The sequence below is a fragment of the Salvelinus namaycush genome, chromosome 4 (assembly GCF_016432855.1).
Source record: "Salvelinus namaycush isolate Seneca chromosome 4, SaNama_1.0, whole genome shotgun sequence".
Classification (NCBI taxonomy): Eukaryota; Metazoa; Chordata; class Actinopteri; order Salmoniformes; family Salmonidae; genus Salvelinus; species Salvelinus namaycush.
This window is the reverse complement of record NC_052310.1, coordinates 62170422-62292317: the sequence shown is the minus strand read 5'-3', so window position 1 is coordinate 62292317 and position 121896 is coordinate 62170422. Positions and strand designations below refer to the sequence as shown.

Below are 121896 nucleotides of genomic sequence, written 5' to 3'. Positions count from 1 at the left end.
TTGAATCAGGTCGCGGGCCGCATACGGCCCCTTGGCCGGCCCCTTGGCCGGCCATTGCCCAGGCCTGGTGTAATGTGACATCGCACCGGTTTGAGTGTGCCAAGAACGTTTCAAATCACATCAAATGTTATTTGTCACATGCGCCGAATAAAACAGGTGTAGACCTTACAGTGAAATGCTTACTTATAAGCCCTTAACCAACAATGCAGTTTTAAGAAAATACAGAGAAGAAAGTATGAGATAAGAATAACAAATAATTAAAGAGCAGCAGTAAATAACAATAGCGGGGCTATATACAGGGGGTACCGGTACAACTCCAGCGCTGTTGTGTTTTTCACGCTCAACAGTTTCCTGTGTGTATCAAGAATGGTCCACCACTCAAAGGACATCCAGCCAACATGACACAACTGTGGGAAGCACTGATGTCAACATGGGCCAGCATCCCTGTGGAATGCTTTCGACACCTTGTAGAGTCCATGCCCCTACAAATTGAGGCTGCTCTGAGGGCAAAAGGGGGTGCAACTCAATATTAGGAAGGTGCATCTACACCTACAGTATTCCAAATTGTTGTATTACTTTACTGATAAGAATATAGGCATTGCACAGGAGGAATTTCAAGGATAAAGAGAGAGAGCGAGAGAGAGCGAGAGAGAGAGGTTTAAAGGGGTGAAGAGAGAGTGCAGAAAGAGTGGGAGAGAGAAAGAGAGAAATATGGCAGCATCCAGACTGGGCCGGATGGAGGGAAGAAAGGATGGAGGGAGGGAAGAGGTGAATGGAGGGAGAGAGGGTGGGGGAGGGGGGGTCTGCCAAGGACATTTAAGAGAGCTGTCAGAGAAAGGTGATCTACTGAGCTCCCTGTCGGTGGCTAAACCTACACACCAAGCAAGCAGCATGTCTCTGTCCCAAACGGCAGCCTAATACCCTACAGTACGTAGCCTTATGGGTCCTGCACAAAAGTAATAAACTATAAAGGGAATATGCATGGTGTTATTTGGAAGGCAGCCCATGCGTATGAAGCGTGATCTCAGCACTCAGCCCAGGGCTCTAGAACCCTGGTTCACAAACGTGCGAGCATGTAAGCACACACACACACGCACATGCACACATGCATTCCACACAAACACACACGCTCACACACCCACGTACAGTACCAGTCAAAAGTTTGGACACACCTACTCATTCAACGGTTTTAATTAATTTTTACTATTTTCTACATGGTAGAATAATAGTGAATACATCAACAATATGAAATAACACATATGGAATCATGTAGTAACCAAAAAGGTGTTAAACAAATCAAAATATTTTTTATATTTGAGATTCTTCAAAGTAGCCACCATTTGCCTTGATGACAGCTTTACAAACTCTTGGCATTCTCTCAACCAGCTTCACCTGGAATGCTTTTCCAACAGTCCCACATAAGGACTTTCCACATATGCTGAGCACTTGTTGGCTGCTTTTCCTTCACCCTGTGGTCCAACTCATCCCAAACTATATCAATTGGGTTGAGGTTGGGGGATTGTGGAGGCCAGGTCATCTGATGCAGCACTGCATCGCTCTCCTTCTTGGTCAAATAGCCCTTACACAGCCTGGAGGTATGTTGGGTCATTGTCCTGTTGAATACCAAATGATAGTCCCACTAAGCGCAAACCAGATGGGTTGGCGTATCGCTGCAGAATGCTGTGGTAGCCATGAAGGTTAAGTGTGCCTTGAATTCTAAATAAATCACTGACAGTGTCACCAGCAAAGCACCCCCACACCATAACACCTCTACCTCCATGCTTCATGGTGGGAACCACTCATGCGGAGATCATCCGTTCACCTACTCTGCGTCTCACAAAGACACTGCAGTTGGAACCAGAAATCTCAAATTTGGACTCATCAGACCAAAGGACAGATTTCCACTGGTCTAATGTCCATTGCTCTTGTTTCTTGGCCCAAACAAGTCTCTTCTTATTATTGGTGTCCTATAGTAGTGGTTTCTTTGCAGCAATTTGACCATGAAGGCCTGGTTCATTCAGTTTCTTCAGAACTGTTGATGTTGAGATGTGTCTTTTACTTGAACTCTGTGAAGCATATATTTGGGTTGCAATTTCTGAGAATGGTAACTCTAATGAACTTATCCTCTGCAGCAGAGGTAACTCTGGGTCTTCCTTTCCTGTGGCGGTCCTCATGAAAGCCAGTTTCATCATAGCGCTTGATGGTTTTTGTGACTGCACTTGAAGAAACTATCAATGTTCTTAAAATGTTCAGAATTGACTGACCTTCATGTCGTAAAGTAATGATAGACTGTCGTTTCTCTTTGCTTATTTGAGCTGTTATTCCCATAATATGGACTTGGTCTTTTACCAAATAGGGCTATCTTCTGTATACCACCACTACCTTAACACAACACACCTGATTGTCTCAAACGCGTTAAGAAGGAAATAAATTCCACAAATGAACTTTTAACAAGGCACACAATCAATTGAAATGCATTCCAGGTGATTACCTCATGAAGCTGGTTGAGAGAATGCCAAGAGTGTGCAAAGCTGTCATCAAGGCAAATGGTGGCTACATTGAAGAATCGCAAATATAAAATATATTTAGATTTGTTTAACAAATGTAAAAATAGTAAAAATAATGAAAAACCCTTGAATGAGTAGGTGTTTCCAAACTTTTGACCGGTACTGTATGCACATACTGATCTAAAAATACATACACACGGGGTGACAATTTAGTTGTCTTGTGGTGTAAAAGCGTGGGAATATATATGAATGTATGCACTCATCCAGAGCAGTTTGCAGGGCAAGAACGTCTTAGAATTCAGCCTGGTGAACTGCACTGTGCTTCCAGTAAATAGTGTGCAGTTAATAGTCAATTGTATGACCATTTATGTCCCTTCCGACCTAGCCATCTAGTGCCTGCACTCTCCATCCCTCCCCAGCCCATAGCAGGCTAGTTAGCCAGCAGAGTGAGAGTCACCGTGCCAGAGGGTTCACTGCATGGGGACCATTACTAAAGCTTAATGATATGAGAAGTGTTCTCCCTTTCACCGCCCTGCACAGAGGAGATTCATCACAGCATGAGCACAGTGTGTGTGTCTAGATGGGGGTTGTGTGTGTGTGTGTGTCTTTGTGTTTGCAGTCATACAGTCGTTGATAACAGAGCTCAGAAGAGATTAATCAAAATGCTGTAGCACTAGACAGCCTACCACTATGAGAGGGACATTTCTTCTCACCGTAGTAAAACTCCTGAAAAAGGACTTCTGCTATTTTAAGATCAGGATAATTCCAACAGGGGAAAGGGCATGCACGGTCTTAGAACGGTGTCTATGAGTGTGGGTGATAGATGCAGGGGTTTATTAGCTGAGTAAGGGGAAGATCGGGAATTGATGGAGAGGAAGTGGAATTTACGACACACACACACACACACATGTTTCCCATGACTCAACTCACGCAGGACCCTGATTCTGCGACAGAGTCAGGAAGTCCTACTATCATTGAGCGATAGATTTAGAATGGCGTGTGTGTGGGCAATACATTGTTTCCAGGGTTTTTCCAGTCTGACGTTTGTCACTATGTCTCCCTGAGGAAAAGTCACTCTCTAACTGAAAGACGCCTCAATCACTCAACCATAGATATACAGTACCTTCAGAAAGTATTCATACCCCTTGACTTATTCCACCTTTGTTATGTTACAGCCTGAATTCAAAATAATAATAGCAACAACAATTATCACACATATACACACACAATACCCCGTAATGACAAAGGGAAAACATGTTTTTAGAATTTTTTTCAAATATATTTAAAATGAAATACATAAATATATATTTACATAAGTATTCACACCATTTTGCTACGACACTCCAAATTGAGCTCAGGTGTATCTAATTTCCTTTGATCATCCTTGAGATGTCACTACAACATGAATGGAGTCCACCTGTGGCAAATTAAAATGTTTTGTCATGATTTAGAAAGAACCCCACCTGTCTATATAAGTCCCACAGTTGACAATGCATGTCAGAGCAGAAACTATACTATGAAGTCCAAGGAACTGTCCGTAGATCGCTGAGATAGAATTGTGATGAGTCATATCTGGGGAAGGGTAAAAAAATTTCTAGAGTGTTGAATGTTTCCAAGAGCACAGTGGTCTCCATCATTAAGAATTGGGAAAAATATGGAACTTCCCAGACTCTGCCTAGAGCTGGCCGCCCGACCAAACTGACCAACCGGGCAAGAAGGACCTTGGTCAGGGAGGTGACCATGAACCCGATGACCACTCTGACAGATCTACAGAGTTCCTTGGCTGAGATGGGAGAACCTGACAGAACAACAACAGTCTCTACAGCACTTCACCAATCTGGGCTTTATGGGTGAGTGGCCAGAGAGAAGCCACTCCAGAGAAAAAGGCAATTGACAGCACTCCTGGTGTTTGCAAAAAGGCATGTGAAAGACTTTGAGATCATAAAATCATAAGATTTTGTGGTTTGATGAAACAAATGTAACTATTTGGCTTGGATGCAAAGTGCTATGTCTGGAGAAAACCAGGCACAGCTCATCACCAATCTAATACCATCCCCAACAATCCTAGACTGGGGGTGAAGATTTACATTCCAACAGGACAATGACCCCAAGCATACACCTAAAGCAACACTGGAATGGTTTCAGAACAAGAATGTGAAAGTCCTTGAATGGCCCAGCCAAAGCCCAGACCTGAATCCCATTGAAAATCTGTGGAAACACTTGAAGATTGCTGTTCACTGCCACCCCCCATTTATCAAAATGTGGAATAAGTCAACGTGTATGAGTACTTTCTGAAAGCACTGTATCCCAGTGTCCCACATAAATAACATTGTAACCAGCCACATGGGAATAGCACACAGAGTAAACCTGAACTGCAGGTAAGTTCCAACACATTTTGCTTACATTCTTTAATGTTGGCTTGTACTTCTACCCTACAAGGTATTTTGAACTTTGCTGTGCAGATAAAAACAATATGAATGAACTTCCATCTGGAGATGTTATATTTTTTGCTTACATAATTTTACAGGAATTTCCTGTTTTCAAATGATAAATTAAACTACTTTTAAAAGTCTGTAAGAATAGTGTGGAAAGATCAAAATTCTCTATATATTATTTATGTTCCAAATCATTTTCTTTATTTGATGGTTAATTGACAAGACATAGGGATTTACACGGTATGTTAAAGACAATAACAGTACACACACATACACAGACACACACACAGTGTATAACAGTATATTACAGAGGTACACTGCATGACCAAAAGTATGTGGACACCTGCTCGTCAAACTTCTCATTCCAAAATCACGGGAATTAATATGGAGTTGGTCCCCCATTTGCTGCTATAACATCTTCCACTCTTCTGGGAAAGCTTTCCACTAGATGTTGGTGTTGGGGATCTTACACTTGTGTGCGGCTGCTCAGCCATGGAAACCAATTTCATGAAGCTCCTGACGAACAGTTCTTGTGCTGACGTTGCTTCCAGAGGCAGTTTGGAACTCGGTAGTGAGTGTTGCAACTGAGGACAGACGATATTTACGCTTCAGCACTTGGTGGTCCCGTTCTGTGAAATTGTGTGGCCTACCGCTTCGCGGCCGAGCCGTTGATGCTCCTAGACGTTTCCACTTCACAATAACAGCACTTACAGTTGACCGGGGCAGCTCTAGCAGGGTAGAAATTTGACAAACTGACTTGTTGGAAAGGTCCCATCCTATGACGGTGTCACGTTGAAAGTCACTGAGCTCTTCAGTAAGGCCATTCTACTGCCAATGTTTGTCTATGGAGATTGCATGGCTGGGTGCCCGATTTTATACACCAGTCAGTAATGGGTGTGGCTGAAATAGCCAAATCCACTAATTTGAATGGGTGTCCATATACTTTTGTATACAGTATATAGTGTATATAGGTTTACTAAGTTTATGACCTCAGTAGTTTGTGTGTTTTAAGCATCCCAACCTCACTGGCATTAAATTATGGTGGGAGACGTCCTTGAAGAAGTGAACGTCTCATTTCAGTGGGGAGTGCATACAAACACAAGCGCGCGAACACACACACACACACACACACACACACACACACACACACACACACACACACACACACACACACACACACACACACACACACACACACACACACACACACACACACACACACACACACACACACACACACACACACACACACCACACACACACACACACAGAGAGAGAGAGAGACACACACACCACACATCTCATTTCGCTGGGGGTCGCAGGGAGGCTAGGTCATCAGAGCATGACCAGGGAATTATACAACTGCAGACCAGCAGCAACACACACACGTGTGCGTGTTAGTCTGATCAGTGTCTGAGCAGCACCAACTCAATTCCAATCTCCTCACTTAGCTCTCTGTAGATAAATTGTGACTGCAGAGAGAGCAGGATTGCTCAGTGTTATAACACTGTTTGATGTAACATTACTTAGTTCACTGGAGGGTACTGCCATTCTGAAGTACAAGCCTATGCCTTGTGCAAATGTTGTGTTTCTATTCTTCTACCCACAGTCTGTGATATGTTCCTTGCAAATTGAGAGCAGAGAGATTCTCTTATCTATAAAAATGACCCTGCGGTAGGATTGCTACTGCAGGTAACATATCATAAAATGCTACCATAATTTAAATAGTGGCAAACTAGACAGACCAATAGCACCTGAGCTGCAAAAAGTTAAGCCTATTTTTGAGTGGAATTCATTTTCACATGGATGTGTTTTTTTCTGCGTTTGGATTATTGCCATTACATATGAGGGGCAGACAACATGCTTTGATTGGTGAAAACGGTTATCCTACAGCCTATATTTGGATATATAAGATGTAAAGAGTATAAAAGTTTCACAGATTCTGTACGCAAGTATGAATCATGATGAGGATGAAATGTAAAGGCATTGAAGCATCCTCTTAGCCGAATAACCATCGCATCTCCCAGTCCCGGGTCCCCGCTGCAACTCACTTAATATTTTAATGAGCACCTGAGAAAATATACACTCCACCCGCCCACGTCTCCCTTTCCGCACTATCCATTGGCTGCCTCCTAAAACCTCACGCACGTGTCTGCCGATTGGTTTAAATCTGACACAAATGATTTCATAAAGCTTTTATTTTCTAACTAGTGTAAATGGTTGAAGAAGTCTGGTACCCAAGAGACGTGAAGTGGCTTGTCTCTACAGAATTCGCTGACTCGTCCCCTCTTACTCTTTCTGGCGCTGGAGGAATAGTTGCGTTGGTGTGTCCATGTGATTGCGAGTGAGTACCCTGGGTCTTTTGATAGTTCTGCGGCGGTAGGCTACTGTACTTAACTGGACGGCGCGCGGATAGGATGCTCTGAGCGCGTCTGTGGAAAGTTTAGCTCGTCATCATTCAACACAGTGATATTATGTTATATTTTATCATACGAGCGCATGGACAATGATGTGTTGATATGGGTTCTATTCTAAGCTTGTACAATATGTTTGTGGTAGGTAGGTAGGTAGGTAGGTAGGTAGGTAGGTAGGTAGGTAGGTAGGTAGGTAGGTAGGTAGGCAACTAGACTACAGTGTAAAGTTGATACCCAAGTCAAAGGTTTGCGGGATTGGGTAGCCTATATACAATATGCTGTAATGTTCAGTGATGCTGAATAGTCGCTGCAAAACTTTTAATTTGTGTGTTATATATATTTGATATAGGATAATAGTTGTTCCAAAGCTATTTGCAAGATAATATATTATGGATTTGAAGTAATGTCTGTGCAGGCTAAGTCATTTGTATCTAGGCTAGAATGGATTTATTTATTGTAATAATTACATTAATGAATTAATGAATTAATGGTTGATGAAAATAACATATTATAACCCCTATCCTAACCCTCAAGTTAACCCTTACCCTTGTCCTAGCCCTAACCTTAACCTTTACTCTAACCCTCATTCCAAACCTAACCCTAACATTAGCAAACAGTTGCATATCAACAGATGTTATGACCATCTGTAGAGCATCTACAATGGACTATCCAAATAAAGTGTGACTCATTATTATTATTTTTTTTTTCCTGAGCTAATCAGTTATTAATTATTTTTCAGAGCTAATCAGATGTGATTGAATTGCAGTGAAATATTTAAGTACATTCGTAGTTTGTACTGAGTGTCAAGTTGGACCTATTTGAGAGCAGTAAGTGTTGTAATTGGCCATTAGTATGATTGTATAAGTGCCTTGGCTCTGATTTGAAGATGGTGTGTGTTTGTGTGTGTGATGAGGGCTCTTGCTGCTTTTCACTTTTTCGGGAAAATCTCCTGATGAAGTAGCATTCCTCTAAACTGTTGATTGGTCAGAATGATTATGACTAAGCTCAACTCAGTGTGTCTGGAACAGTTTTAATTCACTGATGGTGGTTCTCTCTGTGTGTGTGTGTGTGTGTGTGTGTTCATGCACGCGTGTGTGTGTGCGTGCGTTCCCGATAAGTGTGTGTGTTTGAGGGGTGCAGTGATGGTGTCCTTCACAGAGAGGAGCCTCCATACAGCGTGTTGTGAAAGTGAAGATGCTGGTGCTGCATGGTGCTCTTTGTCGCAGTCTTATCAAGATTTGAGCACGGCGTGAACACTTGCTGATGTTTGCATACTGTACTGTAATGGCCTCTTTATGGCCCCATAAATAAAGTCCAAAACATCTCACCATTTCAAACGACAGTGTTCCAATCTGTCAAATCGTTTTATTTCGTAATTGAGAGTGATATTCTATTGTATTGAAGGAGAGCATTTGGTTATTTTCCATAAAGAAAGCAGGTTTTGGACTATATTTCTGTATTGTTCACTGATGTACGAGTTGTTGGTTGTGTGAGAGTGGGTTTTGATTTAGTTGGCATATCAGTAACTGAGTTTACTCACAGCTCAAATACAACTAGATATATCATATATGACAAACATATTTCATATGAGTCATAGCTACATAGGGGTAAAGTAGTACCGTAGAAGCCTAATGTACTAGCAGGGTTCCGTCCTGTCCTCTCTGCTCCTCTCCTGTTGTGAAAGAGCTGGACTGGTGAAAGCAAAAATACTTGGTAGACGTGTTGTTGTCCGATCAGTGCAGAGGAAGGAGAAATGAGAAGAAAGATACTTTTTTAGACTATTGAGATTAACACAGTTCCAACTCTTGGATAAGTGCAAATTAAGAAAGGAGGGGAAGAGAGGATGCCACGTTAGACCATTGAGATGCAGCTGCTGTCTCATTGCAGCAGTAGAGCTTGTGTAATACCTCTGTCTTGGTTTGGCACCAAGCTAGCTTAACAAAGGATCTAATAATAAATCAAATCAAATTTTATTGGTCACATACACATGGTTAGCGGATGTCATTGCGAGTGTAGCGAAATGCTTGTGCTTCTAGTTCCGACAGTGCAGCAATATCTAACAAGTAATATCTAACAATTCCACAACAAATACCTAATACACACAAATCTAAGTAAAGGAATGGAATACGAATATATAAATATACAAATATATGGATGAGCAATGACAGAGTGGCATAGGCTAAGATGCAATAGATAGTATAGAATACAGTATATACATATGAGATGAGTAATGCAAGATATGTAAACATTATTAAAGTGGCAATATTAAAGTGACTACTGTTCCATTTATTAAAGTGGACAATGATTTCAAGTCTGTATGTAGGCAGCAGCCTCTCTGTGCTAGTGATGGCTGTTTAACAGTCTGATGTCCTTGAGATAGAAGCGGTCTCTCGGTCCCAGCTTTGATGCACCTGTATTGACCTCGCCTTCTGGATGGTAGCTGGGTGAACAGGCAGTGGCTCGCGTGGTTTTGTCCTTGATTATCTTTTTGGCCTCCCTGTGACATTGTGTGCTGTAGGTGTCCTGGAGTGCAGGTAGTTTGCCCCCGGTGATGCGTTGTGCAGACCACACCACCCTCTGGAGAGCCCTGTGGTTGTGGGAGGTTCAGTTGCCATACCAGGCGGTGATACAGCTCACAGGATGCTCATAATTGTACATCTGTAAAAGTTTGTGAGGGTTTTAGGTGACAAGCTATATTTCTTCAGCCTCCTGAGGTTGAAGAGGCGCTGTTGCGCCTTCTTCACCACACTGTCTGTGTGGGTGGACCATTTCAGTTTGTCCATTTCAGTTTGTCCCTCACCTCCTCCCTGTAGGCTGTCTCGTCATTGTTGGTAATCAAGCCTGCTACTGTTGTGTCGTCTGCAATCTTGATGATTGAGTTGGAGGCGTGCATGGCCACGCAGTCATGGGTGAACAGGGAGTACAGGAGGGGCCTGAGCACACACCCTTGTGGGACCCCAGTTTTGAGGTTCAGCTAAGTGGAGATGTTTCCTACTATTCACCACCTGGGGGCGGCCCGTCAGGAAGTTCAGGACCCAATTGCACAGGGCGGGGTTGAGACCTAGGGCCTCAAGTTAATGATGAGCTTGGAGGGTACTAGGGTGTTGAATGCTGAGCTATAGTCAATGAATATCATTCTTACAGAGCTATTCCTCTTGTCCAGATGGGATAGGACAGTGTGCGGTGTGATGGCGATTGCATCATCTGTTGACCTATTTGGGCGGTAAGCAAATTGAAGTGGGTCTAGGGTGACAGTTAAGATGAAGGTGATATGATCCTTGACTAGTCTCTCAAAGCACTTCATGTTGACAGAAGTGAGTGATACGGGGCGATAGTCATTAAGTTCAGTCACCTTTGCATTCTTGGGTACAGGAACAATGGTGGCCATCTTGAAGCATGTGGGGACAGCAGACAGGGATAGGGAGAGATTGAATATGTCTATAAACACACCAGCCAGCGGGTCTGCGCATGCTCTGTGGAACGCGGCTAGGGATCCTTGCGAGGGTTAACGCGTTTAAATGTCTTGCTCAAATCGGCCACGGGGAAGGATAACCCACTGTCCTTGGTAGCGTGCCGCATTGGTGGCACTGTATTATCCTCAAAGTGGGCAAAAAGGTGTTTTAGTTTGTCTGCTCAGACACGAGACGTATATGGCAGGGTCTACAGACGATCTTGGACTTCAAAACGAAAACCAGCCATGTCACGGACACCACCGGAGGGAATAACTACACTGTTTGTATTCAGCCATATTCTCAGTCACCTTTCCATGGTTAAATGTGGTGGTTCACACTTTCAGTTTTGCCCAAATGCCACCATCTATCCACGGTTTCTGGTTAGGGTAGGTTTTAATAGTCACAGTGGGTACAACTCACTCACCAAATCAGCGCATACGTTGATATTATTCTCTGAGGCCACCCGGAACATATCCCAGTCCGCGTGATCAAAACAATCTTGAAGCGTGGATTCCGATTTGTCAGACCAGCGTTGAATAGTCCTTTGCACGGGTACTTCCTGTTTGAGTTTCTGCCTATAGGAAGGGAGGAGCAAAATGGAGTCGTGGTCAGATTTGCCGAAAGGAGGGCGCGGGAGGGAATTGTATGCGTCACGGAAGTTATGGTAACAGTGGTCCTGTGTTTTTCCAGCGTGATTGTTGCAATCAATATGCTGATAGAATTTAGGTAGCCTTGTTCTCAAATATGCTTTGTTAAAATCCCCAGCTACAATAAATGCACCCTCAGTATATATAGTTTCCAGTTTGCATAAAGTCCAGTGAGGTTCCTTGAGGGCCGTCGTGGTATCGTCTTGAGGGGGGATATACACGGCTGTGACAATAATCGATGAGAATTCTCTTGGGAGATAATACGGTCGCATTTGATTGTGAGGAATTCTAGATCAGGTGAACAAAAGGACTTGAGGTCCGGTATGTTGTTACAATTACACCATGAGTCGTTAATGATGAAACATACACCCCCAGCCCTTCTTCCTGGAGATGTTTATTCAGCGCAACGCACTGAGAATCCAGGTGGCTGTACCGACTCAGACAGCATATCCTGAGAGAGCCATGTTTCTGTGAAACAGAGTATGGTACAATCCCTGATGTCTCTCTGGAAAGCAACCCTTGCCCTGATTTCATCGACCTTGTTATCTAGGGACTGGACATTAACGAGTAATATACTTGGAAGCGGTGGGTGGTGTGCGCGCCACTGCCTCTCCCTCTTCTACGGCGGCGTTGTATTGGGTAGGCCTCTGGAATCAGTTAACCTCTAACACCTCTCAAACCCGGATCCGGGATCCCCCCCATCAAAAAAGCTGACTAGCATAGCCTAGCCTAAAGCCACAGGGATATCATATAATAAAATGTTCATGAAATCACAAGTCCAAGACACCAAATGAAAGATACATATCTTGTGAATCCAGCCATCATTTCTGAATTTTAAAATGTTTTACAGGGAAGACACAATATGTAAATCTATTAGCTAACCACGTTAGCAAAAGACACCACTTTTTTACTCCACCATTTTTTTACTCCATCAGTAGCTATCACAAATTCGACCAAATAAAGATATAAATAGCCACTAACCAAGAAACAACTTCATCAGATGACAGTCTGATAACATATGTATTGTATAGCATATGTTTTGTTAGAAAAATGTGCATATTTCAGGTATAAATCATAGTTTACCATTGCAGCCACCATCACAACTCTCACCAAAGCGACTAGAATAACTACAGAGACCATCGTGTATTAGCTAATTACTCATCATAAAACATTTCTTAAAAATACACAGCGTACAGCAAATGAAAGACACAGATCTTGTGAATCCAGCCAATATTTCAGATTTTCTAAGTGTTTTACAGCGAAAACACAATATAGCGTTATATTAGCTTACCACAATAGCAAACATCACAACAGCATTGATTCAAGGCAAAAATAGCGATAACGTATAAACCACCAAAATATATTAATTTTTTCACTAACCTTCTCAGAATTCTTCAGATGACAGTCCTATAACATCATATTACACAATGCATATAGAGTTTGTTCGAAAATGTGCATATTTAGCGGCACAAATCGTGCTTATACAATGAGAATAGTGTCCAAAACCTCAAGCAATCTGTCCGGCGCCATCTTGGAGAGGCACCTATTCTAATCGAAAACTATTCATAAACTTGACTAAAAAATACAAGTTGGACAGCAAATGAAAGATAAATTAGTTCTTAATGCAATCGCTGTGTTAGATTTTTAAAATTAACGTTACTGCGCAATACAGCGTGCGCCAAAGCGAGACCGCACCATAATTCATGGCGGAATTATTATTTGACATTTGTCAACATAAGTACGAATTAACAGCATAAAGACTGCTTACTATTAGCTGAGCTTCCATCAGAATCTTGGGCAAGGTGTCCTTTCTCCAGAACAATCGTCTTTGGGTTGAAAGATGTCCTCTTCTCCTGTCGAAATAGCAGCTAACGATAGCCACCCACTGGAGACGTGTCCAACTCGTGAAAGCGCATGACAAAGAAATCCCAGAAAATCGCAATAAACTGCTATAAACTGCTATAAGTCGGTTTAAATTAACTACCTTATGATGTCTTTAACACCTATAACGAATAAAAACATGACCGGAGATATAGAACTACTAAAACGAAAGCGTTTGCAGGACGCCATTGTGATGTCTTCTTGCGCCAGGCGCACCGTTGAAAAGGACGGTACTTCCGTTCCACGGTCTTATATAGGGTCCCAGATTGCGCAATCCACTCCATTCAAATTCTCCCCGCTTACTGACATCTAGAGGAAGACGTATGCAGTGCATGTAGCCCGATGGCTTACATGGGGACTTATAAACTGACCTCAGAACAGGGACCTCGATTTCTGAAATCTCACTCCCTGACAGGAAATGTGCTGCAGAATGAGTTCTGTTTCACTCAGAGAAATAATTCAAACGGTTTTAGAAACTAGAGAGTGTTTTCTATCCAATAGTAATAATAATATGCATATTGTACGAGCAAGAATTGAGTACGAGGCAGTTTAATTTGGGAACTCATTTTTACAAAGTCGAAATGGCGCCCCCATAGGCTCAAGAAGTTAAAATGCCCTGGGTGGGAAAGTCGTATTCCTGGTCATTGTGCTGGTAAGTAGACGTCGCTCTGATATCCAGTAATTCTTCCCGGCTGTATGTATTAAAACTTAAGATTTTCTGGGCTAACAATATAAGAAATAATACATAAAAAAACTAAATACTGCAAAGTTTCTTAAGGACTAGAAGCGAGACAGCCCTCTGTCGGTGCCATCTTGCCACGGATCCCCCCGGTACTGCTGCTCATTCCGTTCACCAGCTCCGGAGGTCTACGTCACTGGCCTTCTAGGCGTCACTGAATTGGATTCATTACCACCGTACTGTCTTGTCTCATTATGCACACCTGGTTCCCTGCCTCCTATCATTATACAACGTGACACATCTTTAATCTTTGTAGTAGGGTAAGAGTGTGCAGCGTCGGTAATTATTAATTGATCAATGCATGTATTTTGTTAGTTTGTTTCTATTTAAGTGGTATACCCTTAAACTTTCTCACCAACCACTGGCCAACATTGCACCTATAAAACATAACACATTTTCCTTCATATTTTGTGAAGTTATAGTTTCAGTCAAAGTTCCATTACTCATCTATCCCTTCCTGTCCTCCCCTTTTATAATGTATGTCCTGCCCTCTTATCTATTACAGAGCATTAGCAGGCCTGTAAAACGGCCTGTATTTCCCAGACTCATCAGTCATTATGCTCGCTTCTAATGGGTAGAAACGGCCACATCTCTTCCCTTCTCTACCATTCATTAACCCAGAGGCGATGAACGCAAGACTGTCTTTGCTGAACGCTACCCTCTTATCACTGTGCTGCCAACACACACACACACACACACACACACACACACACACACACGGCCAAGGAGGCTGGTGGGAGGAGCTATAGGAGGATGGGCTCATTGTAATGCCTGGAATGGAATGAATGGAACTGTATCAAACATATGGAAAGCTCATGTTTGACTCCGTTCCATTTATTTTATTCCAGCCATTACAATGAGCCCGTCCACTTATAGCCCCTCCTACCAGCCTCCTCTGACACACGGATGTACACATGGACGTGCACGCACACACAAACACACACACACACAAACACACACACACAGCTTGCTATTACCCTACCCCGATTACTGGGACAATGATGCCGTTTTATCTCAAATTGAATTGTTGAGGAGGATGTTAAAGAGTCATATATCACCCAGACAGAGGCAAAGCAGAACGGTGTGTGTAAGCACTAAGCAGTGAGTGAATCCACAGCACTAGGGAGCTGAGATGAGAATGGTTCTGTTGTATTACATTAGAACTGAGGGACTGTGATGATGGCTTATGGTGTTTATACAGTCAGTTGGTAAATCAAGTTGTCAGCTTTTATAAGGCCATCAGGTTCAGTGTGTGTATGTGTGTGTGTGCTTGACATTTACAATGGGAATGACCTTCCCCAGCGGTCAAAACTGGTTGCCATTTCCTCATTATGACGTCATGATTAGGTTGTATACAGGTTGTAGAAGACTGTTTTGTTATTGTCTTTTTAGTGGTCAGAATGATTTTTTATGAAGACATGACGAGAGCCTTGCAACCAACGGGCATAATGTAGTACTGTGCTACGCATTACAGCCCACAAGAATAAACTAGCCGATCTGTGTCAAGTGATTATGATACCAGACAGCTGCTTCTAGGTTCTCTACTCCCACCCGCAATGAAATATCGAGCATCAGGAGCATCAAAAACCGTAAGGCTGTAAAAGATATTTGAGTATAAGAATATAGAAGAAGGAGGCCTATATTTCATTCAAAAGTTTCATCTTAAATGGCAAAATAATACTGTATAATATATGCCAATTGAAATAACTTTATTAGCCTAAATGTTATTTTGACAAAAAAAAAAAAATGAATCACGAAATTTAGTTCCACATTTCAAATATGGACAGTCCAGGAATATTTTACTCCAGATCTTTATAAGAAATGGCCATACCAGACAATAAAAAAAAGACAGTGGTATTTAATGGACTGCATGGATTGGAAACTGATCAAATAGTAAGAGTAGGGTAACATAAGTTTTCCATGCATACAAAAATTGCCACAGTAGAGATTATTTCAGTTGTACGGAATGATTGTTAAATAGTCTGGTCAAAATGTAGGACTAAGTTTTTCTGATGATAATACCCACCAGAGGGCGAATATACAGTACCAGTCAAAAAGTTTGGACACACCTACTCATTCAAGGGTTTTTCTTTATTTTCACTATTTTCTACATTGTAGAATAATAGTGAAGACACCTAAACAAATGAAAATATATTTTAGATTTTAGATTCTTCAAAGTAGCCACCCTTTCCCTTGATGACAGCTTTGCGCACTCTTGGCATTCTCTCAACCAGCTTCATGAGGTAGTCACCTGGAATGCATTTCAATTAACAGGTGTGCCATGTTAAAAGTACATTTTGAAAACGTCTTTCCTTCTTAATGCGTTTGAGCCAATCAGTTGTGTTGTGGCAAGGTAGGATAGGTATACATAAGATAGTCCTATTTGGTAAAAGACCAAGTCCATATTATGGCAAGAACAGCTCAAATAAGCAAAGAGAAATGACAGTCCAGCATTACTTTAAGGCATGAAGGTCAGTCAATTCGGAACATTTCTTTAAGTGCAGTCACAAAAACCATGAAGTGCTATGATGAAACTGACTCTCATGAGGACCGCCACAGGAAAAAGACGCAGAGTTACCTCTGTTGCAGAGGATAAGTTCATTAGAGTTACCAGCCTCAGAAATTGCAGCCCAAATAAATGCTTCACAGAGTTCAAGAAACAGACACATCTCAACATCCACTGTTCAGAGGAGACTGCGTGAATCAGGCCTTCGTGGTCGATTGATTGACTCCGTTTCATTTATTTCATTCCACTACCTAAGGACATCAATAATAAGAAGAGACTTGCTTGGGCCAAGAAACACGAGCAATAGACATTAGACCAGTGGACATCTGTCCATTGGTCTGATGAGTCCAAATTTGAGTTTTTTAGTGAGACGCGAAGTAGGTGAACGGAGGATCTCCGCGTGTGTGGTTCCCAACCTTGATGCATGGAGGAGGAGGTGTGATGGTGTGGGGGTGCTTTGCTGGTGACACTGTCTGTGATTTATTTAGAATTCAAGGCACACTTAATCAGCATGGCTACCACAGCATTCTGCAGCGATACGCCATCCAGTTTTTCAACAGGACAATGACTCTAAACACACCTCCAGGCTGTGTAAGGACTATTTGACCAAGAAGGAGAGTGATGTTGTGTTGCATCAGATGACCTGGCCTCCACAGTCACCCGACCTCAACCCAATTGAGATGGTTTGGGATGAGTTGGACCACAGAGTGAAGGAAAAGCAGCCAGCAAGTGCTCAGACTGTTGGAAAAGGCACACCTGTTAATTGAAATGCATTCCAGGTGATTTCTTCATGAAGCTGGTTGTGTTATTTCATAGTTTTGATGTCTTCACTATTATTCTACAATGTAGAAAATAATAAAAATAAAGAAAAACCCTTGAATGAGTAGGTGTTTCCAAACTTTTGACTGGTACTGTATATTCAAAGACTTTGGTAGCAAGCAGAACTAAGGTGTCATCGACATCAGCTTTTAGGGTGCGGTTATGAGGTGACCAATAATGGTTGCAAATGAGATCAGCTGTGTTGGTGAATTTAGCACTTATTGATGGTTTAATGCGAGATCAACTGGTGATAATCTGGTGGCCATCGACGGTTACAATATGCCCGACACCTTTTCCATTACATTTTGTTATGAAAAAACAAGTATTTACCTGGTTGTAATAGTGACTATTTGGTTTGGTTCTCGTTATAATCTTCTCAACCAGAAAGACAGTTTTCATCCAGAATATGATGTCAATGTGATGTCATATTTTCATCTCCACTGCCCAGCTGTTCTGAGGGTGTTGAGGGTTGCAAAATTATGCTAATTTGACCAACATATCAAGGTTATCCAGAAATCCTGCTTAGGAGATTTCCTGAATCGGAAGGGAATATGCAGAAAATGTAGAATTTTTCAACCAAGATTTCCAGAAAACTTTGGAATTTTGGGAAAGATGCTCAAATTTTGCATCCCTAAGGTTGTGATTCTGTCTACAGGTGATGATGTCCCTGTGGGTGTGTATATTCCTCCCTGTCCTCTCTGCGGCCCAACGGTCAGAGCCCATGTTCTCAGCGGTCACAGAGACCATGCTTCCTCCGGACTATGACAACAATCCCACCCAGCTCAACTACGGAGTGGCTGTCACCGACGTAGACAACGATGGAGACCTTGAGATGTTTGTAGCCGGGTGAGTGAGTGACATGGTCATTAGAACTAATCAGAACTAGTCAGAATTGGTCAGAACCAGTCAGAATGTGTCAGATCCAGAATATGTTAGACATAGGAAGCAGTGGATGATCTGGAGATGTTCATAGCCAGGTGAGTAAGTTAGAAGGTCTCAGAACCAGTCAAAAGAACTTAGAAGAACCTGTCAAAACCAGTCAGTGGAATATAACACATTAGATCTAGTAAAAGATAATACAAACAAAAAAACATGCTTTTTCCAAAAACATGTTTGTTCCATCATTTTTGAAATGCAAGAGAAAGGCCATAATATAATATTGCAGTTTAGGCGCAATTTAGATTTTGGCCACTAGATGGCATCAGTGTGTGTGCCAAGTTTCAGATTAATCCAGTGGAGCATTGCAATACTGCATAGTATTTGTATCAAGTCTGCCCAAATGTGCCGAATTGGTCAATTGATACATGTTCAAGTACATAACTATAGAGAACATACAACAATGATATGGTAATACAATATTTAACTTTACACACGCCCAGGAATGTCTTACATGATGTATCATTAGCTTGTACACTTTCACACATGTAGATGGCCAGGTGGGGTGGGTGTGGAGCCAGAGACAGCAGGGGTTCAAACTGTAGAACCCAGTTCCTACATTTGAATATAACAATTGATTTTATCAAACAAAACTATGCTACATTTTATCTCTGGGACCCTCAGGATGACAAATCAGAGCAAGATTACTGAATGTAAGTACATTATTTACCTTCAAAGGTGAATGTAGCAAACCAGTTGCCGTGATAAAAGTTTTTTGGTTGTTGTACAATCTCCTCAAACAATAGCATGGCATTTTTTCACTGTAATAGCTACTGTAAATTGGACAGTGCAGTTAGATTAACACAAATGTAAGATTTCTGCCCATATAAGACATGTCTATGTCCAGGAAAGTTTGCTGTTACTTACAACGTAATGCTAATCACATTAGCGCACTTTAGCTCAACAGTCCCGGTATAGGGACACCGATCCCGTAGAGGTTTGTGTTTCCAAGTCTATACTGTTGTTGTGTAAACAAATTGCATATGTGCTTTCACTGGACATCTTCATTGGTTTTGAAAACTATTATAAATAAATTAACAGCACAACGCGGAAGCGTCAATTATTGAGAAAGTGGCACGCATTTTTGCTCATTTATAAAAATAAAAAACTGAAATATCACATTTATGTAAGTATTCAGACCCAAAACTCAGTACTTTGTTAAAGCACCTTTGGCAGCGATAACAGCCTTGAGGCTTCTTGTGAATGACACTACAAGCTTAGCACACCTGTATTTGGGGAGTTTCTCCCATTCTTCTCTGCAGATCCTCTCAAGCTCTGTCAGGTTGGAAAGGGAGCGTTGCTGCAAAGCTATATTCAGGTCTATCCAGAGATGTTTGATCCGGTTCAAGTCGGGGCTCTGGCTGGGCCACTCAAGGACATTCAGAAACTTTTCCCGAAGTCACCCTTGCGTGGTCTTGGCTGTGTGCTTAGGGTCGTTGTTCTGTTGGAAGGTGAACCTTCACCCCAGTCTGAGGTCCTGAGCACCCTGGAGCAGGTTTTCATCAAGGATGTCTCTGTACTTTGCTTCGTTCATCTTTGCCTCGATCCTGGCTAGTCTCCCAGTCCCTGCCATTGAAAAACATCCCCACAACATTATGCTGCCACCACCATGCTTCACCGTAGGGATGGTACCAGGTTTCCTCCAGATGTCATGAGAGTTCCCTTAGTTCAATCTTGGTTTCATCATACCAGAGAATCTTGTTTCTTCTGGTCTGAGAGTCTTTAGGTGCCTTTTGACAAACTCCAAGCAGGCTGTCATATGCCTTTTACTGAGGAGTGGCTTCCGTCTGGCCACTCTACCATAAAGGCCTGATTGGTAGAGTGCTGCAGAGATGGTTGTCCTTCTGGAAGCTTCTCCCATCTCCACAGAGGAACTCTAGAGCTCTGTCAGAGTGACCATTGGCTTCTTGGTCACCTCCCTGACCAAGGCCCTTCTCCTCCGATTGCTCAGTTTGGCCGGGCGGCCAGCTCTAGGAAGAGTCTTTGTGGTTTCTAACTTCTTCCATTTAAGAATGCCACTGTGCTCGTGGAGACCTTCAATGCTGCAGAAATGTTTTGGTACCCTTCCCTAGATCTGTGCCTCGACACAATCCTGTCTCGGAACTCGGAGCTCTACGGACAATTCCTTTGACCTCATGGCTTGGTTTTTGCTCTAACATGCTCTGTCAACTGTGGGTTCTTATATAGATAGGTGTGTGCCTTTCCAAGTCATGTCCAATCAATTGAATTTACCACAGGTCGACTCCAATCAAGTTGTAGGAACATCTCAAGGATGATCAATGGAAACAGAATGCACCTGAGCTCAATTTTGAGTCTCATAGCAAAGGATCTGAATACATATGTAAATAAGGAATATTCTTTTTTTTTATCAATTTGCAACATTTTTTAAAAACCTGTTTTCGCTTTGTCTTTATGGGGTATTGTGTGTAGATTGCTGAGGATTTGTTTTTATTTAGTCCATTTTAGAATAAGGCTGTAACATAATGTGGAAAAAGTCAAGGGGTCTGAATACTTTCCGAAGGCACTGTATATGACTGGTCAAAACTGTTATAAAACAGCCTATTCAATATACTCTCAATTATGTTTGACCTTGTTACATTTATTCCTGCTTCAAGAAAATCCACAAGGGCATGTTTTATAGAAAATTCACAGGGTGGCCAAAATGACATCAACCTTAATGTAACATTACAGAAACAAACCTAAAACAACCTCTATCCTGTTTAAATTCACTACTGCCTCAAGAAAATCCACCATGACATGCTTCAACAGTAAGTGAAATACAAGGTGGTACTATCACAAATTATGTCTATTACAGATAATTACATAACAAAATGTCTTCTCTGTTTTATACAATGTGGAATCCCATTCTGTTTCAAGAGGAAAATTGATTCGTTCTCACAGTAACAGGAGAATCAGGGAGTTTATAGCAGTAAAACGCTTTCTTCCATTTATGGACCTAAGAGACAATTACAGCGATTCCAAGACAAGATAGTGATCTCTCCAATAACCCCAACAAGGTGGGAAAAATGGAAAGTGATCTATTGTTTGCTTAACTAAAGTTTAAATAGGTCCTTAGCTCTTGCTCTTATGTTAAGGTATCTTTACTTCACTGAACTAAACATAGATGAAGAGGGGGAAAGGGATCTGTCATTTCTGACCAAGAGGACAAGATTGAGGGTAGGAAGTGTTCTGTCACTCACTTAGCTAAATGTACAAGAAAAGGGGGGAAGAGATCGGTCATTTTCTGAGCTAATGGAAGAGAGAGAAGGGCTGAACAAGTATGACAAAGAAAGTGCTTTACAGGATGAAAGTGTATAAGGGTGTCCTGAGGCTTCGACAAGTGGTGCTCATGGGAATGGATAATGCTCGATGGCGCTACACTGATAGAGGTTTGGCAAGACTGCAGTATACAGGAGAGTGGAGGTAGAGGCAGAGACAGGGATGGTGAAATTAAGCACTGTCATCCCATGATTATGATATAGTTTAGTGAAGTGTGGCATCTAGTTGAAGTTAAGTGATTGGAAGTTCAATAAGAAGTGGCCCTTTATTCTTAAAAACAAGATGTTTTGGCAGCAAACCTTTCATCAGAGCAGGCTGGTAACCTTCACATTGTCTGAAGATCCCCTTCTCTTCTCCTTTATTCATTATTCATGACAAATGGCCAGATTTGAACCAGGTGGTAATATTTTCTAAAGGGAACATTGAGGACAAAGATTAAATAATGGTGAGATATATAAAAAAATAAATTGTAATTTAACATAGTTTAATGTTTTAGCTTTTATTTTTTGGTGTTTTAACCTCACTGAAAAAACCTGGCCCTTTGGAAGTAAACCTGTCCCTCAGACATAAAATACTGGGGCATAGCCTACTGAATACATGTATATCTTTGAGCAGCATTATTATTCCATAGACATATATTTTGACATAGTTCAGTCTCAAACTCTCTCCCCAGAACCAAATCTCACGCGATATTTGGTTCTGGGTTGCCGAGATGGGACACAGTTTAATATATGTCTATGTTCCATAGAACACATCTGTAGTCAAAGTATGAGACAAGTTTTCAATGAATTCCTGAGGTCAGATAAGGGTATGTGCTATCCGGGACGTCCCTACCCAATTGAGGTTGACATTTTAAAATGGTTAAAGTAAGGGTCATGGTTATGGTTAAATGTAAGGGGAGGGGTTAAATTTAAGGTTTAAGTTTTAGGGTTGGGACGTCCCAAGGATGATGGATAGCACTGATCGTCAGATAAGTGTCCATAAATGACAGGTTTACTCTGTTTGACCTCCCATCATCTCTCTGCTCCATCTATGGCCTATAGCATCCAGCCTTTGACATCTACAGCCTATAACAAACAGCCTATACCATCTACGGCATATAACATCCAGCCTATGTGTACCGGTGTGTGTATAGCACTTTGTGACATCTGATGTAAAAAGGGCTTTATAAATACATTTGATTGATTGAATCTAAGTAACATAAAGAATCCATCGGTTTAAGCTAGAGATATCCGTGTTTTTGCATGGGCTGTGTCTCAATTCTTCGCATCTGCCTATGTTTCACTGCTGCATCTGCGATGGAAAGTGTCAGAGCTACAGCACTGTTTCAGACCAACAGACATCCGGAAAATCCGTCTTCTCACAAAAACACCTGTAGCATCTGAACGGTTTGGCCTACAAACTAATACCATTCTATAGAAATGGGAGACTCTCACAAACATGATGGTGTTTTCTGTTTTGATCTACGACCCCCACAAGCCTCACGGGACTCGTCTGAAATCAGTAACGCTAATTTGCCAACTTTTGTCTGTAGTGTCCGAACCGTTTGGGCTACAAACTAATATGACCTCAGGGGAGACTTTCACGAACACAATGGTGTCATGGGCCTATAAAAATAAGGGGTTAAATGTGTCAAAAATTTCCAAAGCTTTCTTATATTTCCTAGAAAGACACGTCAAAAATGTAATATTATAAATAATTGTTTTAATATTTCTGGGGGATACCTATAGGGGTCCTAAAATTCAAAATCAAATAGTTAAATGATCCATGGTGTGACCTTCCTAAAACAATTCCATATATCAGCTTAGAACCCCCCCCAAACGGCATAGACTTTTAAGAAATAACATCGAAGGCCTATAACATCCAGCCTTTAACGTCTGCGGCATATAACATCCAGCCTTGAACATCTACGACCTTTAACATCCAGCCTATAACGTCCAGCCTATAACATCTACAGGCTATAACATCCAGCCTATAACTACTGTAGTAACTACACGGTTTTAGAAACTGACTTTTCTAAGGGAACTCTCATGAACCTTACCTGGGGCTTGAACATTTTTACATTATTCTAAATACCTGAAGGTATGAGACATAAACTGGTGTTTGCTAATACCTAAACTTTAGCTCAGAGGGTTAACACGATCTTGAGGCGATTAAATACAAGAAGGCAATTACTCCCTGATTGATGATTTTAGGTGCAGCCCTATGGGCGACATTTAACTCTTCTTAAAACCGATACCCTAACAATACCTCACAAATCTTCAAGTGGGATCTCTCAAAACTTCCGATAGAATAATGTCCATGAAAAGGCAACGATTATTTATGCAAATATTAAAGTAAACACTGGAACTCTGTGCCCTGTAACTCTGTTGTTGCTATTGCCTAGCTCAAAGGGTTTACATGATGTGCAGCCTTTAACTCTGTTGGTCTCTTACAGGTACAATGGTCCCAACCTGGTTCTGAAGTACGACAAGCAGAAGAAGAGACTGGTCAACATTGCTGTCGACAACCGTAGCTCCCCTTTCTATGCTCTGAGAGATCGCCAAGGCAATGCCATCGGAGTGACAGCCTGCGACATTGATGGAGACGGAAGAGAGGAGATCTATGTGCTCAATACCAACAATGCCTTCTCAGGTAGACACACACACACACACACCCACATACACACACACACAGAGAGATGCATGCACACGTTTAAGCATACATACATACACTCGCACATGCACTAAAACGCACACACGATTACACACACACATACACACGGATCACGTCCTCTCATCTCTCTGCAGACACAAACACAGAAGGGAGGATCAATATAGCAGAGATAAACATTTCTAATCACAGACTTCATCAGGTAACAGATAAGGACTTTGTGTCGCTATTAATCTTCTGAGAGTTTATAGGACTGACTGCCAAAACTACAATATCACAGCTTTATCATTTCTCTTTACTTTATTTACCCCCAAAATGGTTGTATAGGATTCTAGATGTTTTATCTTCATTTAAATCTAAAATATTCTCTGTTCTTTTCTCTTTTCTTCTCCCCTCCCCTCTTCTTTCCTCTCCTCTCCTCTCCTCTCCTATACTCCTCCTCTCCTGAAGGTCGTGCCACCTACTCTGATAAGCTCTTTAAGTTCCGTAATGGCCGGTTTGAAGATCTGTTAAACGACGACATTAACGAACACCGTGATGTAGCCAACCGCTTGGCTGGACGATCTGTAGCCTGCGTAGACCGAAAGGTACAGGAGCTACACACACACACACACACACACACACACACACACACACACACACACACACACACACACACACACACACACACACACACACACACACTGACAGACTGGGAAACAGACGCACACGCACAGACTGAGAAACACACTGCAGAACTCACTATACACAGCTCTCTCTAAACAGATCTGTCTTTCTATGTCAGTTTCTGTCCTTTACACCCCATTACTAACCTCTTATCTCATTTGAGCATATCAACAATAACTCAGGCTTTCTGTTTAGTGTCTCTTCTCCCAGCCCATATTATGATGTGGGTTTTATGTTTGTGTGTCTGTGTGTCTGTGTGTTTGTGTGACTGTAGGTGCGTAGTCATAATTCATGCTTGCTGTGTTTCCCGCCCTCCTCAGTGTGTGTTATGACAGTTCATTAGAAGAGAGATGTGGTGTTCCGTCTCTTCTTTTTCTCAGTGCACCGCTGTAATTACAAAACAATGGGCTCGTTCATTCTACAGACAGACATACAAGGGGAGAAATTATGTCTACACACATTTATACACACAGACATGCATACACACAAAATACAAAGACACAAACACACACATTTAAACAAACTTGCACGCACACACACACACACACACACACACACACACACACACACACACACACACACACACACACACACACACACACACACACACACACACACACACACACACACACACACACACACACACACACAGTAAAATAATGTGGCAATGGTTGTCCAGTGTATGGGCCAAATGGAGATAGGCAGAACAGCATATTTCTGTAATCATGACTGCAGTCCTCTCTACCCCACCCCATGTTGAGGGATAAAGCTGTTACCCAGTGAGGTACAGTACGGACGGTATTAGAATCGATTTTCTGACTGCAGTCTCATCTGACTGGGCATGGGAGAGGAGCCAAGCCCATAGGAAAGAGATCTCCTTTTAATATGACAATACCTTTAGAATGGTCCAAACTCTTAGTCTCCTTGAGTGTGTGGTCTCCTTGAGTGTGTGTATTGTGTGTGTGTACTGTGTGTGTGTTTGCGCACGGGCATGTTCCTGCGTGTGTGTGTGTGTGTGTGTTAATTTCATGAGATGGATGAGAGAATAAAGCATTTTCCTTTAGCTGTAAAAATCTACCTCTCCTATACTTTCTGAGAGGACCTTCTTATTCTCCCATCCACAGTTGGAGTTAAGTTTACAGCAGTCATTGATGAGCAGGGTGTGATCCCGCCTCATGTAATGGAGATTTCTCATCATTGTACTGTAATATGATATATAATATATAAATTATAGCCCCATTGGGCAGCATCACAAGGTTATAAAAGCCACTGGTTTGACCAGTTTGAGCAGTTTCTCACAGCAGGAAAATATTCCTGCATTATAATTAATTTACATTTTTGTGTCACGTTCCTGACCTTATTTCCTTTGTTTTGTCTTTGTTTAGTTGGTCAGGACGTGAGCTGGGTGGGCATTCTATGCTATGTGTTTCTATGTTGGGTTCATTTTCAATTAGCCTGATATGGTTCTCAATCAGGGGCAGGTGTTTTACGTTTCCTCCGATTGAGAACCATATTAAGGTAGGCTGTTCTCACTGTTTGTTGGTGGGTGATTGTTCCTGTGTCAGTGTTTGTGCCACACGGGACTGTTTCGTTCGTTCGTTCGTTAGTGTGTTCCTTCCTGTTCGTGCGTTCTTGTTTTATGTTCTCAAGTACAGGTCTGTTCACGTCGTTTTGTTATTTTGTATTTTGTTCAAGTGTTCTTCGTGTTCGTCTTTCACAAATAAATATACTATGGATACATACCACGCTGCATATTGGTCCGATCCCTGCTCATCCTCAGACGAGGAGGAGGACGAGCGTTACAGAATCACCCACCAACCAAGGACCAAGCAGCGTGGTAACGGGCAGCAGCGACAGCAGCGGCAGCATACGCAGGACTTCTGGACATGGGAGGAAATTCTGGACGGTAAGGGACCCTGGGCACAACCTGGAGAATATCGCCGCCCTCGTGAAGAGCTGGAGGCAGCTAAAGCCGAGAGGCGGTGGTATGAGGAGGCAGCACGGAAGCGAGGCTGGAAGCCTGTGAGTCAGCCCCAAAAATTTCTTTGGGGGGGGGGGGGGGCTACAAGGGAGTGTGGCGAAGTCAGGTAGGAGACCTGCGCCAACTCCCCGAGCTTACCGTGGAGAGCGAAAGTACGGGCAGACACCGTGTTATGCGGTAAAGCGCACGGTGTCTCCTGTACGTGTGCTTAGCCCGGTGCGGGTTATTCCACCTCCCCGCACTGGCTGGGCTAGATTGAGCATTGAGCCAGGTGCCATGAAGCCGGCTCAACGCGTCTGGTCTCCAGTGCGTCTCCTCGGGCCGGCATACATGGCACCAGCCTTACGCATGGTGTCCCCGGTTCGCCAACACAGCCCAGTGCGGGTTATTCCACCTCCCCGCACTGGTCGGGCTACGGGGAGCATTCAACCAGGTAAGGTTGGGCAGGCTCGGTGCTCAAGGGAGCCAGTACGCCTGCACGGTCCGGTATATCCGGCGCCACCTCCCCGCCCCAGCCCAGTACCACCAGTGCCAACACCACGCACCAGGCTTCCTGTGCGTCTCCAGAGCCCTGTTCCTCCTCCACGCACTAGCCCTGTGGTGCGTGTCTCCAGCCCGGTACCACCAGTTCCGGCACCACGCACTGGACATGGGAGGCCTCCTGTGCGTGTCCAGAGCCCTGTGCGCCCTGTTGCTGCTCCCTGCACTAGCCTTGAGGTGTGTGTCTTTAGCCCGGTACCACCAGTTCCGGCACCACGCACCAGGCCTACTGTGCGCCTCAGCCGGCCAGAGTCTGCCGTCTGCCCAGTGCCGCCTGCACTGCCCGTCTGCCCAGTGCCGCCTGCACTGCCCATCTGCCCAGTGCCGCCTGCACTGCCCGTCTGCCCAGAGCCGCCTGCACTGCCCGTCTGCGCTATCCATCTGCCCAGCGCCGTCTGAACTGCCCGTCTGTCCTGAGCCTTCAAAGCTGCCCGTCTGTCCTGAGCCTTCAAAGCCGCCCGTCTGTACAGAGCCTTCAGAGTTGCCCGTCTGTCCTGAGCCTTCAGAGCTGCCCGTCTGTCCTGAGCCTTCAGAGCCGCCCGTCTGTCCTGAGCCTTCAGAGCCGTCCGTCAGACAGGAGCAGCCAGAGCCTCCCGCCAGACAGGAGCAGCCAGAGCCGCCCGCCAGACAGGAGCAGCCAGAGCCGCCCGCCAGCTATGACCTGCCAGAGCCGCCCGCCAGCTATGACCTGCCAGAGCCGTCAGCCAGCCATGACCTGCCAGAGCCGTCAGCCAGCCATGACCTGCCAGTGCCGTCAGCCAGCCATGACCTGCCAGTGCCGTCAGCCAGCCATGACCTGCCAGTGCCGTCAGCCAGCCATGACCTGCCAGTGCCGTCAGCCAGCCATGACCTGCCAGAGCCGTCAGCCAGCCATGACCTGCCAGAGCCGTCACTCAGTCCGGAGCTGCCCCTCAGTCCGGAGCTGCCCCTCAGTCCGGAGCTGCCCCTCAGTCCGGTGCTGCCCCTCAGTCCGGTGCTGCCCCTCAGTCCGGTGTTGCCCCTTAGTCCGGTGCTGCCCCATAATCCAGTGGGGTTAATATGGTGGGTAGCCATTAGGAGGAGGCCACGGAAGCGGGGATTAACTATGGTGGGGTGGGGACCACGTCCAGAGCCAGAGCCGCCACCGTGGACAGATGCCCACCCATCTGTCCACAGGGGGGTACTGTCACGTTCCTGACCTTATTTCCTTTGTTTTGTCTTTGTTTAGTTGGTCAGGACGTGAGCTGGGTGGGCATTCTATGTTATGTGTTTCTATGTTGGGTTCATTTTCAATTAGCCTGATATGGTTCTCAATCAGGGGCAGGTGTTTTACGTTTCCTCTGATTGAGAACCATATTAAGGTAGGCTGTTCTCACTGTTTGTTGGTGGGTGATTGTTCCTGTGTCAGTGTTTGTGCCACATGGGACTGTTTCGTTCGTTCGTTCGTTAGTGTGTTCCTTCCTGTTCTTGTTTTATGTTCTCAAGTACAGGTCTGTTCACGTTATTTTGTATTTTGTTCAAGTGTTCTTCGTGTTCGTCTTTCACAAATAAATATACTATGGATACATACCACGCTGCATATTGGTCCGATCCTTGCTCATCCTCAGACGAGGAGGAGGACGAGCGTTACATTTTGTAAGGGTTGATACATTTTTTGTTAGGGCAAATCAAGTCTGAAATTTTTTTAGGTGTAAATTACAAACTTTAGAAGCCTTTTTAAACCTTGAATACACTACATGTTTGCATTTCCTGCTGCACAGGAAAATTCCATTCGACAACACAGATCAAATTAAGATATAGCACATTTGTATTTGTGCTAGGAAATTCAACTGATCAATCAACTTCAATTTTGTATCACTCACGTCCCTAACACACTTTATAGTGAAAGACAGTGTGAAAAAAGGGGGAAAAGACAGAGAAAAATGTTGTAATAAGGCCTAAGATGTGAACCACTCTGTCTTGTTCCCCCTTTCAGGGGACCACCAAATCACAGTCAAAAGCTCTTGAAGACCACAATTCCCAGAGTCGCAGAGATTTTTTAACATAAAATATGTTGCCAGTCAAATGTACAGTATGTATGCATGTGTATATACAGTACCAGTCAAAAGTTTGGAAACACCTAGTCATTCAAGCGTTTTTCTTTTCTTTTACTATTTTCTACATTGTAGAATAATAGTGAAGGCATGAAACTATGAAATAACACATATGGAATCATGTAGTAACCAATAAAGTGTTAAATATATCAACATATATTTTAGATTCTTCAATGTAGCCACTCTTTGCCTTGACAGCTTTGCACACTCTTGGCATTCTCTCAACCAGCTTCACCTGGAATGCTTTTCCAACAATATTGAAGGTGTTTCCATATATGCTGAGCACTTGTTGGCTGCTTTTCCTACACTCTGCGGTCCAACTCATCCCAAACCATCTCAATTGGATTGAGGTCGGGTGATTGTGGAGGCCAGGTCATCTGATGCAATACTCCATCACTCTTCTTGGTTAAATAGCCCTTACACAGCCAGGAGATGTGTTTTGGGTCATTGTCCTGTTGAAAAACAAATGATAGTCCCACAAAGCGCAAACCAGATGGGATGGCGAATCGCTGCAGAATGCTGTGGTAGCCATGCTGGTTAATTGTGCCTTGAATTCTAAATAAAACCCAGACAGTGTCACCAGCAAAGCACACCCACACCATCACAACTCCTCCTCCATGCTTCATGGTGGGAACCACACATGTGGAGATCATCCGTTCACCTACTCTGCGTCTCACAAAGACACGGCGGCTGGAACCAAAAATCTCACATTTGGACTCATATCACAAAAAGGCCACTGAAAGTGTGGGGGAAAAGAGAAAAAAAAGGTAGAAAAACGAATGTGTCTGGTGTTATTTACTTCTAAATAGACTTATATCACTCACTCAGAGATATAATTACTCATCTAGACCACTGCATCTTTCTTAGTCTCCAGCGTGTGTGTGTATTTCGCATACGTGCCTCCGTATATGTGTGTGTGTGCATGCCTCCGTATGTGAGTTTTTTAGTCTCCTTGGGAGGGAAGTGCCATCATTTGTCTTTTCCAAACTGATGAAGGGAAGCTATTGATTTAAGACATGCGAAAGTGATAGATGACACTGAAACAGGACCACTTTCAGACAAAGACTAGTGACCGAAAGTGAGCTTTGGGGTAAAGAGCTATCTGGAAACGATTTACACTTTTAGCTCCAAATGTGAATATTTGGTCCTAACCGAATGTCAAAGTTGATTTGTTGACTGTAATAGCCTCCCTAACCTAAGTCAAACAACGTCACAATGCGAAAGGCCTTCAAAACACGCACACACACATGCCCACACAGCCATTCATGCATGCATGCATGCACACACACACAACCACACACAATATGTATAGTCTCCTGATCTGTAATAACTGGTTACAGAAATGAGCGTGAGTGAAGCATCATTACTGAAAACCACTGACTTTTAACACCAGTAACCAATTTTCAATGGCCTTGGAGCCTGCAGCACTAAATCGTACTTGTGTGTGTGTGTATGTGTTTGTTTCTATTACCTGAGATGGATGTGCTGAGAGAGTGAGCTGTGACGATCTGATGCTGATGGTGACATTTACGTTCCTTAACAGTCATTTTCCTTTTAGTCCCACAGTGGAAATTAGATTAGATTGGATTTAGTCACATGCACAGGGTCACAGATGTAGTTGCAGTGTACAGTGAAATTGTTAAGCTCCGAGCTGATTGTCTGGGGATAGAAGCTATTGCCCAGTCTCTTAGTTTTAGCCATGATGCTCCTGTACTGCGTGCGTCAAAGTGATGGATGCGAGGAGAACAGGCCGTGGCTCAGGTGGCTGATGTCCCTGATGATCTTCTTCGCCTTCCTGTGACATTTGGTGTTGTAGGTGTCTTGGAGGGCAGGCAGTGTGCACCCAATGCTGCGTTTGGCTGAGCGTACCACCCTCTGTAGTGCCTAGCGGTCCGCGGCGGTGGAGATTCCATACCAGGCTGTGATGCAGTCCGACAGTATTCTCTCGATGGTGCTCCTGTAGAACACTATGAGGACCCTCTGGGACAGGCACATTTCAGCCGAATTTCTTCAGCCTCCTGAGGTTGTCGAAAACACAACAGTTGGCTGGTCTGCACATGCTCTGAGGGTGCGGCTAGGGATGCCGTCTGGGTCGGCAGCCTTGTGAGGGTTAACACGCTTGAATGACTTACATGCGTCCTCCGTTGTCCTCAGGGGCTCTCCTCGGCAGTTCAGAGTCGTTATGCTCGAAGCGTGAGAAAAGGTGTTTATCTCATCCGTTAGGGCGGCGTTGGTGTCCGCGACATGACTGTCTTTCTTTTTGTAGTCTGTGATCAGCAGTCTCAACGTCAACAGTGAAGAGGCGACTCCGGGATGCTGGCCTTCTAGGCAGAGTTTCTCTGTCCAGTGTCTGTTCTTTTGCCCATCTTAATCTTTTCCTTTTATTGGCCAGTCTGAGATATGGCTTTTTCTTTGCAACTCTGCCTAGAAGGCCAGCATCCCGGAGTCGCCTCTTCACTGTTGACGTTGAGACTGGTGTTTTGCGGGTACTATTTAATGAAGCTGACAGTTGAGGACTTGTGAGGCATCTGTTTCTAAAACTAGACACTCTAATGTACTTGTCCTCTTGCTCAGTTGTGCACCGTGGCCTCCCACTCCTCTTTCTATTTTGGTTAGAGCCAGTTTGCGCTGTTCTATGAAGGTAGTAGTACACAGCGTTGTATGAGAACTTCAGTTTCTTGGCAATTTCTTGCATGGAATAGCCTTCATTTCTCAGAACAAGAATAGACTGACGAGTTTCAGAAAAAAAGTCCTTTGTTTTTTGACATTTTGAGCCTGTAATCTAACCCACCAATGCTGATGCACCAGATACTCAACTAGTCTAAAGAAGGCCAGTTTTATTGCTTCTTTAATCAGCACAACCGTTTCCATCTGTACTAACGTAATTGAAAAAGGGTTTTCTAATGATCAATTAGCCTTTTAAAATGATAAACTTGGATTAGCTAACACAACGTGCCATTGGAACACAGGAGTGATGGTTGCTGATAATGGGCCACTGTACGCCTATGTAGATATTCCATTAAAAATCAGTTGTTTCCAGCAACAATAGTTATTTACAACAATAACAATGTCTACACTGTATTTCTGATCAATTTCATGCTATTTTAATGGACCAAAAATTTGCCTTTCTTTCAAAAACAAGGACATTTAAGTGGCCCCAAACTTTTGAACAGTAGTGTATATCTATGCAGTGATGTTTAACTTACAATCTCAATCTTATAGTATATTAGTAAATGACTGACCCGGTCTCTCCAGATCTCGTAACAGTACTATTTCTAGGGTCAATTTTAGATCAATGTTATGCATTTTCAGCCATTCCTGAACCTGAGACCAGAAACAGGCTACCTGAGGGCAATACCAAAATAAATGGAAAATTGATTCTGTATCCTCACAACAAAATCTGCAGAGTTTCGATGATTTTATGCCCCAAATATTCAAAATTTTGTTGGTGGCAAGAATTCTAATTCATAATTTTAGCTGAAAAGCACAAAGTAATGAATCTTGCTTCGTTTTATATATCAGCTCATATCATGGAATCGGTTCATCAAAAATCTCTTCCCAACTATTTTGCAATCTGTATGGCACAGTTGTCAACATACTGGTATACTTTCCTATTCATGCTATTTTTATTCCTCCGCCAGTTTTAATCCATTATATTGGGCAGACAGACCCGTTCCCTACCTCCTCCCGCTACCACCTGCCTCCTCCATTTTTGGGGTAATGCTGTAATCAATTGGTTGTATTCTTGGATTGAGCAGACTTTCCCGTACAATTCTGATAACTCCACGAAAGACAAAATTCTACCATTGCAATTTACAATATAATTTATGAACAAAATACCCTTTTCAAACATCTTCACATAAATACAGGTATTTTATCAACCAGCACATTTGAGTTCAGCCATAATATTTGTTGTAATATTAGTTCTATCTTTTCAGGGGGATGAAATTGAAATTGTAGCCAGCTCTTCAATGCTTGTTTGAGAGAAAGAGATACTTTGAAATAAGTATCATTTTCAATTAATCAAAAATGAGACATGGAAATCTGCACAAAGGCAAAAGGCAATTTTTAAATAATGGATGAGCTTTTCTTAGTAATCTACTTGAGAACCATTTAGGGTTCAAGTAAAACTTTTGAGTAAGTGAAGCTTTAATAGAGAGGTTTAGTGCTTTTATATTTAATAATCTCAACCCACCCAGTTCATATTCATTATATAGATAGGCACGCTTTATTTTCTCTGGTTTAGCTTCCCAGATAAAGCGAAATATTTTTTGCTCATATGATTTGAAAAATGAATAATCAGGAGTAGGCATCGCCATAAGTATGTGAGTAAACTGAGATATGACTAAGAAGTTAATCAGGGAAATTTTTCCATAAATAGACAGGCATTTACCTCTCCATGGTTGCAGGATCCGGTCTATTTTTACAAGTTTTCTATTGAAATTCATTGTGGAGAGTTTATTTATATATTTTGTGATATGAATAGGTAAACTGCAGTGTAATGTAAAAGTTGTATTTTTTAAAGATCCAATACATAATATTGTACACTTATCATAATTAGGTTTTAGTCCAGAGAGTCCAGAGAGTCCAGAAAAGTTATCTAGATCTTCATTGAGACATTGCATGGATCTAGCTTGCGGACTTAATTTAAAACTTGAGTCATCGACATACATGGACACCTTTGTTTTTAAGCCTTAGATTTCTAATCCTCTAATGTTGTTATTGCATCTGATTTTAATAGCTAGCAATTCGATGGCCATAACGAATAGATATGGTGAGAGTGGACACCCTTGTTTAACTCCTCTTGACAATTCAAAACTCTCTGAGAAGTAGCTGTTATTTACAATTTTACACCTGGGGTTGCTATACATTTCTTTTACCCATTTTATAAGAGAATCACCGAAATTGAAAAAATCCAGGCATTTGTAAATAAAATCCAGTTTTACTTTATAAAATGCCTTTTCAAAATCTGCTGTAAATCTCAGACCTGGCTTCTTAGATGTTTCATGATGTTCTATTATTTCTAGTAGTTGTCGTATATTATCTCCAATGTATCGTCCATGTAAAACACCTGTCGGATCAGGATGAACAATACCTGGTTAAACCCTTTTAATTCTGAGTGCTACGCTAGTATTTTTGCATCACAACATTGAAATGTAAGGCACCTCCAGTTTTTTAGATAGAATGGATCTTTATATTTGCCATCTGGGTCTTGTTTTAATAATAGTGAAATCAGACCTTCCTGCTGAGTACCTGACAGACCATGTCTATAGGAGTAGTTAAAACAATCTAACAATGGCCCTTTTAGCATATCAAAAAAGGCTTGATTAGACCTCTACCGGTATGCAATCAAGCCCTGGAGTTTTTCCAGACTGAAAGGATTTAACCTCTAATTCCTCCCAAACCCGGATCCGGGAGCACCCCCATCAGTAAAAAAGCTGACTAGCATAGCCTAGCATAACGTCACAAGTAAATACTAGCATCTAAATATCATTAAATCACAAGTCCAAGACACCAGATGAAAGATACACATCTTGTGAATCCAGCCATCATTTCTGATTTTTAAAATGTTTTACAGGGAAGACACAATATGTAAATCTATTAGCTAACCACGTTAGCAAAAGACACCACTTTTTTTACTCCACCATTTTTTTACTGCATCAGTAGCTATCACAAATTCGACCAAATAAAGATATAAATAGCCACTAACCAAGAAACAACTTCATCAGATGACAGTCTGATAACATATTTATTGTATAGCATATGTTTTGTTAGAACAATGTGCATATTTCAGGTATAAATCATAGTTTACCATTGCAGCCACCATCACAACTCTCACCAAAGCGACTAGAATAACTACAGAGAGCAACGTGAATTACCTAAATACTCATCATAAAACATTTCTGAAAAATACACAGCGTACAGCAAATGAAAGACAAACATCTTGTGAATCCAGCCAATATTTCAGATTTTTTAAGTGTTTTACAGCGAAAACACAATATAGCATTATATTAGCTTACCACAATAGCCAGAAACACAACACCATTTACCAGCAGCAAAGGTTAGCGATCGTAACAAGCAAGCAAAAGATATATCATTTTTGACTAACCTTCATAAACTTCTTCAGATGACAGTCCTGTAACATCATATTACACAATGCATATAGGGTTTGTTCGAAAATGTGCATATGTAGCGGCACAAATTGTGGTTATACAATGTGAGTAGTGGCCAAACTTCAAGCAATCTGTCCGGCGCCATCTTGGAGAGGCACCTAATCTAATCGATTAACTATTCATAAACTTGACCAAAAAATACAGGTTGGACAGCAAATGAAAGATACATTAGTTCTTAATGCAACCGCTGTGTTAGATTTTTAAAATGAACGTTACTGCGCATACAGCGTGCGCTAAAGCGAGACCGCACCGAAATTCATGGCGGAATTATTGTTTAACATTTGTCAACATAAATACGAATTAACAGCATAAAGACTTCTTACTATTTGACGAGCTTCCATCAGAATCTTGGGCAAGGTGTCCTTTCTCCAGAACAATCGTCTTTTGGTTGAAAGATGTCCTCTTCTCCTGTAGAAATAGCAGCTAACGCTAGCTATGTGCAGGAGAGGTGTCCAACTCGGGATAGCGCGTGACAAAGAAATTCCAGAAAATCGCAATAAACTGATATAAACTGCTATAAGTCGGTTTAAATTAACTACCTTATGATGTCTTTAAAACCTTTTAAGGACAGGGGGTGCTGTTTTCACTTTTGGGGAAAATCGTATCCAATTTAAACGGCCTCGTACTCAATTCTTGCTCGTACAATATGCATATTATTATTAATATTGGATAGAAAACACTCTCTAGTTTCTAAAACCGTTCTAATTATTTCTCTAAGTGAAACAGAACTCTTTTTACAGCCCATTTCCTATCCGGAAGTGAGATTTCCAAAAGCGAGGTCTCTCTTCAAGAGCTTGTCTATAAAAGGGCATGTCACTTATGACTGTAGAAACACGTCATACACCTTCCCCTGGGTGTCATGCGGAAGTGAGAGCAGAAATGACTTGATTATCTCGTTCTGGGATGAATACAACCTCTTGGAGTGAGAGGTCCGCCATTATTTTTTTTTGGAAGGCGCGAAGTTGGACCTGGAATCGCCTCCTGGAAAACCGTCGTTATAGGTGAATATGATCTCCGGCTTCGATTTTATTTGATACATGTCACAATATCATCCTAAAGTATGTTTTTTCAATATAGTTTAATTATATTATTGAAATTTATTCGGGACTTTAGACGTGATGCGTTGGAGGAATTTGTTCAAGAAGGAGAGGTTAGCGCCGCACGGCCAGTGTGCTTGCTAATTCAAGAGGGAAATAGTTCGTTCTGGATCCAAACAAAGACGGTTCTGAACAAAGGACCCCTTGTACAACATTCTGATGGAAGATCAACAAAGATAAGGACCCAATTTGGGATGCTATTTCATATATCTGTCGAACTGTGCTATCGCTACCGTTTGCCTTGAATCAATGCTGTTGTGTGATAGCTATTGTAGTAAGCTAATATAACGATATATTGTGTTTTCGCTGTAAAACACTTAAAAAATCGGAAATATTGGCTGTATTCACAAGATCTTTGTCTTTCATTTGCTATCCACCATATATTTCTCTGAAATGTTTTATGATGAGTAATTAGGTAGTTGACGTTGGTGTCTGTATTTACTCTGGCTACTCCCGTGCTATTTCTGACTGTAGCTATGATGGTAGCAGTAATGTAAAACTGATTTATAGCTCAAATATGCACATTTTTTGAACAAAACATAGATTTATTGTGTAACATGTTATAGGACTGTCATCTGAGGGAGTTGTTTCTAGGTTAGTTAGGTTGGTTCTAGGTTAGTTAGGTTGGCTTTGTGCATGCTACCTGCATGCTACCGGTGCTGTGAAAAATGTCTGTCTGTCTTTTGTATTTGGTGGTGAGCTAACATAAATATACGTGGTGTTTTCGCTGTAAAACATTTTAAAAATCTGAAATATTGGCTATATTCACAAGATCTTTGTCTTTCATTTGCTATCCACCATATATTTTTCTGAAATGTTTTATGATGTGTAATTAGGTAGTTGACGTTGGTGTCTGTATTTACTCTGGCTACTCCCGTGCTATTTCTGACTGTAGCTATGATGGTAGCAGTAATGTAAAACTGATTTATAGCTCAAATATGCACATTTTTCGAACAAAACATAGATTTATTGTATAACATGTTATAAGACTGTCATCTGATTAAGTTGTTTCTTGGTTTCTTTGGTTTGTTCTAGGTTAGTTTGGTTGATTTTGATTTTGCTACCTGTGCTGTGAAAAATGTCTGTGCTTTTTTCTATTTGTTGGTGAGCTAACATAAATATATATTGTGTTTTCCCTGTAAAACATTAAAAAAATCGGACATGTTGGCTGGATTCACAAGATGTGTATCTTTCATTAGCTGTATTGGACTTGTTAATGTGTGAAAGTTAAATATTTCTAAAAAAATATTTTTTGAATTTCGCGCTCTGCCTTTTCAGTGGAATGTGGGAGGAGTTCCGCTAGCGGAACGCAGGGGCTAGACAGGTTAACACCTATAACGAATAAAAACATGACCGGATATATCTAAGGCCTATAACCGGAGCGTTCTAGAGCCACAGCCAGATGTCCTCCCTGCGTCAGAGCGAAGTGAAAAAAGGCCGGACACTTTGTTCCGAGGTCTTTTATATCCTCTCAGTTCTGCCTAGCAACCCCATTTCAACTCTCACTATTCGCTGACACCCAGGGGAAGACGTATGCAGTGCATCTCAACCAATAGAAGACAGGCAGATTTATAAACCGATCTCAGAACAGCAAGCAGATTTCTGCATTCTCACATCCTCATAGGAAAAATGCTCTAACTCGAGTTCTGTTTCACTCACAGATATAATTCAAACGGTTTTAGAAACTAGAGAGTGTTTTCTATCCAATAGTAATAATAATATGCATATTGTACGAGCAAGAATTGAGTACGAGGCAGTTTAATTTGGGAACGAAATTATCTGTAATTTGGCCTTCACACTGATCTTTCTGTACATTTGTTAATTTTTCCATTTTTTGTTTTATTTGGAAATAATTCCTTACCGTAATGTTCATTCAGTGGGAGAGGATGAGACGGAAAAGAGAACATCTGCTTAAAATATTTAGCTTCCTCTTTTAAAATATAATTCGGAGAATCATAGATGACTCCGTCTTCAGTAACGAGTTTCTGCAAATTATTTTTTTAGCGTTCCTGTGTTGGAGATTCAGGAAGAATTATGTAAATTTTTCTTCATATTCCATCCAGGTTGTTTATTTTTGTAATAGATTTCATTAGATCGTTCTTGAATAAGTTCCTCAAGGTCTTTTTGTTTTTCCTCTAACTTATTTTGTATCTCTAGTATTGTTTTTATTGCTATCTACCTGTACTATTAGTTCATGTATTTCCCTTGTTAGTCTTGTTTCTTTAGCCAGAAACTGCTTTTATATTATTGATGAACATTGAATTGAATGACCTCTGAAGGTACATTTTAAAGGTATCCCAAACAATAAGTGGATTTGCTGTTCTTATATTATACTGTAAAAATTCAGTTATAAATTATTTTGTCTTAGTTAAACATAAGTTGTCCTCCAGTAAACTTTGATTAAATTTCCAATATCCCTGTCCACGTGGAAATTCTATAAGGGTTATGTGAAGGCCAATTAGATGATGATCCGATCGCATTCTGTCTCCTATTAAAACTTTTGTCACCTTTGATGCAAGAGAGAAAGAGACAAGAAAGTAGTCATGACAGCTAGCTTGATTAAGTCTCCTCCATGTATATCTCACTAGGTCGGGGTTTTTTAGTCTACAGATATCCACTATTTCTAATGTGTCCATAATATTTGTGATTTCCTTAATGGCACGGTGATGATAGTTTGTAGAGTGATTTCATTTACAGTCCATTTGTCACGCCCTGACCGTAGAGATCCTTTTTATGTCTCTATTTTGGTTGGTCAGGGCGTGAGTTTGGGTGGGCATTCTATGTCTGGTGTTCTATGTTGTCCTTGTTTTGTATTTCTATGTATTTGGCCTGGTATGGTTCTCAATCAGAGGCAGCTGTCTATCGTTGTCTCTGATTGAGAATCATACTTAGGTAGCCTGTTCCCACCTATGTTTGTGGGTGGTTGTTTCCTGTTTAGTGTTTGTTTCACCTTTCAGGACTGTTCGTTTGTCGTGTTTGTTGTTTTGTCTAGTGTTTCATATTTTAATTAAATAGTATGAACACTTACCACGCTGCACCTTAGTCCTCTTCTCCTTCTCCCGACGACGTGCGTTACAGAACCACCCATCAACAACGGACCAAGCAGCGTGGTAAAAAGGAGGAATGGACATGGGAGGACATTCTGTACGGGAAGGGATCTTACACATGGGAGAAGATTCTGGCTGGAAGGGATCGCCTTCCATGGGAACAGGTGGAGGCAGCCAGGAGAGCGGAGGCAGCAGGAGAAAGGAACCGGCGGTATGAGGGAACATGGTTGGCAAGGAAACCCGAGAGGCAGCCCCAGAATTATTTTGGGGGGGGCACACGGGGAGATTGGCGGAGTCAGGTAGGAGACCTGAGCTAACTCCCCGTGCTTACCGTGGCGAGCGTCGTACTGGTCAGGCACCGTGCTATGCGGTGGAGCGCACGGTGTCTCCATACGTGTTCATAGCCCGGTACGTTACATCGCAGCTCCTCGCATCTGCCGGGCGAGAGTGGGCATCGAGCCAGGAAGGAGTGTGCCAGCCCTGCTCTCCAGGTCTCTAGTGCGTCTCTTCGGCCCGGGTTATCCTGCGCCAGCTCTGCACACTGTGTCTCCAGTACGTCTGCACAGCCCAGTGCGTCCTGTGCCTGCGCCCCGCACGTGCAGGGCCAAAGTCACCATACAGCCAGGACGGGTTGTGCAGGCTCTTTGCTCGAGACCTCCAGTGTGCCTCCACGGCCCAGTGTATCCAGTGCCTCGGCCAAGGACAAGGCCTCCTGCATGTCTCCCGAGCCTGGTAAGTCATGTGCCTGTGCTAAACTCTAACCCTCCTGCATGTCTCCCCAGCCTGGTGAGTCATGTGCCTTCTCCCAGAGCCAGGCCTCCTGTGTGTCTCTCCACTCCAGTGATAATCCATGGCACGAAGCCTCCAGTGATGATCCATGGCAAGAAGCCTCCAGTGATGATCCATGGCAAGAAGCCTCCAGTGATGATCCATGGCACGAAGCCTCCAGTAATAATCCATGGCACGAAGCCTCCAGTGATGATCCATGGCACGAAGCCTCCAGTGATAATCCATGGCACGAAGCCTCCAGGGATGATACATGGCACGAAGCCTCCAGTGATAATCCATGGCAAGAAGCCTCCAGTGATAATCCATGGCACGAAGTCTCCAGTGAGGATCCATGGCAAGAAGCTTCCAGTGATGATCCATGGCACGAAGCCTCCAGTGATGATCCAGGGCACGAAGCCTCCAGTGATGCTCCATGGTACGAAGCCTCCTGTGATGATCCATGGCACGAAGCCTCCAGTGATGATCCATGGCAAGAAGCCTCCAGTGATGATCCATGGCAAGAAGCCTCCAGTGATGATCCATGGCACGAAGCCTCCAGTGATGATCCATGGCACGAAGCCTCCAGTGATAATCCATGGCACGAAGCCTCCAGTGATGATCCATGGCACGAAGCCTCCAGTGATAATCCATGGCACGAAGTCTCCAGTGAGGATCCATGGCAAGAAGTTTCCAGTGATGATCCATGGCACGAAGCCTCCAGTGATGATCCATGGCAAGAAGCCTCCAGTGATGATCCATGGCAAGAAGCCTCCAGTGATGATCCATGGCACGAAGCTTCCTGTGATGATCCATGGCACGAAGCCTCCAGTGATGATCCATGGCAAGAAGCCTCCAGTGATGATCCATGGCAAGAAGCCTCCAGTGATGATCCATGGCACGAAGCCTCCAGTGAGGATCCATGGCTCGAAGCCTCCAGTGAGGATCCATGGCACGAAACCTCCAGTGAGGAGTTATGGCACGAGGCCTCCAACGAAGGACTCTAGTCCGGAGCCTCCAGCGACGCCCTCTAGTCCGGAGCCTCCAGCATCGCCCTCTAGTCCGGAGCCTCCAGCGTCGCCCTCTAGTCCAGAGCCTCCAGCGACGCCCTCTAGTCCGGAGCCTCCAGCGACGCCCTCTAGTCCGGAGCCTCCAGCGACGGGCTTCAGTCAGGAGCAGCCAGAGTCTCCCTCCTGTCCGGAGCAGCCAGAGTCTCCCTCCTGTCCGAGCAGCCAGAGTCTCCCTCCTGTCCGGAGCAGCCAGAGTCTCCCTCCTGTCCGGGGCCCGCTGCGAGGGTCCCTGGTCCGGGGTCGGCGGTAAGGGTCCCCGCTCCAGAGGCACCACTTAAGTGGGCCAAGACTAAGGTCTTGGCCCACCCCGCACCAGAGCCTCCACCGCGGTGAAATGCCCACCCAGACCCTCCCCTATAGGTTCAGGTTTTGCAGCCGGAGTCCGCACCTTTGGGGGGGGGGGGGTACTGTCACGCCCTGACCATAGAGATCCTTTTTATGTCTCTATTTTGGTTGGTCAGGGCGTGAGTTTGGGTGGGCATTCTATGTCTGGTGTTCTATGTTGTCCTTGTTTTGTATTTCTATGTGTTTGGCCTGGTATGGTTCTCAATCTGAGGCAGCTGTCTATCGTTGTCTCTGATTGAGAATCATACTTAGGTAGCCTGTTCCCACCTATGTTTGTGGGTGGTTGTTTCCTGTTTAGTGTTTGTTTCACCTTTCAGGACTGTTTGTTTGTCGTGTTTGTTATTTTGTCTAGTGTTTCATATTTTAATTAAATAGTATGAACACTTACCACGCTGCACCTTGGTCCTCTTCTCCTTCTCCCGACGACGTGCGTTACACCATTGAGGTATTTAACACTGTGTTATAGTCTCCTACCAGAATGATTTGATCATTTGTTGGCTGTAAGTTCAATAAATAGGTATAAATATTTTCGAACAAGTATGGATCATCCTGATTTGGACTAATGAGCCAAATGTCTTTTTCGTCCACTTTCATATTCATAAAGATCCACCTTCCTTGCATATCATTCCTAACTAGTTGCACATTCAGATCGACATTTTTGTAAATTAATATCATCACACCTTTTGAGTTACTGTGTCCATGACAGAAAATTATTTCACCACCCCATTCCTTTTTTCCACGCAACTTCATCTAAGGATGTAGAGTGAGTTTCCTGTAAACAGTATATGTTATATTCCTTTTCTTTTAGCCACATAAAGACTGATCTTTTTTTAATTATCTGCTAAACCGTTAGAATTATAACTGGCTATACTTATTTCACCCCTTACCATAACTAGATACTATTCTCAGTCTAAATTGACCATAATTAGTGCTTGTAAAGTTACTGCTATCAGAGTTATTATGACGGTCAAAACTAGAGCTTTCAAATGTCTGATATTTAGACCAGAGAATCTTGTTTCTCATGGTCTTAGAGTCTTTAGGTGCCTTTTGGCAAATTCCACCTGGGCTGTCTCATGCATTTTACTGAGGAGTGGCTTCCGTCTGGCCACTCTACCATAAAGGCCTGTTTGGTGGAGGGCTGCAGAGATGGTTGTCCTTCTGGAAGGTTCTATCATCTCCACAGAGGAACTCTGGAGCTCTGTCAGAGTGACCATTTGGTTCTGAGTCACCTCCCTGACCAAGGCCACTCTCCCCCGATTTCTCAGTTTGGTCGGCAGCCAGCTCTAGGAAGAGTCTTGGTGGTTCCAAACTTATTCCATTTAAGAATGATGGAGTCTACTGTGTTCTTGGGGACCTTCAATGCTGCAGAATTTTTTTGGTACCCTTTCCAGATCTGTGCCTTGACACAATCATGTCTCAGAGTTCTACGGACAATTCCTTCGACCTCATGGCTTGGTTTTTGCTCTGACACTGTCAACTATGGGACCTTATTTAGACAGGTGTGCCTTTTCATATCATGTCCAATCAATTGAATTTACCACAGGTAGACTCCAATCAAGTTGTAGAAACATCTAAAGGATGATCAGTGGAAACAGGATGCACCTGAGCTAAATTTTGAGTAGCATTGCAAGGGCTCTGAATACATACAGTTGAAGTCGGAAGTTTACGTACACTTACGTTGGAGTCATTAAAACTTGTTTTTCAACCACTCCACAAATTTCTTGTTAACAAACTATAGTTTTGGCAAGTCGGTTAGGACATCAACAAGTAATTTTTCCGACAATTATTTACAGACAGATTATTTCTGTTATAATTCACTGTATCACAATTCCAGTGGGTCAGAAGTTTACATACACTAAATTGACTGTGACTTTAAACAGCTTGGATAATTCCAGAAAATAATGTCATGGCTTTAGAAGCTTCTGATAGGCTAATTGACATCATTTGAGTCAATTTGAGGTGTACCTGTGGATGTATTTCAAGGCCTACCTTCAAACTCAGTGCCTCTTTGCTTGACCGAAGGGGAAAGTTAAAAAAAATCAGCCAAGACCTCAGAAAAAAAATGTGGCTCTCCACAAGTCTGGTTCATCCTTGGGAGCAATTTCCAAACACCTGAAGGTACTACGTTCATCTGTTCAAACAATAGTATGCAAGTATAAACACCATGGGACCACGCAGCCGTCATACCGCTCAGGAAGGAGACGTGTTCTGTTTCCTGGAGATGAACGTACTTTGGTGCAAAAAGTGCAAATTAATCCCAGAACAAGGACCTTGTGAAGATGCTGGAGGAAACCGGTACAAAAGTATCTATATCCACAGTAAAACGAGTCCTATATCGACATAACCTGAAAGGCCGCTCAGCAAGGAAGAAGCCACTGCTCCAAAACCGCCATAAAAAAGTCAGACTACGGTTTGCAACTGCACATGGGGACAAAGATCATACTTTTTGGAGGAATGTCCTCTGGTTTGATGAAACAAAAATAGAACTGTTTGGCCATTATGACCATCGTTATGTTTGGAGGAAAAAGGGGGAGGCTTGCAAGCCGAAGAACACCGTCCCAACCGTGAAGCACGGGGGTGGCAGCATCATGTTGTGGGGGTGCTTTGCTGCAAGAGGGACTTGTGCACTTCACAAAATACACAAAATTTATGTTTATATATTGAAGCAACATCTCAAGACATCAGTCAGGAAGTTAAAGCTTGGTTGCAAATGGGTCTTCCAAATGGACAATGACCCCAAGCATACTTCCAAAGTTGTGGAAAAATGGCATAAACAGTCAATGTATTGGAGTGGCCATCACAAAGCCCTGACCATCACAAAGCTTGTGGAAGGCTACCTGAAACGTTTGACCCAAGTTAAACAATGTAAAAGCAATGCTACCGAATACCAATTGAGTGTATGTAAACTTCTGGCCCACGGGGAATGTGATGAAAGAAATAAAAGCTGAAATAAATAATTCTCTCTACTATTATTCTGACATTTCACATTCTTAAAATAAAGTGGTGATCCTAACTGACCTAATACAGGGAATTTTTACTAGAATTAAATGTCAGGAATGTGAACAACGGAGTTTAAATTCATTTAGTTAAGGTGTATTTAAACTTCCGACTTCAACTGTATATATTCTTAATTTCTTAATTTTTACTTTTTGGATTATATGCGCTTTGTTTTGTTTTCTAGGTATTATTACTGCGCTGTTCGATCTATAAACAGAAATATTACGCTGCACCTGCCGTAACATCTGCAAATCTGTGTACGCGACCAATAAACTTTGATTTGATGTGTGTTGTGTGTGTGCGTGTGTGTGTAAGGGCCAGTGGGTAAGTTAGCTCATTGTAATGGTAGTGTGTAATCTATTAGGGTGGTTCCGTCTGTGCCTTTGTGTCTGCAGGGACCCTCACTGATAATGGAGTGTGAAATTAACCTCCAAAGGGATGAAGAGAAAGATGGAAGGAGGAGAGTGAGAGAAGGAGGGAGGAGAGAGAGGAGGGAATGAGATGGAGGGCTGGAGAGAAGAGAGGGAAGGAAAGAAAGATGGAGTAAGAAGACAGAAAGAGGGAGAGAGAAAGATTATAGGATGAAAGAAAGAGAGAGAAGGGAGACGGGTAGAGAGTGGAAGAGAAAATTGTATGTATGTGGGGAACTGAGTAGGGAATTAGGGAACAAGGATAAGGGTTGAGTTAGATGAGTGAAAGATAAGGGTCTAGAGTTCCAACCTTTTTGTGCAGTCAGTGGTTCCAACTTTTCATGTCTCTCCTTCCTTATGGAACTGGGTGTGATGCCATGGACAATGTTTGTTCACATTGCTTACTAAAGTCTCTTATCCAAATAATGTCTTCTCCTTTCATATGGTACATATCGTTATGCCATCTAATAACTGTTACAAACTTCACCTATGTTCTTCTCTTCATACATGGTTGTTTTAATAACCAAATTTACCAGCGGTAACTTAAAGCTAACTCAAAGTCCATGTCTTCTTGTCTCTAGGGTACAGGTCGTTATGCCATCTACATAGCTAACTATGCCAGTGGTAACGTGGCTCCCCATGCCCTGATAGAAATGGATGAAGCTGCCAGTGACCTCTCCCGAGGCATCATCGCCCTGTCCAACGTCGCAGAGCAGGCTGGAGTCAACAAGTTCACAGGTAGATCTGTGTGTGTGTGCTTGTGTACTTATGCAGAGTTAGAGAGAGAGTAAAAGTGAGAGTACTAGAATGAGAGCGAGAAAGACAATTTGAGAAAAACGGAGGAGTGATAGAGGGAAAGGGAGGAAGAGACCATAATCCATTGCGTGCCTACTTGTCCGGTCTGTTTCTTTTACACCTAAGTAAAATACAGAAGAATGCGCTATCGAGAAAGACAGAGCAGTTGCTTTGCGAGGTCTCTCTACCTGAAAATACATGATCTAAGTGATTGATAGTTGGTATTCAGCAGTCATAAAAAAATATATATATATTTTTTATTTAACCAAAAGTAGGCCTTATTTACTTTGCAGAAATACTAAAATTGTGATTTTGTAAGACAGGATAGGCAGCAGCTCTATAGAGATGAGAATGAAGTAATAAAGTAATCAAATTAAACAAATGTAATGCAACAACTGAAATAAAAGTAAAGTATTGTGAATAAATTATGGTTAATAAGGGATACATAGTAATGGGCAGTCACTACCATCATGGGACATGTATTAATTGTTTTATTCTGTGTTACAGTATTCAACCCACATAATGCATACTGCATTTTCATGTTTAAAAAAATAATCAAACAGTGATTTTTTAAATAATCAAATCGAAACCGAACCGACCTCAAAAATAACTAATTGCTTAACACTAGTTTGGAATAGTTAAAACATTTGCTAATAAAAACGTATGCCTATTTCTGCACACTAAGAGTTATTTGGGAAAGGTGATGGTTTTATGGGGAACCATAGTGAATCGAAGAACCCTTCAGTGGTTCAATCGAATATTTAGGGGCGTGGTTTGCTCACAGCTCTTATTGTGCAACTGTGAGTGAGAGTCATTCCAGTTGATCTAATCTGTTGTGTTATGCCATTTGATAGAGTCACGTATGGTCTTGTGTCAATTGAGAATGGTCGACTAAGTCAGTGGTTAACAATTCTCTCCTCAGGGACCCCCAGCTGTTCCAAAGCTAGCACACCTGATTCAACTTGTCAATTAACACAATAATAACGCCTATGGAATTTTAACAATATAAAATACAGAACCCTGTATTGTTCTTCAAAAGGATCTACAAACAACCTTTGAGATTGAGAAAGTTTCTATATAGCCCCCAAAAGGGTTGTAACCATAGCGGAACCCTTTTCTGGTGCTATTATAGAACCTTTTTTAAATGGTCCATAAGTTACCTTAGGAAAGGGTTCTTTATAGCACCATACAGGTTCCATTTAGAACCTTATTAGCATGGTTCTTTATAAAACCTTAAAAAAAGGTTATATGTAGCACCAACAAGGGATCCGCTATGGTTGCAACCTAGCCAGATGAGGACGGGCCACCCCTCAGAGCCTGGTTCCTCTCTAGGTTTCTTCCTAGGTTCTTGCCTTTCTGAGTTTTTCCTAGCCACCGTGCTTCTACATCTGCATTGCTTGCTGTTTGGGGTTTTAGGCTGAGTTTCTGTATAGCGCTTTGTGACATCGGCTGACACTTGCTAGCCGCGAGCCTAATAGATGTAATAGGCGCTCACGTTGCCCCTAGTGGACGGTATTGAAGCATCCCCCGACATCCTGCAGTGGATCTGGTGTGACCTGGCTGGTGTGTGTGTGTGTGTGTGTGTGTGTGTGTGTGTGTGTGTGTGTGTGTGTGTGTGTGTGTGTGTGTGTGTGTGTGTGTGTGTGTGTGTGTGTGTGTGTGTGTGTGTGTGTGTGTGTGTGTGTGTGTGTGTGTGTGACTAGCCATGTTCTTTGTCCCGAGCCTGATTTACAGAGCGACCAAGTCCCACTGAAATATAGACATTTTTACTACAGACACACCTCTAATAGAGAGAGGAAGAAAGCGAGAGAGAGAGAGAGAGAGAGAGAGAGAGAGAGAGAGAGAGAGAGAGAGAGAGAGAGAGAGAGAGAGAGAGAGAGAGAGAGAGAGAGAGAGAGAGAGAGAGAGAGAGAGAGAGAGAGAGAGAGAGAGAGAGAGAGAGAGAGTAAAAGTGAGAGCAGTAGAATGAAAGACAATTTGAGAAAAACAGAGGAGTGATAGAGGGAAAGGAAGAGAAAGAAACGAGACATAAATGTGATATAAGAGAGGAGAGATAGAGAGAGACAGAGACTGCCTTGTCAGCTGTTTACTCCAGTCAAAGTCATGAAGTGAGGGAGTGTACAGTAGGAGAGGAGAAGAGAAGGGCGACACGCACATACATCACCCGGGACTGGCTCAATGACATTACTCACTGCTTAGTAGAGCTGTGTTCGTGCGTTTGTGTGACAGGGAGTAGAACGGACAAACCCTGAATCCCAAATGTACTCCTTGCCCCCCTTAGGTCTAGATCTAAGAAGATTGAATAAGTGTAAGCAATATCATTGGTAGCTCCATATATTCCTCTGATAGGCAAGATATACCTATCCAATCCTCTTAGATCTACACAATTGGGGCTAGGGGTTGATTTGGCCTTTCTAGGGAGTTTTTTCCTAGCCACCGTGCTTCTACACCTGCATTGCTTGCTGTTTGGGGTTTTAGGCTGGGTTTCTGTACAGCACTTCGAGATATTAGCTGATGTACGAAGGGCTATATAAAATAAACTTGATTGATTGATTGATTGATTGATTGATTTGGTCTAGGTAAGCAGCTAAATTGCTAAACCAGGTTTTGTGGTCCTGGGATTGCACACAGGTATGGTGACCACTGCTGTAGGAAGGCATCCAAACCACTAGGGGGCAGAGTGTTCAGAGTGGGTAGATTAACAGTCTACCATCACGGTTTCATAGTGATCTAGATGCCTTCATTCTACGCTCATTAATCACACTGGAGGAGGGACAGACAGTGAGGTTGTATTTTTAATCGTAACATCGTCCTGGGGGGGGGGGGGTAGTTCATATTTTATGACCTAAAGGAGACAGTTGTGTTGTCAGAACTGATAGAGAGAGATAGTCAATCAACAGATAAAAATCTGATACCAGGGTGACTCTGCAGATTGTAAGACTGAGTCCCGACTCGCCCACTCCCCCCGGCCCCTCGCTCTTCTTCCTTCAATCTGTGTTGTCCTGATATAGGGGGGACAGATATTATACAGGGAGTATTTTGGATGGCTAGTTCGACCCATTTCATTCAAGCCAGCATCGGTGCAAGATTAAAAGCAAAGTGATTTGAGCAATTAATACAAAAGGGCTTTTGGCTTCAATAAATGAATTGTATGGTACAGGGTGTGCACGTGTTTGTATCTGTGTTAACAAGATCTCACGGTTTTACCAATTTGACTTCAGATTCTAACGTTTATCCACGTTTTTACTAACGTCAAATTTAGAAGTATCTCCAAATGTCAAATTCGACCCATTTCAGGAAACTAGGCTTATGTCGCGGGTCTCTACTTTACAGCAGAGCCGTTTGAATGTAATTTTTTTTTAAATCGAAATGCGTTTTTTTTGCAGAAATGCCTTCTCGAACATATACACTTTTATGTGCCTTAATAACACACTTGTATTCCATCTGTAAATACAATTGTTAAATAACGAGCCTAGTTGGTTTAGCCACAAAGTCAGAAACCTTCCCGTTAGCTATGATTGACTGAGATAATGAGTGGGCTGGACAGGCCGAGAGATGAGTTTGGATTGGTCTGCCATATAGCACGCTTCTGTATATTTGAGCTGGTCAGTATAGCTAAGTAATCCTGTCTAAGGCGGCTTTACATTTTTTTTTATTGCGTCGTAAAACTGCATAAGTTTTGGTCTCCACCTTCTTGTGGACCGAGTTTTGAAATCAGTGGAATTCGAGTATGATAGCTAAGGAGATGGAGAAAACACCTGTCTCCAGATTACATCTTCAAACTAAGGGCAACCATGGCATCCGACAGGAGACGCGTCCATCCATGATGTATACGGGTAGATAGTCTAGCTAGCTACATTTTCAGATATTACACGTTTCTAATTTTGACAGAAAGTGGTTTCATTTCAAGTTAAAGTGTACTGTTAGCTAGCTAGCTAATGTTAGCTGGCTGGCTCGCTAGCTAATGTTACGTGTATTCTTGGCTAGTTATAGCCTAATGTTAGCTAGCTAACATTGAACCTGGTTGCAGATTCATGCAGGGGAGTAACGTCATGAGTTGGGATTATGGTTCATTGTTTAGCTAGCTAGCTACATGTTTTAACAAAAGACTCCACTATGCAAGTAACCATTTCGGGTGTGTTCGTAAATTCAATATGGCCATCTACTCCGATTTTAGGGCACTCTCGTCTGAGTGTGCCAGAGTGCAGAATATCTTACGAATGCTCAACACCCATTGAATATGGCCAGTGTCAGTAAACATCGACAAAAAAGCGTAATTCAATTGTTGCCAGCAGGACAGTTACAGTCACCAACGCTCTGGATAATATGAAAACAGCCTAACCAGCTCTGCTAGGGCGAGTAAAATGGGTGGGGGCTAAAACTTAAGAGGGTGTAAACGATGCTGAATGGGTGTAGACAAAAAGAGCTCTTCAGTACGTACCAAAACATTCAAAGGCCTCTCCAGTAGGTTCCAAAACATTTCCCATTGTTCCTCAAATGCAGTGTATGATATACCATTTTGTAGCTCTGTGTCTCTGCTTTTATCCATTGTAAATAAAAATGTACTTGTTTTTTACACCATGGGTTGCTCCTCCTACTCCGCATCATTCTGTTTCTCCAAACGTTACATTTCGAATTTAAGGATTAAGGTTTTGAAAAGGGTTAAAACATTAAGTTTAGGAATTCATTCTGAATGGATAAGGGTTACATTTTGAGATAAGGTTAAGAAAACTACAAAAAATGAGTGTCTACCATTGGGATTGAATTTACTACCTTCGGATCAAGAGATTACGCCTATCTGCCACCGCTGTCCACAACACCTTAGCAAAACCCAAGCCTACTTGATGTTAATAGTGCTCACTGTTGCCCCTAGTGGCCGGTTTTTTGAAGTCATTTCCGAATGTCCTCTGGACATGGACAGGCGTTACATTTCTAAGTCAATCTTGAGCGATCTAGCTGATCTGTGGGTACTGTATGTGTGAGCGTGCGTTTTTGCATGCATGTATCTTTGTGTGTGTGTGTGCGTGCGCGTGCATGTTCATGTGGTCATGCTCCCTGTGATGTGTTGGCAGTTGGTGTGCTTTCTCTCTGTGAGGTCTGTGTCAGCAGAATGCCCTATGCCCCGTTCAGGGGAAATGGCCTGGAAAGACTGTAATGATCTCTCTGATCGCTTTTCTGATGGAGCCTGCTCTCGCCTTCTTTCCTCTCTCACTCACTCTCACTCTCTAGCTCTATCTCTCTCACTGTCTCTCCTTTCTGTTCTCTTTTGATGTCTCCCTGTCCCGCGCTATCCCCCCAGGGGTTGTAACCAAAATTTGTGCCTTCCGAAAGTTTTCACACCCCTTGACTTTTTCCAAATTTAGTTGTGTCACAAAGTTGGATTAACATTTATTTAATTGTCATTTTTTGTCAACGATCTGCACAAAATATTCTAATGTCAAAGTGGAAGAAAAATTCTAACATTTAAAAAAAATATATGAAAATGAAACACTTGATATTGAACCCCCTGAGTCAATACATCTTAGAATCACATTTGGCAGCGATTACAGCTGTGAATTGTTATGGGTAAATCTCTAAGAGGTTTCCACACCTGTATTGTGCAACATTTGCCCATTATTCTATTCAAAATTCTTCGAGCGCTGTCAAATTTGTTGTTGATCATTGCTGGACAACCATTTTCAGGTCTTGCCATAGATTTTCAAGCAGATTTAAGTCAAGAACAGGAACATTCACTGTCTTCTTGGTAAGCAGCTCCAGTGTTTGGCCTTGTGTTTTAGGTTATTGTCCTGCTGAAAGGTGAATTAATTTCCCAGTGTCTGCTGGAAGTAAGACTGAACCACATTTTCCTCTAGGATTTTGCCTGTGCTTAGCTCCATTCCATTCATTTTTTACCTTGAAAAACTCTCCAGTCCTTACCGATTACAAGCATACCCATAACATGATGTAGCCACCACTATGCTTGAAAATATGGAGAATGTTACTCAGTAATGTGTTGTATTGGATTTGCCCCAAACATAACACTTTGTATTCAGGACTAAAAGTGAATTGCTTAGCCATATTTTTTGCACTATTACTTTAGTCAAAACATTTTTACGTTAAATGACTCCACCAATCAGTGCAGCTAGAGCAGCTTGCTATGGAGCGAGTAAGCGCTTTAACTTCTTATGGCTGCAGCCCGGCGTCGGTACACTTATGACAACAGCCACTTCAAGTGCAGGGCGCGAAATTCAAAATATATATTTTTTTAAATATTTAACTTTCACACATTAACAAGTCCAATACAGCATATGAAAGGTACACATCTTGTGAATCCAGCCAACATGTCCGATTTTTAAAATGTTTTACAGGGAAGACACAATATGTAAATCTATTAGCTAACCACGTTAGCAAAAGACACCACTTTTTTTACTCCACCAGTTTTTTACTCCATCAGTAGCTATCACAAATTCGACCAAATAAAGATATAAATAGCCACTAACCAAGAAACAACTTCATCAGATGACAGTCTGATAACATATTTATTGTATAGCATATGTTTTGTTCGAAAAATGTGCATATTTCAGGTATAAATCATAGTTTACATTGCAGCTACAATCAGAAATTGCACCGAAAGCAGCCATAATAATTATAGGCACCAACGTCAAATACCTAATTACTCATCATAAAACATTTCTGAAAAATACATAGTGTACAGCAAATGAAAGACAGGCATCTTGTGATTCCAGCCAATATTTCCGATTTATTAAGTGTTTTACAGCGAAAACAAAATGTAGCGTTATATTAGCTTACCACAATAGCCAGAAACACTTGGGCGCCGACGACTAGTTCACATCTACGACAGATATATGAAATAGCATCATAAAATGTTTCTTACTTTTGCTGATCTTCTATCAGAATGTTGGACAAGGTGTCCTTTGTCCAGAACAATCGTTGTTTGGATTTAGAACGGCAACTTTCCCTCTTCATTTAGCAAGCACACTAGCCAAGTGGCACGACGCTCTCCATGTCAACAAACAGAAGAGAACGGAACACGGCAAAACTCCCGAAAAATTTTCAATAATCTGATGAAACTATATTGAAAAAACATACTTTACGATGATATGGTGACATGTATCAAATAAAATCTAAGCCGGAGATAGTAGTCGCCTATAACGGCAGCTAAACAAAAGGCAATCCCACTGTCCACCTCGCGCTCTTCAGAGTACCGAAAATGGGGGACACGTCATTCCAAGATGTTGTGTTCCATCTCAGACCAAGATAATCACCTCATTTCTTCTCTCACAGCCTCTTGACACCCAGGGGAAGGTGTATGACGTGCATGTATACTAATAGGTCTCGTGCCCATTTATAGGCAGGAAGAAGAACAGAGCCTCAATTTCAGACTTTCCACTTCCTGGTCAGGAAGTGTGCTGCAGAATGAGTTCTGTTTCACTCAGAGGAATAATTCAAACGGTTTTAGAAACTAGAGAGTGTTTTCTATCCAATAGTAATAATAATATGCATATTGTACGAGCAAGAATTGAGTACGAGGACGTTTGAAATGGGCACCTTTTATCTGGCTACTCAATACTGCCCCTTGCAGCCCAAACAGGTTAATCTGTATAGTAAAGTTGTTAAGAGCAAATTGTATTTTGCTGTAATGCACTGTTAAAAAGGGTTTTGTAACACTTAAACTAGTGGCAACTGAGCTGCCACCATTGTTAGGGAGACAAAACCTTAACTTTGCTGGAGTTTACACCAATCAGGCCCCTGAGGACTGTAATTGCCCAGGCCTGGTATATGGGGTTATGAGACAGATTTAAGGTGTACTGAAACCAGTGGCAATTTTAGTATGTAAATCTTGGTTGGGAAAACTTAATTTTTTTAGGCGGGGGATTACATGCCAACAAAGCCACAACACTAAACAATACATGAATTGCACTATAACGGTGACAAACGGTGCCCGCAAACTGTTAGGGCCTACATAAAGCTGTCCCAACAGCAGAGCTGTCTTTTCAGCACCATGGAGTGAATCCTTACCACCACTACACCTGGCTATCAGTGGAGCCTTGTCTGGCAGCGACACAGTTAATTCAGCCTCATTTACTACCGTTTTTAAAAACATATCTGATATGGCTGACTCACTTAAACAAATGTGGTTTTTACTGACAATTGAGATGTACAAACTATGGCATAAGGGAACGATGAGCGGATAAGATGTAATCCATCATTTTGATTAAGACATTAATGAGCGAGCTAGGACGAACGTAGTCAATAAGACGGATGTAGTCAAAACTATTTGTTCAGCACTTATAAAATGTACAACGACAGAATTCAGAACATGGGCCATTTTTACAGTAATCTCCCAGTACACCAAGTCAGAGCCGTCGGATAAATAAAGGGGGAATATTAGCAGACAATGAAAGCTCTTACAATATTCGATGATAACATTTTTCTAAAACAGGTTATAGGCTACATGTGCACCACCAAGTCAGAACAGTAGGCTACGTTATGAGGGCTAAAGGGACCAAGTTATTAGGATGTGGCACATGGGCTACTAACAGCTTACTACACACCATACATTTAGTATTACTTTCTAAGCTACAGTATACATATCTCCATGGCATTTTACATAATTTATTCAGCAGCATACAAGTCATTTTTGTAGTCACCATTGTGCTGTGCTCACTTGAACAGGAAGGTGGCGCACGGTCCTTCTTGTGGGCAAAGTTTGTCATGAAACTTTGTCATCAAAGTCTTGTCATTCTCTGGATTTATGGTGCTTTCAAGACAACTGGGAACTCTGAAAAAAAACAAGGTTGAATCATGACGTCAGTGATCTTCAGGTCGGAGCTCGGAGCTCTTCCTCAGTCGTTCCTCAGAGTTCCCAGTTGTCTTGAACTCACTGAAGTGTGAGATTTTCCAGTTCCTAGGAATGACAACATGGCCAATTTATGCTACTTTTTCTGGCCCATGGTGTTGCGTGTGAATTTTTATCCTTTTAAGCTTGGAAAAGAGACCCTTAAAACCAGACTTGGACCACACACCCTCCCCACTGAATAGCAGGGTAAGCAAAACAGTGATTCCTTTGCAACACTTGCAGTTAGCCACTGATTCATTCCAAAATAGTAATTGTTGAATTTGCGATTTCCAACTTGTTGTGTAATGTTTATGGCAAATGGCCGATGAGCACCGATACGTTTTAGCTATAATTTCTCTTCATATGACAAGGATTGAAAAGGATTTGCCAGTAGATTGTCCGCTTGTCTAGCTTGCTAACTAAGATTTTGAAAGTATGATGTTGAAATGATCAGTCCAATCAAAGCTACGGTAGATATAACAGAATTTAACATACAGTTGAAGTTTACATACACTTAGGTTGGAGTCATTAAAACTTGTTTTTCAACCACTCCACAAATTTCTTGTTAACAAACTATAGTTTTGGCAAGTCTGTTTGGACATCTACTTTGTGCATGACATAAGTAATTTTTTCAACAATTGTTTACAGAAAGATTATTTCACTTATAATTCACTGTATCACAATTCCAGTGAGTCAGAAGTTTACATACACTAAGTTGACTGTGCCTTTAAACAGCTTGAAAAATTCCTGAAAATTATGTCATGCTTTAGAAGCTTCTGATAGGCTAATTGACATCATTTGAGTCAATTTGAGGTGTACCTGTGGATGTATTTCAAGGCCTAACTTCAAACTCAGTGCCTCTTTGCTTGACATCCTGGGAAAATCAAAAGAAATCAGCCAAGACATCCACAAGTCTGGTTCATCCTTGGGAGCAATTTCCAAACGCCTGAAGGTACCACATTTACAAACAATTGTACGCAAGTATAAACACCATGGGACCACGCAGCTATCATACCGCTCAGGAAGGAGACGCGTTCTGTATCCTAGAGATGAACGTACTTTGGTGCGAAAAGTGAAAATCAATCCCAGAACAACAGCAAAGGACCTTGTGAAGATGCTGGAGGAAACAGGTACAACAGTATCTATATCCACAGTAAAACGAGTCCCATATTGACATAACCTGAAAGGCCGCTCAGCAAGGAAGAAGCCACTGCTCCAAAACCACCATAAAAAAGCCAGACTACGGTTTCCACATGGGGACAAAGTGCGTACTTTTTGGAGAAATGTCCTCTGGTCTGATGAAACAAAAATAGAACTGTTTGGCCATAATGACCATCGTTATGTTTGGAGTAAAATGGGGGAGGCTTGCAAGCCGAAGAACACCATCCCAACCGTGAAGCACGGGGGTGGCAGCATCATGTTGTGGGGGTGCTTTGCTGCAGGAGATGGCATCATGAGAAAGGAAAATGATGTGGATATATTGAAGCAACATCTCAAGACAACAGTCAGGAAGTTAAAGCTTGGTCACAAATGGGTCTTCCAAATGTACAATGACCCCAAGCTTGCTTCCAAAGTTGTGGCAAAGTGGCTTAAGGACAACCAAGTCAAGGTATTGGAGTGGCCATCACAAAGCCCTGACATCAATCCTATATAAAATGTGTGGTCAGAACTGAAAAAGCGTGTGAGCGCAAGGAGGCCTACAAATCTGACTCAGTTACACCAGCTCTGTCAGGAGGAATGGGCCAAAAGTCACCCAACCTATTGTGGGAAGCTTGTGGAAGGCTCCCGAAACGTTTGAACCAAGTAAACATTTTAAAGGCAATGCACCAAATACTTGTAACGCTCGTCGGAAGGATGAGACCCAGGTGCAGCGTGGTACGTGTTCATGCTTCTTTATTAAATCCGAACACCAAACAAAACAACAAAAGAACAACGAACGTCACGTTTCGTAGGCTACGTAGAGCTAACAAAAAACAACATCCCACAACCTAAGGTGGCAAAACAGGCTGCCTAAAGTATGATCCCCAATCAGAGACAACAATAGACAGCTGTCCCTGATTGAGAACCATACCCAGCCAAAACATAGAAACACAAAACCTAGAAATAAAGAACATAGAATGCCCACCCAAATCACACCTTGACCAAACCAAATAGAGACATAAAAAGGCTCTCTAAGGTCAGGGCGTGACAATACTAATTGAGTGTATGTAAACTTCTGACCCACTGGGAATGTGATGAAAGAAATAAAAGCTCAAATAAATAATTCTCTCTACTATTATTCTGACATTTCACATTCCTAAAATAAAGTGGTGATCCTAACTGACCTAAGACAGGGGATTTTTACTATTATTAAATGTCAGGAATTGTGAAAAACTGAGTTTAAATGTATTTGGCTAAGGTGTACGTGAACTTCCGACTTCAACTGGAATTGTATTTGTGGCCAATGACCTTGAGCCTTCTTGGATGGACACTTCTAATATACATTTATGGCAGCACCTAAGGGGGCTTGAACTTTCTTATTTATTTTTTACTTTTATCCCCTTTCATCCCCAATTTCATGGTATCCAATTGGTAGTTACAGTCTTGTTTCATCGCTGCAACTCCCATACAGACTCAGGAGAGGCGAAGGTCGAGAGCCGTGCGTCCTCCGAAACACAACCCAGGCAAGCCGCACTGCTTCTTGACACAATGCCTGCTTAACCCAGAAGCACCAATGTGTCAGAGGAAACATCGTACACCTGGCGACCGTGTCAGCGTGCAATGTGCGTGACCAGTCACAGGAGTTGCTAGAGTGCGATGGAACAAGAACCTTCCTGCCGACCAAACCTTCCCTTAACCTGGACGATGCTGGGCCAATTGTACACCGCCCCATGGGTTTCCCGGTCGCAGCCGGCTGCAACAGAGCCTGGACTCGAACCAGGATCTCTAGTGGCACAGCACCACTGCACTTCTCGGGAGGCCAGGGCTTGAAATTTCTAGCTCTCCCTGTAGATGTTGCTGTGATGTAGTGTCCCTATGAGTGGCAGAACACTGAGCCAATCACAGCGCAACTAGATAAGATTACCAACCCCTACGCTCTGTATTTTCCGCTGGCTGCCCCTCCATCACAGAAAGCACTGAGCTTGGCGGAAACACCTGCATTTTGGAGCTGCCTTCCTCAAGAAAGCAATAAAAGAGACCATGATTGTATTAACAAAATATATATTTACATTGTTTGCCAAAATAACATGCAAAACAGGCAACAACATTTATTTTTGGTTTTATACATTTTTTTGCTAAACAGGTGGGGCTCAAAACCCCTGCCCTGAATGAGGGGTCGCCACTGACAGAAACATTCATCCTAAGGTGTTCTGAAACAGGACATGGTGTGTCGTAACACCACATAGCCAAAAGTTGTGAAACACCTTGCCAGAGACTGGGAGAAGTAACCCGGAAAAGGTTGAAAACACTATTATGGTGTTTCGAGTCCTGTTTCATGCATAATTAGATCCCTTGTCTTTTGGTGTTGTTTCCTCTCTCTAAAGCTCCTAAACAATATTATGATGTTTCGAATCCTGTCTAGTGCAGAATTAGATCCTATCTTCTGGAGTTTCCAAATACTGTAAATGGGTGTCCCTCTTCTTTTTGTATTTTCCCTGCTCCTATATGGTGTGCTGATAAACTCCTCATAGATAATTCCAAAAGGTAAAATGTACTGTATTATACTCAAACAAAGGATATGAGAAAATATTGTTTTGTGAAAATACGTTTGTCCAGGATAATAATTAACGAGTACAAAAGGGCTTTTTCAAGACATGATTTTGAAGCTTCAAATGCTTTATCTTTTTTCTTTGCAAATTATCAAATGACAAAACATGAACAGGTCTTTAACATTTTTTATATTGATAAAGTAAGACAGTTCAAAGATCTGTAAGTTATTTATCATATTCATATTCTTCAAAATCAAGGGAAATATGGTATTATATTTGACATGAATAGAAATAAAATACTGTCAATGACTGCTAGAAGTTAGAAGTAGCACTAATACAAAACTTGTACAAAACTTCAGCTCAGGGCTCAATGCGATCCACCAGTCATCCATTATGCTAATGTCTCTGAACTGAGTCTTTATATTCAGATGATGGTACATGGAAGGTTGTTCAGATGGCTTGAGTCACAGTACAATTACGTTAGATGATATGATTGACAGTTGACAGGTCAGTTGGCATTAGTCTGTGATCCTTGTCTAAATTGGCTTTGGTTAGGATTGGCCAGCCTGTGGTAAATGTAGTATGTATGTTTTTCTGCATGGAAACTGAGAAATAGCAAATAATAACAAGCAATAATGATAGTACATGAATGCGTATTTCAGTTATTAACTGCATTAATATTTCTTAAATTGCAACATGAATATACAATTATTAAACATCAATAGCAATATGCAAAATGCATATATACCTGAATGAAGCTATGCAAATATAGAAACAAGATAACAATATGAATGTCAAAAGTTGGATGCAATAACATGCTTTCTCCGGTGAGATACATTCAGGCTCTTGCGAATTGAAGGAAAATTATGAAACACGGAGACGAAAGACAAATAATTTTTTCTTTTTTCTTGGTAAATTTTTTGGTTGAAGGCTGGCTTCCCTTGGCATCCGTGAGTACATGCCACTAATAATTACTGCCATTGTCTACCATAGAAAAAGTGTTAACTTCCCAGTGTATTCTTTAAAATGTTGATTAAAATATTGTCTGAAAATGATCAATCAATATTTACACTATAAACCATTGACATTTCAAAACCATTTGATTGAATGAAAGACACACTCTGTCAAAACATTCTTTTTTGTGTTTGGATGCAGCCTTTTTCATGGACTGAAACACCAACAATGGGTTTCACGAGGTGCTCTTAAAAACACCAATATTCAGATTGAAGAACCACTTTAGGTGTTTCAGAGTACTTCCATTCTGTTTTTAGTACCCGCAAAACATCAGTCTCAACATCAACAGTGAAGAGGCAACTCCAGTATGCTGGCCTTCTAGGCAGAAATGCAAAGAAAAAGCCATATCTCAGACTGACCAATAAAAATAAAAGATTAAGATGGGCAAAAGAACACAGACACTGGACAGAGGAACTCTGCCTAGAAGGCCAGCATCCCGGAGTCGCCTCTTCACTGTTGACGTTGAGACTGGTGTTTTGCAGGTACTATTTAATGATGCTGCCAGTTGAGGACTTGTGAGGCCTCTGTTTCTCAAACTAGACACTAATGTACTTATCCTCTTGCTCAGTTGTACACCAGGGCCTCCCACTCCTCTTTCTATTATGGTTAGAGCCAGCACAAACAATACATCTGATCTTGAGAAGCCCCTCTCTGTAGCAGAGATTGACCAGTCAATAAAATCAATGAAAAGTGGTGAGGCCCTGGGCCCCGATGGTTACCCAATTGAGTTATACAAAAGATTATCTTCTAAGCTGACCCCCTTATTATGCAACTTTTATACTGAGGCACGCATGCAGGGGTCTCTACATTTTTAGAGGAGGAAGGACCGGTGTGGTCCCTTATGGAAAAGCACTCGTGTCAAACATCATCCCCAGTCTCCTTAGTCTGTGCACCCCTACCATTGAGCATTCAATACCACTCAAACAACCCTACTGTGAAAAGTTCCCTCAGGATATGGTCTCAGTTTAGGATCCACTTTGGACATAGACAAGCTATCTCATCCATGCCTTTTATTTCCAACCCACTCTTCACACCTTCATAGCTATGGTTTCAGAAAGGATTGAAGAGTGTAAAATACCTTTTCCATGAGCGTATATTTACCTCCTTTGAACATCTAGTTAGAGAGCACAGTATACCTCAGACACACTTCTTCAGGTACCTGCAGATTCGTAACTTTACAAGAAAGATTTCCCCCTCATTCCCATCTCTCCCACCCACCAGCTGGCTCAATGAATGTCTGAACCTGGATCCCTATGTAAAGGGAAACATTTCGAAGTGTCACGTGTGCTCCCTCTCCGGTCTCTAGGTCACCAGCATGCTCGTTATGGAGCACACATGTCACCATCGTTACGCACACCTGCGCGTCATCAGACTCGCCTGGACTCTATCACTTCCATGATTACCTTCCCTATACTGTATATGTCACTCCCTTTGGTTCCTTCCCCAGGTGTTATTGTTATTGTTTCTGTTCCTGGGTCATGGCTGTGCGTTGTTTGTGTTACGTGTTTATTTCATTTGTTTATTAAAACACTCACTCCCTGAACTTGCTTCCCAACTCTCAGCGCACATTGTTACACTAAGCTATATGACAATATTCAGAATATTGCATGCCCCACTCTTGACCATGTAAAGCGTTCATGGGAGGAAGAGTTTGATTTCCGATATGGCCTGGCATTCTGCAATTGACAGGATGCACTCATCCTCTATCTGCATTAGACATGGGTTATTACAGTTTCAAGTATTTCATCGCCTACACTTTTGCAGGAGTAGACTTGCCAGATTGTTTCCAGAAATGGACCCAACCTGCTCTAGATGCCATCAGGCACCCGCCACGCTGTATCACACATACTGGTCATGCCCGGCACTAGTTCCATTCTGGTCCTCTATATTTGAGACTTTCTCATATACAGTACATGCAATAAGGAAATTGCCCCAGATCCCTCTGTTGCTATTTTCGGGGTAGCCCCCGAAGGGCTTACTCTTTGTAACACTCAAGTAGACGCCATAGCCTTCTGGCCCGCCAACTCTTTCTTTTGATGTGGAAGTCATATATTGTTTAACAGCTATTGCATAGGATAGTATCAATGTAACTTGTTGCTGTATTTATGTTGTTACTGTCCATTATGTTCTATCTACTTTTAAAAATCAATAAAACCAATTTCTCATCTCTTTCTCTCCCGAGGTGTGAGAGTCAGATTGTGAGATGTGTTCTATCTTTCTCTCTCCCTCTCTCTTGGGGTGTGACATCAGAGTCAGATTGTGAGATGTGTTCTGTCTCTCTCTCCAGGTGGCCGTGGTGTGGTTGTAGGTCCCATTGTTAGCCAGTACTTGTCTGACGTGTTTTGTGATAACGAGTACGGACCTAACTTCCTGTTTGTAAACAATGGAGACGGAACCTTCACTGACGTGGCTCAGCAGGCAGGTGAGAGGAAGATGGAGAGACAGCTAATTGAACAGGTTTATCTATGTATTTTGATTGCCACACCATATATTACTGTGGTGTTTTTCATTTTAAAAGTTAACATGTGAGTTCCCTCCTCTGTGTACCAGGTGTGGAAGACCCCATGCAGCACGGTAGAGGGGTGACTTTGGCTGACTTCAACAGAGACGGAAAGATGGACATTGTCTATGGAAACTGGAACGGGCCACATCGACTCTACCTACAGCTGGGCAACAACCGCAAGCACAGGTTCAAGGTATGGAACACAGGTTTAAACACAGATTCCACGTACGGTACTGTGGTTCAAGCACATGTTCAAGGTTTGGTAGACAGGTACAAACACAACTTCAGCACAGGTTCAAGTTACAGAAAGTAGGCTCACACACAGCTTCAAGGTACGGTAACAAAGGTTCAAGCACAGTAATCAACTAGCTTCCCACCGTTTCTTCTATTGAGCAGTACATTGATCTTAGCTAACCTTCAGCTACTGTGCTTAATGATTCTAGAGGGTACAGCAGATCCTTCCTCTGACACACACACACACGCACGCTGCTGCTGCTGCTGCTGCTCTGTCTCCTCTGAAAAGAATCAATGGCTACTTTCCTGCTAGAACAAAGCCCAGCTATTTAGATCCTGAATGCCATTATTATCAATGTATTTTTATGGTCTTAAATACTTTCGGCTGATGATTTACCAATTACTTCTAGCTGTAGTTAAAAGTAAAATAGCTAATTCAATTTGTTTCCAGTGTATGCGTGTGTGTGTTTTGTGTGTGTGTTGTCAGGGATTAAGCTGTCCCAGTGAGGCCTTACACCACAAACCCCATAAACCTTGGCTGGGCTGATGTTTCTGTTAATCCAATGAGTCCCACCATCGCAGCGGCATGATTTATACTGATCAAAAATAAAAACGCAACAAGCAACAATTTTACTGAGTTACAGTTCATATAAGGAAATCAGTCAATTGAAATAAATAAATTAGGCCCTAATCTATGGATTTCACATCACTGGGCAGGTGAGCAGCCATTGGTGGGCCTGGGAGGGCATAGGCCCACCCACAGGGGAGCCAGGCCCAGCCAATCAGAGTTTTTCCCCACAAAAGGGCTTTATTACATACAGAAATACTCATCAGTTTCATCATCTCTCCGGGTGGCTGGTCTCAGGTGATCCCACAGGTGAATAAGCTGGATGTGGAGTGCCTGGGCTGGTGTGGTTACACGTGGTCTGCGGTTGTGAGGCCGGTTGGACGTACTGCCAAATTCTCTAAAATGATGTTGGATGCGGCTTATGTAGAGAAATGAACATTCAATTCCCTGGCAACAGCTCTGGTAGTCATTCCTGAAGTCAGCATGCCAATTGCATGCTCTTTCAAAACTTGAGACATCTGTGGCATTGTGTTGTGACGAAACTGCACATTTTAGAGTGGCCGTGTATTGTCCCAGCACAAAGTGCATCTGTGTAATGATCATGCTGTTTAATCAGCTTCTTGATATGTGTCACGTATACTCCCTCTCTGGCCTCTAGGTCATCAGACTGCTGATTAGCCCGCACACCTGTCACCATCATCTTGCGCACCTGCGCCTCATGACACTTACCTGGACTCCATCACCTCTTTGATTATCTTCCCTATATCTGTCACTCCTCTTGGTTCTTTCCTCTGGTGTCATTGTCTCTGTTTTCATGTCGGTGCATTGTTTGTGGTTTGTGTTCATTGTTTCTTTTATTTATTAAAATACTCACTCCCTGAACATGCCGACTCTCAGCGCACTTGTTACAGAATAACACCTCACCTAAGGGAAGGGAGTGTTATTTTATTTCTTATGTCGGAGTAATGACGCCGGGTCCGGGAACTGCTACAGGCTCATGCCTCGACCAGATCGCTAGGCTTCCCTGCCTCAGCTGGCTCGTCGGGCTCTCATGCCTCAGCCGGATCGCCAGGTTCCCCTGCCTCAGCCGTCTCGTAGGGCTTTCATGCCTTAGCCGGATCGCCAGACTCCCCTGCCTCAGCCGGCTCGTTGGGCTTTCATGCCTCCACCGGATCGCCAGGCTTTCATGCCTCCACCGGATCGCCAGGCTCCCCTGCTTCCACCGGCTCATCAGGTTCTCATGCCTCAGGCGGATCGCCAGGCTACCCTACCTCGACTGATCTGTCAGGTTCTCGTGCCCCAGCTGATTCGACAGGTTCTCGTGCCTCTGCTGACGTTACAAGTTCTCGCACATCAGCAGGGGTGATCGGTCCGCTCCTGATCCCCGGGTTCGTTCCCTTTGACGGCGTCCTGCGGCTGGAACTGCGCGTCAGAGAGGGGGTATTGTCACGTATACTCCCTCTCCGGCCTCTCGGTTATCAAGCTGCTGATTATCCCGCACACCTGTCACAATTGTCTTGCGCACCTGCGCCTCATGACACTCACCTGGACTCCATCACCTCCTTGATTACCTTCCCTATATCTGTCACTCCCCTTGGTTCTTTCCTCAGGTGTTATTGACTTTGTTTTCTTGTCGGTGCGTTGTTTGTTTCGTGTTCATTGTTTCTTTTTTTTATTAAAACACTCACTCCCTGAATTTGCTTTCCGACTCTCAGCGCACTCGTTACAATATGCCACACCTGTCAGGTGGATGGACTATCTTGGCCAAGGAGAAACGTTCCTTAACCAGGATTTAAACAAATTTGTGCACAACATATAAAACATATATTTATATAAAATATATAAATGAAAAGCTGAGACTTCCACAAACAAAGACCATAGGAAATCCCAGGACATAATGACTATAATACCAGAATTAGCTCACATAGTTGCTATCACAACCTCAAAACTCACACACACACACACACACAGTATCTGGGTTGAGCTTTGGCATTGGTAATTAAGGTGTTATCAAAGGTGTGTACGGGAGGTGAAGTCAGGTGCAGGAGAGCAGAGTGTAGTGAACAGGCGCACTTTAATTCCGTTCCAAAATACACAGCACATAAAAACAATAACGTGCCAAAAACACGGAACATGACAAAGTAAAGCGCCCGACAATAATCCACAATACCAAACAAACAATTACACACAAAGACATGATGGGAAACAGAGGGCTAAATACATGTAGAATGATTAGGGAATGAAAACCAGGTGTGTATGGGACAAGACAAAACAAATGGATATATGAAAAATGGAGCGGCGATGGCTAGAAAGCCGGTGGCGTCGATCGCCGAATGCCGCCCGAACAAGGAGAGAAGCCGACTTCGGCGGAAGTCGTGACAGGTGTTTTGTCACTCCAGTAATCTACTGAATAAGGAGCTGAAGCAGCAGCTTGGCTGGACAGTGGATGGACAGGGGGAAGAGGGGAAAGTGCCGATTAGGACTGTTATAACTCTATGGCTGCAGCGACCACACACACACACACACACACACACACTTGCACACTCATACATGCACGCAAAAACACAGGCACACACACTCATCTTAGCAGTATGTCTCCCAGCCCCACCATCCGTAACTAAGCATAAATCTCAGAAGACATGATGTGAGCTAATGGGGCATCTTGATATGAAATATGTCAGCAGGGATTCAGTGAAAATCACTATCATGTTGATTTGACTTGAACAAATCTGAGATTTGACTAAGTAGTTGGTCCTCTTCCCTAGTCTGGCTAACAACTAACTCTCCAAGTCCTGCTGGCTTCAGTCGTCGGATGGCTCATTGATGTTGTCGCCACAATGCGTCGATAATGAAGGGGGCTGTATTTTTTACTGGTTGGCTCTGCTCTTTCTATTTCGCTCAAATACCCACATACTATGCACAGCCCTTCCATTACAACGGTTGGATTTTCAAATCCAAACAAGTTGAGGTCTCAACCCCAGAGGAAAAAAAACATTTGAGAGAACCAATCAAGGCCTCCTTTCTAGATCAGTGTGTCACAACTCTCCCTGCACTGTGAGTCACGTGGGCCGCATCAGCCAGGCTACTTCTTCCCAGTATAGAGCACCTCACTCCATCTCCTTTGCCCCTCTCTTTATCTCCCCTTCCCTATCTCACCCTTTTTGAATTTCCCTTTCCTCTCTTCTCTCGTCAACTTCTCTCTCTCTCCCCTCTCCCTTTTTTCTTTGGCCTTTCCATCCTCTCATTCACCTTAACAACAGAAGATCACTTTCTGCCCCTTTCTACTCTTCCCTCGTTCCCTTTCCTTCTCTCCCTCTTTCTCTCTCCTCGCTCTTCCTCCCCTCACCTCCCTCCTTCATGCTCTCACTTGGCCATCCCCTCTCCTTCACCTAAACAGTAGAAGGTCACTCCCCTCCCTCCCCGCTTTCCTCATCCCCTCTCCTCTCCGCCCTCCCCTTAGGCTTTATGATCCATATAATTAACACAGGGAGTAAACACTGTAAGGAGAGGTGAGAGGGAGGAGATAGAGGAGAGGAACATATACACTACAAGACCAAAAGAATGTGGACACCTGCTCGTCGAACATCTCATTCCAAAATCATGGGCATTAATATGGAGTTGGTCCCACCTTTGCTGCTATAACAGCCTCCACTCCACGAGCCCAGTACTAAATCACCTGACTCAGCTAACCAACAAATCAAGACTCCCCTCCCCCCAGTGTTGTAGAACAGTACAATAGTTTGGGCTTGAGGCTCCCAAATACTTTGACAGTTGACAGTTGACACTATGCCTGGTCCTGGATAGGATGTGCAGGTTTTTGTTACAGCCCAGCTTTACACCAGCTTACTCAGCAGACCGTCTACACATGACTCACTTTGCTTATCCATACTCAGTGTGTCCAGCAGTCACATTTCATTACATTTGACCACAATTGCACATGTATTACCCTTTTAAGAAAACACATGAAAAATGCTTGCAGACAGGACGGAGTGACCCACTATTTGGGTTTGGTTGAGAGTTTTCCCACTCGACAGATGGTACATTTACAGAAATACTATTTTATGAACAGGAATATCCCCCAGTGTGTATGTAATATCAACACGAAACATTGCCTAAACCCCATGAGGTCGCCATAGTGTAATGTTAGCTACCTGGAGTGAGTGAACATATTGAGTATCCCAATAATGTTACATTGGTCTCCTGGTGTTCCTGTTGTGTGTGGAGGTGTGTGTGTGGAGGTGTGTGTGTGTGGAGGTGTGTGTGTGGAGGTGTGTGTGCTTGCATGCAAACGCGTGCTGTGCATATATACGTTCGTGCCTGTGTTCCTGTGTCTGTGTTAACATATTGTCTCCCTCCCCCAGGACATAGCATCTCAGAAGTTCTCCATGCCGTCTCCGGTGCGTACGGTCATCGCTGCAGACTTCGACAACGACAACGAACTAGAGGTGTTCTTTAATAACATTGCTTACAGAGGGTCGTCATCCAACAGACTGTTCAGGTACACACACACACACATGCGCGCACACACACAGACACATGCACGGAGACGCACACACATACACACTCACACACATGCAATATATCAGTTGAATCATCAGTTCCAAAAAGCAATTAAACTAATTTAATTTCCATGTAAATTTGAGCCTCAAATCTTAGCTAACATTTGTTAATGTCAGATCTCTAATTCCTCTATTATTTTGGACTTAAAGCATTTCTGTAGTCAGGAAGTAGTCATAATGACTGAATATTCCCAGACGTGTGACTATTGGTGGAGTGTGTGTTTGTGTATGTTTGTGTGCTCATGTGTGTGTCCCCTTTGTAGTTATGCAGGATATCTGTGGTTTGAAATGGTGATCGATCCAACATCCAATGCCCGAGGCTCCACTTGTACCATATTAAAACCTGAGTTGAAGTTTCAATCATGAAACACAATCCACCAAATTAATAGTTATGTATTGTCTGGCAATGAAATACCCAGCTTGAACTATTGTCCTCATTGTCCTCATTGAAGCTAATTGATTGAATCAATCAAAGTTGTGCTGGGTTTGAGTGCGCTGAAAACCTCTGCCTTATGTTCTAAGTTGACAATGTTCTGAAGTTTAATAAAGTTGATAGAAAAACACATTTGTAATCCAATCTCAATATGGAACATTTTGTTAGGTGAGGCGCTGTTCAAACTATGAGATGTTACGAGGGAAATGACAGTGATTAGTACCGGATGTGTAAATGATTGAACTTGTCCATGCCAGGATAATCAGGACAAAATAGCTGCTGTGCTTCATAACATCCAACATTACAAATGTGTAGTGGATTTGAAACTCGTCCAAAGTGTGTTGGCTGGAGTAAATCAGTGACATCACTGAGATCTAAAAGGCAACTGTCATTCACAGAGAGTGATAGGCTAGTCCAGGGTTCTCCAACTGGCGGCCCGCGTGCCGAATTTGGCCTGCGTGTGGTTTTATTTGCCCACCCAAAGTTTTCTGAGAAAAACATATATATATTTTGAAACTGTATGTCATTGTGGGACATTAAAGACTGTAAAAACACTAGGAAATCAGCTCCAAGTAATTTACATTTTGGAAATATGTTCCTAAGTATTCCCACCATAATAGAGAGACATATGATCATATACAAATGCAAGCAAGGTTTGAAATGATTGTTTTAGTCAAATTATGTATTATATACACTGCTCAAAAAAATAAAGGGAACACTAAAATAACACATCCTAGATCTGAATGAATGAACTATTCTTATTAAATACTTTTTTCTTTACATAGTTGAATGTGCTGACAACAAAATCACACAAAAATTATCAATGTAAATCAAATTTATCAACCCATGGAGGTCTGGATTTGGAGTCACACTCAAAATTAAAGTGGAAAACCACACTACAGGCTGATCCAACTTTGATGTAATGTCCTTAAAACAAGCCAAAATGAGGCTCAGTAGTGTGTGTGGCCTCCACGTGCCTGTATGACCTCCCTACAACGCCTGGGCATGCTCCTGATGAGGTGGCGGATGGTCTCCTGAGGGATCTCCTCCCAGACCTGGACTAAAGCATCCGCCAACTCCTGGACAGTCTGTGGTGCAACGTGGCGTTGGTGGATGGAGTGAGACATGATGTCCCAGATGTGCTCAATTGGATTCAGGTCTGGGGAACGGGCGGGCCAGTCCATAGCATCAATGCCTTCCTCTTGCAGGAACTGCTGACACACTCCAGCCACATGAGGTCTAGCATTGTCTTGCATTAGGAGGAACCCAGGGCCAACCGCACCAGCATATGGTCTCACAAGGGGTCTGAGGATCTCATCTCGGTACCTAATGGCAGTCAGGCTACCTCTGGCGAGCCCATGGAGGCCTGTGCGGCCCCCCAAAGAAATGCCACCCCACACCATGACTGACCCACCGCCAAACCGGTCATGCTGGAGGATGTTGCAGGCAGCAGAACGTTCTCCACGGCGTCTCCAGACTCTGTCACATGTGCGTGTGAACCTGCTTTCATCTGTGAAGAGCACAGGGCACCAGTGGCGAATTTGCCAATCTTGGTGTTCTCTGGCAAATGCCAAACGTCCTGCACGGTGTTGGGCTGTAAGCACAACCCCCACCTGTGGACGTCGGGCCCTCATACCACCCTCATGGAGTCTGTTTCTGACCGTTTGAGCAGACACATGCACATTTGTGGCCTGCTGGAGGTCATTTTGCAGGGCTCTGGCAGTGCTCCTCCTGCTCCTTCTTGCACAAAGGCGGAGGTAGCGGTCCTGCTGCTGGGTTGTTGCCCTCCTACGGCCTCCTCCACGTCTCCTGATGTACTGGCCTGTCTCCTGGTAGCGCCTCCATGCTCTGGACACTACGCTGACAGACACAGCAAACCTTCTTGCCACAGCTCGCATTGATGTGCCATCCTGGATGAGCTGCACTACCTGAGCCACTTGTGTGGGTTGTAGACTCCGTCTCATGCTACCACTAGAGTGAAAGCACCGCCAGCATTCAAAAGTGACCAAAACATCAGCCAGGAAGCATAGGAACTGAGAAGTGGTCTGTGGTCACCACCTGCAGAACCACTCCTTTATTGGGGGTGTCTTGCTAATTGCCTATAATTTCCTCCTGTTGTCTATTCCATTTGCACAACAGCATGTGAAATTTATTGTCAATCAGTGTTGCTTCCTAAGTGGACAGTTTGATTTCACAGAAGTGTGATTGACTTGGAGTTATATTGTGTTTAAGTGTTCCCTTTATTTTTTTGAGCAGTGTATATTTTTTTTTTATTGTTGGACATAAAAGTATGTAAAAATACCAGGAAATCAGCTCCAAGTGATTTTAATTTTGGAAATATGTTCCCACGTATTCCCACGCATAATAGACAAGTGATCGTATATAAATGTAAGCAAGGTTTGAAATATTATACCTGTTTGGGCTTCTTGTGGTCAATTTGCAATCAACAAATTATTTGGCATTCTGTTCCGACCCCCCAACTATGCACGCAAGAACAAATTGGCCCAAGGCTGAATCAAGTTGATGATCCCTGGACTAGTCTCTTGCTTTTTTGACTAAGGCGGTTGGCTTTGAGGGGCATTTGTTGCTGTGCAGAATGTTATGAGTTCAAGTCCCACTTGGGGAACAACAGAATGCACCCTGAGTGATGGTAGCTGGGCCTGGGTTATTATGGGGAGTTTAACAGATATCTGGTTGCTATGGCAGGGTAACTAGGAGAGAACATGGGGACCCCCAGATTGAGGAGCTGAATGTGGGGGAGGCAGCCGAGCCAGAAGGACGAGGAACAGGTGAGGGTTGGGGATCAGGGGAGTGTACAGGTGTATGTGTATGGGGGGGTAGAAATACCTATTAGGCTTACACTGTGATGAACTGTTTATCATTAACCTATTCTACACTGTAAATGTGTAACACACATCGATTAAATAGTGTAATTCCTACTTCCTCCAAGGGATGGTGCTAGATGTCTGTGGTTTGAGATTGTAAACTTGACTAATCAGCTCTGGCAGCTCTGATTCTTGCTCCTTATCAGCCTCTTTTCTCAATGTGTGTACTCTTATTATTCTTATTGTGTTGTATGTTCGTGTCCTCTCAGTGACCTGCGTCCGCTGTTAGTTCGATGTGTGTGTTCTAAGTGTTTGCATGTGTGTATGTGTTGTCGTCTATCAGGGGCGGCAGTAACAGACTTTGATGGAGACGGTCGTCTGGACCTGCTGGTATCTCATGGAGAGAGTGCTGCACAGCCTCTCTCTATCTACAGAGTCAACCAGGTACCACTGTGTGTGTGTTCTGACCGCGTGTTCTCGTTGTGTGTTCTCTCGCCATATTTTCTACTTCAAGATGTTGTATCCCACACACATCTCCTTTAATCTGCCCCCCCCCCCTTCTCTTTCTCTCAGGGCTCCACTAACTCGTGGCTGCGTGTTATCCCTCGTACCCAGTACGGGGCGTATGCCCGGGGGGCTAAAGTAGTGGTCTACACCAAGAGAAGTGGTCCACACACACGCATCATCGACGGGGGCTCCGGATACCTCTGTGAGATGGAGCCCGTAGCACACTTTGGGCTCGGTAGGTCTGACACATTCAGATGTACGCTCATGCACACACACATGCAGGTACATATAGATGTACGCTCATACACACACACATGCACGTAGGAAACAAACACACGCAGCGTGCACACAGACTGAGTGTGTGTGTGGAAAGCATTGCCAGATCCATGTGGAAAGCATTGCCTTAATACCCCTTCTGATTGGAGGCCCGTGGGAGAGATGGAGAGAAAGAGAGAAAGGGGAGGAGGTGAGGGGGAAGGAGGTGGAAGGGAGAGGGAAAGGCAGGTGCAGGTGCAGCAGCTGGAAGGCCTGAATAGAAACCCCTCTCCAGCCCCTCATCCCCATAGTTCAGCCAAGACAGTTAACTTCTGCCGGTTCAGACTAGCACTAGTGTAGTGTGTGTGTGTGTGTGTGTGTGTGTGTGTATTTACATGATATAGAAACATTAAAGGAACATTATGGGGATTTTACGGGAACATTATGTAAACATTCTGACAATGTTATGGAACATTATGAGGATGTTTTGGTGATGTTACCTGTCTCTCCAGGTAAAGACATAGCCACTAATGTTGAGGTGTACTGGCCAGATGGGAAGTCAATAGCCAGGCCTCTGGAACCAAGTGAGATCAACTCTGTCCTGGAGATCGCCTATCCCAGAGAGGAGGAGGAGGGCACACCTGAAATAGAGATAGAGGTAAGGACTGTCTTTTTATCTCACTCTTTCCTTCTCTCTTTCTCTCTCTTTCTCTTTCATTGTTTCTTTCTCCCTCTCACTGCCCTCCCTCTCTCTCTCAATTCAATTCAATTCAATGGGCTTTTTTGGTATGGGAAACATATGTTAACATTGCCAAAGCAAGTAAAGTAGATAATATACAAAAGTGAAATAAACAATAAAATTAACCATAAACATTTCACTCACAGAAGCTCCAAAAGAATAAAGACATTACAAATGTCATATCATGTATATATACAATGTTGTAACGATATGCAAATGGTTAAAGTACAAAAGGGAAAATAAATAAACATAAAAATGTGTTGTATTTACAATGGTGTTTGTTCTTCACTGGTTCACTGGTTCTTCACTTGTGGCACCAGGTCACAAATCTTACTGCTGTGATGGCACACTGTGGTGTTTCACCCAGTAGATATGGGAGTTAATCAAAATTGGATTTGTTTTCAACATCTTTGTGGATCTGTGTAATCTGAGGGAAATATGTATCTATAATATGGTCATACATTTGACAGGAGGTTAGGAAGTACAGCTCAGTTTCCACCTCAATTAGTACACGTAAAACACCAGTCTCAAAGTCAACAGTGATGAGGCGACTCCAGGATTCTGACCTTCTAGCCAGTGTAGCAAAGAAAAAGACATATCTCAGACTGGCCAATAAAAATAAAAGATTAAGATGGGCAAAAGAACACAGACACTGGACAGAGGAACTCTGCCTAGAAGGCCAGCATCCCGGAGTCGCCTCTTCACTGTTGACGTTGAGGCTGGTGTTTTGCAGATACTATTTAATGAAGCTGCCAGTTGAGGACTTGTGAGGCGTCTGTTTCTCAAACTAGACACTCTAATGTATTGGCCTCTTGCTCAGTTGTGCACCGGGGCCTCCCACTCCTCTTTCTATTCTGAATAGAGCCAGTTTGCGCTATTCTGTGAAGGGAGTAGTACACAGTGTTGTACGAGATCATCAGTTTCTTGGCAATTTCTCGCATGGAATTGCCTTCATTTCTCAGAACAAGAATAGACTGACGAGTTTCAGAAGAAACTTCTTTGTTTCTGGCCATTTTGAGCCTGTAATCGAACCCACAAATGCTGATGCTCCAGATACTCAACTAGTTTAAAGAAGGACAGTTTTATTGCTTCTTTAATCAGGACAACAGTTTTCAGCTGTGCCAACATAATTGCGAAATGGTTTTCTAATGATCAATTAGCCTTTTAAAATGATAAACTTGGATTAGCTAACACAACGTGCCATGGGAACACAGGAGTGATTGTTGCTGATAATGGGCCTCTGTACATCTATGTAGATATTTCATAAAACATCTGCCATTTCCAGCTACAATAGTCATTTACAACATTAACAGTGTCTACACTGTATTTCTGATAAATTGTATGTTATTTTAATGGACAAAAAATGTGCTTTCTTTCAAAAATAAGGACATTTCTAAGTGGCCACAAACTTTTGAATGGTCGTGTATATGTTGAAGAGAGTGGGGCTTAAGCTTCATCCCTGGAATGAATCTCTCTCTCTCTCTCTCTCTCTGGTTGTTAATAATTATTATCCAGTGACTGTATTCTGTACTTATCATAAGATCTTGTGTTATAAGATGATACAGTTTCTCGTTTTCAACGAGACAGTATTGAAGGTGTATCCCTTTCTTACAGTGTGGCCAAGGGTTTGCTATGAATGAGAATGGCCGGTGCACAGGTAGGTTGAGCCCCACTATATGTCTTTAACAATCCCTGTCCTGTTTGCCAATGTGCTATCCTGCATCTCTTTCCCTGCAATAAACGTCTTCTCCCGCTACCTTCCTTCTCTCTCCCTCTCCTCCCACTCTCCTCCCTTCTCCCTTTACACGTCCCATTCTTTCCCTCCTCCCTCCCTCCAGATAAGGATGAGTGCACCCAGTTCCCCTCTGTGTGCCCCACTGACCGTCCTGTATGCACTAACACCTATGGCAGCTACAAGTGTCGTGCCAATAAGAGGTGCAACCAGGGCTTTGAACCCAACGATGATGGATCGGCCTGCGTGGGTGAGTGTGCTTACCCTGGTCCTAGATATGTTTGTGCTGTCTTGCCATCTCTTGTAAATGCCATGCTATGTTTGACCATAAAAAGTGTCTACACAGCACTAACAGATCTGGGACCAGGCTAGAATGGGCTACGATATACAATAGATATAGCTGCCCAAGCGAAATAGGTTTTTCGAGGCTACAGTCCTTCCACCGAGTGATCGTAACATTCTCCAAACTACTTTTCTCCTCTCTGCATCCCTGTACCTGCATGACTTACTGTTTGCACTGGCTTTGCACTGTGAGTTAATCTATGGCTGTTATTAATCTTTCTCTGTCTTCTTTGTGCCTCTCTGCAGCTCAGGTAGCTTACTTTGGGGGGACACGCTCCTTGGGGGTCCGAAGATGGGCCGGCTTCTCTCTCTGGCTTCTTTCTCTCTCTCTGCTGCCTCTCCTCTCCTCCCGTCTGCAAACCGGACCACTGTAGCTGCTACACACTTCCTCTCCACTTCCCTCTGGAACCTTCGCTCTCCTCCCTCTATCCCTCTCTCTGGGGGAGTGTACAGTGACTCTCGAAAACAAACTGAACATGAAAGTCTCTTCTCTATCTTCATTCCTCTGGAAAATTAACTGCTCATGGAAGCATCTACCATCTTTTCACTCGTCCTGAAACAAACTGATCATAGAACTCACTCCCTCTCTTCACTCTCAAAACGAGCTCTCTATGAGCATTTCTTATTCTCTTCACTCCTCTCATACATAACAAATCATGGACTTCTCTTCCTCCTTTCTTCACTTGTTCATGGACTTTTCATGGACTTCTGTTTGTCAACACTTAGCTCCCAGCCCCCTCTGAACTGTAGAATTACACACACACACACACTGGGAGCATGCTGCTGTGAGTTAAGGAGTTAACAACGAACTGCAGAGTCCTTCACACCACCTCATCAGTTGGACTAGACCTGGACTTCAGTGTGTCTGCGTCTATATATCGCACACTATTCCCTCTAGAATGCACCGGTACATATCTGGGTCATGTTCAAAAGGGCACACCATAGAAAAACGTTTCCATATATTAATACCTCCCCATTTCACTCTGTTCCAAAACGTTTATTTCGTGCCTACTGAACATAATATATGCCATTTAGCAGACGCTTTTATTCAAAGCGACTTAGTCATGCATGCATACATTTTACATATGGGTGGTCCCAGGAATCAAACCCACTACCCTGGTGTTACAAGCGCCATGCTTTACCGACTGAGCTACAGAGGACCCTGCTTTGGGTTTCCCATGATGGAAGAAAGGTAATGTCTGCTTTATTTGATGATCTTCATCATGTTTTTTACATTAGCATTGGATGATTCTTGATAGATGCTTTTCATGGAAACATATTACATAACAAATACATATCTAAAGACATATCACACAGTCATACCCAAGCCTTCAATGCCAAACAGTGTTCTTCAATCCTGCTTCTAGGGTTCCGCAAGACTTTTCTTCCGTCCCAGCACATACATACCTGATTCAAACTCAGCTGATCAGATGAATCTGGAATGTTAACGTTGTGCTGGAACAAAATCCTGCGCAACATATAGATCCCCAGGACCAGCACTGAAGAACACTGATGTATAATGATGCTCCCGGTACCTCAAACCAGGCTTTCCACCAAATGTTGCATTGCCTCCTTACTGTAAATAAATGATGATGATGATGTATAAATTATGTTGTTCAACCTGTTTTCAAGTTAATTGCATTGCTTATCGTGTCTCCAATGTCAAATAAAAGTGTCATTATTATATAAAAGAGCCATGTGCAATGTGATTTAAAAAGTAAAATCCATCTCATTATAGGATGAATCCTAACCTGAGATTCCTGCATGTACTGTCACTCACACTTTCAATATGAATCACAGATGTCAATCAGAGATGTGTATATTTAGTACTGATGAAACTCAAGTTAGGTTCTGACACTCTGTTCCCGATGTTAGCCTTTTAATGTATAGCCATGAGAGACAATACACAAGCTGTACAAAAAGGAAACAGTCACATTGTGTGACTAAGGTTGGGATTCAGTCTGATTGCGGGTTCAAATCAAGAGAAATTGTATTTGTCTCATGCGCCGAATACAACAGGTATAGATAGGCCTTACCGTGAAATGATTACTTACAAGCCCTTAACCAGCAATGCCGTTCAAGAAATAGAGTAAATATTTGCTAAATAAAATAAAGTAAAATAAAAAGTAACACAATAAGATGACATAACAATAACGAGGCTATGTACAGGGGGTACCGGTACCGAGTCAATGTGCGGGGATACAGGTTAGTCGAGGTAATTTGTACATGTAGGTAGGGGTAAAATGACTATGCATAGATAATAAACAGTATTTGGTTTTAAATATACTTAAGCATCAAAAGTACATGTAATTTCAAAAATATACTTAAGTATCAAAAGTAAAAGTATGAATCTTTTCAAATTCCTTATATTAAGCAAACCAGGTGGCACAATTTCATATTTTTTTAATTTATGGATAGCCAGGGGCACACTCCAACACTCAGACATAATTTACAAATGAAGCATTTGTGTTTAGTGAGTCCGCCAGATCAGAGGCAGTAGAGATGACCAGGGATGTTCTCTTGATAAGTGTGTTGATAAAACACACCAACAATAGCCTAAAAATGTATTGTATATTTCTTCTTAGTGAGACAATGTAATGGGATAAGACAGTCTGGAATTTCAATAAACAAAGGGAATCAGTGAGGGATATTTAAAAATGTTCAAAACCGGAATCTCACTGGATATCTGCTGGACCCATAATGATACTGTCACAATTCCCATGTCCTGTGTTCTATGGAATGATGGTATGAACAGATCATAATCTATGGAATGAGAGGATTATTTGGTTTCAGGATCATCTCAGGTGAAGTTCTCTTATCTTTTACAGAAGAAACTTAGCCAAAGCAGCAGCATACACAGTTAGACAATGACCAGCATAAAACATCCAATCACCTTTTCGGCTAGATCAGGGATGGGCACTTATCTGGAAAACCAGGTGTATGGCCTCCCTGACCAATCAGTGACATTAATGTACCAATGAAGTGCCAGGGAGAGGAAAAAAACAGGAAGCCACTAGACCTGAGTGGCCCATTCCTGGTCAATGATGCAAGAAGGTACTATCTGACTCAACCAACTGCAAACTGTAAACAGGATCTTTGGTTAGTGCATGAACCAATAAACGGTTCAGTGGAAAAAATAGGTGATTCACACATACCTGCTCAAGAAACAGAGATGATGTGATAGAATGGAAACTTGCCATTGTCAACACAGTTTAGGTGTTACAAATTCACTTAATAAGGTTCATTCTAGGTGAAGTCATCTGTCCTCGTGGCTGCTAGGGGGAACTTCCTAGACTAGAAGCAGTGGCCCTTTGGACACTACATCTACTTTACCTCTACCATTTGTACTTCGTTTTTGCCTTTACCTTTTGGTCAAGCTTCATTCAGCCTCTCAGTATGGGGGGACCTGGAGAGAAAGATGTCATATGCTAACCTGCAGACAGCGCTAGGGAGAGTAAGTGTCACATCACAGTCTACATTCACCTTTCACCTTTACCTTTAGCTTCTGGTCAACCTTGGTTCAGCCTCACAGTAACATGAAGAGATGGATGGGAAATGCTGACCTATAAAGGGGAACAGTACCGCTATCTCACTGTGTCCTGTAGACAGAGCCAGTGAGCGTTTGGTGATGTCATGTCCATGTCCCTCTGTTCAACTGAACCAACAGCTGCGTTTCTACTGACTGTGTGTGTTTGTTTGTGTGTCATCTTGTTTTTTAAATTTACGGATAGCCATGGGCACTCTCCAACACTCAGACATCATTTACAAACGAAGCATTTGTGTTTCGTGAGTCCGCCAGATCAGAGGCATTAGGGATGACCAGGGATGTTCTCTTGATAAGTGTGTTGATGAACCATTTTCTGTCCTGCTAAGCATTTAAAATATAACAAGTACTTTAGGGTGTAAGGGAATGTGTATGAAGTAAAAAGTACATTATTTTCCTTAGGAATGCAATGAAGTAAAAGTAAAAGTTGTCAAAAATATAAATAGTAAAGTAAAGTACATATACCCCCCAAAAAACAACTTATGTAGTACTTTAAAGTATTTTTTTCTTAAATACACCACTGTGTGTGTGTGTGTGTGTGTGTGTGTGTGTGTGTGTGTGTGTGTGTGTGTGTGTGTGTGTGTGTGTGTGTGTGTGTGTGTGTGTGTGTGTGTGTGTGTGTGTGTGTGTGTGTGCGCATTTGTCAGTGTGTTTGCAGTCACTTGTGCATATGTGCATGAGAGTTTTGGATGGGGTTAAAACATAAAGTTTAGGCACTCATTACGAATGGTTAAGATAAGTGTTAAGGTTTGGGATATCATTAAAACAAAAATAAATTGGGATCGAGCACACAACCTGATCCAGGGTCATTGGATTACGCCCATCCACGTCCCCCGTCCACAATACTTGAGCAAACTTGATGGTAATACTGCTCACTGTTGCCCCAATGGCTGGTTTTGAAGGGATTTCTCGACGTCCTCAAGACATTGATAGACGTCCAATTTTGAAGTCACTCTTGAGCGATCTGCCTGGATGGTGTGCCGCATGTGTGTGTTTGTTATGTTTGAATGCAACATTAGATTCCTAAGGCTGCGCTAGACTTTCGAAGAGCTTCGGGGGAGAGAAGGGGAGGAATTAAAGGGATTAGAGAGGAGAGAGATGGGTAAGAGAGCAAGCGGGTTTACCCTCCTCTGCGCTTGGGCCAAATGAACTGGAACACAGGGCTCGCGCTATTGACTCCCCTGTTTATCCAGGTGCCACTCTCTCTATCTCTCCCTCCTCCTCCTCCTCTCTCCCTCTCACTCACAATTCAATTCAAGGGCTTTATTGGCATGGGAAACATATGTTAACATTGCCAAAGCAAGTGAAGTAAATAATAAACAAAAGTGAAATAAACAATACAAATTAACAGTAAACATTACACTCACAGAAGTTCCAAAAGAATAAAGACATTTCAAATGTCATATTGTGTCTATATACAGTGTTGTAACGATGTGCAAATAGTTAAAGTACAAAATGGAAAATAAATAAACATAAATACTGTATGTGTTGTATTTACAATGGTGTTTGTTTTTCACTGGTTTCCCTTTTCTTGTGGCAACAGGTCACAAATATTGCTGCTGTGATGGGTGGTATTTCACCCAGTAGATATGGGAGTTGATCAAAATTGGGTTTGTTTTCGAATTCTTTGTGGATCTGTGTAATCTGAGGGAAATATGTGTTTCTAATATGGTCATACATTTGATAGGTTAGGAAGTGCAGCTCAGTTTCCACCTCATTTTGTGGGCAGTGTGCACATAGCCTGTCTTCTCTTGAGAGCCAGGTCTGCCTACAGCGGCCTTTCTCAATAGCAAGTGTCGTGACGCTGGTATCATTAATGTGACGACTGCTATTCATCGAATAATTAACCAGGTTTATAATTACGTGATTAAATTAATCAGGAAACCATTAACTCAGTAGCCTGGGGCACCATGGGAAAAGTTTGTTTAATTAGTTACCATTTCCCAAATTAACTCAAAGAATATCAGAATATCGATTTCATAGCAGTCACTAATTAATACATTTCCTGATCAGTCTCATTCTGAACATCGGATAATTCGTAAATTTGCACAAACCCGGGTCTCACTAAATAATTCCGACCACACCAATTGAGTTGATTATTTATTTACTAACAAGATAAATTATAATATAAGATACACAAACAGTCTAGGTTATTGGTTAGAACTTCATAAAATGGTAACAGGTCCCTAGCGGACCAACACAATATGACATGTGTTACACAAGATGGAGATTTAACCTTTTTACACGTACCAACACATGGGTGTGATCATTCTACAGTGGTCCCTGTAGCATACGATCAAACCGGTGTGATTAGAACGCTTATTGAGAACACTTATTTAGAACGGCCAGTTTCGATTGATGTAACAATCAGCATTTGAGCTGGCCACACTGTTTTTTCAGAAACTATTTACACAAACACAGTCCTTACAAAGTTATGTCCAGAATGTGAGCAGTTTATTTTTGGATGCAATGTTCAGACATTCACAGAAGTATCTATAGCATAACACAATCATCCAAACTGGAAAAATGTAGGGTGCATTTGTCCTAGCCCTAACTGAGGAAAGATTGACGCAACACAAGCGGTCATATTTGTATAACTCTCGGCTGACAGAAACTACAATATGAATTAGCTAATAACAATTGCTATTTAGAATTAATCACATCACGGTTGAGCTCACAATTGATCTAAATAATTGAGTAAAACACTCAGGGAGGTGACCAAGAACCCAATAGTCACTCTGACAGAGCTCCAGAGTTCCTCTGAGGAGATGGGAGAACCTTCCAGAAGGACAACCATCTCTGCAGCACTCCACCAATCAGGCCTTAATGGTAGAGTGGCCAGACGGAAGCCACTCCTCAGTAAAAGCCACATGACAGCCCGCTTGGAGTTTGCCAAAAGGCACCTAAAGGACTCTCAGACCATGAGAAACCAGATTCTCTGGTCTGATGAAACTCCTTGGCTTGAATGCCAAGCGACACGTCTGGAGGAAACCTGCCACCATCCCTACGGTGAAGCATGATGGTGGCAGGATCATGCTGTGGGGATGTTTTTCAGTGGCAGGGACTGGGAGACTAGTCAGGATTGAGGCAAAGATGAACGGAGAGAGATCATTGATGAAAACTTGCTCCATAGCGCTTCGGGGCAAGTCTTTGAATGTCCTTGAGCGGCCCAGTCAGAGCCCGTACTTGAACCCAATTGAACATCTCTAGAGAGACCTGAAAATAGCTGTACCTAGTTCTCTCTCTCTCTCTCTATAAAACACTCTCTAGTAATCGAAAGTAATCCGACGATGGATAGTTTCTGCGCGCTGCCATGCTTTTTTTCTCACAGCTAGTAAGCTAAGCTGTAACATTAGCAATGTCTTTCAAAAGGAGACAACTCACAAATATTCTGGAGATTTTTTTACAATTCTGATAATAAGTTTGAGTATGAAAGTCAGGAATCAGATTCTGACAGTGACAGTGACGAGCTGCCCCCCAACCTTGTAGCCATTGAGAACCCTGAATCTGAGGACCCCTTGTCCACTCATGAAGTCCCAAGTCCCTTTGAAGATGCTGGTGGTGATGGAGGCAGACCGACAGTGGATGAAGTACAGGAGTTCTGTGGTAGCTGGAAGGCCGCCAGCCATTTCACCCCTCCTGGCCCTGCTGTTTGCTTTGATGAGTCCCAGTCTGGAGTGCAACGCCCCTTGCCAATTCCATCTGAGGCAAAGTGCTTCAAGTTGTTTCTGACAGAGGAGCTGGTGGGAGACATAGTAGAGACCAATCGCTATGCCTTGGAGCTACAGGAGAAGAGAGAGCCAGGAGTGGGGGGGGACAACCACAATTAGTGAAATGTATACCTTCCTGGTGACAGCCCTTATAGGGAGTTCTACTTTACTATCCCCAAGAGAATACTGGAGCACAGATCCTATGTTTGCAATTCCCTTCTTTGCCACCCTCTTTTCCCAAGACCGCTTCCTACTTCTGCTGCGATGTCTGCATTTCATCAACAATGCTACTGCCAACCTAAATGACCCGTTATACAAACTAAGAAATGTTCTTACCAGCCTGACATCAGCATTTGATCGGGTCTTTGTGCCATACAAGGATCTATGCATTGATGAGTCCCTGATGTTATGGAAAGGTAGGCTGGTGTTCCGTCAATATATTCCCTCCAAAAGGCACAGGTTTGGGGTCAAGTTCTTTGTCATGTGTGAGAGTGGAGGTGGAGTTCAAGGAGAACGGTCAACAGTTGGCAGTAAAGTGGTATGACAAACGATACGTCCATGTCCTCTCCACTGTCCATACAGCAACCATGTCGGCCACCGGGAAGGTGGACCACCTGACGAGAGAGAGAAAAAAAAACAGACTGTGTGGTTGACTATAACCTCAAAATGGGGGCAGTGGATAAGGCGGGCATGATAAACAGCTTTGTGGAATGCACTCGGAAAACAACCAAGTGGTATAAGAAGATATTTTTACATCTGATCAACACTGCTGCCTTCAATGGACACATAGTTCACTGCCAACTAACAGGTGAGATGATTACTGAACAAGGTATTTTTTATAATTGGACGTACAGTTCACATACAAATCACATACAGTTCCATTATGCAATTATAGTGACAATATCTCACCCACCTACCCACTGTCTCATCATCCTCTACCTTCCCTCATCCTCCCCACTCCACAAGTAATTACCTACCAAAAGTACAGAGAAAACCTCATGAGAGAGTTGCTGGAGGAGCACCACACCCCTCGGCGCCCATCGCCCTGATGCGGACAATCCCCTATGCCTCACTGCACGGCATTTTCCCTCCAAAGTCCCTCAAACTGCTGCTCAAGGTAGTCACACACGGAGACACTGCAAAGTATGCCTGTCTGGCACCAGGAAAAGTAAGCAGAGGAAGTTGACAAAATACATGTGTGATAGACCTCGATGTATTTCACCATGCTTTGGGGAGTATCATATGCTCAAGCACTATTGAGCACATCTGCAGCAATTAATGACTGACTGACTTGACAGGTGACCTGCCATGATACTATTCCTTTAGAGGTGGGGGTGGAAATGCAGTTGTTGTTCAGTCTCTGCATGAACATGAAATATGTTTGTTTTTTCTCAAGTAAAACACGTTTTTATTGTTGTTGTTGAACCAACCACCACCAATACTGCAATAAAATAGATGGCTATTACATATTGGCCTATGTGTTTTCTTGCTGTGTTTTCATCCAGTAAAACTGTGAAGGAGTGTACGCTAGCATACAAAAGCTGGCCTCAGTCTTCAGCTCCAAAGATGTCCAGCTCCAGTTCCAGTTATGATATTAGCAAATACTGTTTGTGGATTCTGAAAGTACAGAATAAAGAGGAATTATTAGTAATTAGAATACAATATCAGGATATAGCAATAAAACAATATTACAAAGTAGTAACATAATAAACACTGCTATAAAAAGTAGTATATTGCATTGACAAAATCACAAGTTTGAGTTATAACAGTAAGAAACAGTAACTTTTGAGCTCCACAAGGGGGCAAGGCAGGCCAGAACAGAGCTATGCTAAAAAGGCCAAATGAAAACAAACCATGGTCATATATATTTTTATTTATTTAACCATTATTAAACTAGGCAAGTCATTTAACAACAAATTATTATTTACAATGACGGCCTACACCGGCCAAACTCAGACAACGCTAGGCCAATTGTGCGCCGCCCCATGGGACTCCCAATCACGGCCGGTTGTGATACAGCCTGGATTCGAACCAGGGTGTCAGTAGTGACACCTCTAGCACTGAGATGCAGTGCTGTAGACCGCTGCACCACATGGGAGTCATAAGGCCAGGGTAGCTTCAAAATACAACACAAGCTAATATCTCTGATGCAATTAGCATTGTTTTACAGAGCTAATAGAAGAATGTAGCTAGATACCTAAGCATTAAGTATAACACCATAAAGGTTATGAAATGAGTAACGTTACCTCGCGTGTCCGTGGTTATAAGGAATATACACAAATATATTGTAATGACCCGGCTGGGTCATAAAGAGAAAAGAGACGGACTCTAGGTGTGCAGGTCAGAACACAGGTTTATTCCTAAACTGGGCTATTGTTCAGGCCACAGCCCACGCCGCTAAATGCCGAACGTACACAATTATACCATGTCGAGTTAAGGGTCACTCTCATAGGAACAGATCAAGGCCCGAACAGAAGAGAGAGAGATGAGACAGTAATCCCTATTTATGCATTTCCAAACCCCGCGGGATTACCCATCATACCCCCCCAACCTTTCCATCTGTCCTGACATATTTAACCCCTGCTAGTAGCCATGAGAACCATAACACACCCACAAACACAGAACACAATACCGGGTCGTTACATAGCCCCCCCCTTTCTAAACCCTAGCCCCTAGGGTTACACAACAAAATCCTTAAAACGACCCGGAGGTCACATCAGTCTCTTGGGCCTCCCCGTGACTCTCACTGGTGAACCCCCAGAACACTCCTCTGCCCCAATGTCATTTCCAGCGCCCTCCGAAGAAGCAGCCCCCTCCCCAGGCTCAGGTTGCGCTAGAGTCTCCTCGTTAGACTGTTCCCGTGGGCTCACATCAGAGACCTCACTCCCATTCCCTACCGTTTTCCTCCCTCTGTAGGGTGCCAATCGATCCCGGTGGACCACCACCTTCCTGCTCCGTGGGGGGACCTCCACCTGGTACGTCACCTCCCCCACTCTCTCTATCACCAGACACGGCCCCACCCATGCACTGTCCATCTTTGGGCACCGCCCCTTCTTGCGCGTGGGGTTGTGAAGCCACACACATTCTCCCGCTCCAAAGTGCCTCCCCCTAGCGCGCGAGTCGTAGTGGCGCTTTTGGCGCACCCCTGCGTTCTCGAGTTGCTCTCTTGCGAAGGTGTGAGCCGCTTCTAACCGGTTCTGCAGACGACGCACATAGTTCGGGCCAGGCAAAACCCCGTCGTCATTATCAGGAGGGTGGCCAAACGTCAGTTCGGCTGGGGTGCGCAACTCACGACCTAACATTAGTAGTGCTGGGGAGCACGCAGTCGATTCTTGAACAGCCGACCTACATAAGAATAAACGGTAAGTGGGTGTCCCAATCTCTCTGGTGTTTTGAGGTAACGATGGCCAGCTGCTGTGCAATTGTTCTGTTAAATCTTTCCACCAGCCCATCACTCTGGGGGTGAAGCGGAGTAGTGCGCGTCTTCTCCGCGCCTAACCGTCTACACAACTCTGAGAACACCCGTGACTCGAAGTTTCTCCCCTGGTCGCTGTGAATAGACTGTGGCACCCCAAACCGACTGATTATTCCCCCCACCAACGCATCAGCTACTGTCTCTGCCTCCTGGTCTGGGAGAGCGTAAGCCTCCGGCCACTTGGTGAAATAGTCCATAGCGGTTAGAATCCACCTGTTACCGCTGTCTGTGGTTGGAAACGGCCCTACTATGTCTACCCCCAGTCTCTCCATGGGCTCCCCTACTGGGAATTGTTGTAGGAGGGCGTGTGACTGACCTGGAGGTCCTTTTTTAGCAGCACACTCGTTGCACTGCCTACAAAAGTCCTCAACATCCCTCCTGTGCCTGGCCCAATAGAAGCCTTTACGCACGCGCTTTAACGTTTTGGAGACCCCAAAATGCCCTGCGCCTACTCCCCCATGAAGCTGCTGTAACACGCTCCCCTGCAGCCTTTTGGGCACCACTACCTGCCACGTAATTTCTCCAGTCGCTGGCTTTTTCCACCCCCTCTGGAGCACTCCCTCAGCCACTCTAAGGACTGTGAATTTAGCCCACAGTCCTTTGGTGACTGGTGATAGAGGGGCTACTTCCCCCCACGGCGGTCGTCTTCTCTCTTCCACCCACCGCAGCACAGGACGCAGCTCTGCGTCCTCCTCCTGGCGACGCCTCCACTCCCCAACGTCCACAGCCTCAAGCTCCCGGCACTCTGTCACACTCAGCTGACTCACCGTGGCGGTGACTCCCTCCTCCCTGCACAGTTCTCTCTCTCGCTCCACCCGTTTGGCGCAGTACCCACAGCCATCCTCAGCACACGGGCGGCGGGACAAGGCGTCTGCATTGCTGTGGCGAAGGCCGGCTCTGTGCTCCACCTGGAAGTCGTAGGGTTGCAGCTCCTCCAGCCAGCGGGCAATCTGACCCTCTGGCTCCTTGAAGGAGAGAAGCCACTGCAGGGCGGAGTGATCCGTCCGGACCACAAACGGCAGGCCCCCCAGGTAGTACTTGAAATGGCGTACTGCTGCCACGACAGCCAAAAGCTCTCTCCTTGTCACGCAGTAGCGTTTTTCAGCCTTATCAAAAGTTCTGCTGTAATAAGCTACTACGTGTTCCCCATCAGGACCACGCTGAGCCAGCACAGCCCCCAAACCCTCATTGCTTGTGTCGGTGTCCAGGATGAACGGACGGTTCGGGTCTGGTGAGGCCAGGACAGGGGCCTCCATCAGGGCACGTTTGAGGGCCTCAAACGCCCGCTGGTGCTCTTCGGTCCACTGAAAAACAGTGTCCTCCTTGAGAAGGTGGTTCAAAGGAGCCGCTACCCCCGCAAACCCCTTCACAAACCTACGATAGTAGGATGCCAGCCCCAGGAAGCTCTTAACCTCTTTTTTCCCCCCTGGAACTGGCCACCCCCTCACAGCCTCTACTTTGTCTGGCATCGTGCTGATGCCCTCACCACCCAGCTGATGCCCCAGGAACGCCACCTCCCTTTGCATGAAATGGCACTTTCCCGGGTGTAATTTTAGATCCTCTCCAACACTCGCCTAATTGCCCCCAGTGCCCCCTCAAATGATGTGCCGTGCACCAATATGTCGTCTAGGTACACAACACACTCGTCTCTCGGAACCCCCGCCAGCACTCTGTCCATGAGCCTCTCAAAGGTGGCAGGAGCATTACAGAGCCCGAAGCACAGCACCTTGAACTGCCAATGGCCCCTATCTGTGGAGAAGGCCGTTTTTTCACGTGCCCCTGGCGAGAGGGGCACCTGCCAGTAGCCACTGCGCAGATCAAGGGAGGAGAACCACGAGGACCCTCTCACGTGGTCTAGCGACTCATCAATCCTCGGTAGGGGATAAGAGTCTTTAGTGGTGACAGAATTTAGGCCCCTGTAGTCAACACAAAACCTAAGTTTACCCCCTTTCTTAGGCACCATGACGACCGGCGCGGACCATGGGCTATCTGATGGCTCAATGAAATCAGCCCGCAACATGTCAACAATAGCTGTGTCTGCTGCTTCCCTCCTGGCAAGGGGAATACGACGGGGCCGAATTTTAATGGGTCGGGCGTCCCCAGTGTCTATTTCGTGCTGAACTAGGTGCGTTTGTCCTACCTCATCTTCCCCCCAAGCGAAGCTATCTTTAAAGTCCAACAGCAGCTGCTTTAACTGTCTCTGTTGTCTCTCATCCAGACCCTGACAGTTCTTCAGCCACACAGCCTCGACGGCGTCGATAGCTTCCTCCTTCCCCCCGTCGGGCTGATGGGGTGAAGGAGCCAGTGTGTTTTGGGCTACTGGGCTGCCTGTGCTTGCACCATGATGGGGAGTGAAGGCCGTCGCCGCCGGAGACAGCTGCTGGGATGGCACAACGACCAAGGGAGCAGCCGGGATGACCGGTGGAGTTTCTGCAAGCTTGGAGGAAGACGGAGGGACAGCCCTGCCCCCTGCTGGCCCTCCCGAAGGCGACATTCCCACTGTGGGCCCCCCCGACAGCCTCAAAGTGCCCGACGCTAAGTCCAACTGAGCCCCACAGTTTTTCAAAAAGTCCATTCCCAGTATACAGGGGTCCTGCACCGCTGCTACCCACACCGGACACCCCACAGTTCTCCCCCCCACAGTCACAGATAGCTGACACTTCCCTAACATGGGGGCTAGCTCCCCCGTGACAGTCCGTAGCTGGACAAGGGTCGGCTCCACCCGCACCCCAACAGGTAGTATGTCTGGTCTCACCAGGGTTACTGTAGAGCCCGTGTCGACCAGGGCCAAACATTCCACCCCCTCTACCTTGACGATGACATTGCAGAAGTCCCCAACGGTGGTACGTCCCACCACAACTACCGGACTAGGAAACACGGCGGCAGCTACACCCTGGGGGAGCAGGTCCCCACCCTCTTGTCTGCGCTGCTGGGTACCTCTTTTGCTTACAGTGGGTTCGGGGGTGGGGGGGTGGGCCCGCGCTGCCCCCTGCGCTGCCCCCTGCGCGAGAACCCGCTGTCGTTTCCCTGGTGACGGGAGAATCTGCCACACTCCCGCTGAATGTGGCCAGGCTGGCCACAACCCCAGCAGACAATAGGAGTTGAGCTGACACTGCGACGTTGCCTGGAGCCCCTCTCCATGACAAGCGAAGCAGTCTTGACTAGCCCGCCCAACTCGTCAACCCACTCTGGTTTTGTGACCCCTGGCACCCCAGCCACCGCTGCTCTCACCTCTGGTTGACTGGCGACTTCCACTCTCACTCCCTCACCCCAGATCAGCTCCCTCTTCCTGGCTATCTCCACTGCAGCCCGCAGAGATGGTGGGTCCGCCATCTGAACATGCTTACCCAGTTCGGTGGAAGAGAGCGCTCTAATAAAACTGTCCCGTGCCAGCTCGTCTTGCACCCCAATCGGCATAGTTGCATAAGCCCGCCTGGTCAGGCTCAGAATACCACTTGCCAACGCCTTTAATGATTCCCCCTGAAGTCTCTTTTTGTTACTCAGTTCAATCCGCAGCATGTTGGGCTGCGCGTCGCTGCCGAAACGGCCCCCCAATGCCTCCACTAGCGCACCGTAGTCGCCCCTCTCGTCCGGGGCTAGCGTTAACAGGCATTCCGACGCCTCCTCTGCCAGGCTCAGGGCAAGCTGTAACGCTTTCGTCTCGTCAGACCACTTCCCGGCTCTAGCCAACAACTCGAATTGAGTGAAAAAAACTTCCCATTTACCTTGTCCATTGAACTTTGGTAGTTTAGCCGCTACCGTGGCTAATAGCAATAGGCCGCTGCCATCTCTGTTTACACAAGCAGGCCCAGCCATTTCCGCACCCGGTGACGTCGATATCCCCGTCGCCGTGACGTCTGCTCTCGAGCGGTGTGAAGGAAAACCCGCCAGTTCTGCCATCTTGCTGACTGACAATTTAACTCCCGCCATGTGGCTCTCCAGCTCTTCTACGGCAGTCGCCGCCCGACCCTCCCGACCGGGTACCCCCGAGCCCACAACGGACACTTTGTCCGACTCTTCCTTAATTTTCCGCCTGCCCCAAGCATCATGACCGTAGATGCGAGTCACGCTAAAGCCAACCCGGCCTATACTGAACAGCTAACTCGCCTAGTCTCGATCCCGTAGTTCGAAAGCACTTCTGACGCCAATGTAATGACCCGGCTGGGTCATAAAGAGAAAAGAGACGGACTCTAGGTGTGCAGGTCAGAACACAGGTTTATTCCTAAACTGGGCTATTGTTCAGGCCACAGCCCACGCCGCTAAATGCCGAACGTACACAATTATACCATGTCGAGTTAAGGGTCACTCTCATAGGAACAGATCAAGGCCCGAACAGAAGAGAGAGAGATGAGACAGTAATCCCTATTTATGCATTTCCAAACCCCGCGGGATTACCCATCATACCCCCCCAACCTTTCCATCTGTCCTGACATATTTAACCCCTGCTAGTAGCCATGAGAACCATAACACACCCACAAACACAGAACACAATACCGGGTCGTTACAATATTATGCTCCATACATGCAGTAAGCTACAGTTGAAATGACATACATAAACTATTATAACGTAATAAGGCACTTACTTTGATAGAAACACACACATTTCCAAAGTTATTATGAGTGATGAAAACAACAACGACTGCGATGTGGGCAACAGATGGAAAATGTGAACACGTGTTGGGAAGTGTTTGGGGAATTTTGTCCGGGTCAGAAATGTCCAAAAAATGTATTGTCCACTAAAGTAAAAATTACTATTTTTGATGTGAATGAATGAGGAGGCGGAACACACCTCAATTCAAACTGTTCTTAGAAAATAAAAACTTGTTAGAAAATCATTTGAAATTGACTAGTTGAAACAGCCTATAAATAAAAACAGGCTGTGTGCCTTGGTTTGAGGGCAGCGCAGATTAAATGTACTGTTGAGTAACACTCACATTCTGGAATGGAGAGAACATTCTAACATCACGTGCATAAAAAAACTCATGCTGGGGCGACCGTTAGAGATATTTTGAAGTCACGCATGAAAAGATTAAAGAAAGAGAGAGAAAGTGCATGAGAAAAGCATACTTGGATACATTTGTAAACTATGCTTAGCTTAGCCCTAACACCTTGCCCCGAACTGCCGCTCTTATTGGTCAGAACTATAATGAATGTATTTACTTGTTGAAGGTCTCCGTTGGGTATCTCTTTGTGGACCTAGTTCCGCTTAGGATAGGTTTGGCCGACACCCTTTTCTTCCGATGGCGGCGTCTCCTTCGTTACTGGGTCTAAGTCTCTGATTGTCCACACAATGTCACAATGTCCTTTCTCTTGGTTGTCTGGTTTCTTGCACTCGTTCTGTGAGAGTAGTCTTCTTAATTAACTTCCTATTGCTGCAGGGGCAGTATTGAGTAGCTTGGATGAAAGGTGCACAGAGGTGCCCATATTAAACGGCCTGCTCCTTAGTCCCAGTTGCTAATATATGCATATTATTATTCATATTGGATAGAAAACACTCTGAAGTTTCTAAGACTGTTTGAATTATGCCTGTGAGTATAACATAACTCATATGGCAGGCAAAAATCTGAGAAGTTCCACTTCCTGTTTGAATTGTTTCTGAGGTGTCAGATTTTCAACCAAGCTCTCAATTGAAATTTCAGCGAGATATAGATGAGTTTTCACTTCCTACGGCTTCCACTAGATGTCAACAGTCAACAGAACGTTGTCTGATGACTCTAATGTGAAGGGGGGCCGAAGGAGACAGGAATGAGTAATCACTTCCACGAGCTGATCACGCATTCACCATGCGCCTTCACATGAGTAGGACGTCCGTTCCATCGCTCTTCTGAAGTAAATCTAATTCTCCGGTTGGAACGTTATTAAAGATGTATGTTAACCTGTTTGGGCTGAAGGGGCAGTATTGAGTAGCCAGATTAAAGGTGCCCATTTCAAACGGCCTCGTACTCAATTCTTGCTCGTACAATATGCATATTATTATTACTATTGGATAGAAAACACTCTCTAGTTTCTAAAACCGTTTGAATTATATCTGTGAGTCAAACAGAACTCATTTGGCACAAACTTCCTGACCAGGAAGTGGAAAGTCTGAAATCGGGGCTCTGTTCTACTTCCTGCCTATAAATGGGCATGATACGTAAGAGTATACGTGCACTTCATAGACCTTCCCCTGGATGTCAAGAGGCGGTGAGAGAAGAAATTTAGTGTTTATCTTGGTCTGAAGTGGAATACAAGCTCTTTGTATGACGTGTCCGCCCATTTCCTGTTTTCTGGAGAGCGCGCAGGGGGACTTGGATTTGCCTTCTGTTTAGCTGCCGTTATAGGCGACTAATATCTCCGGCTTTGATTTTATTTGATACATGTGACCATATCATCGTAAAGTATATTTTTTCAATATAGTTTCATCAGATTATTGAAACATTTTCGGGAGTTTTGCCGTGTTCCGTTCTCTTCCGTTTGTTGACATGGAGAGCGTCGTGCCACTTGGCTAGTGTGCTTGCTAAATCGAGAGGGATAATGGACGTTCCAAATCCAAACAACGATTGTTCTTGACAAAGGACACCTTGTCCAACATTCTGATGAAAGATCAGCAAAAGTAAGAAACATTTTATGATGCTATTTCATATATCTGTCGTACATGTGAACTAGTCGCCGACGCCCAACGTTTGGGTACTCTAGCTATACCGAAGCTGCATATCGTAATGAAGTTATTTTTTAGAATTCTAACACTGCGATTCCATTAAGAACTAATGGATCTATCATTTCCTATACAACATGTATTTTTTAGTTATGTTTATGAATAGCTATTTGGTCAGAATATGTGTGTCAGAAAAAGTGTCAGAAAAATATCCGGATGTTGTGGGAAAAAGTAGCTAAGTTAGCACAATGTGTAACCACTGATTTCAGCTCTAAATATGCACATTTTCGAACAAAACATAAGTGTATGTATAACCTGATGTTATAGGACTGTCATCTGATGAAGAATATCAAGGTTAGTCAAAAAATATATATATTTTACTGGTTTGTTACGATCGCTAACTTTTGCTACGCTAACTTTTCGCTAACTTTTGGCTCGTCTTTCTGGCTATTGTGGTAAGCTAATATAACGCTATATTGTGTTTTCGCTGTAAAACACTTAATAAATCGGAAATATTGGCTGGAATCACAAGATGCCTGTCTTTCATTTGCTGTACACTATGTATTTTTCAGAAATGTTTTATGATGAGTAATTAGGTATTTGACGTTGGTGTCTGTAATTATTCTGGCTGTTTTCGGTGCAATTTCTGATTGTAGCTGCAATGTAAACTATGATTTATACCTGAAATATGCACATTTTTCGAACAAAACATAGATTTATTGTATAACATGTTATAAGACTGTCATCTGATGAAGTTGTCTGTTGGTTAGTTAGGTTGGTTCTTGGTTAGTTAGGTTGGCTTTGTGCATGCTACCTGTGCTGTGAAAAATGTCTGTCCTTTTTTTGTATTTGGTGGTGAGCTAACATAAATATACGTGCTGTTTTCGCTGTAAAACATTTTAAAAATCGGACATGTTGGCTGGATTCACAAGATGTGTACCTTTCATTTGCTGTATTGGACTTGTTAATGTGTGAAAGTTAAATATTTAAAAAAAATATATTTTGAATTTCGCGCCCTGCACTTGAGCTGGCTGTTGTCATAAGTGTACCGACGTCGGGCTTGCAGCCATAAGAAGTTAACAACATTCTAAAGATTGATTCAGTACATCGTTTGACATGTTTCTACTGACTGTTACGGAACTTTTGGACATTTCGTCACGTTATAGTGGAGGCGCGTTCTGACTTTGGAATTGTTTACCGAAGGCGCGAACCAAAGTAGCTAATTGGACATAAATAACGGACATTATCGAACAAATCAAGCATTTATTGTGGACCTGGGATTCCTAGGACTGCATTCTGATGAAGTTCACCAAAGGTAAGGAAACATTTATCATGTATTTTCTGGTTTCTGTTGAGTCCAACATGGCGGCTAATTTAGCTATTGTTCTGAGCTCCGCCTCAGATTATTGCTTGATTTGCTTTTTCCGTAAAGTTTTTTTGAAATCTGACACAGCGGTTGCATTAAGGAGAGGTATATCTATAATTCCATGTGTATAACTTGTATTATCATCTACATTTATGATGAGTATTTCTGTTGAAATGATGTGGCTATGCACTATCACTGGATGTTTTTGGAACTAGTGAATGTAACGCGCCAATGTAAACTCAGAAATTTTGTTATAAATATGAACTTTATCAAACAAGACATGCATGTATTGTGTAACATGAAGTCCTATGAGTGTCATCTGATGAAGATAATCAAAGATTAGTGATTAATTTTATCTCTATTTCTGCTTTTTCTGACTGCTATCTTTCGCTGGAAAAATGGCTGTGCTTATTGTGGTTTGATGGTGACCTAACATAATCGTTTGTAGTGCTTTCGCTGAAAAGCATATTTGAAATCGGACACTTTGGTGGGATTAACAACAAGAATACCTTTAAAATGATATAAGACACATGTATGTTTGAGGAATTTTAATTATGAGATTTCTGTTTTTTGAATTTGGCGCCCTGCACTTTATCTGGCTGCTGTCATATCGATCCCGGTAGCGGGATGCAGCCATAAGAAGTTTTAAGAGGCTAATCAGCTGTGTCAAAGCTCCCAGCTCGGGTAGGAGGGCCGTGTAGACAACCGATGATTTGAAGAGAATAACTGGTTGGTTCTTCTTGAATTCACCTTCTTAGATACAGTAATCAATAGTAGCCTTGATTGTTAAGAGGTTCCTTTGTCCTCTTCCTCGTGTTGCGTTTTGGGGTCATGACTAGTCGTGGACCTCGGCTGTAGCGCACGGTCAACTTAGTCTGCACATACATTTTTAACTCACATGTATTACACCCACGGGTCACAAAGGGGCGTTTCAGTCTTTATGACATGCGCTCTGGGTTCCCTGGGTCATAGCTCGTTACAAGGCAAGGTATTAGAACTTACCAGGATCTCGTTTAGACAACTAAAATCACAGTTCATCTTTGAAAAACATTCTCTTTGATCTGGATATTTTCTACACAACACACAGTATATAAACATCATGTACATATTATGAAAACTCTTCAAGTTACAATGTTTTCATAATAACGTCATCATTTAACTTTTAATAACATAACAGAAATGACATTCATTTTCATATTCCATATATCATTGTTACCACCATTTCGGCCGATGAAATATAATGTCCCAAAGTCCATTTATTGCATGTTACAGTTCTGAGGTAGATTCTCCACGAGGCTCACACAGACATTTCAGTCCCAAACACTAACAGGACAAAGGATTTGTCTGCTGCCCTAAGATTTACAATGGGCGTTAGATGTCACAAACCCCCCCACCCCCCATCAATCCCTCTATATCTCTCCCCCTCTGCGGGAGTGAGAAATATCTCTGTAGAACTGTGATCCACACAGGCCAGCCATGACACAAGGCTATGCTATGTGCTCTCTCTCTCTCTCTCTCTCTCTCTCTCTCTCTCTCTCTCTCTCTCTCTCTCTCTCTCTCTCTCTCTCTCTCCCCCCCCCCCCCCCCCCCCCCCTCAGGTCACGATTACCATGACACTCTCAAGCTCTGCCAGGTTGAATAGGGAGCATCACTGCACAGCTATTTTCAGGTCTCTCTAGAAATGTTCAATTGGGTTCAAGTACGGGCTCTGGCTGGGCCGCTCAAGGTCATTCAAAGACTTTCCCCCGAAGCGCTATGGAGCAAGTTTTCATCAATGATCTCTCTCCGTTCATCTTTGCCTCAATCCTGACTAGTCTCCCAGTCCCTGCCACTGAAAAACATCCCCACTGCATGATCCTGCAACCATCATACTTCACCGTAGGGATGGTGGCAGGTTTCCTCCAGACGTGTCGCTTGGCATTCAAGCCAAGGAGTTTCATCAGACCAGAGAATCTGGTTTTTCATGGTCTGAGAGTCCTTTAGGTGCCTTTTAGCAAACTCCAAGCGGGCTGTCATGTGGCTTTTACTGAGGAGTGGCTTCCGTCTGTGTCACGCCCTGGCCTTAGTATTCTTTGTTTTCTTTATTATTTTAGTTAGGTCAGGGTGTGACATGGGGAATGTTTGTGTTTTGTCGTTTTGGGTGGTTATATGGTAAAGGGGGTGTTGGGTGTAGTGTATGAGTTTGTGTTGAGTGAATGTTTCTAGGTATGTCTATGTCTAAGTGTTTAGTGTCAGCACTTATGTTTGAATAGCTTCACGGTCGTCTGTTTTGTTGTTTTGTTTAGTTTGTATAGTGTTCGTTTCGTTTTCGTCTTCTTTCTTAATTAAAGAAGATGTACTTTCCACACGCTGCATTTTGGTCCTCACTCTCTCCCATTGACGATCGTGACAGAATTACCCACCAATGCGGGATCAAGCAGCGTGATAAGCGGCAACAGGAGCAGCGCAAGGAGGAATGGCAATGGGAGCGTAATCTGGACTACACTACGTGGGAGGAGATCGACAGGTGGGCGATCGACCCAGGGCGAGTGCCGGAGCCCGCCTGGGATTCTCTGGCGCAGTGCGAGGAGGGATACCGGCGAATGGAGGCAGCACAACGACGCGGTAGGAAGCCTGTGAGTCAGCCCAAAAAATTTCTTGGGGGGGGGCTTAGAGGTAGTGGGCCGAGGGCAGGTAGGAGACCTGCGCCCACTTCCCAGGCTAACCGTGGAGAGCGGGAGTACGGGCGAACACCGTGTTACGCAGTAGAGCGCACGGTGTCTCCTGTACGTGTTCATAGCCCGGTGCGGGTTATTCCACCTCCCCGCACTGGTAGGGCTAGATTGGGCATTGAGCCAGGTGCCATGAAGCCGGCTCAACGCGTCTGGTCTCCAGTGCGTCTCCTCGGGCCGGCATACATGGCACCAGCCTTACGCATGGTGTCCCCGGTTCGCCTACTATTCCACCTCCCCGCACTGGTCGGGCGACGGGGAGCATTCAACCAGGTAAGGTTGGGCAGGCTCGGTGCTCAAGGGAGCCAGTACGCCTGCACGGTCCGGTATTTCCGGCGCCACCTCCCCGCCCCAGTCCAGTTCCACCAGTGCCTACACCACGCACCAGGCTTCCAGTGTGTCTCCAGAGCCCTGTTCCTCCTCCACGCACTCGCCCTATGGTGCGTGTCTCCAGCCCGGTACCACCAATTCCGGCACCACGCACCAAGCCTCCTGTGCGTCTCCAGAGTCCTGTGCATCCTGTTGCTGCTCCCCGCACTAGCCCTGAGATGCGTGTCCCCAGCCCGGTACCACCAGTTCCGGCACTACGCACTAGGCCTAATGTGCGTCTCCAGGGTCCAGTATGCCCTGTTCCTTCTCCCCGCACTAGCCTGAAGGTGCGTGTCCTTAGCCCGGTGCCTCCAGTTCCGGCACCACGCACTAGGCCTAATGTGCGTCTCCAGGGTCCAGTATGCCCTGTTCCTTCTCCCCGCACTAGCCTGAAGGTGCGTGTCCTTAGCCCGGTGCCTCCAGTTCCGGCACCACGCACCAGGCCTACAGTGCGCCTCATCCGGCCAGAGCCATCCGTCTGCCCAGTGCCATCTGAGCCATCCGTCTCCCCAGCGCCATCTGAGCCATCCGTCTCCCCAGCGCCATCTGAGCCATCCGTCTCCCCAGCGCCATCTGAGCCATCCGTCTCCCCAGCGCCATCTGAGCCATCCGTCTGCCCAGTGCCGTCTGAGCCATCCGTCTGTCCCGAGCCATTAGAGCCGCCCGTCTGTCCCGAGCCGTCAGAGCCGTTAGTCAGTCAGGAGCCGCTAGAGCCGTTCGTCAGTCAGGATCTGCCAGAGCCGCCAACCAGACAGGATCTGCCAGAGCCGCCAACCAGACAGGATCTGCCAGAGCCGCCAACCAGACAGGATCTGCCAGAGCCGCCAACCAGACAGGATCTGCCAGAGCCGCCAACCAGACAGGATCTGCCAGAGCCGCCAACCAGACAGGATCTGCCAGAGCCGCCAACCAGACAGGATCTGCCAGAGCCGTCAGCGAGCCATGAGCGTCCAGAGCCGTCAGCCAGCCATGAGCGTCCAGAGCCGTCAGCCAGCCATGAGCAGCCAGAGTCACCAGCCAGCCATGAGCAGCCAGAGTCGCCAGCCAGCCATGAGCAGCCAGAGTCGCCAGCCAGCCATGAGCAGCCAGAGTCGCCAGCCAGCCATGAGCAGCCAGAGTCGCCAGCCAGCCATGAGCAGCCAGAGTCGCCAGCCAGCCATGAGCAGCCAGAGTCGCCAGCCAGCCATGAGCAGCCAGAGTCGCCAGCCAGCCATGAGCAGCCAGAGTCGCCAGCCAGCCATGAGCAGCCAGAGTCGCCAGCCAGCCATGAGCAGCCAGAGTCGCTAGCCAGCCATGAGCAGCCAGAGTCGCCAGCCAGCCAGGATCTTCCAGAGCCGCCAGTCAGCCAGGATCTACCAGAGACACCGAAGCGGATATTGACAATGGTGGAGTGGGGGCCACGTCCCGCACCCGAGCCTCCGCCATATTAAGGCCCACCCCGGACCCTCCCTTTATGTGTCAGGTTTTGCGGCCGGAGTCCGCACCTTTTGGGGGGGGTACTGTCACGCCCTGGCCTTAGTATTCTTTGTTTTCTTTATTATTTTAGTTAGGTCAGGGTGTGACATGGGGAATGTTTGTGTTTTGTCGTTTTGGGTGGTTATATGGTAAAGGGGGTGTTGGGTGTAGTGTATGAGTTTGTGTTGAGTGAATGTTTCTAGGTATGTCTATGTCTAAGTGTTTAGTGTCAGCACTTATGTTTGAATAGCTTCACGGTCGTCTGTTTTGTTGTTTTGTTTAGTTTGTATAGTGTTCGTTTCGTTTTCGTCTTCTTTCTTAATTAAAGAAGATGTACTTTCCACACGCTGCATTTTGGTCCTCACTCTCTCCCATTGACGATCGTGACAGAATTACCCACCAATGCGGGATCAAGCAGCGTGATAAGCGGCAACAGGAGCAGCGCAAGGAGGAATGGCAATGGGAGCGTAATCTGGACTACACTACGTGGGAGGAGATCGACAGGTGGGCGATCGACCCAGGGCGAGTGCCGGAGCCCGCCTGGGATTCTCTGGCGCAGTGCGAGGAGGGATACCGGCGAATGGAGGCAGCACAACGACGCGGTAGGAAGCCTGTGAGTCAGCCCAAAAAATTTCTTGGGGGGGGGCTTAGAGGTAGTGGGCCGAGGGCAGGTAGGAGACCTGCGCCCACTTCCCAGGCTAACCGTGGAGAGCGGGAGTACGGGCGAACACCGTGTTACGCAGTAGAGCGCACGGTGTCTCCTGTACGTGTTCATAGCCCGGTGCGGGTTATTCCACCTCCCCGCACTGGTAGGGCTAGATTGGGCATTGAGCCAGGTGCCATGAAGCCGGCTCAACGCGTCTGGTCTCCAGTGCGTCTCCTCGGGCCGGCATACATGGCACCAGCCTTACGCATGGTGTCCCCGGTTCGCCTACATAGCCCGGTGCGGGTTATTCCACCTCCCCGCACTGGTCGGGCGACGGGGAGCATTCAACCAGGTAAGGTTGGGCAGGCTCGGTGCTCAAGGGAGCCAGTACGCCTGCACGGTCCGGTATTTCCGGCGCCACCTCCCCGCCCCAGTCCAGTTCCACCAGTGCCTACACCACGCACCAGGCTTCCAGTGTGTCTCCAGAGCCCTGTTCCTCCTCTACGCACTCGCCCTATGGTGCGTGTCTCCAGCCCGGTACCACCAATTCCGGCACCACGCACCAAGCCTCCTGTGCGTCTCCAGAGTCCTGTGCATCCTGTTGCTGCTCCCCGCACTAGCCCTGAGATGCGTGTCCCCAGCCCGGTACCACCAGTTCCGGCACTACGCACTAGGCCTAATGTGCGTCTCCAGGGTCCAGTATGCCCTGTTCCTTCTCCCCGCACTAGCCTGAAGGTGCGTGTCCTTAGCCCGGTGCCTCCAGTTCCGGCACCACGCACTAGGCCTAATGTGCGTCTCCAGGGTCCAGTATGCCCTGTTCCTTCTCCCCGCACTAGCCTGAAGGTGCGTGTCCTTAGCCCGGTGCCTCCAGTTCCGGCATCACGCACCAGGCCTACAGTGCGCCTCATCCGGCCAGAGCCATCCGTCTGCCCAGTGCCATCTGAGCCATCCGTCTCCCCAGCGCCATCTGAGCCATCCGTCTCCCCAGCGCCATCTGAGCCATCCGTCTCCCCAGCGCCATCTGAGCCATCCGTCTCCCCAGCGCCATCTGAGCCATCCGTCTGCCCAGTGCCGTCTGAGCCATCCGTCTGTCCCGAGCCATTAGAGCCGCCCGTCTGTCCCGAGCCGTCAGAGCCGTTAGTCAGTCAGGAGCCGCTAGAGCCGTTCGTCAGTCAGGATCTGCCAGAGCCGCCAACCAGACAGGATCTGCCAGAGCCGCCAACCAGACAGGATCTGCCAGAGCCGCCAACCAGACAGGATCTGCCAGAGCCGCCAACCAGACAGGATCTGCCAGAGCCGCCAACCAGACAGGATCTGCCAGAGCCGCCAACCAGACAGGATCTGCCAGAGCCGCCAACCAGACAGGATCTGCCAGAGCCGTCAGCGAGCCATGAGCGTCCAGAGCCGTCAGCCAGCCATGAGCGTCCAGAGCCGTCAGCCAGCCATGAGCAGCCAGAGTCGCCAGCCAGCCATGAGCAGCCAGAGTCGCCAGCCAGCCATGAGCAGCCAGAGTCGCCAGCCAGCCATGAGCAGCCAGAGTCGCCAGCCAGCCATGAGCAGCCAGAGTCGCCAGCCAGCCATGAGCAGCCAGAGTCGCCAGCCAGCCATGAGCAGCCAGAGTCGCCAGCCAGCCATGAGCAGCCAGAGTCGCCAGCCAGCCATGAGCAGCCAGAGTCGCCAGCCAGCCATGAGCAGCCAGAGTCGCCAGCCAGCCATGAGCAGCCAGAGTCGCCAGCTAGCCATGAGCAGCCAGAGTCGCCAGCCAGCCATGAGCAGCCAGAGTCGCTAGCCAGCCATGAGCAGCCAGAGTCGCCAGCCAGCCAGGATCTTCCAGAGCCGCCAGTCAGCCAGGATCTACCAGAGACACCGAAGCGGATATTGACAATGGTGGAGAGGGGGCCACGTCCCGCACCCGAGCCGCCGCCATATTAAGGCCCACCCCGGACCCTCCCTTTATGTGTCAGGTTTTGCGGCCGGAGTCCGCACCTTTTGGGGGGGGTACTGTCACGCCCTGGCCTTAGTATTCTTTGTTTTCTTTATTATTTTAGTTAGGTCAGGGTGTGACATGGGGAATGTTTGTGTTTTGTCGTTTTGGGTGGTTATATGGTAAAGGGGGTGTTGGGTGTAGTGTATGAGTTTGTGTTGAGTGAATGTTTCTAGGTATGTCTATGTCTAAGTGTTTAGTGTCAGCACTTATGTTTGAATAGCTTCACGGTCGTCTGTTTTGTTGTTTTGTTTAGTTTGTATAGTGTTCGTTTCGTTTTCGTCTTCTTTCTTAATTAAAGAAGATGTACTTTCCACACGCTGCATTTTGGTCCTCACTCTCTCCCATTGACGATCGTGACAGTCTGGCCACTCTACCATTAAGGCCTGATTGGTGGAGTGCTGCAGAGATGGTTGTCCTTCTGGAAGGTTCTCCCATCTCCTCAGAGGAACTCTGGAGCTCTGTCAGAGTGACTATTGGGTTCTTGGTCACCTCCCTGACCAAGGCCCTTTCCCCCCGATTGCTCAGTTTGGCCGGGCGACCAGCTCTAGGAAGAGACTTGGTGGTTCCAAACTTCTTTCATTTAAGAATGATGGTGGCCACCGTGTTCTTGGGGACCTTCAATGCTGCAGACATTTTTTGCTACCCTTCCCCAGATCTGTGCCTCGACACAATCCTGTCTCGGAGCTCTACAGACAATTCCTTCAACCTCATGGCTTGGTTTTTGCTCTGACATGCACTGTCAACCGTGGGACCCTATATAGACAGGTGTGTCCCTTTCCAAATCATGTCCAATTAATTGAATTTACCACAGGTGGACTCCAACAAAGTTGTAGAAACCAGTAACCAAAAGGTTGCTTGATCGAATCCCCAAGCCGACAAAGTAAAAATGTATTGTTCCACCCTTGATTAACCCTAATTGCTCCAGGGTCACCTTCAATAATGGTTGATCCCCTGCTGTGAACCCACTCTCCGAGGGTGCCTCAGAGGGAGTGGAATATGCACAAAAAAATTTTTTTTTACACCTGTACAGGTTGCCCACTTGTACATCACAGGAGGCTGCTGAGGGGAGAACAGCTCATAATAATGTCCAAAACGGAGTGAATGGAACGGCATCAGACACATGGAAACCATGTCTTTGATGTATTTGAGACCGTTCCACCTATTCCACTCCAGTCATTACCACCAGCCCGTTCTCCCCAATTACATACAGTTGTACATACAGCGAAAAAATATAAGTACCCCGTAATGAAAGACAGGTCCACATTCCAGAACACAAAGAAAAAGAAAACATTGTTGACTACGAAAAGCAGAACCTTACAGTACCCCCCCCCCCCCCCCCCCCCGAAGGGAGGCTCCTGACGACCCTACGGCACCAGAGGGTGGAGCAGGCAGGCGGGGGAGCAGAAACGGATGCCTACCTCGGGGGCGAGGGTCCGGCAGGCTGGTTCGACGAGGTCGTGGACTGACCCGACGTTCTGCGTCAAGGCTGATGTCCAGTGGGTCTGTTCGGGGGTTGACCCTGTGGTCGCGGAGTGGGACGATCCGGACGGTTATGGTGAAATGACTGAATCATCGCTGGGTCGAGGATGTCTTGGTCGGGGACCCAGGACCGGTCTTCAGGCCCATAACCTTCCCGGTCCACTAAGTAGTGAATGCGACCTCTCAGTCGTTTGGAATCAAGGATGGCCCGTCTGGTGTAGACAGGTTCCCCTCCAACGTCCAACGGTGGGTGCACACTGCGGGTAGAGACTGGAGAATGAAGAGGACTGTAGGTGACCGGTTTTAACAGAGACACATGGAAGGACGAGGAGCTTTATTACTGATGGGGTAACTGGAGGCGGTGCGTGACAGGGTTGATGCGATGGGTTATCTTGAAGGGTCCAATGAAGCGGGACAGAACTTTTTGTAGGGGAGGCGGAGCCGGATGTCTCTGGTAAAGAGCCACACACGCTGTCCGGGGTGAAAGAGTGGCGTAGGTCGGTGGCGTCTGTCGGCAAAGCGTTTCTGGGTATTAGAGGCTTCCTGCAGATGCCGGTGAGCGGTCTCCCATACCCCCTCACTATGCCGAAACCAGTCGTAAACAGCTGACCAAGTATCAGGCTCCACCTCCCAGGGAAACATGGGGGGTTGGTAACCAAGGACACACTGACACGGAGTAAGGCGAAGGAATGAGTGCATGAGTGAGTTCTGAGCATATTCGGCCCAGGCCATATATCGACTCCAGTCGTGTGGAGAGGCAGAAGATTGTTGGTGGAGGTACTTCCCTATTTCTTGGTTCAAGCGTTCCGTCTGCCCATTGGTCTGGAGGTGGTACCCGGAGCAGGGGCTGAGGGCAACCCCCAGTCAGTCACAGAAGGCTCGCCACACCCGGGAGACAAAATGGGGCCCGCGGTCAGAGACAATGTCCTCCGGAATCCCATACAGACTGAACACCTGCTGGAACATACAGTCCGCCAATTCCATGGCGTTAGGTAGATGAGGAAGAGGAACCAGATGACACATAATTGAAAACGGTCTACTATGACAAGGATGGTGGTGTTACCAGAGGATTCAGGAAGGTCTGTGATGAAGTCAACAGCTATGTGGGACCAGGGTCTGTGAGGGATTGGCAAAGGTTGAAGCTTCCCGGAAGGGAGATGACGAGGGCTTTTGGTTTGGGCTCAGACTGGACAGGAGAGTACGTAATCCCTTACGTCGGATAACAGTGAGGACCACCAGAACTTCCGGGGCTAGAAGTTCGGTGGTTCGTGTAATGCCCGGATGTCCTGACCCCAAGGACGTGTAACACCATTGCATCAGTTGAGGTCTAACAGCTGCTGGTACGTAACTATTCCCAGCTGGTGTCTCTGGAAGATCCGGATATGAGGTTAAGGGCTTCTTGTATGGCAGAGTGAACCTCCCACTGTACCGGTCCCATAATGCAAGAGGAAGGAAGAATGGGTGTAGGATCTGAGTTACTGGTCGGAAGATCAAACTGGCGGGAGAGAGCATCAGCTTTTATGTTTTTCTTTCCGGGTATGTAAGTAACATGAAAATGGAAGCTTGTTAAAAAGAGAACCCAGAAGGCTTGTCTGGAGTTTAATTTTTTAGCCCCTCTGATATATTCTAGATTACATTGATCCGTTAGGATGAGAAAGGGGCGTTGTGCGCCCTCCAACCAGTGGTGCCACTCCTCGAGGGCCAGCTTGATGGCGAGGAGTTCTCTGTTCCCCACATCATAATTCCTCTCAGCGGGGGATAACTTCCGGGAGAAGAAGGCACAGGGATGTGATTTGGGAGGTGTTCCCAGCCGCGGAGAGAGTATGGCTCCTACTCCTACTTCGGAGGCATCCATCTCCAGGGGTGAAAGGAAGGGTCGGAACAGGTTGGTGAAGGACAGGAGCTGAGGTGAAGAGGCGTTAAGTTGCTGAATGCAGTCAGGGCGGTATCAGTCCATTGAAGGGTCCGGGTCTTTTGGCTGGTAAGGGCAGTGAGGGGAGCGGCCGTAGAACTGAAATTCCGAATGAACCGGCGGTGGAAGTTGTAGAACCTAATGAAACGTTGGAGTTCCTTAACATCTTATGGCTGGGTGGCAGTATTGAGTAGCTTGGATGAAAAGGTGCCCAGAGTAAAAACACTCTGAAGTTTCTAAAACTGTTTGAATGATGTCTGTGAGTATAACAGAACTCATATGGCAGGTAAAAACCTGAGAAAAAATCCAACCAGGAAGTGGGAAATCTGAGGTTTGTAGGTTTTCAACTCTTGGCCTATCGAATACACAGTGTCTATGGGGTCATTTTGCACTTCCTAAGGCTTCCACTAGATGTCAACAGTCTTTAGAACCTTGTTTGATGCTTCTACTGTGAAGTGGGGCCGAATGAGAGGGGAATGAGTCAGAGGTCTGCCAGAATGCTTTGAGCTCGTGACGCTCGTTCACGTGAGAGCGAGCTCTGTTCCATTGCTTTTCTGAAGACAATACTCCGGTTGGAACATTATTGAAGATTTATGTTAAAAACATCCTAAAGATTGATTCTATACATCGTTTGACATGTTTCTACGGACTTACGTTTTTCTCATGTATTAAGTGTGTATATTTTTTCTGTGTTATTATTTTATTATTTAGTTATCTAGTAAATAAAGGCTTGGGTTCTTGCAGATCCAAGAAGGTTATGACTGTTCAGGATGACGATATGATTAGAGGTTATGATTTACGTTGATGTTGACTGTTTTATAGATGTGATAGGTAAACAGTTAAATTCGAGAGATGGTAACTCTTTAAACAACCGCTCTCGTGGTGCCCCAAATCCTAATGAGTTAATTGTTACACGACTAATTTAATTGGGTAACAATTAAACATAGTTAGTTGATTAAATAAATAACAGTCATCAGATTAATGAAAGTAAAGTCATGACAACTGTAACTAGGCTACTCATGAACATTCAATGTTTTCTTGGTAAGCAATTTACCTAGCAACTTGGTAAGCAACTTTTCCCCCATTCCTCTCAATTTTGGGGAAAAAGCTGTTTCTCAGCAACTCACTCCCTTCCCGAAGACAAATAATGTACCCGGAATGCTCCAATCTGGTTTTAGACCCCAGCAGAGTACTGAGACCTCACTCATGAAGGTGGTGAATTACCTTTTAATGGCGTCAGACCAAGGCTCTGCGTCTGTCCTCGTGCTTCTAGACCTTAGTGCTGCTTTTGACACCGATCACCACATTCTTTTGGAGAGATTGTAAATCTTAATTGGTCTACACGGACAAGATCTTGCCTGGTTTATATCTTATCTGCCAGAAAGATATAATTTCATCTTCGTAGATGGTTTGTCCTCTGAAAAGTCAATGGTAAGGTTCAGAGTTCCTCAAAGTTCCGTTTTAGGACCACTATTGTTTTCAATATATATTCTACCTCTTGGGGACGTCATTCGGAAACACAATGTCAACTTTCACTGCTATGCAGACGACACACAGCTGTACATTTCGATGAAACATGGTGAATCCCCAAAATTGCCTACTCTGGAAAACTGTGTTTCAGACATAGGGAAGTGGATGGCGGCAAAAAAACTGTGAAGGACCTTGCCGTTATTGTGGACCCTGATGAAGCACTAAATAAACTTCAGCTTGTAATAAATATGGCTACTAGAATATTGACTAGAACCCAAACATTTTATCATATTACTCCAGTGCTAGCCTCTGTCTTCCTGTTAAAGCCAGGGCTGATTTCAAGGTTTTACTGCTAACCTACAAAGCATTACATGGAGTTGCTCCTACCTATCTCTCCGATTTGGTCCTGCCGTACATACCTTCACATACGCTACGGTCACAAGACTCAAGCATGAGTTAGGAAGGACGCCTGTATCTTTGTAGTGACTCTGTGTATTGAAACATCATCCAAAGTGTAATTTACCCTTTCATGCGTGAGTTTCAAATATCTCTAACAGTTGCCCCAGCGTGAGTTTTTTTTATCCACTTGATGTTAGAACATTCTCTCCATTCCAGAATGTGATTGTTACGCAACAGTACATTTAATCAACGCTGCCCTCAAACCAAGGCACGCAGCCTCTTTTTATTTATAGGCTGTTTTCAACTTGTCAATTTCAAATTATTTTCGAACAAGTTTTTTATTTTCTAATAACAGTTTGAATTGAGCTGTGTTCCTCCTCATTCATTCACATAAAAGTAGTAATTTTTACTTTTGCGGACCAATTCATTTTTTTAAACATTTCTGACCCGAACAAAATTCCCCAAACACTTCCCAATTGTTTGTGCAGTTCAAGTCTGCAGACATTTGCACATCTCCAGTCAGAACAGGATCTGCACACACGTGTTCATATTTTCCGTCTGATGCCCGCATCGCAGTCGTTGTTGTTTTCATCACTCATAATAACTTTGGAAATGTGTGTGTTTCTATCAAAGTAAGTACCTTATTACGTTATAATAGTTTCTGCATGTCGTGTTATGTCATTTCTACTGTAGCATAATATTTTAGTGTATATTCCATAATATCGCGGACACGCGAGGTAACGTTACTCATTTCATAACCTTTATGGTGTTATACTTAATGCTTAGGTATCTAGCTACATTCTTCTATTAGCTCTGTAAAACAATGCTAATTGCGTCAGAAGTATTAGCATGTGTTGTATTTTGAAGCTACCCTGGCCTTATGACTCCCAAGTGGCGCAGCTGTCTAAGGCACAGCGTCTCAGTGCTACAGACACCCAGGCTCAAATCCAGATTGAGTTTCTATCAAAGTAAGTGCCTTATTATGTTATAATAGTTTATGTATGTTGTGTTATACCGTTTCTACTGTAGCTCACTGTATGGAGCATAATATATTTGTGTATATTCCTTTTAACCGCGGACATGCGAGGCAACGTTACTAATTTCTTAACATTTATGGTGTTATATTCAATAATACTTATGTAGCTAGCTACATTATTCTATTAGCTCTGTAAAACAATGCTAATTGCGTTAGAAGTATTGGCTTGTTGTAATTTGAAGCTACCCTGGAAAAATATCTTCTTCTACCACTTGGTCGTTTTCTGAGTGCATTCCACAACGCTGTTTATCATGTCCGCCTTATCCACTGCCCCCATGTTGAGGTTATAGTCAAGCACGCAGTCTGGTTTGAATTTTCTCTCTCCCATCAGGTGGTCCACCTGACCTGTGGCTGACATGGTTGCTGTATGGACAGTGGAGAGGACATGGATGTCTCGTTTGTCATGCCACTTTACTGCCAACTGTTGACATTTCTTATTTTGTATAACGGGTCATTTAAGATGGCAGTAGCATTGTTGATGAAATGCAGTCATCGCAGCAGAAGTAGGAAGCGGTCTTGGGAAAAGAGGGTGGCAAAGAAGGGAGTTACAAACATAGGATCTGTGCTCCAGTATTCTCTTAGGGAGTTCTTCTTTACTATCCCCATGAGGACTGTCACCAGGAAGGTATACATTTCACTAATTGTGGTTGTCCCCCCCACTCCTGGCTCTCTCTTCTCCTGTAGCTCCAAGGCATAGCAATTGGTCTCCTCTACTATGTCTCCCACCAGCTCCTCTGTCAGAAACAACTTGAAGCACTCTGCCTCAGATGGAAATGGTAAGGGGCGTTGCACTCCAGACTGGGACTCATCAAAGCCAACAGCAGGGCCAGGAGGGGTGAAATGGCTGTCAGACTTCCAGCTACCACAGAATTTCTGTACTTCATCCATTGTCGGTCTGCCTACATCACCACCAGCATCTTCAAAGGGACTTGAAACTTCATCAGTGGACAAGGGATCCTCAGATTCAGGGTTCTCAATGGCTAGGGGGCAGCTCCTCGCTGTCACTGTCAGAATCTGATTCCTGACTTTCATACTCAGAATCATTGTCAGAATTGTAAAAAAATATCCAGAATTTCCACGTTTGTGAGGTGACTCCTTTTTGAAAGACATTGCTAATGCTACAGCTTAGCTCACTAGCTACATACATAAACAACAACACTGAATGGCTCAGAGTTGGAGAGAGAGGTTATGTGATTGATTGCCGGCACGCGCCATTTGTATCAATAAATCACTATCAGAAAAAGTTTTGTGTGGTAATTATTGATATATTTACTGTTTCATTCACATGTTTTCAAGTAACGGTGATAAATCATGTATTCCGATTCTTGCATAGATTGTAATGGGCACATATAATGTGTGTAAAATACTTTTTTGAAGGTTCTGATTATGATGAGCTAAGCTAATTCCAGCTGTGTGTGTGGAGCCATGTTTGTTGACATACAATGCATTCTGGGTTTCACGTAATCGTCTGTCTGACCAAAGATGCTAAAATGAGGTGAGTAAGGGTTCACTCCTTTTTTGAGAACTTCAGGAAGTGAATGGCGGGATGTGAACGATGGTAGACGGCACACCCCTTCAAAATGCATACTATAAAACAGACCAAACTCATCTTGTCTTCTTTTATTATCTGTGGTTTCTGTGAGGAAAAAAAGCATGGCGGCACGCTGAAACTAATCGTCGGATTACTTTCGATTTCTAGAAAGTGTTTTACTCAATTATTTCGATCAATGGTGAGCTCACCCGTGATGTGATTAATTATAAATAGTAATTGCTATTAGCTAATTCATATTGTAGTTTGTCAGCCGAGAGTTACACAAATATGACCGCTTGTGTTGCGTCAATATTTTCTCAGTTAGGGCTAGGACAAATGCACCCTACATTTTTCCGGTTTGGATGATTGTGTTATGCTATAGATACTTCTGTGAATGTCTGAACATTGCATCCAAAAATAAACTGCTCACATTCTGGACATAACTTTGTAAGGACTGTGTTTGTGTAAATAGTTTCTGAAAAAAAGTGGCCAGCACAAATGCTGATTGTTGCGTCATTCGAAACTGGCCGTTCTAAATAAGCGTTCTAATCACACGGGTGTGATTGTACGCTTCAGGGACCACTGTAGAACGATCACACCTGTGTGATGGTACGTGTGAAAGGGTTAATACCTTCACCATGCTCAGAGGGATATTCAAGGTCTGCTTTGTACCCATCTACCAATAGGTGCCCTTCTTCTCTCTGGTCTTTGTGGAGGAATCTGTGTTTGAAATCCACTGTTCAACTGAGGGACCTTACAGATAATTAACTGTATGTGTGGGGAACAGAGATGAGGTAGTCATAAAAAAATCATGGTAAACACTATTACTGCACACAGAGTCCATTCAACTTATTATGTGACTTGTTAAGCAAATGTATACTCCTGAACTTATGTTAGGCTTGCCATAAGAAAGGGGTTGAATACTTATTGACTTAAGACATTTCAGCTTTTCATTTTTATTAATTTGTAAACATTTCTAAAAACATCATTCCACTTTGATATGATGGGGTATTGTGTGCAGGCCAGAGACACAACATCTCAATTGAATCCATTTTAAATTCAGGCTGTAACCCAAGAAAATGTGGAAAAAGTTAAGGTATGTGAATACTTTCTGAAAGCACTGTATGTCCGATTTCAGTATGTGTGTATGCATGCCCGTGTGTTTCACTTGTGTGTGTGTGTATTTCTTTTCATGCGTGTGTGACCAGGAAAAGGTTATATTATGGTTACTGCAGGTGTTACTCTATGATCTGAGCCAATGACTGTGAAGACATTACTTAACTTTGCCGACCCTCCTCTCTCTCACAAATATGAATGAATAAGGTACATTCAACTTGCAGGCTGTCTGGGCAACTCTGAAAACAGACTGGCACAAGGTGGAAACTTATGGTATGAGTCCCAAATAATCATATAATGCAGTACTTTTAACCTGAGCCCTATAGGCCGGAGCCTATGGTCAAAAGTAGTGCACTGTAGAGAGAAGGGTACCCTTTGGGACGCAGGCATGAACTTGATGCAGAATGACAGTCTCTGCCACTCAACCACACAGCTCAATATGTCATCAACAGTAGGTGTTGTAATGGAAATAACCAGTTAAATCTTCTTGTTATGTATTTAATTATTTGTTGCACAGCTACAAGGGGGTTTAGGCAGTGTGGTTGTTGGGGTCATAGTTGAGACTATTAAGGAATCCTAGATTAGCACTCCTACTCTGAGACGCTTTATGAATATAGGCCCTGATATACATTTCAGTGTTAACAAATTCTAAATCAATGTCTAACTGTAGCCTAAGTGTAGAGATGTGATTTTCTGAGTATTTTGGTACTCAAAGCTTTAGTGGTATATATTTTGAGTGGTATATCTTTCATTCTTTTTAGATGGTCTCTCAACTAGAACTAGGGCAACTTTCCCATAATTCCTATTTCCAGAAGTCCTAAACCTCATGGCACAACACGTCTCCCCTATGTGAACTAAATAACTTCTATTAACAGTAGACTGTATTTCAACTGATGCACAGTGGGGTCTGAAATTATTGACACACTTGATAAAGATTAGCAGAAACGACTGTATTAAGTAAATAATTCAAATACTGAGCTAAATTGTACGTAAAAAAAACGTTTTTTGTAGTATAAAGTAATAAAATATAAAGAAAAATTGCCATACAATTTAGCTCAGTATTTTAATTCTTTATTTTAAAAATAAATGTTTGCTCATCTTTATCAAGGGTGCCAATAATTTCGGACCCCACTGTATATCCAAGATATCATTGACTGAGCTGGGAGGATGGGTTGATGTGGAGGAGAGCTTTGAAGACTTGTCTCTATTCTACATCCAATAACAAACACACAGGGCCACACACTAAGAGAGGGAGACACAGAGGGAGAGAGAGACAGCGAGAGAGAGAGTGAGAGTAAGCTAGCGAGAGAGAGAAACACTCACACACACAGAGTTGGCCTTCCCGTAAGCCCATTGCCAGACATGCTGTCTGTCTGCAGCAGTGTGTGTCCCAGCTTGCATTAACAAACCAGCTCCTCTGATGTTCACTAGACACACTGACAGGTCTGATCACTATCTGATTTGGCACAGTGGGTTACTTACCACAACTTGTACATTTGAAAGATGAACCAGGGGTTGGAACAAATATTATTTTTCAATTGTTTCGTTCTGAACAGAACCATAACTTTTTTCGTTCCATTCCAATGTTCTGACCAGAAAAATAAAGTTCTGAACCGGTTTGAACCCCTAAAAAGTTACAATTTATATCTTTCTTTTCTGTTCCCTTTTTAACCTTTGAAATGTAAATTTAGCTCGACATCAAATTACTTCACCAATGGATGAGCAGCTTGCTATGGAGCGGTCAAGTTATATACATGCATTGGACAGACAAGTGTAGTGTAGGGTGCGACATGCGACTGAAATTTTGTGGCTGAGGAGAGAGCTGGGCATGAAGCGCTGGGCATCTTGTTGTAATGACATGCATTATCTGAATTAGGCCCACATAATTATACTTATGGAGGAGTGGCTTCTATGAAGGAACTTTGAATGTCTTTGAACTTCAGAGAGTTGGCTTAACTGACGTTGGACCAGGGCTAGCCCTTGATCATGACTCTCAGTTCCATTACATTACACACAATGCCATCTAGTTTTCAAGAGCTAGACCAGAGCTTGCTATCAAGCTAGCTAGCTAACAAGCTTGTGTGTGCAGAGCGGCACCAGAATTAAAATGAAAACATGTTTTACCTTTTTGTACTTATTAAATACAATGTGAAACGTGATAACTATGGTATCCTTAACTAGCATTGAAAAGGTTAATCCACTGTTCTCTAATAAAAAATATCTTCCTAATTTCTGAATCACGCCTGCAATGTCTGTAGCTACAGTAGACTATGCATGCTTCGGGGGGAGGGGGATGGGCAGGTAGCCTACATACAGACTGGCAAAGATTTTCAGCTGGCAGGCAGGCAGATGCTGAAAAAAGTTTCTGGGTGACAGTGAGGGCTTTGCATAGGCACTTTGTTGCGTTTTTTTGTGGGACTGGAAAAAAAAACCCGGAATGTAAAATAACATTATTAACCGGTTCGCATGGTTTTAAAATAACGGTTGTGTTCCGGAACACTATAGATCACTTTCGTTCTCACTTCTGGTTCTGTTCCTCAATTTTTCTTTGTTCTTTTCCGGTTTTCGGTTCTGTTCCCTGAACCAGTTCCGACCCCTGAGACAAACTGACTTATTTTGATGTCACCTGTTGTTTATATGACTAAATATGCCCATTCATCACAGAATCCATAAAGTGTGTCCCAAAGAGCACCTAACTCCCTACAGTACATAGATTTATAAAAACAGGACTTTATGGTGCCATTTGAGATGCACAGTATATCTCTGTCATATTCTTATTCCAAGTGTTTAAACTAGCTCTACTTGGTTAGATTTAGTGAATCTGCTAATTCCCATGCTCCGATGCCAATACATTTTGTTGTTATTCGGCATTCCTAAATCCGCTGGGTTAGCATTAGCTTCTAACCCAGACACAACAACAATACTGTCAATCTCAGTAAGGTTAGACACACCATAGCCAAAGACAACAGACATTGGGCAGCACAGAAGGCTGTGGAAGGGGAATAGGGATTTAGGAGAAACGTTCCAAGACCAGGCTCAAGGACAATAAATAAAATGTGGTCAAAACATTCACTGACTGAGAAGGATGGTAGTTTCCATCGTTCTCTCCTTTTCTCTCACAAATAACACCTTTTTCACTCAACCTCTCTCTCTCCTCCCTTCCTCTCGCTCTCCCTTCTTCAAAGTCGCTCTCAGCAATGTGGTTGCCTGCTCCTGCACATGGAATGTTATGAGTGATAAATATTCCAAACAAATGTTGAGAATCAGAAAGAATATTCCTAATGTTCTGACCGTCCAACAGATCAGACCTGTTCTGTGAGGTCTGCATGGGGGCCAAACTCTCTCTGCGTGTGTTGTGTGAGACATTGTGTGTGCGTGTGTTGTGGGCGTGCGTGTGTCATGGCGGTTCAGTGGTTGTTACTGTAGGGTATTGTCCTGTCAAAGGCAGGTTCTCTCGGTTTGTAAAGAGCAGATGCCAGCTGGCATGATGGAACACTGCTGTACTGTGACTAGGTTAGGATTGGAGTCTCTCTCTGTGTGTGTGTGTGTGTTTGTGACTTAGTTACCTTCTCTTGATCTGAGGAAGAACAGTAGCCTTGTGCAGCCTCTGAGCTGAACGTGCAGCCTCTGAGCTGCTAGCTATACTTTCTGCAGTTACTTATGTTCTATATTCTTATAACTGTGACATCTTGTGAGTTATCACATGTCTAAGGGTGCCTTAAAACACCTCTGTCTGTTCAAAGACTCTTAGCCTATACATTTTGTCTTGTCAACTCTTATAATATGGTCTTTTTTGGGGCTTTTGAGTTGAGAAGACCACACTAACACAAACAGGTCTGGGACCAGTGGGGATCAGGCTATACTACAGATAGTAGTACATGATGGCAGATAGGAGACTGTTGCACTGATACTGAGCTCAGGAGTCAAGCTGCTCACAGGGAGATATCCCTCCTTAGCTGGAATAACAACACACAGGTTTATGAGTCAGTAAAGCAGAAAACAGCATGTCAGAGAGCACAAACACACACACACACACACACACACACACACACACACACACACACACACACACACACACACACACACACACACACACACACACACACACACACACACACACACACACACACACACACACACACACACACACACACACACAACACACATAAACACTCACACAAACACACGTACACACACACTGAAGTTATGCGGTGTGTCTCAGTATTCCTTTAGACAGATGTTTAGGTGAGCTCAGCCAAATACTAATAAAGTACACTCTGTTCAGGGATAGAAATATAACTTTTTAATAGAAACAGAACTTTTTGAAAACATTTGTTATGGTCAGTTATTTAAAGAACTGGGTGACTAGAGCCAAGCAGTTCATTCGAAAAATAGGAAGACAGAGCGCGAGGGAGGTAAAGTAAGAGAGGCAGAAAGGGAGAGCAGGACGGAAAGAAAGAGGCTGAGCAGAGGGAGAAAGAGGAAGAAAGGTAGACGGAGAGAGACCTTTTAGTCAGGGAACAAACCCCATCTGTGAAGGAGCAAGGGCTTAGAAAACTGTAAGCACAACAGCAAAACTGACCTTTTAAAGAGGGACAGAGAGAACAGGAGGAAGAGAGAGGGAGAAATGGAAGGGTTTGAGAGGTGGCCAAGAAAGATGGAAGGAGAAAGAAAGAGAGTGGCCTGTGAACATAAAAGCTGACCTTTTTTCACAGGTGTAGTGCTGTTAGCTTACTCTTCTATCTTCTTTGAACTCATCCTCTGTTTCTTTGAACTCATTCACTGTTTCTTTGAACTCATCCAATGTTTCTTTAAGCCGGTGGATTTAAAAAAGCTACTGTATCTTTCATATCTTTATCTCTCAATATTAGCTGGCCTTGACAGATCTGTGCTGCACATACACCCCTCTGAAGGCTTAGACTATCACCTGAGTGATGCTGTTATTACACAATAAGATGAAAGTGAGACAAAATTAAGTTTGAAGTGCGTGTGTGAGAGTGTGAGAGTAAGTGAGTGAGTGAGTGAGTGAATGAGTGAGTGAGTGAGTGAGTGAGTGAGTGAGTGAGTGAGTGAGTGAGTGAGTGAGTGAGTGAGTGAGTGAGTGAGTGAGTGAGTGAGTGAGTGAGTGAGTGAGTGAGTGAGTGAAACTGTACATATGTATGTGTACAGCCAAAACACTGGCTCAGAAACATGACGTGAGCAATACAGTGAGCAAAAGTATTGGGACACTGACACATTTAGTTGTTGTTTTGGCTCTGTTCAATGTAGCAATGACTATGAGGTTAAAGTGCAGACTGTCAGCTTTAATTTTGGGGTATTTTAATCCATATACGGTGAACAGTTTAGGAATTACAGCACTTTTTGTACATACTGTAGTCCGCCCATTTTAGAGGACATAAAGTATTGGGACAAATTCACTTATACTGTATGCATATTAAAATAGTAAAAAGTTTAGTATTTGGTCCCATATTCATAGCACGCAATGACTACATCAAGATTGTGACTCAACAAAAATTGTTGTATGCATTTGCTGTTTGTTTTGGTTGTGTTTCAGAATATTCTGTGCCCAATAGAAATGAATGGATACGAACATGGTTACAGATATCCCTGAATGTATCATGAATAATGATGAGTGAGAAAATTACAGAGGCATAAATATCATACCCTCCTCTTTTATTGTAATGGTGAGAGGTTTGCATATTTTGGGGGTACGATAATTGTGCGTCTGTAACTTTCTCACTTATCATTATTCATGATTCATTCAAGATTATCCATAATCATGGTAGCATCCACATTACAGTGGAAATGTTTAGAAACACATTCTATTCTGAAACCAAAAGGACACCAAACATTATTTACAATTAATTTCTATTGGGCACAAAATAATCTGAAACCCAACCAAAACAAACAGCAAATATATCAAACAAATTTGAAGAATCACAATCTATAGTCATTGCGTGCTATGAATATGGGACAAATACTTCACTTTTTACTATTTTAATACACATACAGTATAAGTGAATTTGTCTCAATAGTTTTGGTCCCCTATGTACAAAAAGTGCTGTAATTTCTAAACGGTTCACCATATATGGATAAAAATTAAAGCTAACCTCATAGTCATTGTATCATTTCAAATCCAAAGTGCTGGAGTACATAGCCTAAACAACAAATAATTTGTCACTGTCCCAATAGTTCTGGAACGGGGGACATGTCACATCTCGTCATGTCTGTAGGATGACTCCTGTCGTGATTTGGCCTCAGATTGGAGCTGCTTTGACCGTGATCTTCCTAGTACTGGCATGGGTGTGTCAAATCCAATCAAATGTTATTTGTTACATGCTTACTTACGAGCCCTTCCCAACAATGCAGAGAGAACAATTAAAAACGTATAGAAAAATAATAACGTGAGGAAAAAATACACAATGCGCAACAATATCTTGGCTATGTACACGGGGTACCAGTACCGAGTTGATGTGCAGGGGTACGAGGTAATTGAGGTAGATATTTAGATAGGTAGGGGTAATGGGACTGTGCAACAGGATAAATAATAAACAGTAGCATTATGTGAAGAGTGCAAAAGGGTCAATGCAGATAGTCCAGGTAGATATTTGGTTAACTATTTAGCAGTCTTATGGCTTGGGAGTAGCCCTGTTGGTACACACATGGTGCATCGGTACTGCTTGCCGAGCTCCCTGCCATCCAGGTGGAGTCTTTGACACATTTTAGGGCCTTCCTCTGACACCGCCTGGTATAGAGGTCCTGGATGACAGGAAGCTCAGCCCCAATGAAGCACTAGGCCGTACGCAGTACCCTCTGCAGCCTCTTGCGGTCAGATGCCAAGCAGCTGCCATGATGCAGCCAGTCAAGATGCTCTCAATGGTGCAGCTGTAGAACTTTGAGGATCTGAGGGCCCATGACACATTTCTTCAGCCTCCTCAGGGGGAAGAGGCGTTGTCGTGCCTTCTTCACGACTGTGTTGGTTTGTGTGGACCATGTTAATTCCTTAGTGATGTGGACACCGATGAACCTGAAGCTCTCGACCTGCTCCACTACAGCCCCCTCGATATGGATTGGGGCATGCTCGGCCCTCCGGTTTTTGTAGTCCACAATCAGCTCCTTTGTCTTGCTGATGTTGAGGGAGAGGTTGTTGTCCTGGCACCACACCGCCAGGTTACTGACCTCCTCCCTATAGGTGGTCTCATTGTCATCGGTGATCAGGCCTACCACCGCTGAGTCGTCAGCAAACTTAATGAGCGTGTTGGAGTCGTGCACGGCCATTTAGTTGTGGGTGAACAGGGAAGGGCCCCCGTGTTGAGGGTCAGCATGGCGGACATATTGTTTCCTACCCAGGATCCAGTTGCAGAGGGAGGTGTTCAGTCACAGGGTCCTGAGCTTACTGATGAGTTTGGAGGTCACTATGGTGTTGAACATTGAGCTGTAGTCAATGAACAGCATTCTCACATAGGTGATCCTCTTGTCCAGATGAGTGAGGGCAGTGTGTAGTGCAATAGAGATTGCGTCATCTGTGGATCTGTTGGGGCGTTATGCGAATTGGAGTGGGTCCAGGGTGTCTGGGTCGATGGTGTTGATGTGAGCCATGACCAGCCTTTCAAAGCATTTCATGGCTACAGATGTGAGTGCTACTGGGCAACAGTCCTTTAGACAGGTTACCTTGACGTTCTTGGGCACAGGAACTATGGTGGTCTGATTGACAAAAAATGTCAGTGAAGACACTTGCCAGCTGGTATGTGTGTGTGTGTGTGTGTGTAACAAGGCAGTTTAGGGCTCTCCCACGCAAGGTAATGGTCCAGATATCCTGTCCTGTCCCAAAGCCTGATCCACCACTATCTATCTACCTGTCGGCACCATCTTACAAAGTCATCATAAAAGATGAGCAGTTGAGTGCTGAGCAGTTACCCTAGTTGAACTCTGGAAAGACAGCAAGAAGATAAAAATCAACAAATGAAAGCAAGTAGTTACTGTAGGTACAAGGTAACGGAAACAGGATAACGACCCTGTCAATGACCACCGTTGTTTTATCATTCGATTTATACAAATAAAGTTTGGGAGTAGTAAAGGGAAAAGCATTTACTTTCATTTGACAAGGGAGAAATGTGAGATATGGAGAGGGAGAAAGAGACAGAGGGGATAAGGAAAACATTTGAGGGGAAGAAAAAGATACAGACGGAGGTTTGAGAGAGAGAGAAAGAGAAAGAGGGAATGGAGAAAAAGAGTTAGAGAGGAAGAGAGAAAGAGATAAAGGAAAGACAAGGAGAGAAATTTTGAAAATAAAGAGATGTTGAGAGGGAGAGAAAAAGAGGCATAAAAACAAGGGAAAGAAAGTGAGAGAAGTTGAGAGCGCGAAAAAGATAAAGAGAAAAAAGAGAGGTTAAGAGGGAGATAAATAGAGGGAAATAAGAAAAGAGACATCTCAGCTCTTACCTCAGATGAACTGGTGTCCATAGTGTTTACTGGGACTGAGGGACAACATGGACTCTGTTGCTAAACAACTGAAGGTTGAGGCTATTCCCATGGACCAAGCATAGCTAGGACACACACACACACAAAGACCAGCACACACACACAAACATGTGCACACGCACACACACCGACACACACACAAACACACACACACAGCCTGCCACAATAAATCAATCTTTGAAGTAATATATTTTTTTTTTATCTTCCAGTTACTGTTCAAACTTTCAAGGCTCACATCAATAATAATAATCTTGGTGAAAATTAAATACATAACTCTGACTGATAAATACTAAATAGGATTATGCAAATACATAAATAGGATACTCTAAATACATAAACAGTATTAAGTTAAGTTCCAAGATCCTCATTTTCTCATTGCAGCAGACGTGAGTCGTGTTAACTCTTTGGAGATCCCTGTTGTAGACTACCTTATACAAGGAAGAAATGATTTCAGCACTCAGACTCAACAGCCTTAGCCTGGGCCGTATTCATGAGAGCAAAATAGTTTGGAACGGAAAATGAAAAGTGTTTCTAGGGTAGTCCCTCCCTGTTTCAGTCTCTTTTCTTCCGTTTGGTGCCTAAGGAACACAAGCCAGAGTACCTGACTGTTTCTTTATTTAACACCATGCTACACTGTTGCATTGCCAACAACAGTAAGACAATGACAAGATGACTGAAGCAGAAACAGAACTCAGCTTACTCAACATTACAAAACATCTGGTTCATTGGGGCAAGCAATGGAAAACATTTTTTTAAATTTGCAACGAAAAATGTGTTTCTATTTCTACACGTCAAGGTAGTTCTTCAATTTTGTTGTCTGCTTTCTCCTGTTTCGGGCCTAATGAATACAACCTTACTTTATAGGAAGATCGGATTATCACTCACTTTCACAGGTTTACATATCAGAACATACAGTTGAAGTCAGAAGTTTACATACGCCTTAGCCAAATACATTTAAAATCTCTTTAGCACAATTCCTGACATTTAATCCTAGTAAAAATTCCCTGTTTTAGGTCAGTTAGGATCACCACCTCATTTTCAGAATGTGAAATGCCAGAATAATAGTAAAGTGAATGATTTATTTCAGCTTTTTTTTCTTTCATCACATTCCCAGTGGTTCAGAAGTTTACATACACTCAATTAGTATTTGGTAGCATTGCCTTTAAATTGTTTAACTTGGGTCAAACGTGTCGGGTCGCCTTCCACAAGCTTCCCACAATAAGTTGGGTGAATTTTGGCCCATTCCTCCTGACAGAGCTGGTGTAACTGAGCCAGGTTTGTAGGCCTTCTTGCTCGCACACGCTTTTTCAGTTCTGCCCACAAATGTTCTATGGATTGAGGTCAGGGATTTGTGATGGCCACTAAAATACCTTGACTTTGTTGTCCTTAAGCCATTTTGCCACAACTTTGGAAGTATGCTTGGGGTCATTGTCCATTTGGAAGACCCATTTGCAACCAAGCTTTAACATCCTGACTGATGTCTTGAGATGTTGCTTCAATATATCCACATCATTTTCCTGCCTCATGATGCCATCTATTTTGTGAAGTGCACCAGTCCCTCCTGCAGCAAAGCACCCCCACAACATGATGCTGCCACCCCAGTGCTTCACAGTTGGGATGGTGTTCTTTGGCATGCAAGCATCCCCCTTTTTCCTCCAAACATAATGATGGTCATTATGGCCAAATAGTTATATTTTTGTTTCATCAGACCAGAGGACATTTCTCAAAAAAATATGATCTTTGTCCCCATGTGCAGTTGCAAACCGTAGTCTGGCTTTTTTATGGCGGTTTTGGAGCAGTGGCTTCTTCCTTGCTGAGCGGCCTTTCAGGTTATGTCAATATAGGACTCGTTTTACTGTGAATATAGATACATTTGTACCTGTTTCCTACATTCATCTCTAGGAGACAGAACGTGTCTCCTTCTTGAGCGGTATGACGGTCCAATGGTCCAATGGTGTTTATACTTGCGTACTATTGGTTTTACAGATGAACGTGGTACCTTCAGGCCTTTGGAAATTGCTCCCAAGGATGAACCATACTTGTGGAGGTCTACAAATCTTTTCTGAGGTTTTGGCTGATTTCTTTTGATTTTCCCAGGATGTCAAGCAAAGAGGAAATGAGTTTGAATGTAGGCCTTGAAATACATCCATAGGTACACCTCCAATTGACTCAAATTATGTACATTACCCTATCAGAAGCTTCTAAAGCCATGACACCATTTTCTGGAATTTTCCAAGCTGTTTAAAGGCACAGTCAACTTAGTGTATGTAAACTTCTGACTCACTAGAATTGTGATACAAGTGAAATATGTGATATAATCTGTCTGTAAACAATTGTTGGAAACATTACTTGTGTCATGCACAAAGTAGATGTCCTAACCGACTTGCCAAAACTATAGTTGGTAACAAGAAATTTGTGGAGTGGTTGAAAAACGAGTTTTAATGACTCCAACCTAAGTGTATGTAAACTTCCGACTTCAACTGTACATACAGTACCAGTCAAAAGTTTGGACACACCTAGTCATTCAAGGTAAAACATTTTTTTTAAACTATTTTCTACATTGTAGAATAAAATAGTGAAGACATCAAAACCATGAAAGAACACATATGGAATCATGTAGTAACCAAAAAAGTGTTTAACAAATCAAAATATATTTTAGATTCTTCAAAGTAGCCACCCTTTGCCTTGATGACAGCTTTGCACACTCTTGGCATTCTCTCAACCAGCTTCACCTGGAATGCTTTCCCAACAGTCTTGAAGGAGTTCCCGCATATGCTGAGCACTTGTTGTATGCTTTTCCTTCACTCTGCGGTCCAACTCATCCCAAACCATCTCAATTGGGTTGAGGTCGGGTGATTGTGGAGGCAAGGTCATCTGATCTGCATCAATCTCCTTCTTGGTCAAATAGCCCTTACACAGCCTGGAGGTGTGTTGGGTCATTGTCCTGTTGAAAAACAAATGACAGTCCCACTAAGTGCAAACCAGATGGGATGGCTTATCGCTGCAGATTGCTGTGGTAGCCATGCTGGTTAAGTGTGCCTTGAATTCTAAATAAGTCACAGACAGTGTCACCAGCAATGCACCCCCACACCATCACACCTACTCCTCCATGCTTCACGGTGGGAACCATACATGCGGAGATCATCCGTTCATGTACTCTGCATCTCACAAAGACACGGCAGTTGGAACCAAACATTTCAAATTTGTAGTCATTAGACCAAGGGACAGATTTCCACCTGTCTAATGTCCATTAATCTTGTTTCTTGGCCCAAGCAAGTCTCTATTTCTAATTGATATCCGTTAGTAGTGCTTTCTTTGCAGCAATTTGACCATGAAGGCCTGATTCATGTAGTCTCCTCAGAACAGTTGATGTTGAGATGTGTCTGTTACTTGAACTCAGTGAAACATTTATTTGGGCTGCAATTTCTGAGGCTGGTAACTCTAATGAACTTATCCTATGCAGCAGAGGTAACTCTGGGTCTTCCTTTCCTGTGGCAGTCCTCATGAGAAACAGTTTTATCATAGCGCTTGATGGGTTTTACGACTGCACTTGAAGAAACTTTAAAAGTTCTTGAAATTTTCCATATTGACTGACCTTCATCTCTTAAAGTAATGCTGGACTGTCATTTCTCTTTGCTTATTTGAGGTGTTCTTGCCATAATATGGACTTGGTCTTTTACCAAATAGGGCTATCTTCTGTATACCACCACTACCTTAACACAACACACTGATTGCCTCAAATGCATTAAGAAGGAAAGAAATATCACAAATTAACTTTTAACAAGGCACACCTGTTATTTGAAATGCATTCCAGGTGACTACCTCATGAAGCTTGTTGAGAGAATGCCAAGAGTGTGCAAAGCTGTCATTCAGGCAAGGGGTGGCTACATTGAAGCTTCTGAAATATAAAATATATTTTGATTTGTTTAAACTTCTTATGGCTGCAATCCCGTTAACGGGATTGATATGACAACAGCCAGTGAAAGTGCAGGGTGCCAAATTCAAACAACAGAAATCTCATAATTAAAATTCCTCAAACATACATGTGTCTCATACCATTTTAAAGGTAATCTTGTTGTTAATCCCACCAAAGTGTCCGATTTCAAATAGG

The 121896-nt window shown here is 43.9% G+C and overlaps 1 protein-coding gene across 1 annotated transcript; it reads left to right on the top strand.

The window, feature by feature from the left end:
• The first annotated feature begins 18061 nt into the window (after window positions 1-18061).
• On the top strand, window positions 18062-74838 carry crtac1b (cartilage acidic protein 1b). The gene is made up of 14 exons (XM_038990619.1): window positions 18062-18246; window positions 24053-24249; window positions 24718-24854; window positions 46012-46168; window positions 62055-62189; window positions 62318-62463; window positions 67434-67570; window positions 70771-70853; window positions 71233-71333; window positions 71463-71631; window positions 72164-72309; window positions 74005-74047; window positions 74229-74372; window positions 74711-74838. Exons 1-14 carry the CDS (start codon window positions 18062-18064, stop codon window positions 74836-74838), a joined length of 1908 nt encoding a protein of 635 aa, XP_038846547.1.
• The last annotated feature ends 47058 nt before the right edge of the window (window positions 74839-121896 follow it).

What these genes read in the sequence shown, in the direction of transcription:
- crtac1b (XM_038990619.1), top strand. Translation starts at nt 18,062, where the DNA reads ATGTCCCTGTGGGTGTGTATATTCCTCCCTGTCCTCTCTGCGGCCCAA. An exon ending in TACCAACAATGCCTTCTCAG is followed by an intron (nt 24,250 to 24,717) that starts GTAGACACACAC and finishes CCTCTCCTGAAG; the next exon opens with GTCGTGCCACCTACTCTGAT. An exon ending in TGACGTGGCTCAGCAGGCAG is followed by an intron (nt 62,190 to 62,317) that starts GTGAGAGGAAGA and finishes TCTGTGTACCAG; the next exon opens with GTGTGGAAGACCCCATGCAG.